Source organism: Siphateles boraxobius, unplaced genomic scaffold, assembly GCF_051911475.1.
Source record: "Siphateles boraxobius isolate OS27281-9 unplaced genomic scaffold, OSU_SipBor_1 8, whole genome shotgun sequence".
NCBI lineage: Eukaryota > Metazoa > Chordata > Actinopteri > Cypriniformes > Leuciscidae > Siphateles > Siphateles boraxobius.
The window spans coordinates 29,577,720-29,705,239 of record NW_027509208.1 but is presented as its reverse complement, the minus strand read 5'-3'; the positions used below and the strand labels follow the sequence as shown (position 1 = coordinate 29,705,239).

At 41.1% G+C, this 127,520-nt stretch overlaps 1 protein-coding gene and 26 non-coding genes across 27 annotated transcripts; 26 read left to right on the top strand and 1 right to left on the bottom strand.

The window, feature by feature from the left end:
* Positions 1 to 1,614: 1,614 nt before the first annotated feature.
* On the top strand, positions 1,615 to 1,822 carry LOC143730040 (small nucleolar RNA U3). The gene has a single exon (XR_013200275.1). It is a non-coding gene; the product is annotated as a small nucleolar RNA U3 (small nucleolar RNA).
* A 10,323-nt stretch (positions 1,823 to 12,145) lies between these two features.
* LOC143729892 (small nucleolar RNA U3) lies at positions 12,146 to 12,359 on the top strand. Its single transcript, XR_013200145.1, has one exon. It is a non-coding gene; the product is annotated as a small nucleolar RNA U3 (small nucleolar RNA).
* A 1,469-nt stretch (positions 12,360 to 13,828) lies between these two features.
* LOC143729891 (small nucleolar RNA U3) lies at positions 13,829 to 14,042 on the top strand. Its single transcript, XR_013200144.1, has one exon. It is a non-coding gene; the product is annotated as a small nucleolar RNA U3 (small nucleolar RNA).
* A 1,470-nt stretch (positions 14,043 to 15,512) lies between these two features.
* On the top strand, positions 15,513 to 15,726 carry LOC143729903 (small nucleolar RNA U3). The gene has a single exon (XR_013200155.1). It is a non-coding gene; the product is annotated as a small nucleolar RNA U3 (small nucleolar RNA).
* A 1,467-nt stretch (positions 15,727 to 17,193) lies between these two features.
* LOC143729889 (small nucleolar RNA U3) lies at positions 17,194 to 17,407 on the top strand. The gene has a single exon (XR_013200143.1). It is a non-coding gene; the product is annotated as a small nucleolar RNA U3 (small nucleolar RNA).
* Positions 17,408 to 18,877: 1,470 nt separating this feature from the next.
* LOC143729880 (small nucleolar RNA U3) lies at positions 18,878 to 19,091 on the top strand. The gene has a single exon (XR_013200134.1). It is a non-coding gene; the product is annotated as a small nucleolar RNA U3 (small nucleolar RNA).
* A 12,553-nt stretch (positions 19,092 to 31,644) lies between these two features.
* Positions 31,645 to 31,858, top strand: LOC143729894 (small nucleolar RNA U3). Its single transcript, XR_013200147.1, has one exon. It is a non-coding gene; the product is annotated as a small nucleolar RNA U3 (small nucleolar RNA).
* A 156-nt stretch (positions 31,859 to 32,014) lies between these two features.
* On the top strand, positions 32,015 to 32,224 carry LOC143730030 (small nucleolar RNA U3). The gene has a single exon (XR_013200268.1). It is a non-coding gene; the product is annotated as a small nucleolar RNA U3 (small nucleolar RNA).
* Positions 32,225 to 35,757: 3,533 nt separating this feature from the next.
* Positions 35,758 to 35,969, top strand: LOC143729921 (small nucleolar RNA U3). The gene has a single exon (XR_013200172.1). It is a non-coding gene; the product is annotated as a small nucleolar RNA U3 (small nucleolar RNA).
* Positions 35,970 to 44,248: 8,279 nt separating this feature from the next.
* LOC143729925 (small nucleolar RNA U3) lies at positions 44,249 to 44,462 on the top strand. The gene has a single exon (XR_013200175.1). It is a non-coding gene; the product is annotated as a small nucleolar RNA U3 (small nucleolar RNA).
* A 1,465-nt stretch (positions 44,463 to 45,927) lies between these two features.
* LOC143730083 (small nucleolar RNA U3) lies at positions 45,928 to 46,141 on the top strand. The gene has a single exon (XR_013200313.1). It is a non-coding gene; the product is annotated as a small nucleolar RNA U3 (small nucleolar RNA).
* A 1,471-nt stretch (positions 46,142 to 47,612) lies between these two features.
* LOC143729900 (small nucleolar RNA U3) lies at positions 47,613 to 47,826 on the top strand. Its single transcript, XR_013200153.1, has one exon. It is a non-coding gene; the product is annotated as a small nucleolar RNA U3 (small nucleolar RNA).
* Positions 47,827 to 49,296: 1,470 nt separating this feature from the next.
* LOC143729876 (small nucleolar RNA U3) lies at positions 49,297 to 49,510 on the top strand. Its single transcript, XR_013200131.1, has one exon. It is a non-coding gene; the product is annotated as a small nucleolar RNA U3 (small nucleolar RNA).
* Positions 49,511 to 50,972: 1,462 nt separating this feature from the next.
* On the top strand, positions 50,973 to 51,186 carry LOC143730071 (small nucleolar RNA U3). The gene has a single exon (XR_013200302.1). It is a non-coding gene; the product is annotated as a small nucleolar RNA U3 (small nucleolar RNA).
* A 1,474-nt stretch (positions 51,187 to 52,660) lies between these two features.
* Positions 52,661 to 52,874, top strand: LOC143729905 (small nucleolar RNA U3). Its single transcript, XR_013200157.1, has one exon. It is a non-coding gene; the product is annotated as a small nucleolar RNA U3 (small nucleolar RNA).
* Positions 52,875 to 60,444: 7,570 nt separating this feature from the next.
* LOC143730216 (small nucleolar RNA U3) lies at positions 60,445 to 60,658 on the top strand. The gene has a single exon (XR_013200434.1). It is a non-coding gene; the product is annotated as a small nucleolar RNA U3 (small nucleolar RNA).
* A 2,868-nt stretch (positions 60,659 to 63,526) lies between these two features.
* On the top strand, positions 63,527 to 63,740 carry LOC143729871 (small nucleolar RNA U3). The gene has a single exon (XR_013200126.1). It is a non-coding gene; the product is annotated as a small nucleolar RNA U3 (small nucleolar RNA).
* A 1,600-nt stretch (positions 63,741 to 65,340) lies between these two features.
* On the bottom strand, positions 65,341 to 68,567 carry LOC143729377 (uncharacterized). Its single transcript, XM_077220608.1, has 6 exons — positions 68,095 to 68,567; positions 67,050 to 67,333; positions 66,609 to 66,943; positions 65,995 to 66,414; positions 65,726 to 65,880; positions 65,341 to 65,602 (listed from the first exon to the last, which is right to left on the bottom strand). The coding sequence occupies exons 1-6, from the start codon at positions 68,553 to 68,555 to the stop codon at positions 65,341 to 65,343; spliced, it is 1,917 nt and encodes a 638-aa protein (XP_077076723.1). The 5' UTR covers positions 68,556 to 68,567.
* A 1,622-nt stretch (positions 68,568 to 70,189) lies between these two features.
* Positions 70,190 to 70,403, top strand: LOC143730350 (small nucleolar RNA U3). The gene has a single exon (XR_013200555.1). It is a non-coding gene; the product is annotated as a small nucleolar RNA U3 (small nucleolar RNA).
* A 978-nt stretch (positions 70,404 to 71,381) lies between these two features.
* Positions 71,382 to 71,595, top strand: LOC143730338 (small nucleolar RNA U3). The gene has a single exon (XR_013200544.1). It is a non-coding gene; the product is annotated as a small nucleolar RNA U3 (small nucleolar RNA).
* A 1,468-nt stretch (positions 71,596 to 73,063) lies between these two features.
* On the top strand, positions 73,064 to 73,277 carry LOC143729952 (small nucleolar RNA U3). Its single transcript, XR_013200199.1, has one exon. It is a non-coding gene; the product is annotated as a small nucleolar RNA U3 (small nucleolar RNA).
* A 978-nt stretch (positions 73,278 to 74,255) lies between these two features.
* LOC143729991 (small nucleolar RNA U3) lies at positions 74,256 to 74,468 on the top strand. Its single transcript, XR_013200234.1, has one exon. It is a non-coding gene; the product is annotated as a small nucleolar RNA U3 (small nucleolar RNA).
* A 23,730-nt stretch (positions 74,469 to 98,198) lies between these two features.
* LOC143730003 (small nucleolar RNA U3) lies at positions 98,199 to 98,409 on the top strand. Its single transcript, XR_013200245.1, has one exon. It is a non-coding gene; the product is annotated as a small nucleolar RNA U3 (small nucleolar RNA).
* A 14,095-nt stretch (positions 98,410 to 112,504) lies between these two features.
* LOC143730204 (small nucleolar RNA U3) lies at positions 112,505 to 112,718 on the top strand. The gene has a single exon (XR_013200423.1). It is a non-coding gene; the product is annotated as a small nucleolar RNA U3 (small nucleolar RNA).
* A 1,465-nt stretch (positions 112,719 to 114,183) lies between these two features.
* On the top strand, positions 114,184 to 114,397 carry LOC143729873 (small nucleolar RNA U3). The gene has a single exon (XR_013200128.1). It is a non-coding gene; the product is annotated as a small nucleolar RNA U3 (small nucleolar RNA).
* A 987-nt stretch (positions 114,398 to 115,384) lies between these two features.
* Positions 115,385 to 115,597, top strand: LOC143729974 (small nucleolar RNA U3). Its single transcript, XR_013200219.1, has one exon. It is a non-coding gene; the product is annotated as a small nucleolar RNA U3 (small nucleolar RNA).
* A 9,484-nt stretch (positions 115,598 to 125,081) lies between these two features.
* LOC143729984 (small nucleolar RNA U3) lies at positions 125,082 to 125,292 on the top strand. Its single transcript, XR_013200228.1, has one exon. It is a non-coding gene; the product is annotated as a small nucleolar RNA U3 (small nucleolar RNA).
* The last annotated feature ends 2,228 nt before the right edge of the window (positions 125,293 to 127,520 follow it).

Sequence of the window (127,520 nt, the reverse complement as noted above, 5' to 3'; positions counted from 1 at the left end):
ATGACGTCACAACTGCGACGAACGCAAAACTCAGATATGTATAGAAAATTAATTATTTTCTTCTCTTACATACATATGAAACAGGAAAATTAGGATTTTGTGTGAATTTAAATTTAAAACACAAGTTATAATTAATACCCGTTACATTTGGTATTTAAGTTTCATTTTGGAATTGTTTTGTTTTTGCATCTGTAGGTCCTATGCAGTAAACTTTGTTGAAATGCGGAACTGTGTGTTGTCTAAGACAGCAGTTGCAAATAGTGGGTTTTAGAGTAAAGAGAGCTTTCGATATGTCCCCAGTTTGAGGTCAGCCATCGCAAGTTTTCTAAGAATGCAATCAACGTCAAGTTTCTGAAATGCCTAAGTTAGCAATTGTTGGTAGGTTTTTGACTTTTTCGTTGGACGACAGCTCTGTGTCGTTGATGAAGTTTCTGTGTTGCTGTTGTCGATGTTGAAGAAAGGGGTATGATCTGAGCGTTGTTTGACATTTGTGCCTTTTGAGAAAGTGGATTGTTTTAGAAGCTTTTCTGGAACGCTTTGTGGCAGTCAAATATTGGAAAGAGGAGCCCAGGACCAATGGAGAAGCTCACGGCTAGGAAAAGACATCAATCATGAACATTTCCACCTACTCACACTCCAAACTTGGAACCACCCACAGCTGTAGGCAATGATGGCCTAATGGAGGTCACCATAAAATTGAGAACTCTGCTACACTCAAGGTTAGATGGTTTGAAGGACAGAATCCTTCAGTATGAGGTGCTGACGCACATGTTGGCCAAGAGAGAAACCAGCTGAAGAGTAAGAAAACAGAGTTAGACTTGCAAAATCTTCTTTAATGATGTTGGCTTGCTTCAGTTCTGTCTTCCCCTTTTAAGGTGGTCTAGCGTTGTAACAGATGTGTGGAAAAAACCCCGGTTTGTTGATACCACAGCCCGGGAGGAACCTAAGTACCAGTTTAAATTCTTAAGTTCTTGGCTAAATAAAAGATAATTTCTGTTAACCCGGCTCCCGTCTCTCTTGTGGTTGTGTTTTGTGGCAGCTTAAACCTCTCCTCGTCTTGGGGCCCGAGTCACAGCATCCTTTGTATAAAGCAAACGTTGTCTCATCCAAGATACAATACCACATCACTGCAAAAATTGAAATGTTTCCAGCGATGTGGTATTGCATCTCGGATAAGACCGCAGATATGAAAATCAGGTGTTATTGAAAAAATGGGCCTGACACGGGTTCATTTCACATTTCGATGTCAGTCATAGCATGTTTTCTAAGTGCTCAAATGACGTCAGGTTTCTGAAATGTCTAGATAAATAATTGTTAATGTGTGTGTGACTTCTATTAAAAGATTTTCTAAATGTAGCTTCAACGAATGAACTACAAAGCATGAAACGGGTAGCTATGCTGCAAAAAAGTATGACATTATGGATTGTTGTTTGTATTCCACATATCTTAACAGTCGGCTTCAAAGAGATTGTTTAAGTCCTTTATGCTTTTGGCTCCGATGTGTGCGCTAAAATGTCACATAAACTTTAGCGCATACAAAATTCAACTATGCAAAACCATTTTAGAGGAGAAACGCAGCAGAATGGAATGCCGATTGAGTTTCTATTAACCGATAAGAATATATTTTCAGGGATCATTTCTATAGTTCTTTGCTTAGAAATGTGTTTCGAAAGTGCTTGTTTCCCAACCCATGATGAAGAGTTATGATGCTCCTTTCTGAGCATGAATTGGGCACAGAGCAGTGAGTGAGACCTGTGTCGTTGATGAGCGTTCTTTATTGCTTTTTGCAATATTGGAGTCAAGTCATCCTCATTTATATAGCGCTTTTAACAATGTAGATTGTTTCAAAGCAGCTTTACAGAGATAAACATATAATTTAACGTAACAGAGATTGGTTTGGTTTTATAGTGGCTCTTGAAAAATGTTTTTTCCAGCTAAAGTTAGTTTTGATTGATTCACTTCCGTCTAAATGATCATTTGTTATTAAATTAGGGGCCGCTAAGACGACACTGTTCTCTCTAAACAGACTTTAAACGTGAACCTGTGATAGACGCTGATGGCATTCACATGCGCATTAAGAATTGATTCTATAGTTATGTGCGTTTGAATATATGTGCGCAGGTTTGTAATTCCTTACAAACCATGCCTAAACAAACTACTTGTCTATAAATTTTGATGCAGAATTTTTATTTTATCTTATCACTTTGGGTAGGTACGCGAACCGAAAAATTCCACAACGCTTTATCTGTAGAGTGGTATAGGGATCCTACATAGGGAGAGGCTAGTTGGCACTTCAGCAATGCATTGTCATCGGGTCCAGGCGAAAGTCCTTTGTCAGATCTGGATACGGCCTGGATCCAGCAGGCTGCGGGAAAACCTCGGGATAAACAAAGACACTAAAATTAGCGTAGATGCCATTCTTCTTATGATGTAACGAGTACATCAGGATATGAGGGAAGTGTTCCCAGTTCCGGCTGACTTAATCTAAGCAGCCTAATATTGAATTATGGAAGGCTATAGAGTGTTATGTGAATGCTAGGTCAAAGAGATGTGTTTTTAGTCTAGCTTTGAACTGACAGACTGTGTCTGCTTCCCGGACAATGTTAGGAAGATTGTTCCAAAGTTTTGGTAATAAATAGGAAAAGGATCTACCACCAGCAGTCGATTTATATATTCTAGGTATTATCAACTGGCCGGAGTTTTGAGATCGCAATAGACGTGAAGGACTATAATGCGTTAAGAGCTCGCTCAAGAACTGGGGAGCTAAACCATTTAGTGCTTTGTAAGTAATCAGCAATATTTTAAAATTTATACGATGTTTAATAGGGAGCCAATTCAGTGTTGACAGAACCGGGCTAATATGGTCGTACTTCCTGGTTCTGGTAAGAAATCTAGCGGCTGCGTTTTGAACTAGCTGTAGTTTGTTTATTAAGCGTGCAGGGCAACCACCCAGTAGAGCATTACAATAATCTAGCCTTGATGTCATGAACGCATGAACTAGTTGTTCCGCATTTGTCAATGAGAGCATATGACGTAATTTAGATATATTTTTAAGATGGAAAAATGCGGTTTTACAGACACTAGACACATGACTTTCAAATGAAAGATTGGTATCAAAGAGCACACCCAGGTTCCTAACTGACGACGAAGACTTAACAGAGCAGCCATCAAGTGTTAGACGGTATTCTAGGTTATTACGTGTGGAAGTTTTTTGTCCAATAATTATAATCTCTGTTTTTTTCAGAATTTAGTAGTAGGAAATTACTAGTCATCCAATTTTTGATATCAACTATGCAGTCCGATAATTTTGTGAATTGGTGAGTTTCGTTAGGTTTGGAAGAAATATAGAGCTGAGTATCATCAGCATAACAGTGAAAGCTAATTCCATGTTTCCTAATGATATCTCCTAAAGGTAGCATGTACAGAGTGAACAGCAGCGGTCCTAGTACTGAGCCTTGTGGTACGCCATACTGAACTTGTGATCGATAAGACATCTCTTCATTTACTGCTACAAACTGATAGCGGTCAGATAAATATGATTTAAACCATGCTAATGCAATTCCACTAAGGACAACATAGTTTTCTAGTCTATTTAAGAGAATGTTGTGGTCAATGGTGTCAAATGCAGCACTAAGATCAAGTAACACTAATAGAGAGATACAACCACGATCGGATGATAAGAGCAAATCATTTGTGACTCTAATGAGAGCTGTCTCAGTTCTATGGTACTGTCTAAATCCGGACTGGAAATCCTCGCAGATACCTTTTCTTTTAAGAAAGGAACACAGTTGTGAGGATACTGCCTTTTCTAGTATCTTTGACAGAAAAGGTAGATTTGAGATCGGCCTGTAATTTACTAATTCTGTAGGATCAAGTTGCGTTTTTTTAACAAGCGGTTTAATCATAGCCAGCTTAAAGGTTTTTGGTACGTATCCTAGAGACAAAGATGAATTAATGATGTTAAGAAGAGGATCTATGACTTCTGGAAGCATCTCTTTCAGTAGTTTAGTCGGTATAGGGTCTAACACATATGTTGTCGATTTAGATGAATTAACGAGTTTGCAAAATTCTTCCTCTCCTATGGCAGAAAATGAATCAAATTTTACCTCGGGGAGACTATAATGCACTCCCTGATGCGATACTGTAGTAGACGGTTGCATAGTTATAATTTTGTCCCTAATATTATCAATCTTATAAGTGAAGAAGTTCATAAAGTCATTACTGCTGTGTTTCTTGGAAACTTCTGGGCTTGAAGCTTTCTTTTACGTAAGTGTAGCCACTTTTTCAAATAAATACCTTGGATTATGTTTATTTTCTTTTAATAGGGTTGAAAAATAAGCAGATCTAGCAGCTTTTAAATCCTCTCTGTAAGCAATCGAGCTCTCCTTCCATGAAATCCGAAATACCTCTAGTTTTGTTTTCTTCCAGTTGCGCTCCATTTTTCTGGCTGCTCTCTTAAGGGCCCGGGTGTGCTCATTGTACCACGGTGTTGGACTATTTTCTTTAATCTTCTTTAAGCGCAACGGAGCAACTGTATCTAAAGTGCTGGAAAGGAGAGAGTTAAAAGTTTCTGTTGCAATATCAAGTTCTTCTAAGCTATCTGGGATGCTGAGACGATGAAACTGATTAGGAAGATTATTGATAAAGCAATCTTTAGTGGCAGAAGTGATAGGTCTATCATACTTGTAACACGGAGTTGGCTTTGCAGCCTTGGCTAAATGTAATTTACATGAGACTAGATAATGATCTGAGATGTCGTCGCTCTGCTGCAGAATTTCAACAGCATCAACATTGATTCCAAGTGATAATATTAGATCTAGAGTATGATTACGACAATGAATAGGTCCTGACACGTGTTGTCTAACTCCAATAGAGTTAAGAATGTCTTTAAAAGCCAATCCCAATCCATCTTTTCCATTATCTACATGTATATTAAAATCACCAATAATTAGGACTTTATCTGCAGGCAATACTAATTCTGATAGAAAGTCAGCAAATTCTTTGATAAAATCTTTATGGTGCCCTGGTGGCCTGTATACAGTTGCCAGCAGAATTCTCAAACTTGATTTATCGTTTACATTATATATTTTTACATTAAGCACCAAAACTTCAAAAGAAATATATTTTAAACTAGATTTTTTAGTGGTTTTGAAAATATTACTATAAATTACAGCAACACCTCCCCCTTTTCCTTTCAGGCGAGGTTCATGTTTATAACAGTAATCATGAGGGGTAAACTCATTTAAAGTAATGTAATTGTCTGGTTTTAGCCAGGTTTCTGTAATACACAGCACATCTAGGTTATAATCTGAAATCATATCATTAACTATGAGCGCTTTTGAAGTAAGGGATCGAATATTCAGCAACCAAAGCTTTATCGTTTGCTCATCTGTATTATATCTATTTTTTATTTGTTGAATATCAATTACATTTTTAACCTTAGATCGGTTTGGACGTTTTTTGGATTTCCAAATTCGGGGAACAGACACAGTCTCTATATGATGATATGAGTGGTGTTTGGTATTTAAGTCTCATTTTGGAATTGTTTTGTTTTTGCATCTGTACGTCCTATGCAGCAAACTTTGTTGAAATGCGGAACTGTGTGTTGTCTATGACAGCAGTTGCAAAAAGTGGGTTTTAGAGTAAAGAATACTTTGGATACGTGCCCAGTTCGAGGTCAGCCATTGCAAGTTTTCTAAAAATGCAATCAACGTCAAGTTTCTGAAATGCCTAATTCAGCAATTGTTGGTAGGTTTTTGACTTTTCCGTTGGACGTCAGCTCTGTGTCGTTGATGAAGTTTCTGTGTTGCTGTTGTTGATGTTGAAGAAAGGGGTATGATCTGAGTGTTGTTTGACATTTGTGCCTTTTGAGAAAGTGGATTGTTTTAGAAGCTTTTCTGGAACGCTTTCTGGCAATCCAATATTGGAAAGAGGAGCCCAGGACCAATGGAGCAGCTCAAGGCTAGGAAAAGACATCAATCGTGAACATTTCCACCTACTCACAGTCCAAACTTGGAACCACCCACAGCTGTAGGCAATGTGGGTGCATATCCATATCCATATCCTTTTGGATATGGATATGTTAAGACAACAGTTGCAAAAAGTGAGTTTTATAGTAAAGAGAGCTTTGGATATGTTTAGGGCTGGGTATTGTTAGGAATTTCACAATTCGATTTGATTTCAATTCTTGAGGCTTCGATTCGATTTCGATTAGATATTGATTTATTAGCTTCGATATCGATTCAATAATCAGTAAATACACAAATAAATTAAGTACCTGAGTAGCCTATATTTTTAAAAAATGTGTGTAGTATTACCAATGTTTAATAACAAATTGACCCCAGCATGTTTCCTGTCGTGGTTTATTTAGCAGAACAAACTGTACAATATAGTACATGTGTTGAATACAAACCACAACTCTAACAAACAGGTGCTTTATTAACACCTCTAAAGTGCATGTAACTGTAATAGAAAGTATATTTCTTTCTTCCTATACATTCAAGTTATAAAAGAAATGTAAACAGAAGCACAAAATGTGCATACTCATAGAAAGAGTGGGGGTTCAATCTTCACCTGGCTGGCAGGAGCCGCCACTGGCATGTCACGTGACCTGTCATTGGCTGGCTGGCAGCTGCCAGTCTGATTCTAGCATGTCACATGACCTGTCAGTGGCTGGCTAGTTGCCTGGCAGTCTGCTGTAGCGACTGACCGAATCCTGTTTTCCTTTCACTACTGAACAAATATGAACACATATATGTTTAATTCACAAAACCTTGAATCATGTGAAATGGTGCCCCAATGTCTGCCAGCAGGTCATTGATTAACTCCATTTATGACGCATTGCGCAATCAAGAAACAGGTCCCCGTTGTTCTCGAAACCCTCACGTGGTGCACACCACGGATGGACAATATGCCCTAAGGATACACACACACACACCACACATACCCGCACACAAACGTCCTTTGTGTGCAACTTAGGATAGGAATGTCCTTAATGTATATAACACAGAATTGTATCTAACCTTCCTGTATGCATGCATATCTAATTAGTTTTGTCTTATTCTATAGATGTAATTGGAGACTGGTCTGTAACTTAAAATCTTAAGTGTATTTCTAAAGAAAGATTACCTAACAGTATCATCTTCTGTAAACTCTCCCTCTTGCTAGGTCATAAAACTTTATGACCCCCAAAAGAAATTCCAAGGGAATCACAGCTCCCACTTGAATTCTGATAAAGAAAGAGGAATAGACTCTGCAATTATATATTTTCTATAAGTATAACCACTTAAGAAATGTATAAACATGAATTTGATCTTTCCTAGGTCATGGTAGCCGGTATTATGGCTTTATAGTCGTGTGAGTGAACATTAAATGTGTGTAATTCTGCATATGAATGTAACTTCATGTTTCTTCTACTCTTTCCGGCCATTCTTGGTACCTGTTTGACCGTCTTGTTTTGACTAAACCAGTCATACATAGGATATTACAGTAAAATGTATTGTTCTGTGTGTACAATCTTTCTGGCTAGAAATGACAAAATTTTATAGCATCATCAATTATCCTGACAAGACAAAGAAGAACTTTTCCCGCTCGAGATGCTCTAAGATGATTGGTTCACATACGCGAAGCAGGCATGAACCCCTCCTCTCTATAAGAAACTGACACAGGAGTTTCTCAAAAAAAAAGGAGAGCACTTTCCCTGTGAGAGGTGTCCGGTCCCATGGCTCCTTAGGGAGCATTACACCGCGTTTCTTTTCCTTTCTTTACTAAGTTTTATTTTCATTCTTCGCCTCTCCCTCCCGAGGGAGATGAACTCTGAACTATTTCCTTGGTAACTTCACGTTTGGTGAACCTTTAAAACTTCCCGCGAGTCTGCTCGCCCCGGAAGACACGAGAGAACAAGCCTATAGCGCCGAAGGACAAACACGCACACGACTCTGCGTTCTTCAGCTCACACAAAGAGAACCATATACGCAAGTATAGGTTATTGATTTGATTTGATTTGATTGATGTGATTTCTTGTTGCCTCTCTAAGGGTTATTGTCTGTGATTTTTGCCATGCTGCGATCACCCCGGTGATCTCTCTCATCCTGACCGTTAGTTTCACTTTCTCATCCTCTATCTCTCTCTCTCTCTCTCTCTCTCTATATATATATATATATATATATATATATATATATTTCACTCTCTCTCTCTCTCAATCAATCTCTCTCTCTCTCACTCCCGTTGTTATTCGTTTGTCTCGTTAGTTTTACTGTTTATTGTACATACATGTATCCCGGGTTTAAATGTAGAATTCTGTATCCGTAGTTTCATTTTATTAAAACCATTATATTCTTGATTGCTAATTGTCTAAAGTTCTCATTTTTACAAAGTCAATGAAGTGTTCGACCCTTTTGCTACAAAGCTTTACAATTTGTTACTATTTCAGTAACCTAAATTTTATAATAACAAGAAGGTGATTTTTCATGGCCAGAAAATAGCTTTTTGGAATTATAAGAAAGAGATAATTTTTGTTGAAAATTGATAAGTTAATCTTACGGCCGTTTGCTGGACAAACAGATTGTTCGATAACTAAATTAATTCCATTTAAGGTTATCTCATATAATCGATCTGTAATAAGACTATAGATATATTAATGACGAACCATAACCCATTATGGTGATCATTCATATATACAATCGATCTATTTTCAGCTTCGATAATTTAACTGTAATATGCAATATATTAATCATTCATGATTAATTATTAAATTCCCTATATATAATTTGAGCTAATTTAATGTGAGACTCATTGTCCCTACACTGCCTTTGCCAAGTTTCAAATCCATTGGTTTTTAGCAGTTTTTGTTTTTTGTGTTCCTCCCTTTCTAGCTTATTTATTATGCAACTGTTAATATGATTATGTTCTTAAGTATGATTTATGTTTTGGGGACTGTTATCCCAATTAAACCAGTCAAATGGCCATGATCAGACTGGCAGCTTACTGACGCTTTGCTCGACGCTCATGAGTCAGTGTGGCTGATCAGCGAGTATAACGCGTTGCCTGACACTCTGGCTGCACGGAAATTAATTGTTTTCTTATTAAGCATATAATGTCATGCATCTATTCTTTAGTATAATTGATGTTTCGGGGACTGTTATCCCTATTAAAGCAGTCAAATGTGCCATGATCAGACTGGCAGCTACTGACGCTTTGCTCGAGTCGCTCGAGGCTCATGAGTCAGCCGCGGCTGATCAGTGAGTGTAACGCGTTGCCTGACACTCTTGCTGCACGGAAATTAATTGTTTTTTTATTAAGCATATAATGTCATGCATCTATTCTTTAGTATAATTGATGTTTTGGGGACTGTTATCCCTATTAAACCAGTCAAATGTGCCATGATCATACTGGCAGCTACTGACGCTTTGCATGAGTCGCTCGAGGCTCATGAGTCAGCCGCGGCTGATCAGCAAGTATAGCGCGTTGCCTGACACTCTCGCTGCACGGAAATTAATAGTTTTCTTATCAAGCATATAATGTCATGCATCTATTCTTTTGTATAATTGATGTTTTGGGGATTGTTATCCCTATTAAACCAGTCAAATGTGCCATGATCAGACTGGCAGCTACTGACGCTTTGCTCGAGTCGCCCGAGGCTCAGGGTACTGATCCGCTTTTGCGACATGACTGAAGCGTGGTGTCGCACGCCTCTCCACATTTGTAAGTTGATGGGCGTTCCTCAAGTTTACCGCTATGGGCGTGGTTTTGACCCAGCGGCCAGTCTAGAACAAAGGCCCCTCGAGAGACTACTTCTATTGGATAGACGCGTCGCGTTTGACGGATTAATTTGCATAATGGTGGGCATCGGCCAGCTTTTTGACGTGCAGCATTTTTCCAAATGAAGCGCCGCCTTCCCGGAATGCTTTGCAGGCGGTTTAAAGTCGTGTGACGTCACCCATAGGAATGACGGTACTGATCCACTTTTGAGACACGACTGAAGCGTGGTGTCGCACGTCTCTCCACATTTGTAAGTTGATGGGCGTTCCTCAAGTTTACCGCCATGGGCGTGGTTTTGACCCAGCGGCCAGTCTAGAACAAAGGCCCCTCGAGAGACTACTTCTATTGGATAGACGCGTCGCGTTTGACGCATTCATTTGCATAAAGATGGGCATCAGCCAGCTTTTTGACGCGCAGCATTTTTCCAAATGAAGCGCCGCCTGCCCGGAATGCTTTGCGGGCGCGTTAGAGTCGCGTGACGTCACCCGTAGGAATAAAGCGGAGTGCGGCGCGACTGAAGTGTCGCACGGACAATTGGATCAGTACCGTAAAGCAGAGTGCGGCACGACTGGAGTGTCGCACGGACAAGTGGATCAGTACCGTCATGGGTCAGCCGCGGCTGACCAGCGAGTATAACGCATTGGCTGACACTCTTGCTGCACGTAAATTAACTGTTTTCTTATTAAGCATATAATGGCATGCATCTATTCTTTAGTATAATTGATGTTTTGGGGACTGTTATCCCTGTTAAATCAGTCAAATGTGCCATGATCAGACTGGCAGCTACTGACGCATTGCTCGAGTGCTCGAGGCTCATGAGTCAGCCGCGGCTGATCAGCGAGTATAATGCGTTGCCTGACACTATCGCTGCACGGAAATTAATTGTTTTCTTATTAAGAATAATCTCATGCATCTATTATTAGAATTTATGTTTTGGGGACTGTTATCCCAATTAAGCTGCGGCTGACTCCATGCGTCCAACAAAGCGTCAGTAAGCTGCCAGTCTGATCATGGCACATTTTACTGGTTTAATAGGGATAACAGTTCCCAAAACACCAATCATACAAAATAATAAATGCTTGAGATTATATTCATAATATGAAAACAAATTATTTCCTTGCAGCAATTGTCAGGCAACGCGTTATACTCGCTGATCAGCCGCGGCTGACTCATGAGCCTCGAGCGACTCGAGCAAAGCGTCAGTAAGCTGCCAGTCTGATCATGGCACATTTTACTGGTTTAATAGGGATAACAGTCCCGAAAACATCAATCATACACAAGAATAAAGGCATGACATTATATTCATAATAAGAAAACAATTTATTTCCTTGTAGCGAGAGTGTCAGGCAACGCGTTATACTCGCAGTATCAGCCGCGGCTGACTGGATGAGCGTCCAGCAAGCTCTGTAAGATTCCAGTCTGATCACGGCCATTTGACTGGTTATATTGGGATAACAACAGTCCCCAAAACATCAATCATACTAAAGAACATAATCATATCAACAGATGCATAATAAATGAGCTAGAAAGGGAGGAACAGAAAACAAAAAAAAACTGTCAAAAATCAATGATTTCTGAAACTTGCCAAAGGCAGACTGCAAGGCAACTAGCCAGCCACTGACGGGTCACGTGACATGCTAGAATCAGACTTGCAGCTGCCAGCCAGCCACTGACAGGTCACGTGACATTCCAGACTCAGAATGGCAGCTGCCAGCCAGCCACTGACAGGTCGTGTGACATGCCAGTGGCGGCTCCTGCCAGCCAGCTGAAGATTGAACCCCTACTGTAAAAAAATGCACTTTGTGAGGCACACGCGCACACATTCGCACACACACGCCCGTGTCACAGCATCCTTTGTATACAGCAAACGTTGTCTCATCCTAGATACCATACCACATCACTGCAAAAACTTGAAATGTTTCCAGCGATGTGGTATTGCATCTCGGATAAGACAGCAGATATGAAAATCAGGTGTTATTGAAAAAACTGGCCTGACACAGGTTCATTTCACATTTCAATGTTAGTCATAGTATGTTTTCTAAGTGCTCAAATGACGTCAGGTTTCTTAAATGTCTACATAAAGAATTGTTAATGTGTGTGTGACTTCTATTAAAAGATTTTATAAATTTAGCTTCAACGAATGAACTACAAAGCATGAAACGGGTAGCTATGCTGCAAAAAAGTATGACATTATGGATTGTTGTTTGTATTCCACATATCTTAACAGTCGGCTTCAAAGAGATTGTGGAAGTCCTTTCTGCTTTTGGCTCCGATGTGTACTAAAATGTCACGTAAAGTTTAGCGCCTACAAAATTCAACTACGCAAAACCATTTTAGAGGAGAAGCGCAGCAGAATGGAATGCCGATTGAGTTTCTATAAACCGATAAGACTATATTTTCAGGAATCATTTCTATAGTTCTTTGCTTGGAAATGTGTTTCGAAAGTGCTTGTCTCCCAACCCATGATGAAGAGTCATGATACTCCTTTCTGAGCATGAATTGGGCACAGAGCAGTGACTTTGGTTGTGAGCTCTGTGTTGTTGATGAGCGTTCTTTATTGCTTTTTGCAATATTGAAGAAAGGAGTATGTTCTGAGTGGTGTTTGGTATTTAAGTCTCATTTTGGAATTGTTTTGTTTTTGCATCTGTAGGTACTATGCAGCAAACTTTGTTGAAATGCAGAACTGTGTGTTGTCTATGACAGCAGTTGCAAAAATTGGGTTTTAGAGTAAAGAGTGCTTTGGATACGTGCCCAGTTTGAGGTCAGCCATTGCAAGTTTTCTAAAAATGAAATCAACGTCAAGTTTCTGAAATGCCTAATTTAGCTATTGTTGGTAGGTTTTTGACTTTTTCGTTAGACGTCAGCTCTGTGTCGTTGATGAAGTTTTCTGTGTTGCTGTTGTCGATGTGGAAGAAAGGGGTATGATCTGAGCGTTGTTTGAAATTTGTGCCTTTTGAGAAAGTGGATTGTTTTAGAAGCTTTTCTGGAACGCTTTGTGGCAGTCCAATATTGGAAAGAGGAGCCCAGGACCAATGGAGAAGCTCACGGCTAGGAAAAGACATCAATCATGAACATTTCCACCTACTCACACTCCAAACTTGGAACCACCCACAGCTGTAGGCAATGATGGCCTAATGGAGGTCACCATAAATTTGAGAACTCTGCTACACTCAAGGTTAGATGGTTTGAAGGACAGTATCCTTCAGTATGAGGTGCTGAAGCAATCGTTGGCCAAGAGAGAAACCAGCTGAAGAGTAAGAAGACAGAGTCACACTTGCAAAATCTTCTTTAATGATGTTGCCTTTCTTCAGTTCTGTCTTCCCCTTTTAAGGTGGCCTAGCGTTGTAACAGATGTGTGGAACAAAGCCCGGTTTGTTGATACCACAGCCCGGAAGGAACCTAAGTGCCAGTTTAAATTCCTAGGTTCTTGGCTAAATAGAAGATCATTTCTGTTAACCCGGCTCGCGTCTCTCTTGTGGTTGTGTTTTGTGGCAGCTTAAACCTCTCCTCCTCTTGGGGCCCGAGTCAAATTATCCTTTGTATAAAGCAAACGTTGTCTCATCCAAGATACCATACCACATCACTGCAAAAACTTGAAATGTTTCCAGCGATGTGGTATTGCATCTCGGATAAGACAGCAGATATGAAAATCAGGTGTTATTGAAAAAACGGGCCTGACACAGGTTCATTTCACATTTCAATGTCAGTCATAGCATGTTTTCTAAGTGCTCAAATGACGTCAGGTTTCTGAATTGTCTACATAAAGAATTGTTAATGTGTGTGTGACTTCTATTAAAAGATTTTATAAATTTAGCTTCAACGAATGAACTACAAAGCATGAAACGGGTAGCTATGCTGCAAAAAAGTATGACATTATGGATTGTTGTTTGTATTCCACATATCTTAACAGTCGGCTTCAAAGAGATTGTGGAAGTCCTTTCTGCTTTTGGCTCCGATGTGTACTAAAATGTCACGTAACGTTTAGCGCCTACAAAATTCAACTACGCAAAACCATTTTAGAGGAGAAGCGCAGCAGAATGGAATGCCGATTGAGTTTCTATAAACCGATAAGACTATATTTTCAGGAATCATTTCTATAGTTCTTTGCTTGGAAATGTGTTTCGAAAGTGCTTGTCTCCCAACCCATGATGAAGAGTCATGATACTCCTTTCTGAGCATGAATTGGGCACAGAGCAGTGACTTTGGTTGTGAGCTCTGTGTTGTTGATGAGCGTTCTTTATTGCTTTTTGCAATATTGAAGAAAGGAGTATGTTCTGAGTGGTGTTTGGTATTTAAGTCTCATTTTGGAATTGTTTTGTTTTTGCATCTGTAGGTACTATGCAGCAAACTTTGTTGAAATGCAGAACTGTGTGTTGTCTATGACAGCAGTTGCAAAAATTGGGTTTTAGAGTAAAGAGTGCTTTGGATACGTGCCCAGTTTGAGGTCAGCCATTGCAAGTTTTCTAAAAATGAAATCAACGTCAAGTTTCTGAAATGCCTAATTTAGCTATTGTTGGTAGGTTTTTGACTTTTTCGTTAGACGTCAGCTCTGTGTCGTTGATGAAGTTTCTGTGTTGCTGTTGTCGATGTGGAAGAAAGGGGTATGATCTGAGCGTTGTTTGACATTTGTGCCTTTTGAGAAAGTGGATTGTTTTAGAAGCTTGTCTGGAACGCTTTGTGGCAGTCCAATATTGGAAAGAGGAGCCCAGGACCAATGGAGAAGCTCACGGCTAGGAAAAGACATCAATCATGAACATTTCCACCTACTCACACTCCAAACTTGGAACCACCCACAGCTGTAGACAATGATGGCCTAATGGAGGTCACCATAAATTTGAGAACTCTGCTACACTCAAGGTTAGATGGTTTGAAGGACAGTATCCTTCAGTATGAGGTGCTGAAGCACACGTTGGCCAAGAGAGAAACCAGCTGAAGAGTAAGAAGACAGAGTCAGACTTGCAAAATCTTCTTTAATGATGTTGCCTTTCTTCAGTTCTGTCTTCCCCTTTTAAGGTGGCCTAGCGTTGTAACAGATGTGTGGAACAAAGCCCGGTTTGTTGATACCACAGCCCGGAAGGAACCTAAGTGCCAGTTTAAATTCCTAGGTTCTTGGCTAAATAGAAGATCATTTCTGTTAACCCGGCTCGCGTCTCTCTTGTGGTTGTGTTTTGTGGCAGCTTAAACCTCTCCTCCTCTTGGGGCCCGAGTCAAATTATCCTTTGTATAAAGCAAACGTTGTCTCATCCAAGATACCATACCACATCACTGCAAAAACTTGAAATGTTTCCAGCGATGTGGTATTGCATCTCGGATAAGACAGCAGATATGAAAATCAGATGTTATTGAAAAAACGGGCCTGACACGGGTTCATTTCACATTTCGATGTCAGTCATAGCATGTTTTCTAAGTGCTCAAATGACGTCAGGTTTCTGAATTGTCTACATAAAGAATTGTTAATGTGTGTGTGACTTCTATTAAAAGATTTTATAAATTTAGCTTCAACGAATGAACTACAAAGCATGAAACGGGTAGCTATGCTGCAAAAAAGTATGACATTATGGATTGTTGTTTGTATTCCACATATCTTAACAGTCGGCTTCAAAGAGATTGTGGAAGTCCTTTCTGCTTTTGGCTCCGATGTGTGCGCTAAAATGTCACGTAAACTTTAGCGCCTACAAAATTCAACTACGCAAAACCATTTTAGAGGAGAAGCGCAGCAGAATGGAATGCCGATTGAGTTTCTATAAACCGATAAGACTATATTTTCAGGAATCATTTCTATAGTGCTTTGCTTGGAAATGTGTTTTGAAATTGCTTGTCTCCCAACCCATGATGAAGAGTCATGATACTCCTTTCTGAGCATGAATTGGGCACAGAGCAGTGACGTTGGTTGTGAGCTCTGTGTTGTTGATGAGTGTTCTTTATTGCTTTTTGCAATACTGAAGAAAGGAGTATGTTCTGAGTGGTGTTTGGTATTTAAGTCTCATTTTGTAATTATTTGTTTTTGCATCTGTAGGTACTATGCAGCAAACTTTGTTGAAATGCGGAACTGTGTGTTGTCTATGACAGCAGTTGCAAAAAGTGGGTTTTAGAGTAAAGAGTGCTTTGGATACGTGCCCAGTTTGAGGTCAGCCATTGCAAGTTTTCTAAAAATGTAATCAACGTCAAGTTTCTGAAATGCCTAATTTAGCTTTTGTTGGTAGGTTTTTGACTTTTTCGTTGGATGTCAGCTCTGTGTCGTTGATGAAGTTTCTGTGTTGCTGTTGTCGATGTGGAAGAAAGGGGTATGATCTGAGCGTTGTTTGACATTTGTGCCTTTTGAGAAAGTGGATTGTTTTAGAAGCTTTTCTGGAACGCTTTGTGGCAGTCCAATATTGGAAAGAGGAGCCCAGGACCAATGGAGAAGCTCACGGCTAGGAAAAGACATCAATCATGAACATTTCCACCTACTCACACTCCAAACTTGGAACCACCCACAGCTGTAGGCAATGATGGCCTAATGGAGGTCACCATAAATTTGAGAACTCTGCTACACTCAAGGTTAGATGGTTTGAAGGACAGTATCCTTCAGTATGAGGTGCTGAAGCAATCGTTGGCCAAGAGAGAAACCAGCTGAAGAGTAAGAAGACAGAGTCACACTTGCAAAATCTTCTTTAATGATGTTGCCTTTCTTCTGTTCTGTCTTCCCCTTTTAAGGTGGCCTAGCGTTGTAACAGATGTGTGGAACAAAGCCCGGTTTGTTGATACCACAGCCCGGAAGGAACCTAAGTGCCAGTTTAAATTCCTAGGTTCTTGGCTAAATAGAAGATCATTTCTGTTAACCCGGCTCGCGTCTCTCTTGTGGTTGTGTTTTGTGGCAGCTTAAACCTCTCCTCCTCTTGGGGCCCGAGTCAAATTATCCTTTGTATAAAGCAAACGTTGTCTCATCCAAGATACCATACCACATCACTGCAAAAACTTGAAATGTTTCCAGCGATGTGGTATTGCATCTCGGATAAGACAGCAGATATGAAAATCAGGTGTTATTGAAAAAACGGGCCTGACACAGGTTCATTTCACATTTCAATGTCAGTCATAGCATGTTTTCTAAGTGCTCAAATGACGTCAGGTTTCTGAATTGTCTACATAAAGAATTGTTAATGTGTGTGTGACTTCTATTAAAAGATTTTATAAATTTAGCTTCAACGAATGAACTACAAAGCATGAAACGGGTAGCTATGCTGCAAAAAAGTATGACATTATGGATTGTTGTTTGTATTCCACATATCTTAACCGGCGGCTTCAAAGAGATTGTGGAAGTCCTTTCTGCTTTTGGCTCCGATGTGTACTAAAATGTCACGTAAAGTTTAGCGCCTACAAAATTCAACTACGCAAAACCATTTTAGAGGAGAAGCGCAGCAGAATGGAATGCCGATTGAGTTTCTATAAACCGATAAGACTATATTTTCAGGAATCATTTCTATAGTTCTTTGCTTGGAAATGTGTTTCGAAAGTGCTTGTCTCCCAACCCATGATGAAGAGTCATGATACTCCTTTCTGAGCATGAATTGGGCACAGAGCAGTGACTTTGGTTGTGAGCTCTGTGTTGTTGATGAGCGTTCTTTATTGCTTTTTGCAATATTGAAGAAAGGAGTATGTTCTGAGTGGTGTTTGGTATTTAAGTCTCATTTTGGAATTGTTTTGTTTTTGCATCTGTAGGTACTATGCAGCAAACTTTGTTGAAATGCAGAACTGTGTGTTGTCTATGACAGCAGTTGCAAAAATTGGGTTTTAGAGTAAAGAGTGCTTTGGATACGTGCCCAGTTTGAGGTCAGCCATTGCAAGTTTTCTAAAAATGAAATCAACGTCAAGTTTCTGAAATGCCTAATTTAGCTATTGTTGGTAGGTTTTTGACTTTTTCGTTAGACGTCAGCTCTGTGTCGTTGATGAAGTTTCTGTGTTGCTGTTGTCGATGTGGAAGAAAGGGGTATGATCTGAGCGTTGTTTGACATTTGTGCCTTTTGAGAAAGTGGATTGTTTTAGAAGCTTGTCTGGAACGCTTTGTGGCAGTCCAATATTGGAAAGAGGAGCCCAGGACCAATGGAGAAGCTCACGGCTAGGAAAAGACATCAATCATGAACATTTCCACCTACTCACACTCCAAACTTGGAACCACCCACAGCTGTAGACAATGATGGCCTAATGGAGGTCACCATAAATTTGAGAACTCTGCTACACTCAAGGTTAGATGGTTTGAAGGACAGTATCCTTCAGTATGAGGTGCTGAAGCACACGTTGGCCAAGAGAGAAACCAGCTGAAGAGTAAGAAGACAGAGTCAGACTTGCAAAATCTTCTTTAATGATGTTGCCTTTCTTCAGTTCTGTCTTCCCCTTTTAAGGTGGCCTAGCGTTGTAACAGATGTGTGGAACAAAGCCCGGTTTGTTGATACCACAGCCCGGAAGGAACCTAAGTGCCAGTTTAAATTCCTAGGTTCTTGGCTAAATAGAAGATCATTTCTGTTAACCCGGCTCGCGTCTCTCTTGTGGTTGTGTTTTGTGGCAGCTTAAACCTCTCCTCCTCTTGGGGCCCGAGTCAAATTATCCTTTGTATAAAGCAAACGTTGTCTCATCCAAGATACCATACCACATCACTGCAAAAACTTGAAATGTTTCCAGCGATGTGGTATTGCATCTCGGATAAGACAGCAGATATGAAAATCAGATGTTATTGAAAAAACGGGCCTGACACGGGTTCATTTCACATTTCGATGTCAGTCATAGCATGTTTTCTAAGTGCTCAAATGACGTCAGGTTTCTGAATTGTCTACATAAAGAATTGTTAATGTGTGTGTGACTTCTATTAAAAGATTTTATAAATTTAGCTTCAACGAATGAACTACAAAGCATGAAACGGGTAGCTATGCTGCAAAAAAGTATGACATTATGGATTGTTGTTTGTATTCCACATATCTTAACAGTCGGCTTCAAAGAGATTGTGGAAGTCCTTTCTGCTTTTGGCTCCGATGTGTGCGCTAAAATGTCACGTAAACTTTAGCGCCTACAAAATTCAACTACGCAAAACCATTTTAGAGGAGAAGCGCAGCAGAATGGAATGCCGATTGAGTTTCTATAAACCGATAAGACTATATTTTCAGGAATCATTTCTATAGTGCTTTGCTTGGAAATGTGTTTTGAAATTGCTTGTCTCCCAACCCATGATGAAGAGTCATGATACTCCTTTCTGAGCATGAATTGGGCACAGAGCAGTGACGTTGGTTGTGAGCTCTCTGTTGTTGATGAGTGTTCTTTATTGCTTTTTGCAATACTGAAGAAAGGAGTATGTTCTGAGTGGTGTTTGGTATTTAAGTCTCATTTTGTAATTATTTGTTTTTGCATCTGTAGGTACTATGCAGCAAACTTTGTTGAAATGCGGAACTGTGTGTTGTCTATGACAGCAGTTGCAAAAAGTGGGTTTTAGAGTAAAGAGTGCTTTGGATACGTGCCCAGTTTGAGGTCAGCCATTGCAAGTTTTCTAAAAATGTAATCAACGTCAAGTTTCTGAAATGCCTAATTTAGCTTTTGTTGGTAGGTTTTTGACTTTTTCGTTGGATGTCAGCTCTGTGTCGTTGATGAAGTTTCTGTGTTGCTGTTGTCGATGTGGAAGAAAGGGGTATGATCTGAGCGTTGTTTGACATTTGTGCCTTTTGAGAAAGTGGATTGTTTTAGAAGCTTTTCTGGAACGCTTTGTGGCAGTCCAATATTGGAAAGAGGAGCCCAGGACCAATGGAGAAGCTCACGGCTAGGAAAAGACATCAATCATGAACATTTCCACCTACTCAAACTCCAAACTTGGAACCACCCACAGCTGTAGGCAATGATGGCCTAATGGAGGTCACCATAAAATTGAGAACTCTGCTACACTCAAGGTTAGATGGTTTGAAGGACAGAATCCTTCAGTATGAGGTGCTGAAGCACACGTTGGCCAAGAGAGAAACCAGCTGAAGAGTAAGAAGACAGAGTTAGACTTGCAAAATCTTCTTTAATGATGTTGCCTTTCTTCAGTTCTGTCTTCCCCTTTTAAGGTGGCCTAGCGTTGTAACAGATGTGTGGAACAAAGCCCGGTTTGTTGATACCACAGCCCGGAAGGAACCTAAGTGCCAGTTTAAATTCCTAGGTTCTTGGCTAAATAGAAGATCATTTCTGTTAACCCGGCTCCCGTCTCTCTTGTGGTTGTGTTTTGTGGCAGCTTAAACCTCTCCTCCTCTTGGGGCCCGAGTCAAATTATCCTTTGTATAAAGCAAACGTTGTCTCATCCAAGATACCATACAATATCACTGCAAAAACTTGAAATGTTTCCAGCGATGTGGTATTGCATCTTGGATAAGACAGCAGATATGAAAATCAGGTGTTATTGAAAAAACGGGCCTGACACGGGTTCATTTCACATTTCGATGTCAGTCACAGCATGTTTTCTAAGTGCTCAAATGACGTCAGGTTTCTGAAATGTCTACATAAATAATTGTTAATGTTTGTGTTACTGAAATGGACTTTTTCTTTTTCTGCGCATGCGCGTGCGGTCTGTGTTTGTGTTTGGAGCTCCGTTGAATTGATTCATTAATCTCTGATTTTCTTCTTTACCACTCATTTATAAACAAGCACTTTCTATTTTTATATCATGTGAACTTATCCTCGACACTATTCCTTATAAAAAACAATCGGATTGCTTTGATATCGCTACTTAGATCCAACTTTCCGAATCTCGGCTACTAGCCTTTAGCCCGCTAGCATTTCACGCGTGGCCTTGCGCCTATCGACCCTCTCATTTTACACCCGTTTCACTGAAAGGATACGGGTTATATCCATCATTTCAGTCCTAAATTAGTAGTGATATTGGTACTATCACTACTAATTTACTGTTCATCTGTTATAATGGCGAACATATCGGATGTGTGTCTAACGTTACCTCTGAGTGCAGGTGAGGACACATTCGAGCTGTTTTCGGTACGATTGGAGCTGGAGCCGGTGGAGAAGCAGATTCGTGTTCTGCTGGTGAAGCAAGCCGAGCTGCGAGATCGGCGATCAGCGCTTGAAACATCACGCGCCGATGCTCACAAGTCAGTGGTTAGTAACTTTTGGACTCCGATTTCGTCTACTCCGTGCGTTTCTCTGCCCAGGAGGACGCGATCATCTCTGCCTTCACTCACTCCGGCACCGAGGCAACACCATGGACCCTGGGTGATCCCACAGCGGAAGACACGAGCCAGGACCAGACCAAGGACCTCCCCGCCCCTCCCGGTCTTCGAGATCTCCACCCGGAACCGCTTCTCCCCTCTTCGCGAGTCGGAACGTGACGCCGCCGTGATCATTGGCACTTCCATGGTCAGTCATGTCCGTGCTACCTCAGGTAAGCGTAAGGTGCGCACTCACTGCTTTCCTGGTGCTCGTGTTCTTGATGTCGCTGCACAGATTCCCGAGATCCTGAACGGTGACGAGCGCGTCGGTGCTGTGGTGCTACACGCGGGAACGAACGACATCAGGCTGCGGCAGACAGGAGGTTCTGAAGAAGGACTACAGAAGCCTGATCGAGACGGTTCGCAGCACATCGCCTGAAGCAACGATCATCGTGTCTGGACCGCTTCCCACGTACCGACTAGGACAAGAAAGGTTCAGTAGATTATTTGCTCTAAATGAATGGTTAATGTCATGGTGTGATGAACAGAAACTGCTCTTTGTAAATAATTGGAATCTTTTCTGGGAGCGACCTAGGCTCTACCGTGCTGATGGCCTGCACCCCAGCAGAATCGGAGCGGCTGTTCTGTCGGACAACATCTCCAAGACGTTACACACCATATGACTAGTAAGTCAAAGTCCAAATCACAGTCTTTGCTGTCCCAACTTAATTGATATAAGTAGTGTTGAACATTATATAGAAACTGTGTCTATTCCTTGCTTAGTGAGGCCAAACAATAAATCTAGTGTAGGATCTAGCAAAAATCTTATTGTAATTAAACCAGAAAATCTAAATATCAGTGAACAAAAACAATTTCTAAAGCTAGGTCTTCTAAACATTAGATCGCTCACACCTAAGGCGGTCATTGTAAATGAAATGGTCACAGATAATAGTTTCGATGTACTTTGCCTTACTGAAACCTGGCTTAAACCAAATGATTATTTCGGTCTAAATGAGTCTCCTCCACCAGGATACTGTTACAAGCATGAGCCCCGTCTGATCGGTCGTGGCGGCGGTGTTGCAACAATCTATAGAGATATTCTTAATCTTACTCAGAAAACAGGTCACAGGTTTAATTCATTTGAAGTACTTGTGCTAAATGTTACGCTCTTAGATGTAAGAAACAAATCCATATTATCTCTAGCCTTGGCTACCCTATATAGACCTCCAGGGCCCTATGCTGACTTCCTAAAAGAGTTTGCATACTTTCTCTCAGATCTATTGGTCAATGTCGATAAAGCAATAATTGTTGGAGACTTTAACATACACGTAGATAATACAAATGATGCGTTAGGGGCTGCGGTTACAGATTTATTAAACTCCTTTGGGGTCACGCAAAACGTCAGTGGTCCCACTCATCGTCTGAATCATACACTAGATTTAATTATATCATATGGAACCAATCCAACTGATATAAATATTATACCGCAAAGTGACGATCTCACTGATCATTACATGGTATCTTGCGTAATACGTACTGCTGAAATTTGTAATGTTGCGCCACGTTATCGACCAGGCAGAACAATCCTTCCAACCACTATAGATAGATTCTCAAATAGCTTACCTGATCTATCTCAGCTGCTCAGTGCACCCAAACAAACAGATGAACTAGAGGAAATGACTAGCAGTTTGAGCACCATGTTCTCTAGTACACTAGATATTGTTGCACCAATTAGATTAAAAAAGGTTAGAGAGAAAACTAAAGCACCATGGTACAACAATGCTACGCATGCAATCAAGAGAGAAACTCGTAACTTAGAGCGTAAATGGAAACAAACTAATTTAGAGGTCTTTAGAATCGCGTGGAAAGACAGTATGTCACGTTATAAAAAGGCTCTAAAAGCAGCCAGGGCTGAGCATCTCCGCAAACTAATAGAAAATAACCAAAATAATCCAAGGTTTTTATTCAACACCGTGGCTAGACTAACAAATAAACAAACATCACCAGAGCAAAATATTCCGTTACAATATAGTAGTAATGATTTTATGAATTACTTCAATGAGAAAATAGAAAGCATCCGAAACACAATTGTAAATATACAATCCTCTATGATGTCTTATGATTCAGCCTCAAATATGGCCCCTCTAGAACAACTACACCGCTTTACAAATATAGGACAGGAAGAGCTTAATAAACTTATCATTGCATCTAAACCAACAACATGTTTATTAGATCCAATACCCACTAAACTACTGAAAGAAGTGTTACCTGTAGTGGAAGAGCCTCTTCTTAATATTATTAACTCATCTTTATTTTTAGGTCATGTTCCAAAAATATTCAAGCTGGCGGTAATAAAACCTCTCATTAAGAAACCGCAATTAGATCCAAATAACTTAGCAAATTACAGACCCATCTCAAATCATCAATTTATGTCTAAAATACTAGAAAAAGTTGTGTCCGCTCAATTGTGTTCTTTCTTGCAAGAAAATGATATCTATGAAAAATTCCAGTCGGGATTCAGACCGCATCATAGCACAGAAACTGCGCTAGTTAAAATTACAAATGATTTACTTTTAGCTTCTGACCAAGGCTGTATCTCAATACTAGTTCTACTCGATCTTAGCGCTGCGTTCGACACTATAGATCATAAAATACTCTTGGGTCGACTACAAAACTACACTGGTGTTCAGGGACAGGCATTAAGCTGGTTTAGATCGTACTTATCAGACCGTTACCATTTTGTCTGTTTAAATGGGGAAAAATCAAAGATAACGTCAGTAGACTATGGAGTGCCGCAAGGATCGGTGTTAGGCCCTCTGCTATTCTCAATATACATGCTGCCACTTGGTAATATTATAAGAAAACATGGAATTAATTTCCGCTGTTATGCTGATGACACTCAATTATATATCTCATCACGACCAGATGAAAACACTAACTTATCTAAATTGACAGAGTGTCTAAATGATATAAAATGCTGGATGACGTGTAATGTCCTGCTATTAAATTCAGATAAAACGGAGGTACTACTTATTGGTCCAAAAAACTACCCACAAAATCCCTTACAATACAACTTTAATTTAGAAGGATGTCCTGTTACTTTATCCACTACAGTAAAAGACCTGGGTGTTATACTAGAGCGGAACTTGACTTTCTAAAATCATATTTCATATATTACAAGAACAGCCTTTGTCCACCTTAGAAACATTGCTAAGCTACGTAACATGCTATCTGTTTCTGATGCAGAAAAGTTAGTTCATGCATTCATGACCTCGAGACTAGATTACTGTAATGCTTTATTAGCTGGTTGTCCTGCATCCTCAATAAACACGCTACAGTTATGCAAAATGCAGCCGCTAGAGTTCTTACTAGATCAAGAAAATATGATCATATAACACCTATTTTATCATCTCTACACTGGTTACCTATTAAGTTACGTATCAATTACAAAGTATTCCTACTGACCCATAAAGCCCTAAATGGTTTAGCTCCTGTGTATTTAACAGACCTTCTATCGCCATACAATCCATCGCGCTCTTTAAGATCACTAAATTCGAGGCTTCTGGTCATTCCTAGGATATCTAAGTCCACTAAAGGAGGGAGGGCGTTCTCACATTTAGCTCCTAAACTCTGGAATAGCCTTCCTGATATTGTTCGAGACTCAGACTCGCTGTCCCAGTTTAAAACTAGATTAAAGACGCATCTCTTTAACCAAGCATTCACTTAATGCTTAACCTTTAATACTACTGCTGAATCAGTTCGAATGCATTAACATTATGAACATCAGCTATGCTAATTATTTCCCATCTGCCTTTCTGCTGTTATCTCGGGACGCTAGTCCCGAGGTAAATAGCGTTCGTCAGCTCCAGTTTGTATCCAGCCTCTCACGGAGACTTCAGATGCCCCAACGCCTGTGAAGAGACGACTCGACGCCTGTGAAGAGACGACTCAAAGCCGGCAATATGTTATGCCATAAATTACTACTTGATTAACTAACTGTATTTTCTATGTACATTTCCGAAATGCACTTTCTGTAAAGCTGCTTTGAGACAATGTGTATTGTGAAAAGCGCTATACAAATAAATTTGAATTGAATTGAATTGAATTGTGTGACTTCTGTAGCGACTGACCAAATCCTGTTTTCCTTTCACTACTGAACAAATATGAACACATATGTGACCTGATCCAGCAAAATGAGTCACAGTGACCAAGAACTCAAAATTGAGATATTGCTATCTTTGGAAAGATGAGAACATAAGCTTTAAAATGATGTATTGGTCAAAGTCCTATCTTAAATGGTTATGAAGTTACATTCATTTGAATTATGGCGTGGCAGCACCTTTTTCCAACTGAAAACCCGAGATAATCGCATTTAAAGTTTTCCGTCCGTTTTTTGATGACCTCTTCAGTAATCCTTGGCATCCAGAGCTGCATCCAGTCTTTTTACAACATGATTTTACTAAAGGCATTTAGATACTTAAAAAAAACTATTAAATCAGACTGAAACATCAATTATTTAAAAATATTTATTACATATTATTCAATATTTATCAAATAATTCAATAATAATTTAAGGCGCTTTTTACAGAGATTCAATTCATTTAAATTCAATACAATTCAATTCAGCTGATTTGACAGACTCATGTCCAAAACCACAAAAGACAGAACAGATATATATATTAAAAAGGACAATAAAAACATAAGCAGATCAAATATCACATACAGACATTTTAGCTACAGTAGTGTAGCTAAAATACACTAAAATACAGTATTCTGGATGTGTAACAGGAACATTGATGAATACCTCCAAAGATTTTACAAACATACAATATTTTCGCTTTCAAGCCTTTGAGACAGTGCCAAAATGTCAGTGTGTGTGTGTGTGTGTGTGTGTGTGTGTGTGTGCGTGTGTGTGTGTGTGTGTGTGTGTGTGTGTGTGTGTGTGTGTGTGTGTGTGTGTGTGTGTGTGAGAGAGAGAGAGAAAGGGAGACTGAGAGAAAGAGTGACTGAGAGAGAGTCCGTACAGACATACTAAATTTTTGCTTTAAAGCCTTTGAGACAGTGGCAAAATGTCAGTGTGTGTGTGTGTGTGTGTGTGTGTGTGTGTGGCAGAGAGACGTTGACTATATATACATGTATCTACATAGAGAGAGAGAGAGAGGGAGACTGAGAGAGAGTCAGTACAGACATACTACATTTTTTCGCTTTAAAGCCTTTGAGAGAGTGGCAAAACGTCAGTGAATGACTGTTCAGTGTGTGTGTGTGTGTGTGTGTGTGTGTGTGTGTGTGTGTGTGTGTGTGTCTGTGTGTGTGTGTGTGGCAGAGAGACATTGACTATATACATGTATCTACATAGAGAGAGAAAGAGAGAGAGAGGGAGACTGAGAGAGAGTCAGTGAGTTAGTGAGAGAGTGTGTGTGGCATAAACACAGAAATCATATTTCTTTCTCAGTGAAACAGCTCACCTCCCGAGCTGGTTTTGGGCATGTAATGTCCTTTGTATTGTCAGTGCAAAACTCACGAATGTGTTGGTAAAGATAGTCCTGACGTTTCAAATCCAAACCAGGAGGCTTGACAGCAGGGGGTCTCTGCATTGGTGGTGCATCCTCTTTGAGCAGACATATTCCACGTTCCTCAGAATTGGCAAATTCCTTGTAGAACACCCAGCCAGGATAGTCTTTGCTCATTCTGAAAATACAGAAGATTGAGAAAAAAAAAAGAGTAAATCCTCCATTCTTACAAACACACACACGCACACACTTTAACAATTACCTACATATATCAGCACGTTATTGATGTAATCTACATACCTGTAATCTGGTGTTTGGTTATACCAGGGAGAGGTCGGAAGAATGGCTTGAGGAATGACTTCCAGTCACGCTGATTCACAACGACTTTCCCATCTTCTCCCCCGGCAAGTTGTGCGATGTTGACTCCAGTCTGTGTGCTACTTCTAACAGCATCTACAATGTCATTCAGACAGGAAACCATCTTCCTGCGATACGTTTGTTTTACCAGCCCGAATGCCCAATCTGGTGCAAACTTTGTATGTCCTGCTATGAGAAAATTTAATGTGATTGTTTCATGCAAACCATGAAGCACTCTCCACAGCAGGTATTGCAGCACAGTGTTGTTCTTGTTTTGTCCTGTACAGTTGTCACAATGCAGCTCCACATCCTTTTCACCCATGCCATAATGCTTGAAAAAGTGGTCAATGAATGACACCACAGCATTCGCTCCTTTTGTGGTGCATACACATTCATCAATAAGGTAATTCACTTGTCTGGGAATGGCCTCACAGTTGATGCCAAACAAGCCACACTTGCGGGGTGTCAAAAAATACATGGGACCAGGCTGAAGAGGGTCAGAGGGATAATGCACCTGCTGTGCATAATCGAAGGAATAATGCATCGTGATGTCTTGGGAGCATGGATCACATGGGCAGAGTTCATGAATGGCATTGTTTTTCACGGTATCCCTAGCTTTCTGGACCATCTCTTGATAGAGTGAACGTTCTAGGGTGACTTTCACAAGGTGATCCTCCTGTTTTCTGCAGCGACTGGATTTCTCTGCCTCAGTCAGGTTAGCGGACTTGTAAATGATGGAGTTGTTCTTTTGGCATTGCCAACACAAGTCAGTCATTGGCTTTGTACGCACAATGTAGGGCACAAGGGTCTTCCACAGGCGTCGAAAGGTCACAAGACTCACCACACGATGTTCTGATGAAACAAAGTAGGGAAAGGCTTGCTTAATTTCTGTATCAATGCACTGTTTTCAACATCTCAGTTTTTTTTAATGCTGTTGTAATCAGGAAAGGTAGATCTACTTATGTTTTTTCAGCAAAGGCTTATTTGCAGTGTAGGCTTATTTACATAATTTCAAATGCAACTATTAACATTGCCAAATCCCACTTGGATCCTGATTTAAGATTGAACCCGCTAAGTCCTGGAAACCATCAGACTATGATTAAGAGTAAGTTTACAAGTATACAGGCCTTACAGGATTAATATCACAGCAATAAGCTTCCATCATCAAACATGTTCTGCATGTCTTTTTAAACATCTGATTCTGCATAGCCTACTACATTTACCCCCCTCTTATTGTACCACTACGACATTGGACAACACCTACCTCTTGCCTTAATTGCGCTTTCATAAGCACGGAAAACTGTCGCCTTGGTGTGATGAGATGGCAGCAACTTCACATCGAAACGTTTATACCCGGGAATGCGACCAGGGAGAACCAATGCGTGAAGCTCTGCGAAGTTCACGATGAACGAAACAACACGGCAGATGTCGTCATGTGTGAGCAGTCTCTGATCTCTTCTCTGGCGACCTCCAGACATTTTAACTCGTGGGCTCAAGCCGTGTTCCTTGTAGTGTTTCAGCAGAGCTGTCAGTTTATTCTGGCTGATGCTGAAATTTAACGGGAACATCACGTAAGCTACTGTCAGTAAAATCAAGAACATACTTCTGGTCAGTCGCATAAGTGTAATGGTTGTAAAGCTAGGCCTACTTACCAATGTAGGAACTTGAATGTTTCACGGCAAATTCTTTTTCCATCCAAGTAATATTCCGACCTTTGATGTTGACGCTCTCGCTGGATTTTCTTCGTCGAACACGTGAATTTATCATTCTGGAAGTGACAGCTGATCTTCCCCAGAAGAATTAGGTCTTTCTCGTTTTCAGAAAGAGACGCCATGGATAATCGAAGGTCGAAAACGAAGTCCTCCTCGAAAGATTTAAAACACTCTTGCCCATTGTTTAGTTTACAACCTTTGCAAGAAAACGCACAAATTTTTGTGATCTCATCTTCTCGGTTTTCATTCACCGTACCCACACACACTGCTTCACAGGTGGACATAGCCCTCTCCACCTCGCCTATGTCAGTGACAGGCTGCTCGCTCGAGAAGTCCTCAATGTTGTCGTCGACGTCGTTGTCATCGCCAGTATGGGTAGCAGGCTCCAAAGTTGGTTGTGAGTCAAAGTCACTGTCTTCACTGTCTTCATCGCTGTCAGTGTCATCAGATGGCACATCACTACATCCAAAGTAGTCATTCACCAGCTTTATCCAGTCTTTCTGGCCAGCAGCAGAGCGCAAATTGGAGGCGTCAACGGAGTTTAATGCTTTAGCTATTTCACTTTCTTTAGACGACATTACCCTAAACATTAAACACACGGTATGGCACACTACACTATAAAAATGACAAGGTTGAATACAAAGTATTAAGTGAAACGCAAACTTTTTAAGGAGATATTTTGGAGAAAATCTGACAGGATGGTAGATGGACCAGTCGCGTTGCACAAGGCTGTAAACAGGGCTTCCTATTGGCAACTGAGGAGACTCTGAACATTTTGATAGGTTAAGGGACTGACGTTTTCACATAATATTTGGATAACTGAGATCATGACGTCTCAGGGAATACCAAAACATAGGAAAATCCTTGTGCGAAATCCTCGGTTGAGCCGGCTGTTAAAACAGCGTTATTCGAGATATTCTTTGTGAGATTAAGAGTTGCAAGTCAACTTAAACAGCCATTTAAGTGCATTTTTGCAATTACTGTGGTGATGAAACTTTGGGAGATTCATTTTGAAGACCTTTTCTTTCATATAAGGTAAAAAAAAAAAAAATCTATATTTTCAATGTTAATAACTGTAAGCGGCCATATCTCAAAATAGAACGTAGCGACTTCCGACTCATTTCGCCAGAGCGGGTCACATATATGTTTAATTCACAAAACCTTGAATCATGTGAAATGGTGCCCCAATGTCTGCCAGCAGGTCATTGATTAACCATTAATGACGCATTGCGCAATCAAGAAACAGGTCCCCGTTGTTCTCGAAACCCTCACGTGGTGCACACCACGGATGGACAGTATACCTAAGGATACACACACACACACACACCACACATACCCGCACACAAACGTCCTTTGTGTGCAACTTAGGATAGGAATGTCCTTAATGTATATAACACAGTATTGTATCTGACCTTCCTGTATGCATGCATATCTAATTAGTTTTGTCTTATTCTATAGATGTAATTGGAGACTGGTCTGTAACTTCAAATCTTAAGTGTATTTCTAAAGAAAGATTACCTAACAGGATCATCTTCTGTAACTCTCCCTCTTGCTAGGTCATAAAACTTTATGACCCCCAAAAGGAATTCCAAGGGAATCACAGCTCCCACTTGAATTCTGATAAAGAAAGAGGAATATACTCTGCAATTATATATTTTCTATAAGTATAACCACTTAAGAAATGTATAAACATGAATTTGATCTTTCCTAGGTCATGGTAGCCGGTATTATGGCTTTATAGTCATGTGAGTGAACATTAAATGTGTGTAATTCTGCATATGAATGTAACTTCATGTTTCTTCTACTCTTTCCGGCCATTCTTGGTACCTGTTTGACCGTCTTGTTTTGACTAAACAAGTCATACATAGGATATTACAGTAAAATGTATTGTTCTGTGTGTACAATCTTTCTGGCTAGAAATGACAAAATGTTATACCATCATAAATTATCCTGACAAGACAAAGAAGAACTTTTCCCGCTCGAGATGCTCTAAGATGATTGGTTCACATACGCGAAGCAGGCGTGAACCCCTCCTCTCAATAAGAGACTGACACAGAAGTTTCTCAGAGAGCACTTTCCCTGTGAGAGGTTTCCGGTCCCATGGCTCCTTAGGGAGCTTTACAACGCGTTTCTTTTCTTTTTCTTTCTTTACTAAGTTTTATTTTCATTTTTCGCCTCTCCCTCCCGAGGGAGATGAACTCTGAACTATTTCCTTGGTAACTTCACGTTCGGTATCTCTCTCTCTCTCTCTCTCGTTTTCTCTCCCTCTCTCATCCTATTGTAAATTCGTGTTTGTAATGTCTTCCGTTCTGTCTGCCCTGGTTGTATATACATATATATTATGTGTGAATTGTAGTTCAATGTATTATTATTCCAATTATTAAAACCATTATATTCTTGATTGCTTTCTGTCTAAAATGCTCATTTTTACAAAGTCAATGAAATGTTCGACCCTTTAGCTACAAAAGCTTTATTATTTACTACGTTGAGTAGGCTAGTTTAATTTTATAAACACAGGAAATTTAATGTTCACGGCCAGAAAATTAATATTTCTTGGAGTTTATAAGAAGTGATAACTTTTATTGGGAAGTTGATGAGTGAATCTTACGGCCGTTTGCTGGACAAACAGATTGTTCGATAACTAAATTAATTCCATTTAAGGTTATCTCATATAATCGATCTGTAATACGACTATTGATATATTAATGACGAACCATAACCCATTATGGTGATCATTCATATATACAATCGATCTATTTTCAGCTTCGATAATTTAACTGTAATGTGCAATATATTAATCATTCATGATTAATTATTAAATTCCCTATATATAATTTGAGCTAATTTAATGTAAGACTCATTGTCGCTACCCTTCTATTAAAAGATTTTCTAAATTTAGCTTCAACGAATGAACTACAAAGCATGAAACGGATAGCTATGCTGCAAAAAAGTATGACATTATGGATTGTTGTTTGTATTCCACATATCTTAACAGTCGGCTTCAAAGAGATTGTGGAAGTCCTTTCTGCTTTTGGCTCCGATGTGTGCGCTAAAATGTCACGTAAACTTTAGCGCCTACAAAATTCAACTACGCAAAACCATTTTAGAGGAGAAGCGCAGCAGAATGGAATGCCGATTGAGTTTCTATAAACCGATAAGACTATATTTTCAGGGATCATTTCTATAGTTCTTTGCTTGGAAATGTGTTTTGAAAGTGCTTGTCTCCCAACCCACGATGAAGAGTCATGATACTCCTTTCTGAGCATGAATTGGGCACAGAGCAGTGACTTTGGTTGTGAGCTCTGTGTCGTTGATGAGCGATTTTTATTGCTTTTTGCAATATTGAAGAAAGGAGTATGTTCTGAGTGGTGTTTGGTATTTAAATCTCATTTTGGAATTGTTTTGTTTTTGCATCTCTATGTCCTATGCAGCAAACTTTGTTTCAACAAAATTCAACTACACAAAACCATTTTAGAGGAGAAGCGCAGCAGAATGGAATGCCAATTGATTTTCTATAAACTGTTAATAGTATATTTTCAGGGATCATTTTTATTGTTCCTTGCTTGGAAATGTGTTCCGAAAGTGCTTGTCTCCCAACCTGTGAAGAAGAGTCATGATGCTCGTTTCTGAGCATGAATTGGGCGCAGAGCAGTGGCTTTGGTTGTGAGCTCTGTCGTTGATGAGTGTTCTGTATTGCTTTCTGCAATATTGAAGAAAGCAGTATGTTCCGAGTGGTGTTTGGTATTTAAGTCTCATTTTGGAATTGTTTTGTTTTTGCATCTGTAGGTCCTACACTCTCAGAAAAAAAGGTACGGAAGCTGTCACTGGGGCTGTACCTTTTCAAAAGGTACATTTTAGTACCTAAAGGGTGCATATTGGTACCTTAATGGTACATATTAGCACCTGAAATCAGAGCTGGGTAATCCCGGGGTCAGAAAGTAAAAGTCCTGCCATATGTTTATTCCACCCATCAGCTGATTTCACTAATTAGTTCCATCTCCTGTATGAATTAGCAAATCCAGGTGATTGGAATAAAATTATAATACTACTTTACTTTCTAAACCTGGACTTTACACCTCTGCATAGCAATGCCACATGTCACCCAAGAGCAAAGAAATAAACCAGAACTGGACCTTATCGTAGCCAAAACATATGTGTATATTAAATATGGAGTAATTTCAGCTACAGCCTCAGATGAAATCAACTGGAAGAGAAAAGAAGACATTAAATCTGTGAAGATCTCAGCAGAGGAGGATTAAACAACTACACAAACAGCATTACCAGCTTCCCTTATTACTAACCAGATTGACTTTATTTCTGTCAGACTTCTACAGAAGTTTTATTGAGAATTAACAGAGGTTTAACTCTGTTTCATTTGAAGTCACCATAACAGTGATTAGTGTTTCCATTAGTTGGGCTCTTAACTCTTATTATATATTTTGTCTTTTTTGGCTGCTGTGATAGTGTGTTTGTTATACACATCTGCAACAGCTAAGGAAGCTAAAGTGAAATAAGATCAGGTGATGATGGTTACCTAGTGATGGTTTAATAATCATCATGAAGTAGACTGATTTACTGAGATTTTTATAATCTATCAATTATCTTGTTCCACTAATATAATCACATCACAAACCCTGTATTACTGCAGCAAGAGGTCCAGCAATGTAACAGTCAGTTTAGACATTTTACCAAAAATGAATTAAAAAAAATTTGGCTTACGCTGACACACACAGATATCAACAACCAGCACATGAATCTCAACAATGGTGACAGTCACAAATATTTAGATAAACAGATTAATTCAGAACATCACTGAAAAGCTACTAATTCACAACAAAAACAACAGAAAAAAATAATAGCAAATATTTAGAATCAAACAAAATTCATGCATTATTCATGTTGCAATGCATGCTGGGAATTTTGTACTATGGTGGTATCCAGCACGCATTGCAGCATAGTACTTTTGATTGTCACCATTGTTGAGATTTATATGCTGATTTTTTATGTCTGTGTGTGTCATTATAAACTGACTTTTTTGTGCTCATGTTCGTTAAGGTCTTCTAACTTATTGTTATATTATTCATTGATCTCATGCTGCAGTAACACAAGGTATGTGATGTGAAAAAACTAATTGTTAGATTAAAATATCTCAGTGAATCAGTCTGTTTCATGAAGATTATAAAACCATCAACAGGTAACCATCATCACCTGATCTCATTTCACTTTTGCTTTCTTTGCTGCTCCAAATGTGTTTGACAAACGCACTGTCACAGCAGCCAAAAAAAAAAAAAATATACAATAAGAATTATGAGGCCAACTAATGGAAACACGAATCACTGTTATGGTGACTTCAAATGAAAAACAGAGTTAAACCTCTGTTAATTCTCAACAAAAAACTTGTGTAGACATCTGACAGAAATAAAGTCAGTCTGGTTAGTAATAAGTGAAGCTGGTAATGCTGTTTGTGGAGTTGTTTATTATTGGCTACGATAAGGTCCAGTTCTGGTTTATTTCTTTGCTCTTGGCTGACATGTGGCATTGCTATGCAGAGGTGTAAAGTCCAGGTTCAGAAAGTAAAAGTCCTCCTTAGTATTTTGTTCCAATCACTTGACCTGGATTTGCTAATTCAGACAGGAGATATAACTAATTAGTGAAATCAGCTGACTGAGTTCATGGGTGGAATAAACTATGGCAGGACTTTTACTTTCTGACCCCTGGATTACCCACCTCTGATTTCAGGTGCTAATATGTACCATTAAGGTACCAATATGCACCCTTTAGGTACTAAAGTGTACCTTTTGAAAAGGTACAGCCCCAGTGACAGCTTTCGTACCTTTTTTTCTGAGAGTGTATGCAGCAAACTTTGTTGAAATGCAGAACTGTGTGTTGTCTAAGACAGCAGTTGCAAAAAGTGGGTTTTAGAGTAAAGAGAGCTTTGGATATGTCCCCAGTTCGAGGTCAGCCATCGCAAGTTTTTTAAGAATAAAATCAACGTCAAGTTTCTGAAATGCCTAAGTTAGAAATTGTTGGTAAGTTTTTGACTTTTTCGTTGGACGTCATCTCTGTGTCGTTGATGAAGTTTCTGTGTTGCTGTTGTCGATGTTGAAGAAAGGGGTATGATCTGAGCGTTGTTTGACATTTGTGCCTTTTGAGAAAGTGGATTGTTTTAGAAGCTTTTCTGGAACGCTTTGTGGCAGTTCAAAATTGGAAAGAGGAGCCCAGGACCAATGGAAAAGTTCACGGCTAGGAAAAGACATCAATCATGAACATTTCCACCTACTCGCACTCCAAACTTGGAACCACCCACAGCTGTAGGCAATGATGGCCTAATGGAGGTCACCATAAAATTGAGAACTCTGCTACACTCAAGGTTAGATGGTTTGAAGGACAGAATCCTTCAGTATGAGGTGCTGAAGAAGCACATGTTGGCCAAGAGAGAAATTGGCTGACGAGTAAGAAGACAGAGTTAGACTTGCAAAATCTTTTTTAATGATGTTGCCTTTCTTCAGTTCTGTCTTCACCTTTTAAGGTGGCCTAGCGTTGTAACAGATATGTGGAACAAAGCACGGTTTGTTGATACCACAGCCCGGGAGGAACCTAAGTACCAGTTTAAATTCCTAAGTTCTTGGCTAAATAAAATATCATTTATGTTAACCCGGCTCCAGTCTCTCTTGTGGTTGTGTTTTGTGGCAGCTTAAACCTCTCCTCGTCTTGGGGCCCGTGTCACAGCGTCCTTTGTATAAAGCAAACGTTGTCTCATCCAAGATACAATACCAGATCACTGCAAAAACTTGAAATGTTTCCAGCGATGTGGTATTGCATCTCGGATAAGACAGCAGATATGAAAATCAGGTGTTATTGAAAAAACGGGCCTGACACGTGTTCATTTCACATTTCGATGTCAGCCATAGCATGTTTTCTAAGTGCTCAAATGATGTCAGGTTTCTGAAATGTCTACATAAAGAATTTTTAATGTGTGTGTGACTTCTATTAAAAGATTTTCTAAATTTGGCTTCAACGAATGAACTACAAAGCATGAAACGGGTAGGTATGCTGCAAAAAAGTAAGACATAATGGATTGTTGTTTGTATTCCACATATCCTAACAGTAGGCTTCAAAGAGATTGTGGAAGTCCTTTCTGCTTTTGGCCTCGATGTGTCCGCTAAAATGTCACGTAAACTTTAGCGCCTACAAAATTCAACTACGCAAAACCATTTTAGAGGAGAAGCACAGCAGAATGGAATGCCGATTGAGTTTCTATAAACTGTTAAGACTATATTTTCAGGGATCATTTCTATAGTTCTTTGCTTGGAAATGTGTTTTGAAAGTGCTTGTCTCCCAAACCACGATGAAGAGTCATGATGCTCCTTTCTGAGCATGAATTGGGCGCAGAGCAGTGGCTTTGGTTGTGAGCTCTGTCGTTGATGAGTGTTCTGTATTGCTTTTTGCAATTTTGAAGAAAGGAGTATGTTCTGAGTGGTGTTTGGTATTTAAGTCTCATTTTGGTATTGTTTTGTTTTTGCATCTGTATGTCCTATGCAGCAAACTTTGTCTAAGACAGCAGTTGCAAAAAGTGGGTTTTAGAGTAAAGAGAGCTTTGGATATGTCCCCAGTTTGAGGTCAGACATTGCAAGTTTTTTAAGAATGCAATCAACGTCAAGTTTCTGAAATGCCTAAGTTAGCAATTGTTGGTAGGTTTTTGACTTTTTTGTTGGACGTCAGCTCTGTGTCGTTGATGAAGTTTCTGTGTTGCTGTTGTCGATGTTGAAGAAAGGGGTATGATCTGAGCGTTGTTTGACATTTGTGCCTTTTGAGAAAGTGGATTGTTTTAGAAGCTTTTCTGGAACGCTTTGTGGCAGTCCAATATTGGAAAGAGGAGCCCAGAAGAATTGTAATACAGAAAGAATTGTTAATGTGTGTGTGACTTATATTAACACTAGAACTACCAAGGCGGTCATTTTGACCGTTTTTGAATTGTACAGTGTAATAACTTTGTTAAAATAAAATACATGTGGCTGTATGACTCTGACTTTTCCTAAATATATGTATATTTTATTCTGACACTGTTATTTTATTAAAATCAGAAAACACAAAACAGTTCTGAGTATTTCTACCTAGAATGGCCATGGCGGTCACTTTGACCGCACGCATTAGATATCATAAAACTTCCGCTACATTTCCCGCCTCTGTAATGAGTGTCCCCGTTGCATAGCAACGATTTGGCTTTTTTTGTTCACGCTATTCCGACGCTAATAAATATTATACAATTGAGCTAACAAAATGTCATCAAAAAGAACAATGACAGCCACAGAGGTTTAAGCCATGCTTAAAATGCTTGACGATGAGGAGTCGGATGGAGGAGCAGATACAGATAGGGACAGCGATGTCTCTTCAACGCATTCTCATCCTTTGGCGGCATATGTGACGCCATATGACAAAACGGCGAAATACTACGCACATGGCACCCTTTATCGTCAATATAACACGCACTGTGATGGGTAGGTTTAGGTGTGGGGTAGGGTCTGCGTCTCATATTCACGCTAAAGGATGCCAGTCAACTTTATGACGCCTTGGGTTCGCGTGTTATATTCACGCTAAAGGGTGCCATGTGCGTAGTATTTCGCCGTTTTGTCATATGGCGTCACATATGCCGCCAAAGGATGAGAACGGGCTCGTCTCTTGGTCCCTGGACAGTTCATCCAGCGCTGAGAGTGATTCAGATAATGAATTCATTCTCCGTCGAAAAAAGAGCCGGCTGGACATCTCTGATCCTGGAACTGACCTTGTTCCATCGGATAATATTCCAGGTATATTTCTCTTCGCTATCTTTTTATACTTTGCGAGGCAGACTAGCTCAATAATCGTTGTAACGTAACTTCAAAGTAAAGTTATCCATCTCTAACTACCTAATGTAGGCTATAGCTTTACCGATCGGATCGGTTATCATATTCATTTTCCCCTCACACACCCACCACTGTTACCAACGCAAACACGAAACTTTCCTGATGACCGATCCAGTCATTCACATTTTTACGTCAGCCACACACCTCCACCAGCACACACACCTTTTCATTATTATTATTCTATTGCTATTATTATTTGTCAAGCTATTAGAAATCATATGGGCTAATTAGTCCTATCAAGATTATGATTTCATGAACTAAAAAATAATTAGTCTGTTCTGTTCTTTTTTTTTTTCTTTATCTTTTTTTTTTTTGGCAATAGTGCAAAATCCTGATCCATCAAATGTGCCTTCTGTGCCAAGACAATGCAGTCCGCCACAAGATGACGAGCCTGGCCCAATAAACCCATTTTCAGCCCAAAGGCATGAAACGGCGAAAGACGGCACAGTGTGGACCTATGTAAAGTTGGGTGAAGACAGAGGAAGGCGACAATGCCAAAATGTAATAACAGAAGCGGCAGGCCCCACAGCGCACGCCAAGCGCAATATTGAAGATGCCCTTACAGCCTTTTTGTGTTTGGTGGATGATGGCATGCTGAAACACATCAGGGACTGCACTGTGGCTGAGGCCCATCGAGTCAAGGAGGACAACCTATGGGACATGACAGTTGAAGAGCTAAAAGCCTTCATTAGTTTAATTTAGTTTTGTGGTGCGCAAGGTGAAAAAGGAATGGATCTGGCGACTTTTTGGTCAGCCGAGTGGGGCTGCGCTTTTTTCAAGGAGACCATGTCCTGAAACAGGTTTCAGGAAATAATGCAAATCCTTCGTTTCGACAGAAGGGAAACCCGACGCACACGCCTGCGAGACAACAAGTTTGCCCTTATGAGTGATGTTTGGGATAAATTTGTCCAAAACGGCATCGCCTGCTACAAGCCTGGTGCCGACATCACTGTGGATGAGCAGCTATTCCCTACAAAATCAAGGTGCAGTTTCATACAGTATATTGCAAACAAACCGGACAAATTCGGAATCAAATTCTGGCTTGCTGCCGATGTCGACACCAAATATATGGTAAACGGTGCGCCTTATCTGGGCAAAGACGAGGAGGCCAGGTCAACGACTTGCAGACAGTGTGGTGCTGAAAATGGTCGAGCCATACCTGGGGAAGGGAAGAAACGTCACCACCGACAATTTTTTACTTCTTTTGAATTGGCAATGGCACTTCAGGCCAAGAAAACCAGCTTGGTTGGCACGGTAAACAAGAGCAGACGAGAGCTCCCCCCGTGCATAAAGGCGCAAATGCCGCTGTTCAGCACAGAGGTGCTGAAAAGTGGCGATGCAACACTAACCGTGTATCAGGGGAAAAAAAAAAGAATGTTTGCATCCTCAGCACTGTCCACACAGCTGTTGGCATCACAAGTGGCCAGAAAAGAAAGCCAGAGACGGTAACATACTACAACAAGACCAAGGTAGGAGTAGACATTGTAGATCAAATGGCTAGAAAATATTCAGTAAAAGCTCCCTCCCGTAGATGACCAGTAGCTGTTTTCTACAACATCCTCGACCTGGCTGCAATCAACGCACACATATTGTTCAAGTAGTGCACAAATGAGCAAGTTTCACGGAGGGACTTCATCATGCGACTGGCGAGCGAACTTCGCTCCGACCACATGGGATCAAAAACCTCACAACTGGTAGTGCGAGAGCCAGGACCCGGGCAGGAGCAGCAGCAGATGGAGAAAAGGCGTCAGTGCCAAGTAAGGAGGTACTGCAAACAAAATAAAACCAAAGAGACATGTGCCAAATGTCGTAAAGTGGTGTGTGGGAGCTGCACACGAAAGGCGGTGTTTACCTGTGTGGACTGTGCATAAGCGTCAGTGAATGATGCGGGGTGTTTGCGCCGTTCAAATGAGCTTTGGGGAAAACTTTTCAACCTGATTTTGTTCGTTAAGTTTTTTTTTTTTTTTTTTTTTACTGAAACTAATAGTTCTAAAGCAGTTTTCTTTTTTAGCTAATGTTCATTTTTTCTTAACCTGTTTTTGTGTACTGTATTGTGCTGCATACTGTCCATGAAAGTTTTTTACAGTGTTTTCAAATGTAGGTAGTGTTTTTGTTATTGTATATATGTTATAAGTTATTGTATCATAAGATTTGTTTTTATTGTACTAAGAAAATAAGAAAATATTTATCAATTAGGCTAGAAATTAAATGTTCACAATCATTTGAATTTAAATGTTGTGTCCTGATCTTTATTATTACCAATCGTAACATTGTAAATCCATTTATTTTTAGATTTATTATTGATTATTGAACTTATTTACAAACAGGGCTGTACTAAACAGCTTTGACGTTTCCTAAATTTTTGCATGTCTACTCATGTGGTAAGTAGGGTGAAAAAAACTTTTTTTGACGCAAAACATTCCTCACATAGAGAGGCAGCACGTGTCGGGACAATCTTTCTTTCGTGTTTGTTTTAAGCGGTTTTAATGGCGATGACGTCATAACATGATGACAGGAATTAAATGTTTCATCGTGTTGCAGAGTGGTGTGGGAGCGGCAGCTCTGTTCTATATGACATTGGGCGTAACAACAATTTATACCCACGCTCAATTCAGTTTATTATTTCCGACTACGCCACTTGGGGAATTTCGCCCCAAGAATTTAATATGACATCTAAGCTAAGGCACGCACGGATCCTAACCACAGTTGGAGTCAGAGACATAGGTGATTGAAAACATATATATTTTATTAATTGTTAAAAGACAGTTCTTTTCCTATAAAAGGCGTTGACCAGCAATCACTCTCTTCAATTCACTAGGTTCTAGAGTGGGCGACAGGGAAACCTGGGCATACCCTAGGGCAGTCTCGAGGTATCACATCTATGAAGAATATTCTATTCAGTGCACACACACCAGCACAGCACACACTCCACGACTCAGGTCAGAAAAGACCACGACACACAGTGAGGACCCTACCACCTAATTGCCCCCTCATCTGCCCCCGGATGCCCATGCCCTGCCAACAAACAACAGAAAAAAAAGGACATTAAAGAGCAGTGTTATACAAAAAAATAACAAAAAATCACATAAATTCAGCAATACAATTCAACCCCAAAAAAATATATAAAAATTCACTGATACAATAATTTTAAAAAATACTCGGTCTCGACTAGTTAAAGAAATAAACCAAAAAAAAGAAACAAACTCAAAACATATCACAAATACAGAGTCATCCCTCGCTGAAAACCGTTCACTTGAAATGGCTCATTGATTGGCTCACTTAGAACGATTCACTTGAAATGGCTCACTTGAATGGCCCGCTTAGGACGGTTCACTTGAAATGGTTCACCTGAATGGTTCACTTGATCGGCCACTCGAGACGACTCACTCGCAACAAAACAACACACACAAAACAGAACCCAAACAGAACAGCAGTTGATGAGGCACAGCGCAAACAAAGTCGTATAGCAAAACACAGGGCAGATAATACTCATTCAGAAGGTAGGTATCGTCTTTGTCGCATGCAACCAAGCACGCTGTCCCAGAATCACCATCCCCAGACTATGCGATAGATGGAGGCGAATGTCTCCGACATGCTCGTTGGCATGAAGCACCGATAAATCGTACACTGTCTCAAATGTCCACATTCAACCCTCCAACCAAGCCCATAGACCCGCCAACAGCACCGCCAGTGGATAAACAGCTTCGGCAAATTTTACGAGCAACACGTTACGCTGAACCCAGCAGAAAGCAGCAGGGCACATAGATGACATCACGACCCCGGATAATGACGCATGCCAAGGAACTGGTAGCTCATGCTCTTATACGCACCGGAACCCTGGCTATTGGTCAAACCTAAAACAAGTGGGAGGGGTGCTAACCCATCCTGCCACAATCTTCCCCTCCCTTTTTGTATCGGCGCCCCGACGATGGACTCAAGCCGGAGCCACCAACATCACTCATGACCAAGGCCTAAACAAGATATCACACAGTGGTTAACTCAGAGCCGACTGCGAACCTACTTCCCATCTCTCCTACAGTCCGGGGAGGATGGTGCACGTTTGGATGCCGACCAGCTCCAACTCGGCCTATTCGCCGAGGGCGACAATCCTACTACCCTGGGAGCTAGAAGGCACCGCAGATTTCCTCGCCACGGGTCCCCTGCCATGACGGCTACACGAGAAACACATGAGAATCTGTTACCAGTCCTCTGCCATGATGGCTATACAAGAAACACACGAGAACCTATTACCAGTCCTCTGCCATAACGGCTATACGAGAAACACACAAGAACCTATTACCAGTCCTCTGCCATGATGGCTATACAAGAAACACACGAGAACCTATTACCAGTCCTCTGCCATGATGGCTATACAAGAAACACACGAGAACCTATTACTAGTCCTCTGCCATAACGGCTACACGAGAAACACATGAGAACCTATTACCAGTCCTCTGCCATAACGGCTGCACGAGAAACACACGAGAACATATTACCAGTCCTCTGCCATAACGGCTACACGAGAAACACGTGAGGACCTATAGCCAGTCCCCTGCCTCAGGACGATATCGAATCTCCTCTCGGGCCTCCCCCTGCAGGTGGTCAAATACAATGAAAGCTTGTTCAGTGATCCCCATATGTCGTGCCTCTTGCAAGCCCGCGTCTCTTCGACCCATACATCGATACTCATACCGGATTTACCGCTAAATTTTGGGCATCGACGCTCTCGAGGCACAAAAACCAATCATTCCGATGCACTAGCACCAGAAGATTGGGGCCCTACAGGTGGAACAGTCGAAGTACCAGCCCCAGGCACCTGTAGCTGCTGCATCCTAACCTTATCAGCCTTTAACTGGGCTACTAACTCCCGCCACTCCTGTAATTCTTCCTCCATTTCGGATGACAATTAAGTAAACTTACCACCCCGGAGAGGCGCCACCTGTTCCTTACACCAAGCTGCTGTTCTGTTTCCAAAAAAATATTAAAAAAAACATAAAGACAATACAAACACAACCAAAACCTATTATCTCTGACCCAATCCGGTGATAATCCTGCCGACTACACGTCAAAATTTGGCAGGGTGGTGCGGGAGCGGCAGCTCTATTCTATACGACATTGGGCGTAACAACAATTTATACCCACGCTCAATTCAGTTTATTATTTCCGACTACGCCACTTGGGGAATTTCGCCCCAAGAATTTAATATGACATCTAAGCTAAGGCACGCACAGATCCTAACCACAGTTGGAGTCAGAGACATAGGTGATTGAAAACATATATATATTTTATTAATTGTTAAAAGACAGTTATTTTTCTATAAAAGGCGTTGACCAGCAATCACTCTCTTCAATTCACTAGGTTCTAGAGTGGGCGCCAGGGAAACCTGGGCATACCCAAGGGCAGTCTCGAGGTATCACATCTATGAAGAATACTCTATTCAGTGCACACACACCAGCACAGCACACACTCCACGACTCAGGTCAGAAAAGACCACGACACACAGTGAGGACCCTACCACCTAATTGCCCCCTCATCTGCCCCCGGATGCCCAGGCCCTTCCAACAAACAACAGAAAAAAAGGACATTAAAGAGCAGTGTTATACAAAAAAATAACAACAAATCACATAAATTCAGCAATACAATTCAACCACAAAAAAAAATATATAAATTCACTAATACAATAATTTTCAAAAATACTCGGTCTCGACTAGTTAAAGAAATAAACAAAAAAAAGAAACAAACTCAAAACATATCACAAATACAGAGTCATCCCTCGCTGAAAACCGTTCACTTGAAATGGCTCATTGATTGGCTCACTTAGAACGATTCACTTGAAATGGCTCACTTGAATGGCCCGCTTAGGACGGTTCACTTGAAATGGTTCACCTGAACGGTTCACTTGAACGGGCACTCGAGACGACTCACTCGCAACAAAACAACACACACAAAACAGAACCCAAACAGAACAGCAGTTGATGAGGCACAGCGCAAACAAAGTCGTATAGCGAAACACAGGGCAGATAATACTCATACAGAAAGTACGTATCATCCTTGTCGCATGCAACCAAGCACGCTGTCCCAAAATCACCATCCCCAGACTATGTGATAGATGGAGGCGAATGTCTCCGACATGCTCGTTGGCATGAAGCACCGATAAATCGTACACTGTCTCAAATGTCCACATTCAACCCTCCAAACAAGCCCATAGACCCGCCAACAGCACCGACAGTGGATAAACAGCTTTGGCAAATTTTACGAGCAGCATGTTACGCTACACCCAGCAGAAAGCAGCAGGGCGCATAGATGATGTCACGACCCCGGATAATGACGCATGCCAAGGAACTAGTAGCTCATGCTCTTATACGCACCGGAACCCTGGCCATTGGTCAAACCTAAAACAAGTGGGAGGGGTGCTAACCCATCCTGCCACAAACGGAAAACTTAAAGAGAAGGTTCAAATGTAGTTGTGGCATGACGAAAATGACGTTTAGTACGGCAATATGAACGTCAAAGTATGAGCGGCCAGAATGACCGCAATGGTCGTTCTAGTAGTTATGGAATTCTGGTAGTTCTAGTGTTAAAAGATTTTCTAAATTTGGCTTCAACGAATGAATTACAAAGCATGAAACGGGTAGCTATGCTGCAAAAAAGTATGACATTATGGATTGTTGTTTGTATTCCACATATCTTAACAATATGGCTTCAAAGAGATTGTGGAAGTCCTTTCTGCTTTTGGCTCCGATGTGTGCGCTAAAATGTCACGTAAACTTTAGCGCCTACAAAATTAAACTACGCAAAACCATTTTAGAGGAGAAGCGCAGCAGAATGGAATGGCGATTGAGTTTCTATAAACCCTTAAGACTATATTTTCAGGGATCATTTCTATAGTTCTTTGCTTGGAAATGTGTTTTGAAAGTGCTTGTATCCCAACCCACGATGAAGAGTCATGATGCTCCTATCTGAGCATGAATTGGGCACAGAGCAGTGACTTTGTTTGTGAGCTCTGTGTCGTTGATGAGCGTTCTGTATTGCTTTTCGCAATATGGAAGAAAGGAGTATGTTCTGAGTGGTGTTTGGTATTTAAGTCTCATTTTGGAATTGTTTTGTTTTTGCATCTGTAGGTCATATGCAGCAAACGTTATTGAAATGTGGAACTGTGTGTTGTCTAAGACAGAGGTTGCAAAAAGTGGATTTTAGAGTAAAGAGTGCTTTGGATATGTGCCCAGTTCGAGGTCAGCCTTTGCAAATTTTCTTTAAATACTATCAATGTCAAGTTTCTGAAATGCCTAAGTTAGCAATTGTTGGTAGGTTTGTGACTTTTTCGTTGGACGTCAGCTCTCTGCAGTTGAAGAAGTTTCTGTGTTGCTGTTGTCGATGTTGAAGAAAGGGGTATGATCTGAGTGTTGTTTGACATTTGTGCCTTTTGAGAAAGTGGATTGTTTTAGAAGCTTTTCTGGAACGCTTTCTGGCAATCCAATATTGGAAAGAGGAGCCCAGACCAATGGAGCAGCTCACGGCTAGGAAAAGACATCAATCATGAAAATTTCCACCTACTCACACTCCAAACATGGAACCACCCACAGCTGTAGGCAATGATGGCCTAATGGAGGTCACCATAAAATTGAGAACTCTGCTACACTCAAGGTTAGATGGTTCGAAGGACAGAATCCTTCAGAGGTGCTGAAGCACACGTTGGACAAGAGAGAAACCAGCTGAAGAGTAAGAAGACAGAGTTAGACTTGCAAAATCTTCTTTAATGATGTTGCCTTTCTTCAGTTCTGTCTTCCCCTTTTAAGGTGGCCTAGCGTTGTAACAGATGTGTGGAACAAAGCCCGGTTTGTTGATACCGCAGCCCGGGATGAACCTAAGTACCAGTTTAAATTCCTAAGTTCTTGGTTAAATAAAAGATCATTTCTGTTAACCCGGCTCCCGTCTCTCTTGTGGTTGTGTTTTGTTGCAGCTTAAACCTCTCCTCGTCTTGGGGCCCGTGTCACAGCATCCTTTGTATAAAGCAAACGTTGTCTCATCCAAGATACAATACAATATCACTGCAAAAACTTGAAATGTTTCCAGCGATGTGGTATTGCATCTCGGATAAGACAGCAGATATGAAAATCAGATGTTATTGAAAAAACGGGCCTGACACGGGTTCATTTCACATTTCGATGTCAGTCATAGCATGTTTTCTAAGTGCTCAAATGACGTCAGGTTTCTGAAATGTCTACATAAAGAATTGTTAATGTGTGTGTGACTTCTATTAAAAGATTTTCTAAATTTAGCTTCAACGAATGAACTACAAAGCATGAAGCGGGTAGCTATGCTGCAAAAAAGTATGACATTATGGATTGTTGTTTGTATTCCACATATCTTAACAGTCGGCTTCAAAGAGATTTCGGAAGTCCTTTCTGCTTTTGGCTCCGATGTGTGTGCTAAAATGTCACATAAACTTTAGCGCCTACAAAATTCAACTACGCAAAACCATTTTAGAGGAGAAGCGCAGCAGAATGGAATGCCAATTGAGTTTCTATAAACCAACAAGACTATATTTTCAGGGATCATTTCTATAGTTCTTTGCTTGGAAATGTGTTTTGAAAGTGCTTGTCTCCCAACCCACGATGAAGAGTCATGATGCTCCTTTCTGAGCATGAATTGGGCACAGAGCAGTGACTTTGGTTGTGAGCTCTGTGTCATTGATGAGCGTTCTTTATTGCTTTTTGCAATATTGAAGAAAGGAGTATGTTCTGAGTGGTGTTTGGTATTTAAGTCTCATTTTGTAATTGTTTTGTTTTTGCATCTGTAGGTCCTATGCAGCAAACTTTGTTGAAATGCGGAACTGTGTGTTGTCTATGACAGCAGTTGCAAAAAGTGGGTTTTAGAGTAAAGAGTGCTTTGGATACGTGCCCAATTCAAGGTCAGCCATTGCAAGTTTTTTAAGAATGCAATCAATGTCAAGTTTCTGAAATGCTTTAAGTTAGCAATTGTTGGTAGGTTTTTGACTTTTTCGTTGGACGTCAGCTCTGTGTCGTTGATGAAGTTTCTGTGTTGCTGTTGTCGAAGTTGAAGAAAGGGGTATGATCTGAGCGTAGTTTGACATTTGTGCCTTTTGAGAAAGTGGATTGTTTTAGAAGCTTTTCTGGAATGCTTTGTGGCAGTCCAATATTGGAAAGAGGAGCCCAGGACCAATGGAGAAGCTCACGGCTAGGAAAAGAAATCAATCATGAACATTTCCACCTACTCACACTCCAAACCTGGAACCACCCACAGCTGTAGGCAATGATGGCCTAATGGAGGTCACCATAAAATTGAGAACTCTGCTACACTCAAGGTTAGATGGTTTGAAGGACAGAATTCTTCAGTATGAGGTGCTGAAGCACACGTTGGCCAAGAGAGAAACCAGCTGAAGAGTAAGAAGACAGAGTTAGACTTGCAAAATCTTCTTTAATGATGTTGCCTTTCTTCAGTTCTGTCTTCCCCTTTTAAAGTGGCCTAGCATTGTAACAGATGTGTGGAACAAAGCCCGGTTTGTTCATACCACAGCCCGGGAGGAACCTAAGTACCAGTTTAAATTCCTAAGTTCTTGGCTAAATAAAAGATCATTTCTGTTAACCCGGCTCCCATCTCTCTTGTGGTTGTGTTTTGCGGCAGTTTAAACCTCTCCTCGTCTTGGGGCCCGAATCACATTATCCTTTGTATAAAGCATACGTTGTCTCATCCAAGATACAATACAATATCACTGCAAAAACTTGAAATGTTTCCAGCGATGTGGTATTGCATCTCGAATAAGACAGCAGATATGAAAATCAGGTGTTATTGAAAAAACGGGCCTGACACGGGTTCATTTCACATTTCGATGTCAGTCATAGCATGTTTTCTAAGTGCTCAAATGACGTCAGGTTTCTGAAATGTCTACATAAAGAATTGTTAATGTGTGTGTGACTTCTATTAAAAGATTTTCTAAATTTAGCTTCAACGAATGAACTACAAAGCATGAAACGGGTAGCTATGCTGCAAAAAAGTATGACATTATGGATTGTTGTTTGTATTCCACATATCTTAACAGTCGGCTTCAAAGAGATTTCGGAAGTCCTTTCTGCTTTTGGCTCCGATGTGTGCGCTAAAATGTCACATAAACTTTAGCGCCTACAAAATTCAACTACGCAAAACCATTTTAGAGGAGAAGCGCAGCAGAATGGAATGCCAATTGAGTTTCTATAAACCAACAAGACTATATTTTCAGGGATCATTTCTATAGTTCTTTGCTTGGAAATGTGTTTCGAAAGTGCTTGTCTCCCAACCCACAATGAAGAGTCATGATGCTCCTTTCTGAGCATGAATTGGGCACAGAGCAGTGACTTTGGTTGTGAGCTCTGTGTCGTTGATGAGCGTTCTTTATTGCTTTTTGCAATATTGAAGAAAGGAGTATGTTCTGAGTGGTGTTTGGTATTTAAGTCTCATTTTGTAATTGTTTTGTTTTTGCATCTGAAGGTCCTATGCAGCAAACTTTGTTGAAATGCGGAACTGTGTGTTGTCTATGACAGCAGTTGCAAAAAGTGGGTTTTAGAGTAAAGAGTGCTTTGGATACGTGCCCAATTCAAGGTCAGCCATTGCAAGTTTTCTAAGAATGCAATCAATGTCAAGTTTCTGAAGTGCATAAGTTAGCAATTGTTGGTAGGTTTTTGACTTTGTCGTTGGACGTCAGCTCTGTGTCGTTGATGAAGTTTCTGTGTTGCTGTTGTCGAAGTTGAAGAAAGGGGTATGATCTGAGCGTTGTTTGACATTTGTGCCTTTTAAGAAAGTGTATTGTTTTAGAAGCTTTTCTGGAATGCTTTGTGGCAGTCCAATATTGGAAAGAGGAGCCCAGGACCAATGGAGAAGCTCACGGCTAGGAAAAGAAATCAATCATGAACATTTCCACCTACTCACACTCCAAACCTGGAACCACCCACAGCTGTAGGCAATGATGGCCTAATGGAGGTCACCATAAAATTGAGAACTCTGCTACACTCAAGGTTAGATGGTTTGAAGGACAGAATTCTTCAGTATGAGGTGCTGAAGCACACGTTGGCCAAGAGAGAAACCAGCTGAAGAGTAAGAAGACAGAGTTAGACTTGCAAAATCTTCTTTAATGATGTTGCCTTTCTTCAGTTCTGTCTTCCCCTTTTAAAGTGGCCTAGCATTGTAACAGATGTGTGGAACAAAGCCCGGTTTGTTCATACCACAGCCCGGGAGGAACCTAAGTACCAGTTTAAATTCCTAAGTTCTTGGCTAAATAAAAGATCATTTCTGTTAACCCGGCTCCCATCTCTCTTGTGGTTGTGTTTTGCGGCAGTTTAAACCTCTCCCCGTCTTGGGGCCCGAATCACATTATCCTTTGTATAAAGCATACGTTGTCTCATCCAAGATACAATACAATATCACTGCAAAAACTTGAAATGTTTCCAGCGATGTGGTATTGCATCTCGAATAAGACAGCAGATATGAAAATCAGGTGTTATTGAAAAAACGGGCCTGACACGGGTTCATTTCACATTTCGATGTCAGTCATAGCATGTTTTCTAAGTGCTCAAATTACGTCAGGTTTCTGAAATGTCTACATAAAGAATTGTTAATGTGTGTGTGACTTCTATTAAAAGATTTTCTAAATTTAGCTTCAACGAATGAACTACAAAGCATGAAACGGGTAGCTATGCTGCAAAAAAGTATGACATTATGGATTGTTGTTTGTATTCCACATATCTTAACAGTCGGCTTCAAAGAGATTGTGGAAGTCCTTTCTACTTTTGGCTCCGATGTGTGCGCTAAAATTTCACGTAAACTTTAGCGCCTACAAAATTAAACTACGCAAAACCATTTTAGAGGAGAAGCGCAGCAGAATGGAATGGCGATTGAGTTTCTATAAACCCTTAAGACTATATTTTCAGGGATCATTTCTATAGTTCTTTGCTTGGAAATGTGTTTTGAAAGTGCTTGTCTCCCAACCCACGATGAAGAGTCATGATGCTCCTTTCTGAGCATGAATTGGATACAGAGCAGTGACTTTGGTTGTGAGCTCTGTGTCGTTGATGAGCGTTCTGTATTGCTTTTCACAATATGGAAGAAAGGAGTATGTTCTGAGTGGTGTTTGGTATTAAAGTCTCATTTTGGAATTGTTTTGTTTTTGTATCTGTAGGTCATATGCAGCAAACGTTATTGAAATGTGGAACTGTGTGTTGTCTAAGACAGAGGTTGCAAAAAGTGGATTTTAGAGTAAAGAGTGCTTTGGATATGTGCCCAGTTCGAGGTCAGCCTTTGCAAATTTTCTTTAAATACTATCAATGTCAAGTTTCTGAAATGCCTAAGTTAGCAATTGTTGGTAGGTTTGTGACTTTTTCGTTGGACGTCAGCTCTCTGCAGTTGAAGTTTCTGTGTTGCTGTTGTCGATGTTGAAGAAAGGGGTATGATCTGAGCGTTGTTTGACATTTGTGCCTTTTGAGAAAGTGGATTGTTTTAGAAGCTTTTCTGGAATGCTTTCTGGCAATCCAATATTGGAAAGAGGAGCCCAGACCAATGGAGCAGCTCACGGCTAGGAAAAGACATCAATCATGAAAATTTCCACCTACTCACACTCCAAACATGGAACCACCCACAGCTGTAGGCAATGATGGCCTAATGGAGGTCACCATAAAATTGAGAACTCTGCTACACTCAAGGTTAGATGGTTCGAAGGACAGAATCCTTCAGAGGTGCTGAAGCACACGTTGGCCAAGAGAGAAACCAGCTGAAGAGTAAGAAGACAGAGTTAGACTTGCAAAATCTTCTTTAATGATGTTGCCTTTCTTCAGTTCTGTCTTCCCCTTTTAAGGTGGCCTGGCGTTGTAACAGATGTGTGGAACAAAGCCCGGTTTGTTGATACCGCAGCCCGTGAGGAACCTAAGTACCAGTTTAAATTCCTAAGTTCTTGGTTAAATAAAAGATCATTTCTGTTAACCCGGCTCCCGTCTCTTTTGTGGTTGTGTTTTGTTGCAGCTTAAACCTCTCCTCGTCTTGGGGCCCGTGTCACAGCATCCTTTGTATAAAGCAAACGTTGTCTCATCCAAGATACAATACAATATCACTGCAAAAACTTGAAATGTTTCCAGCGATGTGGTATTGCATCTCGGATAAGACAGCAGATATGAAAATCAGATGTTATTGAAAAAACGGGCCTGACACGGGTTCATTTCACATTTCGATGTCAGTCATAGCATGTTTTCTAAGTGCTCAAATGACGTCAGGTTTCTGAAATGTCTACATAAAGAATTGTTAATGTGTGTGTGACTTCTATTAAAAGATTTTCTAAATGTAGCTTCAACGAATGAACTACAAAGCATGAAACGGGTAGCTATGCTGCAAAAAAGTATGACATTATGGATTGTTGTTTGTATTCCACATATCTTAACAGTCGGCTTCAAAGAGATTTCGGAAGTCCTTTCTGCTTTTGGCTCCGATGTGTGCGCTAAAATGTCACATAAACTTTAGCGCCTACAAAATTCAACTACGCAAAACCATTTTAGAGGAGAAGCGCAGCAGAATGGAATGCCAATTGAGTTTCTATAAACCAACAAGACTATATTTTCAGGGATCATTTCTATAGTTCTTTGCTTGGAAATGTGTTTTGAAAGTGCTTGTCTCCCAACCCACGATGAAGAGTCATGATGCTCCTTTCTGAGCATGAATTGGGCACAGAGCAGTGACTTTGGTTGTGAGCTCTGTGTCATTGATGAGCGTTCTTTATTGCTTTTTGCAATATTGAAGAAAGGAGTATGTTCTGAGTGGTGTTTGGTATTTAAGTCTCATTTTGTAATTGTTTTGTTTTTGCATCTGTAGGTCCTATGCAGCAAACTTTGTTGAAATGCGGAACTGTGTGTTGTCTATGACAGCAGTTGCAAAAAGTGGGTTTTAGAGTAAAGAGTGCTTTGGATACGTGCCCAATTCAAGGTCAGCCATTGCAAGTTTTTTAAGAATGCAATCAATGTCAAGTTTCTGAAATGCTTTAAGTTAGCAATTGTTGGTAGGTTTTTGACTTTTTCGTTGGACGTCAGCTCTGTGTCGTTGATGATGAAGTTTCTGTGTTGCTGTTGTCGATGTTGAAGAAATGGGTATGATCTGAGCGCTGTTTGACATTTATGCCTTTTGAGAAAGTGGATTGTTTTAGAAGCTTTTCTGGAACGCTTTGTGGCAGTCCAATATTGGAAAGAGGAGGCCAGGACCAATGGAGAAGCTCACGGCTAGGAAAAGACATCAATCATGGACATTTCCACCTACTCACACTCCAAACTTGGAACCACCCACAGCTGTAGGCAATGATGGCCTAATGGAGGTCACCATAAAATTGAGAACTCTGCTACACTCAAGGTTAGATGGTTTGAAGGACAGAATTCTTCAGTATGAGGTGCTGAAGCACACGTTGGCCAAGAGAGAAACCAGCTGAAGAGTAAGAAGACAGAGTTAGACTTGCAAAATCTTCTTTAATGATGTTGCCTTTCTTCAGTTCTGTCTTCCCCTTTTAAAGTGGCCTAGCGTTGTAACAGATGTGTGGAACAAAGCCCGGTTTGTTCATACCACAGCCCGGGAGGAACCTAAGTACCAGTTTAAATTCCTAAGTTCTTGGCTAAATAAAAGATCATTTCTGTTAACCCGGCTCCCATCTCTCTTGTGGTTGTGTTTTGCGGCAGTTTAAACCTCTCCTCGTCTTGGGGCCCGAATCACATTATCCTTTGTATAAAGCATACGTTGTCTCATCCAAGATACAATACAATATCACTGCAAAAACTTGAAATGTTTCCAGCGATGTGGTATTGCATCTCGGATAAGACAGCAGATATGAAAATCAGGTGTTATTGAAAAAACGGGCCTGACACGGGTTCATTTCACATTTCGATGTCAGTCATAGCATGTTTTCTAAGTGCTCAAATGACGTCAGGTTTCTGAAATGTCTACATAAAGAATTGTTAATGTGTGTGTGACTTCTATTAAAAGATTTTCTAAATTTAGCTTCAACGAATGAACTACAAAGCATGAAACGGGTAGCTATGCTGCAAAAAAGTATGACATTATGGATTGTTGTTTGTATTCCACTTATCTTAACAGTCGGCTTCAAAGATATTGTGGAAGTCCTTTCTACTTTTGGCTCCGATGTGTGCGCTAAAATGTCACGTAAACTTTAGCGCCTACAAAATTCAACTACGCAAAACCATTTTAGAGGAGAAGCGCAGCAGAATGGAATACCAATTGAGTTTCTATAAACCGATAAGACTATATTTTCAGGGATCATTTCTATAGTTCTTTGCATGGAAATGTGTTTCGAAAGTGCTTGTCTCCCAACCCACGATGAAGAGTCATGATGCTCCTTTCTGAACATGAATTTGGCGCAGAGCAGTGACTTTGGTTGTGAGCTCTGTGTCGTTGATGAGCGTTCTTTATTGCTTTTTGCAATATTGAAGAAAGGAGTATGTTCTGAGTGGTGTTTGGTATTTAAGTCTCATTTTGTATTTGTTTTGTTTTTGCATCTGTAGGTCCTATGCAGCAAACTTTGTTGAAATGTGGAACTGGGTGTTGTCTATGACAGCAGTTGCAAAAAGTGGGTTTTAGAGTAAAGAGTGCTTTGGATACGTGCCCCATTCAAGGTCAGCCATTGCAAGTTTTCTAAGAATACAATCAATGTCAAGTTTCTGAAGTGCATAAGTTAGCAATTGTTGGTAGGTTTTTGACTTTTTCGTTGGACGTCAGCTCTGTGTCGTTGATGAAGTTTCTGTGTTGCTGTTGTCGATGTTGAAGAAAGGGGTATGATCTGAGCGTTGTTTGACATTTGTGCCTTTTGAGAAAGTGGATTGTTTTAGAAGCTTTTCTGGAACGCTTTGTGGCAGTCCAATATTGGAAAGAGGAGCCCAGAAGAATTGTTATACATAAAGAATTGTTAATGTGTGTGTGACTTATATTAACACTAGAACTACCAAGGCGGTCATTTTGACCGTTTTTGAATTGTACAGTGTAATAACTTTGTTCAAATAAAATACATGTGGCTGTATGACTCTGACTTTTCCTAAATATATGTACATTTTATTCTGACACTGTTATTTTATTAAAATCAGAAAACACAAAACAGTTCTGAGTATTTCTACCTAGAATGGCCATGGCGGTCACTTTGACCGCACGCATTAGATATCATAAAACTTCCGCTACATTTCCCGCCTCTGTAATGAGTGTCCCCGTTGCATAGCAACGATTTGGCTTTTTTTGTTCACGCTATTCCGACGCTAATAAATATTATACAATTGAGCTAACAAAATGTCATCAAAAAGAACAATGACAGCCACAGAGGTTTAAGCCATGCTTAAAATGCTTGACGATGAGGAGTCGGATGGAGGAGCAGATACAGATAGGAACAGCGATGTCTCTTCAACGCATTCTCATCCTTTGGCGGCATATGTGAAGCCATATGACAAAACGGCGAAATACTACGCACATGGCACCCTTTATCGTCAATATAACACGCACTGTGATGGGTAGGTTTAGGTGTGGGGTAGGGTCTGCGTCTCATATTCACGCTAAAGGATGCCAGTCAACTTTATGACGCCTTGGGTTCGCGTGTTATATTCACGCTAAAGGGTGCCATGTGCGTAGTATTTCGCCGTTTTGTCATATGGCGTCACATATGCCGCCAAAGGATGAGAACGGGCTCGTCTCTTGGTCCCTGGACAGTTCATCCAGCGCTGAGAGTGATTCAGATAATGAATTCATTCTCCGTCGAAAAAAGAGCCGGCTGGACATCTCTGATCCTGGAACTGACCTTGTTCCATCGGATAATATTCCAGGTATATTTCTCTTCGCTATCTTTTTATACTTTGCGAGGCAGACTAGCTCAATAATCGTTGTAACGTAACTTCAAAGTAAAGTTATCCATCTCTAACTACCTAATGTAGGCTATAGCTTTACCGATCGGATCGGTTATCATATTCATTTTCCCCTCACACACCCACCACTGTTACCAACGCAAACACGAAACTTTCCTGATGACCGATCCAGTCATTCACATTTTTACGTCAGGCACACACCTCCACCAGCACACACACCTTTTCATTATTATTATTCTATTGCTATTATTATTTGTCAAGCTATTAGAAATCATATGGGCTAATTAGTCCTATCAAGATTATGATTTCATGAACTAAAAAATAATTAGTCTGTTCTGTTCTTTTTTTTTTTCTTTATCTTTTTTTTTTTTGGCAATAGTGCAAAATCCTGATCCATCAAATGTGCCTTCTGTGCCAAGACAATGCAGTCCGCCACAAGATGACGAGCCTGGCCCAATAAACCCATTTTCAGCCCAAAGGCATGAAACGGCGAAAGACGGCACAGTGTGGACCTATGTAAAGTTGGGTGAAGACAGAGGAAGGCGACAATGCCAAAATGTAATAACAGAAGCGGCAGGCCCCACAGCGCACGCCAAGCGCAATATTGAAGATGCCCTTACAGCCTTTTTGTGTTTGGTGGATGATGGCATGCTGAAACACATCAGGGACTGCACTGTGGCTGAGGCCCATCGAGTCAAGGAGGACAACCTATGGGACATGACAGTTGAAGAGCTAAAAGCCTTCATTAGTTTAATTTAGTTTTGTGGTGCGCAAGGTGAAAAAGGAATGGATCTGGCGACTTTTTGGTCAACCGAGTGGGGCTGCGCTTTTTTCAAGGAGACCATGTCCTGAAACAGGTTTCAGGAAATAATGCAAATCCTTCGTTTCGACAGAAGGGAAACCCGACGCACACGCCTGCGAGACAACAAGTTTGCCCTTATGAGTGATGTTTGGGATAAATTTGTCCAAAACGGCATCGCCTGCTACAAGCCTGGTGCCGACATCACTGTGGATGAGCAGCTATTCCCTACAAAATCAAGGTGCAGTTTCATACAGTATATTGCAAACAAACCGGACAAATTCGGAATCAAATTCTGGCTTGCTGCCGATGTCGACACCAAATATATGGTAAACGGTGCGCCTTATCTGGGCAAAGACGAGGAGGCCAGGTCAACGACTTGCAGACAGTGTGGTGCTGAAAATGGTCGAGCCATACCTGGGGAAGGGAAGAAACGTCACCACCGACAATTTTTTACTTCTTTTGAATTGGCAAAGGCACTTCAGGCCAAGAAAACCAGCTTGGTTGGCACGGTAAACAAGAGCAGACGAGAGCTCCCCCCGTGCATAAAGGCGCAAATGCCGCTGTTCAGCACAGAGGTGCTGAAAAGTGGCGATGCAACACTAACCGTGTATCAGGGAAAAAAAAAAAGAATGTTTGCATCCTCAGCACTGTCCACACAGCTGTTGGCATCACAAGTGGCCAGAAAAGAAAGCCAGAGACGGTAACATACTACAACAAGACCAAGGTAGGAGTAGACATTGTAGATCAAATGGCTAGAAAATATTCAGTAAAAGCTCCCTCCCGTAGATGACCAGTAGCTGTTTTCTACAACATCCTCGACCTGGCTGCAATCAACGCACACATATTGTTCAAGTAGTGCACAAATGAGCAAGTTTCACGGAGGGACTTCATCATGCGACTGGCGAGCGAACTTCGCTCCGACCACATGGGATCAAAAACCTCACAACTGGTAGTGCGAGAGCCAGGACCCGGGCAGGAGCAGCAGCAGATGGAGAAAAGGCGTCAGTGCCAAGTAAGGAGGTACTGCAAACAAAATAAAACCAAAGAGACATGTGCCAAATGTCGTAAAGTGGTGTGTGGGAGCTGCACACGAAAGGCGGTGTTTACCTGTGTGGACTGTGCATAAGCGTCAGTGAATGATGCGGGGTGTTTGCGCCGTTCAAATGAGCTTTGGGGAAAACTTTTCAACCTGATTTTGTTCGTTAAGTTTTTTTTTTTTTTTTTTTTTTTACTGAAACTAATAGTTCTAAAGCAGTTTTCTTTTTTAGCTAATGTTCATTTTTTCTTAACCTGTTTTTGTGTACTGTATTGTGCTGCATACTGTCCATGAAAGTTTTTTACAGTGTTTTCAAATGTAGGTAGTGTTTTTGTTATTGTATATATGTTATAAGTTATTGTATCATAAGATTTGTTTTTATTGTACTAAGAAAATAAGAAAATATTTATCAATTAGGCTGGAAATTAAATGTTCACATTCATTTGAATTTAAATGTTGTGTCCTGATCTTTATTATTACCAATCGTAACATTGTAAATCCATTTATTTTTAGATTTATTATTGATTATTGAACTTATTTACAAACAGGGCTGTACTAAACAGCTTTGACGTTTCCTAAATTTTTGCATGTCTACTCATGTGGTAAGTGCGGTGAAAAAAACTTTTTTTGACGCAAAACATTCCTCACATAGAGAGGCAGCACGTGTCGGGACAATCTTTCTTTCGTGTTTGTTTTAAGCGGTTTTAATGGCGATGACGTCATAACATGATGACAGGAATTAAATGTTTCATCGTGTTGCAGAGTGGTGTGGGAGCGGCAGCTCTGTTCTATATGACATTGGGCGTAACAACAATTTATACCCACGCTCAATTCAGTTTATTATTTCCGACTACGCCACTTGGGGAATTTCGCCCCAAGAATTTAATATGACATCTAAGCTAAGGCACGCACGGATCCTAACCACAGTTGGAGTCAGAGACATAGGTGATTGAAAACATATATATTTTATTAATTGTTAAAAGACAGTTCTTTTCCTATAAAAGGCGTTGACCAGCAATCACTCTCTTCAATTCACTAGGTTCTAGAGTGGGCGACAGGGAAACCTGGGCATACCCTAGGGCAGTCTCGAGGTATCACATCTATGAAGAATATTCTATTCAGTGCACACACACCAGCACAGCACACACTCCACGACTCAGGTCAGAAAAGACCACGACACACAGTGAGGACCCTACCACCTAATTGCCCCCTCATCTGCCCCCGGATGCCCATGCCCTGCCAACAAACAACAGAAAAAAAAGGACATTAAAGAGCAGTGTTATACAAAAAAATAACAAAAAATCACATAAATTCAGCAATACAATTCAACCCCAAAAAAATATATAAAAATTCACTGATACAATAATTTTAAAAAATACTCGGTCTCGACTAGTTAAAGAAATAAACCAAAAAAAAGAAACAAACTCAAAACATATCACAAATACAGAGTCATCCCTCGCTGAAAACCGTTCACTTGAAATGGCTCATTGATTGGCTCACTTAGAACGATTCACTTGAAATGGCTCACTTGAATGGCCCGCTTAGGACGGTTCACTTGAAATGGTTCACCTGAATGGTTCACTTGATCGGCCACTCGAGACGACTCACTCGCAACAAAACAACACACACAAAACAGAACCCAAACAGAACAGCAGTTGATGAGGCACAGCGCAAACAAAGTCGTATAGCAAAACACAGGGCAGATAATACTCATTCAGAAGGTAGGTATCGTCTTTGTCGCATGCAACCAAGCACGCTGTCCCAGAATCACCATCCCCAGACTATGCGATAGATGGAGGCGAATGTCTCCGACATGCTCGTTGGCATGAAGCACCGATAAATCGTACACTGTCTCAAATGTCCACATTCAACCCTCCAACCAAGCCCATAGACCCGCCAACAGCACCGCCAGTGGATAAACAGCTTCGGCAAATTTTACGAGCAACACGTTACGCTGAACCCAGCAGAAAGCAGCAGGGCACATAGATGACATCACGACCCCGGATAATGACGCATGCCAAGGAACTGGTAGCTCATGCTCTTATACGCACCGGAACCCTGGCTATTGGTCAAACCTAAAACAAGTGGGAGGGGTGCTGACCCATCCTGCCACAATCTTCCCCTCCCTTTTTGTATCGGCGCCCCGACGATGGACTCAAGCCGGAGCCACCAACATCACTCATGACCAAGGCCTAAACAAGATGTCACACAGTGGTTAACTCAGAGCCGACTGCGAACCTACTTCCCATCTCTCCTACAGTCCGGGGAGGATGGTGCACGTTTGGATGCCGACCAGCTCCAACTCGGCCTATTCGCCGAGGGCGACAATCCTACTACCCTGGGAGCTAGAAGGCACCGCAGATTTCCTCGCCACGGGTCCCCTGCCATGACGGCTACACGAAAAACACATGAGAATCTGTTACCAGTCCTCTGCCATGATGGCTATACAAGAAACACACGAGAACCTATTACCAGTCCTCTGCCATAACGGCTATATGAAAAACACACAAGAACCTATTACCAGTCCTCTGCCATGATGGCTATACAAGAAACACACGAGAACCTATTACCAGTCCTCTGCCATGATGGCTATACAAGAAACACACGAGAACCTATTACTAGTCCTCTGCCATAACGGCTACACGAGAAACACATGAGAACCTATTACCAGTCCTCTGCCATAACGGCTGCACGAGAAACACACGAGAACCTATTACCAGTCCTCTGCCATAACGGCTGCACGAGAAACACACGAGAACCTATTACCAGTCCTCTGCCATAACGGCTACACGAGAAACACGCGAGGACCTATTACCAGTCCTCTGCCATAACGGCTACACGAGAAACACGCGAGGACCTATAACCAGTCCCCTGCCTCAGGACGATATCGAATCTCCTCTCGGGCCTCCCCCTGCAGGTGGTCAAATACAATGAAAGCTTGTTCAGTGATCCCCATATGTCGTGCCTCTTGCAAGCCCGCGTCTCTTCGACCCATACATCGATACTCATACCGGATTTACCGCTAAATTTTGGGCATCGACGCTCTCGAGGCACAAAAACCAATCATTCCGATGCACTAGCACCAGAAGATTGGGGCCCTACAGGTGGAACAGTCGAAGTACCAGCCCCAGGCACCTGTAGCTGCTGCATCCTAACCTTATCAGCCTTTAACTGGGCTACTAACTCCCGCCACTCCTGTAATTCTTCCTCCATTTCGGATGACAATTAAGTAAACTTACCACCCCGGAGAGGCGCCACCTGTTCCTTACACCAAGCTGCTGTTCTGTTTCCAAAAAAATATTTAAAAAAACATAAAGACAATACAAACACAACCAAAACCTATTATCTCTGACCCAATCCGGTGATAATCCTGCCGACTACACGCCAAAATTTGGCAGGGTGGTGCGGGAGCGGCACCTCTATTCTATACGACATTGGGCGTAACAACAATTTATACCCACGCTCAAATCAGTTTATTATTTCCGACTACGCCACTTGGGGAATTTCGCCCCAAGAATTTAATATGACATCTAAGCTAAGGCACGCACAGATCCTAACCACAGTTGGAGTCAGAGACATAGGTGATTGAAAACATATATATTTTATTAATTGTTAAAAGACAGTTATTTTTCTATAAAAGGCGTTGACCAGCAATCACTCTCTTCAATTCACTAGGTTCTAGAGCAAGCCCATAGACCCGCCAACAGCACCGACAGTGGATAAACAGCTTTGGCAAATTTTACGAGCAGCATGTTACGCTGAACCCAGCAGAAAGCAGCAGGGCGCATAGATGATGTCACGACCCCGGATAATGACGCATGCCAAGGAACTAGTAGCTCATGCTCTTATACGCACCGGAACCCTGGCCATTGGTCAAACCTAAAACAAGTGGGAGGGGTGCTAACCCATCCTGCCACAAACGGAAAACTTAAAGAGAAGGTTCAAATGTAGTTGTGGCATGACGAAAATGACGTTTAGTACGGCAATATGAACGTCAAAGTATGAGCGGTCAGAATGACCGCAATGGTCGTTCTAGTAGTTATGGAATTCCGGTAGTTCTAGTGTTAAAAGATTTTCTTAATTTGGCTTCAACGAATGAATTACAAAGCATGAAACGGGTAGCTATGCTGCAAAAAAGTATGACATTATGGATTGTTGTTTGTATTCCACATATCTTAACAATATGGCTTCAAAGAGATTGTGGAAGTCCTTTCTGCTTTTGGCTCCGATGTGTGCGCTAAAATGTCACGTAAACTTTAGCGCCTACAAAATTAAACTACGCAAAACCATTTTAGAGGAGAAGCGCAGCAGAATGGAATGGCGATTGAGTTTCTATAAACCCTTAAGACTATATTTTCAGGGATCATTTCTATAGTTCTTTGCTTGGAAATGTGTTTTGAAAGTGCTTGTCTCCCAACCCACGATGAAGAGTCATGATGCTCCTTTCTGAGCATGAATTGGGCACAGAGCAGTGACTTTGGTTGTGAGCTCTGTGTCGTTGATGAGCGTTCTGTATTGCTTTTCGCAATATGGAAGAAAGGAGTATGTTCTGAGTGGTGTTTGGTATTTAAGTCTCATTTTGGAATTGTTTTGATTTTGCATCTGTAGGTCATATGCAGCAAACGTTATTGAAATGTGGAACTGTGTGTTGTCTAAGACAGAGGTTGCAAAAAGTGGATTTTAGAGTAAAGAGTGCTTTGGATATGTGCCCAGTTCGAGGTCAGCCTTTGCAAATTTTCTTTAAATACTATCAATGTCAAGTTTCTGAAATGCCTAATTTAGCTATTGTTGGTAGGTTTTTGACTTTTTCGTTGGACGTCAGCTCTGTGTCGTTGATGAAGTTTCTGTGTTGCTGTTGTCGATGTTGAAGAAAGGGGTATGATCTGAGCGTTGTTTGACATTTGTGCCTTTTGAGAAAGTGGATTGTTTTAGAAGCTTTTCTGGAACGCTTTCTGGCAATCCAATATTGGAGAGAGGAGCCCAGACCAATGGAGCAGCTCACGGCTAGGAAAAGACATCAATCATGAAAATTTCCACCTACTCACACTCCAAACATGGAACCACCCACAGCTGTAGGCAATGATGGCCTAATGGAGGTCACCATAAAATTGAGAACTCTGCTACACTCAAGGTTAGATGGTTCGAAGGACAGAATCCTTCAGAGGTGCTGAAGCACACGTTGGCCAAGAGAGAAACCAGCTGAAGAGTAAGAAGACAGAGTTAGACTTGCAAAATCTTCTTTAATGATGTTGCCTTTCTTCAGTTCTGTCTTCCCCTTTTAAGGTGGCCTAGCGTTTTAACAGATGTGTGGAACAAAGCCCGGTTTGTTGATACCGCAGCCCGGGAGGAACCTAAGTACCAGTTTAAATTCCTAAGTTCTTGGCTAAATAAAAGATCATTTCTGTTAACCCGGCTCCCGTCTCTCTTGTGGTTGTGTTTTGTTGCAGCTTAAACCTCTCCTCGTCTTGGGGCCCGTGTCACAGCATCCTTTGTATAAAGCAAACGTTGTCTCATCCAAGATACAATACAATATCACTGCAAAGACTTGAAATGTTTCCAGCGATGTGGTATTGCATCTCGGATAAGACAGCAGATATGAAAATCAGATGTTATTGAAAAAACGGGCCTGACACGGGTTCATTTCACATTTCGATGTCAGTCATAGCATGTTTTCTTAGTGCTCAAATGACGTCAGGTTTCTGAAATGTCTACATAAAGAATTGTTAATGTGTGTGTGACTTCTATTAAAAGATTTTCTAAATTTAGCTTCAACGAATGAACTACAAAGCATGAAACGGGTAGCTATGCTGCAAAAAAGTATGACATTATGGATTGTTGTTTGTATTCCACATATCTTAACAGTCGGCTTCAAAGAGATTTCGGAAGTCCTTTCTGCTTTTGGCTCCGATGTGTGCGCTAAAATGTCACATAAACTTTAGCGCCTACAAAATTCAACTACGCAAAACCATTTTAGAGGAGAAGCGCAGCGAAATGGAATGCCAATTGAGTTTCTATAAACTGTTCCACCTGTTCCTTACACCAAGCTGCTGTTCTGTTTCCAAAAAAATATTTAAAAAAACATAAAGACAATACAAACACAACCAAAACCTATTATCTCTGACCCAATCCGGTGATAATCCTGCCGACTACACGCCAAAATTTGGCAGGGTGGTGCGGGAGCGGCACCTCTATTCTATACGACATTGGGCGTAACAACAATTTATACCCACGCTCAAATCAGTTTATTATTTCCGACTACGCCACTTGGGGAATTTCGCCCCAAGAATTTAATATGACATCTAAGCTAAGGCACGCACAGATCCTAACCACAGTTGGAGTCAGAGACATAGGTGATTGAAAACATATATATTTTATTAATTGTTAAAAGACAGTTATTTTTCTATAAAAGGCGTTGACCAGCAATCACTCTCTTCAATTCACTAGGTTCTAGAGCAAGCCCATAGACCCGCCAACAGCACCGACAGTGGATAAACAGCTTTGGCAAATTTTACGAGCAGCATGTTACGCTGAACCCAGCAGAAAGCAGCAGGGCGCATAGATGATGTCACGACCCCGGATAATGACGCATGCCAAGGAACTAGTAGCTCATGCTCTTATACGCACCGGAACCCTGGCCATTGGTCAAACCTAAAACAAGTGGGAGGGGTGCTAACCCATCCTGCCACAAACGGAAAACTTAAAGAGAAGGTTCAAATGTAGTTGTGGCATGACGAAAATGACGTTTAGTACGGCAATATGAACGTCAAAGTATGAGCGGTCAGAATGACCGCAATGGTCGTTCTAGTAGTTATGGAATTCCGGTAGTTCTAGTGTTAAAAGATTTTCTTAATTTGGCTTCAACGAATGAATTACAAAGCATGAAACGGGTAGCTATGCTGCAAAAAAGTATGTCTCATCCAAGATACAATACAATATCACTGCAAAAACTTGAAATGTTTCCAGCGATGTGGTATTGCATCTCGGATAAGACAGCAGATATGAAAATCAGATGTTATTGAAAAAACGGGCCTGACACGGGTTCATTTCACATTTCGATGTCAGTCATAGCATGTTTTCTTAGTGCTCAAATGACGTCAGGTTTCTGAAATGTCTACATAAAGAATTGTTAATGTGTGTGTGACTTCTATTAAAAGATTTTCTAAATTTAGCTTCAACGAATGAACTACAAAGCATGAAACGGGTAGCTATGCTGCAAAAAAGTATGACATTATGGATTGTTGTTTGTATTCCACATATCTTAACAGTCGGCTTCAAAGAGATTTCGGAAGTCCTTTCTGCTTTTGGCTCCGATGTGTGCGCTAAAATGTCACATAAACTTTAGCGCCTACAAAATTCAACTACGCAAAACCATTTTAGAGGAGAAGCGCAGCGAAATGGAATGCCAATTGAGTTTCTATAAACCAACACGACTATATTTTCAGGGATCATTTCTATAGTTCTTTGCTTGGAAATGTGTTTTGAAAGTGCTTGTCTCCCAACCCACGATGAAGAGTCATGATGCTCCTTTCTGAGCATGAATTGGGCACAGAGCAGTGACTTTGGTTGTGAGCTCTGTGTCATTGATGAGCGTTCTTTATTGCTTTTTGCAATATTGAAGAAAGGAGTATGTTCTGAGTGGTGTTTGGTATTTAAGTCTCATTTTGTAATTGTTTTGTTTTTGCATCTGTAGGTCCTATGCAGCAAACTTTGTTGAAATGCGGAACTGTGTGTTGTCTATGACAGCAGTTGCAAAAAGTGGGTTTTAGAGTAAAGAGTGCTTTGGATACGTGCCCAATTCAAGGTCAGCCATTGCAAGTTTTTTAAGAATGCAATCAATGTCAAGTTTCTGAAATGCTTTAAGTTAGCAATTGTTGGTAGGTTTTTGACTTTTTCGTTGGACGTCAGCTCTGTGTCGTTGATGAAGTTTCTGTGTTGCTGTTGTCGATGTTGAAGAAATGGGTATGATCTGAGCGCTGTTTGACATTTGTGACCGATCACGGAAAGTAGGGACACAAGTCGGTTTTGGGGCATTTTGAGTTATTCACAGATTCTGAAAGTGTAGTCTCAAAGCTTTCCAACGATGTTTAACACATGGAAATCTGATAATATTTGGAGATGTTGTGGCCATTTGAAGGTAGGCACACAAAAAAGCTAAAAGGGGAGAAAACAGCCTCAAAAGATTGTGCAGTTCTCACCTCTCTCTGCTGCTGGGAGTGACAATAGGGCTCATTTACATCTCATTTAGATAAGCCATACCCCCTGTAAAGCTCCCCCCTGTAAAGCTGTAAAGCACAGGGGGGAGCAAAAAGGTCAGGAAAATGTGCCATCAAAGAAAAAAAAAAGTTTGCAAACAGGTAATAAATAAATGTCTCTTAGCATCTACCGATAAAACTGTATAGGCAACTCTTATGTACACTGAATAAAAAATAAGATAAACTCTAGAGAATGTTAAAATCAGAAACAGGATGAGCTATGTGATTTTATATATATATATATATATATATATATATATATGCTGGGCAGTAGCTAATATTAAGAAATATGTTGTGCTTTTACTTTTAAAAATGTTGGTAACGTTACAGTTAATGCTTACAAACATTGAAGATTTTGAATACAGAAGTTACATTTGTAATGGTGTATTTTCATTTAGATGTGGTATTATTATTTGTGCAGTAGCTAAGATTAATTACTGCATAAATTAATTAAGATTATTAAGTAATAAATTAATTTTAAGACAGCATGGAATAGATTGTAGAATATGCTGTTAGCTATAATTTGGATGGTATAGTACCATGAGCCACAATTAAAGTCTTGTGACACTCATGGCAGGCGTTATTGTTGTTGTTGTCGAGTTTCTGCGCGCCGATTGCTTTGGGCCGGGCCTAGTCAAAGTCCAGGGCTGTTTTTTAGTCCCCGTCCGTCCCTACATACAGTATAGGAGTATGCATCAGAATAGATTTTATTGCCATTGTCAATGAAAGGTTTTACAGACTAGGAATTTTCTTCGGTGTACTCATGCAACATGAAACACAAACTTTTGCTAATGATAAAAAATAAGCAATAAACTGGTTGATTGATATATTCTTTTTTATTTTCCTAACCCTAAGCAAATCAATCAAACATTGTTTAGAGTGCTTTTCATACAAGAATGTAAAACTAAATTCAGGTGGTTGGTTGATAAAGTGACATTGCAGGTGTTGTAAACAAGAAAAAAGGTCTTTGTGACACAGTCCAAAGAAATTACATTTGCATCCTCTTCTGTGGACTCTTCTGTGTTGTGACCCTTGGCGCGCATGTGATGTCTCTTGCCTCGTCAGCACAGAATGGCCTGATTTTTTCATATAGATAGTTCTGCCTGTCAATTTTCAGTCCAGGTGGGGCCAGGACAGGAAGACCGTCGACAGGGGGCAGATCTGCTCCGTCGCGCAGTAGCTGATATTCGACAGGTTGTGCATCACGGTGACTTTTTGCAAGCACCACACCTGGTCTCTTGGCTTCAAAGCTGTGACAGAAAAAGCACATAAGACATTTTAAACATGGCAAAGTATTTTCTTATAAAAAAACTGTCATGTGTATGTTGTTGCTATGTTATATTGTATGTACACAATGTGAAAGTTTCAATTACCTGAAGTGCTGATAACTCTTGATCTGTGGGAGTCTACGGAAGTGGCGAGTCAGATGCTGCTGCCAGTCGAAGGTCTGGACTAAAACTTTGCCCTCTGCCGTTCCAACAAGCTGTGGGATATTGAGGCGACTCACAGGAGAGCTGTTTTCCACAACCTGATGACAAAAAAGAGAAGAGAGGAAGAAAAAAAAAATCTTCAGTTAAATGTTTCATTGAAGCAGAACAGAAAACAGCACTGAAGTCATTAAAGCAAAGTAAAGTTAAAGTACCTCAGCGATGTCTGCCAAAGTGTTGACTCTTGTCTTCATGTAGGCTTGCTTGATGAGTCCAAAGCCACAGTCAGGGGAAAACTTGGTGTGGCCAGCAATAAGGAAGTGGATTTCAATTTTATCGTGAAGCTTGTGTCCAACCCGCCAGGCAAGGTACCAGAGCATGAAGTTGTTCTTGTTCTGCCCACTGCAGTTGTCACAATGAAGATCCACCTCTGTTTCTCCAACTCCAAAGTTGCAGAAGAAATGATGCATGTAGCTGATGACTTCATTGCTTCCCTTAGTAGATGACATGCCTTCATCAATCAGGTAATTCACCTGTTTCTGCAGCCCTTCACATGAAACACCAAATAGGCCACATTTCCGTGGGGTCAGGAAGTACATTGGTCCTGGCTGGAGAGGGTTTGAGGGAAAGTGTAACTGTAGGAGACAGAGGGAGAGAGGGAACTTGGATTAGATTAAATTAAATTTGCATCTATTCATAATTGTCTAATAAAGATAAACCTTACTATATTGATGCTATTCTGCATTTGCACTATTTATTCTCATGCACCAAATCGCCCTTTAAGGGACATTAATGAAGTAAAGTGAAGTAAATGTGTGTGAAATATTACATGCTGAGCAAAATCAAAACTGTAATGCATCCTAATCTTCTTGCTTGCTGGTAGGGATGGTCCAAAAGACAGGTTAGAGCCAGAGCAAATCTTTCTGCAGGCAGCAGTCATGTCGTTGTACACAGCCCTCTCTTTCTGCACAAGGGAAAGATGATCTTGTTGCTTCTTTACTGCTTCAGACTTTCTATCATCTGGGAGGTTTGCACTTCGTATCAGCTGCTCGTTATTGCTTTGGCACTGCCAGCAGAGATCTGTGCGTGGCCGGCAACTTTTGATGTGTGGGAGAAGTCGGTTCCACAGTGCTTTGAAGCTGGTTTTACAAACTGCACGCTCACCTGAAAAACAGATATTGCTTATGGTTAATTGTATTGTAATTGCTAATAGTGCTCCGCATTATTTCACTTTATAAGCACTCAATTTTAAATCAATGTTTACACATACCAAGCTCCTTAGCAGACTTCACGTAGAGACGCCACACTGAGGCCTTGGACACATGAGTTGGCAGCAACTTCACATGCCAATCCTTATGCCCAGGCTGTCGGCCAGGCAGCATGATGGCATTGTCTTCTGCATAGTTTTTTATGAAGTCCACAACTCTGTTGATATCCTCAGGGCTGATGAACCTGGCTGGTGGACGTGGCAGTGAGTGCTTCTTCCTCAAACGTGGTCTTGCCCCATTCTCCTCATAGTGTTTGACTATATCAGCCAGGGTGTCTCTGCCAATGCTGAAAAAAGGGGGGAAAAAAGAAAAAACGTTTAACATCATGGTCTTGCTAACAGGCATCTTGTCACCTATATCAAAATGTATTGTACAAATTATAGGTACTTTTACTTTACTGAAGTAAATTTTATGATGAATACTTTTTACTTTTACTTACTTTAGAGCTTGTATCTGTACTTCCTGGTTTAGTCTTGTTTTAGTCCTGGTTTAGACCTCACAGTTAGTGGTTAGACCTGGTTCGAGTCAAAGGATTAAAAAAATCCTGTACATTAAACTCTTCATAAATACTTTTACTTTTGACTTATAATGCACATTTTACGGCTACGTATACTTTATACTTTTACTTAAGTAGGAATTTAATCTGATACATTTACGATTACGTTAGTAAATCCTTGGTAAGAATATTAAGTAGTACTTCCTCCACCACTGGCTAAAATTATTAGCATCACAATCAATTCAAGAATGCTAACAGGCAGGTTTACCTGGGATAAGTTAAGTCATTAACACCAGTCAATTCAAGCAATTGAAGCATTATTCAAATTAATAGCAGAAGCTCACATTACCATCTTAAAGCTCATTATAGTAATGGGGGTTTTGGCAAGTGATATGGTGCTAACGATTAGCAGCTAACGTTACAACTAAAACGACAGTCCTGAGCTAGCTAAAAACAATAGGTAGGTATTGGAAGGTCTAAACATGGACTAAACATGAGCTGAACTTAGAATGAACTTAAAACGACAAACTTTGATGTTTATGGAAACTCACCCCATAAGAAACAGAAAAGTATTCTTGCAGATCTCGTTGCCTCCAATGAAATAAGTCGTTCGGGCACACTTTCTCTTTGTCGGGGTCTTCTTTGTGGATGTAACCATCTCCGAAGTTTGCACTGTGCGTCTGTTTGCCTCTAAATGTCCAATAATTCGCATGTCCTGCCACTCTTTTTCCGCAGCTAAAGAATCCAGCCGTATGTTGTACATAATGTCTGGAGAAAGCTTCTGGCTACAAGACTGTCTCCCATGCAGAGAGTTCTCTTTTCTCCTCGTGTAACATTTACAGTCAAAGTTACGGATTTTCCCCATTTCTCTATCTACATCCCCATCAAATGTTACTATCGATATAGCCTCTGATATCTTACGGTCCAACTCGTCTGACGCCAGTCCGATACATTCTTCCTCGTCTTCATCTTCGCTCAGTTGTAGATTAGGGATATTATTCAGTCTTATCATGCCACTTTCATCGTCGCTCAGATCGTCTTCAGAATCAGTGAACGCTTGTTCATAAGCATCCGGCTTGTCGAAGAAGTACTTCAAAACATTTTCATTGTAACGGCCACGGTTCAGCTCGTCTGTGACATTCTTTGCGGCGTCCATCTTCATTGAATTTTGATATCAGATAGAGCCGGCTAGAGCGCTGCATAATTAAGTAGCCACGCTGTTGGGGGGCGGGGGCAAAAGCGCCGGCAGCTATTCAGTATGGAAATACACACAGACAATGACACGCCCCTACTGCATGCTAGAATCTCCGAAAAACAAGCCGATTTCAACCTCAAAATGTACGCTTTTGAATATACCAATACTGTTATCTCAATAAATGGAGAGGCTTCTTCATGATCTCAACTAACAGATTCTGCAAAAAAGCGGAAATCACCAATTTTGGAAAAAAACGCTTGTTTCTCATTTTGCTCGCAAGTTGTGCTGCCGACTTGTGTCACTGCTTTCCGTGACGGGTCACATTTATGCCTTTTGAGAAAGTGGATTGTTTTAGAAGCTTTTCTGGAACGCTTTGTGGCAGTCCAATATTGGAAAGAGGAGGCCAGGACCAATGGAGAAGCTCACGGCTAGGAAAAGACATCAATCATGGACATTTCCACCTACTCACACTCCAAACTTGGAACCACCCACAGCTGTAGGCAATGATGGCCTAATGGAGGTCACCATAAAATTGAGAACTCTGCTACACTCAAGGTTAGATGGTTTGAAGGACAGAATTCTTCAGTATGAGGTGCTGAAGCACACGTTGGCCAAGAGAGAAACCAGCTGAAGAGTAAGAAGACAGAGTTAGATTTGCAAAATCTTCTTTAATGATGTTGCCTTTCTTCAGTTCTGTCTTCCCCTTTTAAAGTGGCCTAGCGTTGTAACAGATGTGTGGAACAAAGCCCGGTTTGTTCATACCACAGCCCGGGAGGAACCTAAGTACCAGTTTAAATTCCTAAGTTCTTGGCTAAATAAAAGATCATTTCTGTTAACCCGGCTCCCATCTCTCTTGTGGTTGTGTTTTGCGGCAGTTTAAACCTCTCCTCGTCTTGGGGCCCGAATCACATTATCCTTTGTATAAAGCATACGTTGTCTCATCCAAGATACAATACAATATCACTGCAAAAACTTGAAATGTTTCCAGCGATGTGGTATTGCATCTCGAATAAGACAGCAGATATGAAAATCAGGTGTTATTGAAAAAACGGGCTTGACACGGGTTCATTTCACATTTCGATGTCAGTCATAGCATGTTTTCTAAGTGCTCAAATGACGTCAGGTTTCTGAAATTTCTACATAAAGAATTGTTAATGTGTGTGTGACTTCTATTAAAAGATTTTCTAAATTTAGCTTCAACGAATGAACTACAAAGCATGAAACGGGTAGCTATGCTGCAAAAAAGTATGACATTATGGATTGTTGTTTGTATTCCACATATCTTAACAGTCGGCTTCAAAGAGATTTCGGAAGTCCTTTCTGCTTTTGGCTCCGATGTGTGCGCTAAAATGTCACATAAACTTTAGCGCCTACAAAATTAAACTACGCAAAACCATTTTAGAGGAGAAGCGCAGCAGAATGGAATGCCAATTGAGTTTCTATAAACCAACAAGACTATATTTTCAGGGATCATTTCTATAGTTCTTTGCTTGGAAATGTGTTTTGAAAGTGCTTGTCTCCCAACCCACGATGAAGAGTCATGATGCTCCTTTCTGAGCATGAATTGGGCACAGAGCAGTGACTTTGGTTGTGAGCTCTGTGTCGTTGATGAGCGTTCTTTATTGCTTTTTGCAATATTGAAGAAAGGAGTATGTTCTGAGTGGTGTTTGGTATTTAAGTCTCATTTTGTAATTGTTTTGTTTTTGCATCTGTAGGTCCTATGCAGCAAACTTTGTTGAAATGTGGAACTGGGTGTTGTCTATGACAGCAGTTGCAAAAAGTGGGTTTTAGAGTAAAGAGTGCTTTGGATACGTGCCCCATTCAAGGTCAGCCATTGCAAGTTTTCTAAGAATACAATCAATGTCAAGTTTCTGAAGTGCATAAGTTAGCAATTGTTGGTAGGTTTTTTACTTTTTCGTTGGACGTCAGCTCTGTGTCGTTGATGAAGTTTCTGTGTTGCTGTTGTCGATGTTGAAGAAAGGGGTATGATCTGAGCGTTGTTTGACATTTGTGCCTTTTGAGAAAGTGGATTGTTTTAGAAGCTTTTCTGGAACGCTTTGTGGCAGTCCAATATTGGAAAGAGGAGCCCAGGACCAATGGAGAAGCTCACGGCTAGGAAAAGAAATCAATCATGAACATTTCCACCTACTCACACTCCAAACCTGGAACCACCCACAGCTGTAGGCAATGATGGCCTAATGGAGGTCACCATAAAATTGAGAACTCTGCTACACTCAAGGTTAGATGGTTTGAAGGACAGAATTCTTCAGTATGAGGTGCTGAAGCATACGTTGGCCAAGAGAGAAACCAGCTGAAGAGTTAAATGTCTACATAAAGAATTGTTAATGTGTGTGTGTGACTTCTATTAAAGGTTTTCTAAATTTGGCTTCAACGAATGAACTACAAAGCATGAAACGGGTAGCTATGCTGCAAAAAAGTAAGACATTATGGATTGTTGTTTGTATTTCACATATCTTAACAGTCGGCTTCAAAGAGATTGTGGAAGTCCTTTCTACTTTTGGCTCCGATGTGTGCGCTAAAATGTCACGTAAACTTTAGCGCCTAAAAAATTCAACTACGCAAAACCATTTTAGAGGAGAAGCGCAGCAGAATGGAATACCAATTGAGTTTCTATAAACCGATAAGACTATATTTTCAGGGATCATTTCTATAGTTCTTTGCTTGGAAATGTGTTTTGAAAGTGCTTGTCTCCCAACCCACGATGAAGAGTCATGATGCTCCTTTCTGAGCATGAATTGGGCACAGAGCAGTGACTTTGGTTGTGAGCTCTGTGTCGTTGATGAGCGTTCTTTATTGCTTTTTGCAATATTGAAGAAAGGAGTATGTTCTGAGTGGTGTTTGGTATTTAAGTCTCATTTTGTAATTGTTTTGTTTTTGCATCTGTAGGTCCTATGCAGCAAACTTTGTTGAAATGCTGAACTGTGTGTTGTCTATTACAGCAGTTGCAAAAAGTGGGTTTTAGAGTAAAGAGTGCTTTGGATACGTGCCCAATTCAGGGTCAACCATTGCAAGTTTTCTAAGAATGCAATCAATGTCAAGTTTCTGAAGTGCATAAGTTAGCAATTGTTGGTAGGTTTTTGACTTTTTCGTTGGACGTCAGCTCTGTGTCGTTGATGAAGTTTCTGTGTTGCTGTTGTCGAAGTTGAAGAAAGGGGTATGATCTGAGCGTTGTTTGACATTTGTGCCTTTTGAGAAAGTGGATTGTTTTAGAAGCTTTTCTGGAATGCTTTGTGGCAGTCCAATATTGGAAAGAGGAGCCCAGGACCAATGGAGAAGCTCACGGCTAGGAAAAGAAATCAATCATGAACATTTCCACCTACTCACACTCCAAACCTGGAACCACCCACAGCTGTAGGCAATGATGGCCTAATGGAGGTCACCATAAAATTGAGAACTCTGCTACACAAGGTTAGATGGTTTGAAGGACAGAATTCTTCAGTATGAGGTGCTGAAGCACACGTTGGCCAAGAGAGAAACCAGCTGAAGAGTAAGAAGACAGAGTTAGACTTGCAAAATCTTCTTTAATGATGTTGCCTTTCTTCAGTTCTGTCTTCCCCTTTTAAAGTGGCCTAGCATTGTAACAGATGTGTGGAACAAAGCCCGGTTTGTTCATACCACAGCCCGGGAGGAACCTAAGTACCAGTTTAAATTCCTAAGTTCTTGGCTAAATAAAAGATCATTTCTGTTAACCCGGCTCCCATCTCTCTTGTGGTTGTGTTTTGCGGCAGTTTAAACCTCTCCTCGTCTTGGGGCCCGAATCACATTATCCTTTGTATAAAGCATACGTTGTCTCATCCAAGATACAATACAATATCACTGCAAAAACTTGAAATGTTTCCAGCGATGTGGTATTGCATCTCGAATAAGACAGCAGATATGAAAATCAGGTGTTATTGAAAAAACGGGCCTGACACGGGTTCATTTCACATTTCGATGTCAGTCATAGCATGTTTTCTAAGTGCTCAAATTACGTCAGGTTTCTGAAATGTCTACATAAAGAATTGTTAATGTGTGTGTGACTTCTATTAAAAGATTTTCTAAATTTAGCTTCAAGGAATGAACTACAAAGCATGAAACGGGTAGCTATGCTGCAAAAAAGTATGACATTATGGATTGTTGTTTGTATTCCACATATCTTAACAGTCGGCTTCAAAGAGATTGTGGAAGTCCTTTCTACTTTTGGCTCCGATGTGTGCGCTAAAATTTCACGTAAACTTTAGCGCCTACAAAATTAAACTACGCAAAACCATTTTAGAGGAGAACCGCAGCAGAATGGAATGCCAATTGAGTTTCTATAAACCGATAAGACTATATTTTCAGGGATCATTTCTATAGTTCTTTGCATGGAAATGTGTTTCGAAAGTGCTTGTCTCCCAACCCACGATGAAGAGTCATGATGCGCCTTTCTGAACATGAATTGGGCGCAGAGCAGTGACTTTGGTTGTGAGCTCTGTGTTGTTGATGAGCGTTCTTTATTGCTTTTTGCAATATTGAAGAAAGGAGTATGTTCTGAGTGGTGTTTGGTATTTAAGTCTCATTTTGTAATTGTTTTGTTTTTGCATCTGTAGGTCCTATGCAGCAAACTTTGTTGAAATGTGGAACTGGGTGTTGTCTATGACAGCAGTTGCAAAAAGTGGGTTTTAGAGTAAAGAGTGCTTTGGATACGTGCCCCATTCAAGGTCAGCCATTGCAAGTTTTCTAAGAATACAATCAATGTCAAGTTTCTGAAGTGCATAAGTTAGCAATTGTTGGTAGGTTTTTTACTTTTTCGTTGGACGTCAGCTCTGTGTCGTTGATGAAGTTTCTGTGTTGCTGTTGTCGATGTTGAAGAAAGGGGTATGATCTGAGCGTTGTTTGACATTTGTGCCTTTTGAGAAAGTGGATTGTTTTAGAAGCTTTTCTGGAACGCTTTGTGGCAGTCCAATATTGGAAAGAGGAGCCCAGGACCAATGGAGAAGCTCACGGCTAGGAAAAGAAATCAATCATGAACATTTCCACCTACTCACACTCCAAACCTGGAACCACCCACAGCTGTAGGCAATGATGGCCTAATGGAGGTCACCATAAAATTGAGAACTCTGCTACACTCAAGGTTAGATGGTTTGAAGGACAGAATTCTTCAGTATGAGGTGCTGAAGCATACGTTGGCCAAGAGAGAAACCAGCTGAAGAGTTAAATGTCTACATAAAGAATTGTTAATGTGTGTGTGTGACTTCTATTAAAGGTTTTCTAAATTTGGCTTCAACGAATGAACTACAAAGCATGAAACGGGTAGCTATGCTGCAAAAAAGTAAGACATTATGGATTGTTGTTTGTATTTCACATATCTTAACAGTCGGCTTCAAAGAGATTGTGGAAGTCCTTTCTGCTTTTGGCCTCGATGTGTCTGCTAAAATGTCATGTAAACTTTAGCGCCTACAAAATTCAACTACGCAAAACAATTTTAGAGGAGAAGCGCAGCAGAATGGAATGCCAATTGAGTTTCTATAAACTGTTAAGAGTATATTTTCAGGGATCATTTCTATAGTTCCTTGTTTGGAAATGTGTTCCGAAATGCTTGTCTCCCAACCTCTGAAGAAGAGTCATGATGCTCGTTTCTTAGCATGAATTGGGCACAAAGCAGTGACTTTGGTTGTGAGCTCTGTGTCGTTGATGAGTGTTCTGTATTGCTTTTTGCAATATTGAAGAAAGGAGTATGTTCTGAGTGGTGTTTGTGTAGCCGGTTCGGGCTTGCGTGTCTCTGCTATTACGACTCGGCTACCCCTCTGCGTTGTGTTGTGTTGTGTGATGAATAAAGACTGAAGTCGAAACGCTGGTTCAGAGGTTCTTTATCTGCATGAATTGAAAAATGCAGTAATTATTTGTTGCATTCAATGTAGTGTGGTTTTAATCAGCCTTCTCCTCGCTCCGCTCAGACCTCCCGCGGACTGAAGCGAGCTCACAATGTACAATCTCATTTACAGTAATAAAAAATATAAAGAAAATAGTAATAATTAATATAACATCAGGTGTATCAACAATATACTATATATATATATATATATATATATATATATATATATATATATATATATTTACATATATATTTATATATATATATATTTCTCTGAATATACATTGACACCTATCAAACTCATAAAATATACATCTTTAAATCACCCACATTCCAGCATTTTATATAACAATACGGTTGAACACAAAGAAATCACAAAAACAATTTATAACCATACCTGCATGAATTGAAAAATGCAGTAATTATTTGTTGCATTCAATGTAGTGTGGTTTTAATCAGCCTTCTCCTCTCAAACATTTGAACATAGAAAAGATATCAACAGACACGCTTCACAGGCCTACTTTCACACTAACATACTAACAACGTGATACTGCATTCACTCGGTTAAACTTTCACTCATTCAGGGAAAACAGCTTCAAAAGGGAAAATCACATACTTGTACATACTCCTTTACATTTTAACAAAATCAAATCACTTAATTAAGGATTATTTTCACTTATAACACTCTTTTGAACAGGAGTGCACACATTACATATTTCGCTCCGCTCAGACATCCCGCGGACTGAAGCGAGAGCGCGCGCAACGCGACAATGACGTCACAACTGCGACGAACGCAAAACTCAGATATATATAGAAAATTAATTATTTTCTTCTCTTACATACATATGTAACAGGACAATTAGGATTTTGTGTGAATTTAAATTTAAAACACAAGTTATAATTAATACCCTGTAAAGACTCTGGGGCGGATCTAATCCGTGGGGAATTTGCATATCATAATTAATAATTGGTAATTAATAATTATTCATAAATTTTTGGATTAGATCAGTCTTACATGTTAATAAAACTCCCGATAAGGGATGATATGTCATTTTACCTGCATGCATGTCTGTGTATCCTTGCACTTAACCACAAGTTGATTGCAATTAACTACACGGACCACGTCTTACAAAACAGGCTAAATTAATTAGCTCAATTGTCAGACTAATATTTGTGAGACTCCACAATATCATCTTACTTTATAGGATTTCAGGAAAAGCAATTCTGTGGCCACAAGAATTGGGTTTCCTGCCCTATAAACACATACTCTTTAAAGTATCTTTAATTTGTAAGCTTGTTGCTATAAGATCTTTTGGCACTTAAGGGACTTGAAAATGAGCAAAAAGGCAGTACATCAATCAGATGAATATAATGAATTTAATAAGGCAGAACTACTTATGTATTTACTACGGTTACATGGGATATATGTATTTACAAACATAATAAACAACAATACACGATGAGGCATCGATGAACGAGAAATGCATAGAGTGTGGACAATGGAAACACGTGTGAGAGGGGAAGAGGAAGAGAGAGAGAGAGAGAGAGAGAGCATTGGCAACATTCCCCCTGACAGTCCCCTGTCTGTAACAACACGAAAACATCATCTTAATGCTTCTTAGAAGCTCTATAAAGAGATATACTTAAGTTTCTGGGTCTCTCTGTGTCGCGGCATTCCTGCGCGTGCGTGAGCGGAGTCCTTTAGGAAGCGTCACTGGGTGCTGAGTTTCCAAGTCTTTGGGGTAAAATTACCAAAGGAAAATAGTTCGGCTAAGTTCGTTTCACTTTGTGGAAGTGAACAGAGTCGACTACGGAAAACAAAACTTTGACTAACAAAGAAAAGAAATAAAGATCTCTACGGGGAAATCACGCTGAGTTAACGTCACATCTTCGCATGGCTGGTGAAGAAGCGTGTGTGCGTCTCTCGCCACGTGGTCACGTGCGCGTGTTTCTCCTTCAAAACGAGCGCGCGCTCGTTTAAAGGTCCCTTGTAGATGGATTTGCTGAAGAGATATGTCACGCGGTGTTCTTTTCACTCGTCGATTGGAATTAAACACGGAGACTTATCTAAGACTGAAAAACACAAACTAAACTAGAAACAAATAAAAGAAAGGCGAAGAGCTCGCCCGGAGGCGAGACCTTACATTATGACACAAAGACAGGCGAAGTAACAGAGCGAGCGGAGGGGGGAAGCGTCATTTATCACCTTGGAGAAATCCGGCCTCTTCCTGTTGACTTGGCCAATTAGAGGGTTGGAATTTCACAGGCGGGACTTTGGTTTTTATTGCTCTTTGTCTAAGAGAGAGACATTTGAAACCGACGAAATTAGGGTGTTTAAGAGCAGAATCTTCACAATTCTTATAATACTAATGTGTCACAAGTTTAGCAAAATGTAATGTCAATTAACAAATGGGGAATGAAGATTGGAGTTTATCGAGACCAAACTTGCCACAAATGGATTTGGTTAAACATTAGTTGGCAAAGTTTAAAACATTATCGCATTAGAGTTGTCGAGAAACATAGACCAAACCACAAAAAGGCAACTCATGAAATAGGGAACTTAGATACATTGTTCATACAATTCTCAAGTGGATATATAATAGCATATATATATATATATATATATGAATACAGGATTCATTTCTCCTCCTTGGTTAGAATTCAGAGAGGGCCACAGTTCTGTGAACATTCCTTTGGGTCGTAAATGCCGTTATCTAAGAACACCAGTGATGTTAGTTTTGGTCTCTTTTCCCTTCAAAGATGGAAAACATAGTAAACTATATTTTACTGGATATTACTGTACGTATTCTGATTGATCACACCGAAAGCATTCTGGAGGTGTCCAGAACTATGTGTACAAGTTATGGGAATAGACAGTTATATTTAAAATGATTAATGAAGGTATTTATAATTCACTTTAAGCTACGATAAAATCATAGTCATTCCAATGTGACATGGGCAAATGGACACACATAAAAACACATTGAATATATCTGGTTAAATGTCTTTTAAAGAAAAGAAGTTTCTTTTCGCTTTGGAATCCACTTCCTTTGGGACATTCCGATCAGTCATAAAATGTCTTGTAATCGGACACCACGCTCTGTCCTGAGTGTGGTCTTCACTGGTGGGGGAATGTGTGTGTGTTTGTGTGTGTGTGTTTGGGTTAATTTACATTCAGAGATTTTTGGTCTTTAGCCGGATGTATTTAGTTATTCAGATTCACCCACTTAACCCAGTCCTTACAGTCCCCCTTTTTGTCTGATGAAGTCCCTGTGTGGACTTAATCGGACAACAATCATCACAATGGACGGATGACAGGTGAATCATGATGATCGGGTAGCAGGTGCTCTCAGGCTGAGGCTGAGGGCTCAGCTTGATCAAGTTCGACGCAGCCTCCAGCGTGGTACCCTCTTCCTGAGGGTCCCGTGGGCTTGGCTGTAGATGTTCGCACCTCGTTGAGCCTCTTGCGCAGGATGACTGTCGAGCGTCTGGGTGTGGTTGATGGAGGTACCCAGCGTAGGGTCGGCCGCAATCCAAGATTGGACAGCAGGTGTGGTGGTTAAGTAGGGCAGTTGAGACAAAGCTTGGAGGGCTGTGTCGATAGGATACATGTCAATTCGCTGACATTGACAATGTTCTTGAGCCGGTAGATTCGGCTTGGCTCTATGATGGGTAAGTTCCGGAGCAAAACCCACTTCTCTCTGCTTGGGGTCGACGCAGAGTGGGCTGGCACTACCCAGCGAGTAGGCAAGGTGTATTTGTAGAGAGACAGCTGGCGTGGTGATGGCGGAAGCCAGCACGGTTTGCACAAGGCTTAAGGGTATCCGGTGCGGTGGAATTCTACCCATGGCTAGGCTGTCAATGGAGGAGTTCACCTCCAGCAGCGTGTCTATTATCAGGGCTGTTACCAGCTGAGTTTGAGCAAAGTCATTCTGGAAGACAGTAAACAGCTGTTTCATGGAGTTCACTCTCTGGGTCAGCAGAACGCTGTGAGTGTTGAAAATGACCACAATCCCCTTTAGTGTCTTGTCGATGGTCTGCAGGGATGCACTCTGTGTTGCGAGTTGCTCTTTTATCTGTGGAATCTCTGTCTGGATTTCGGCTGCATGCCGCCTCACGGTGGCTAGGTTCACTGTATTCACACTGGACATACAAGTGTTAAACAGAGTGGCGGCGGCTCCGGGCAAAGCTCCCCGGAACTGTTTGGAGCGGTGGTTGTGTCCACCTAACTCCGCTTGTGTGATAGTCATTTTCTCAAGTTCGTTGAGCATGTGCTCGACATCGGCCTCAGCGTGAGTGAGGGTGTCTTCTGTCCATCGGCCCCTACCCAGCTGTATTGTGTTCTGTAGGCGTTGCGAGGATCAGGTGGCACATACACTTTCTGAGTGCGGGTCCGGCAGAAAAGGAGTCCTGGTTGTTCCGCTAGGACGATGCCTGATGCCGGACCTGGTGAGATGTCCGATTGCGGCTGCCCTCTGGTTGGCTGGAGGCACAGCAGCATCCTGGTAAAAGTGAAAGGGAGAGAGAAAGAGAGGAAAAATTTCAGCAAGTGTCGTCCTTGCTTGGCTAGGACAGTCTTTCCGCTTTTGAGGACGCCGGTATGCCACTTGGTTCGGTGTCTTGCAAGTGTCTCTGGTGCTGCGGTGTGCAGCACATGGTGCGTCATGGTCATACATTGGCATGACCCCCCTTTTGCACTGTGGCACCACAAGCTGTGGCGCAGAGATGGCATCAGGTGCAGAACGCTGAATGTTGTCTTGTGCACGCAGCATGTGCCGGTTGACGTCGGTTGTCTGGGGCATTGGTTGTCGGTGGGTGCAGACGGCGTTCGTGGGTGGTTGGAGGGGTATGAGAGGTGGTTTCTCATAGTGTCCATTGTTTGTCATAGTCTTTGGTAAGCTGGAACGTTAAGGTCAGGTTAAGCAGAGGCTCTGTGACATTTTGTCGCACTTGTGGTGAGACTAATGCATGACCCTAAAAGTTCAGAACCAAGGTTTAATGGGTTCGCTAGGAATGTAGCATAAAGCTATGCGTTTCACGTGTATCTAGCTAGTGAAGTGTGTCTTGTATCCTTATCTTAGCTGTGGATGTTAGGAGGCTAAGACTTATGTTGGTTCCGATAGTATTTCCTGGAAAGGGCCTATCCGAGATTAAATAAATGACTTAAGATGGTTCTTATGACTAAATTATTTCTCTGGACTTTTGTAGTGGTTCACTACGGCTTGACGAAGTGAATGATAGGGGGAAAAAGGACAGCTTTCCTATTCAAATTATGCTTATTATCAATCCTCAGGACTATAGTTATGCCCTAGTAATCGTTGAAATTACTTGTGTTGCAGGGTCATAAAAATGAGTGCACTTGTTGAAAATAAACAAAATCACAAATAAAGGTGTCTCTGTTTCCTTTCTGGGCCCTATGGGAAATGGAACCACATTCCAACAAGAGAGGAAATGGAATTGGATCATATAGATGACCGAAAAGACAAGGTAATAGCTGACTGCTATTATTATTAAAGTAAAAATAAAAATAAAACGTAGGTGAGTGGTCAAAACAGCGGGAATGATCTGAATGTGAGAATAGTCAGTAGCACTAGTGACTAAACTTTGAATTCGCTTGGACCAACACTCCATGGTGGGTTACAGCGGTTGCATGTTCACGACCACTCTGTGTGTCCCTTCAAAGGTTTAGTCAACATGCTGATGAAAATTCTCATTACTATACAGATTCTTCTTTAGCTACACATTTTACATGTACTTAAGCTTAAGTTTAATTGGCGATTTAGCCTACAGTGCTCAGCAAGGACTATGCCTAAACAAGTGAAGGTGAACTTTAGCTGAGCAGAATTGAAAGTACGGAAAGTGAAGAATTACAAACCCTAACTGGGGTTAAAGAAAGTATTCTAGAATACTTTGGGCTGTATAAACAGCAGCTGTAATTAAGGCTTCAAGTAAATTATGCTAACTGCTAACTGTAGAAGTTATTATTTAGCTTAGCCTAAGCTGGATGGATGTTAGGTTAGGTTAGCCTAGCCTAAGCTAGATGGATCCTAGGTTAGGTTAGCTTAGCCTAAGCTGGATGGATGGATGCTAGGTTAGGTTAGCTTAGCCTAAGCTGGATGGACGCTAGGTTAGGTTAGCTTAGCCACCTAGGCTGGATTGTTTACAAAGTGACATCACGAGTTAGCACTTCCTGTGACAAGTCGTTGTCATGGGAACCAGAGCATGTCAGAACAATTCGACAGTACCTGAAGAATGTCTGCACCTTTTTAATGAGTTATGCATGTTTAAACGGGTTAAAAGGGGGCGCCTATACTTTAAGTCTTTCAAGAACTTGATGTTACATTTAGTAAAATGCAAATGTGTTTTGGCATTTGCTAATTTTACTCATGGAACTCTTCTCTTTACTTTACACAACTTATTCTATTTGTTTACAGAGTAAGGAAATAGATTTGCTGTAAGTCAAAGCTTGTCTAAGCCTATGTAGTTACGTCCCTCATGCATAAACGCTGGCTCTTCAGCGAGTGAACAGTTTTGATCGCTAGGTAGCTCTCTGATTGTAGATGCAGCTAAAATTTTTAGGTGAATTACATCAATCTAACAATAATTTGTAAGGCCTTTACATTGTAGAAAGGGGAGCATCACCCAGGTCTACGTATATATAACACTGTCCTGAGCTTTCTTTGTCAGAAACAGGTTTAGCAATACTGCAATTTGGATTTCTTTAACCAAAGCAGGATAGATATCGGTACAGTTTACAAGCTGCTGAGATGAGAATTTTTTTTTTTGTCAAACAGACTTACGCTTTACTGCTGAACTTACTTATATTAGTTGGAAATCTAAGACTCTTTCACTTACAGTAGAGATGTCAATTCCAGCTATTGTTTTATCTGCATTTAGACAAGCCAGCAACCAGTGATCAAAATGCTTATCGCATGTTGTGTTCCGTTTGGATCGCAATGATCAAATGCACACCTGTAGGTTTACAGTAGTTTAAACTCAGGTGGTTTTCCTACACTATGGCGTCAAGGTGACGTATGCCTTATTTGGAGCTAGTGTTTCCTGTAACCTTTCATTGTCATGGAAATGTTTAGCAGTGCCAATTCAACCAGCATCTAGAAACTGTTTGTTTCAAAAGAGTCGTTCATAGTCTGTTGGCCGTTGAGATTTACACGTCCATTTAAGATTTTTAAATCAGTAAAATTCTAATTTTACGAATGCAGAGTTTTGCAACTCTTTGAGCACACATTTTCATCAACTTTTACAAGTTCTATGTTCTATGCTGATCAGGGACCCTTTTACAGAGTCTTGCATTGTGTTCATTCTGTGTGCCTTCTGGTTTTGCAGTTCGGAATCAATGGGATCTTAGGGACCCTTTCTGAGGAGGCCTTCTGTGTTAGAGGCCTTCTGTATTCAGTTCACGCATCGTTGAGCAGCATTTCTTGGTCTTTGGCGAGCTGGAAGGTGCAGGGTAGCGAACTTGAATCTTGACTTGGTGCTGAGGCTGTGTACCCATGGATGGCTGCTGGAGTTCCTGGGAACTCTGTGACCTTGGAGTCTGGCTGTACGACTGCACGTTCAGCTGTCACGTTTGGGGTATAAGAGTTCGATCTTTGCTCTTAGCTTTAGTGCCGAGTCTTTCAAAGGGCTGAGCTGACATTAAAGTGAGGTCTGAGCCGGTGTCTACCAGGGCTTCCAGGCTCACCTCATTTTCCAAAGTGATGGCTAGGTAGAGTTTCCGGGCCACCCCCCTTTTCGATCAGGTTCCCCAGGAGTCTTAGCGTAGGGGCTGGTGTGGTGATCGATGGGCGGTTAGGGCCGGTCTCATGTGGTTTGCTGCGGAGGCAGGTAGCCAAAACATGGGAACTTGTGCCGTCCTGCTCAGGCTGGGCAGCTGTCAGCTGTGGTGACTGGCTGATGGTGTCATTTTGTGATGTGACAGTTAGCTCTGTGCTCTGAGGCTGACGAGCAGTGTTCTGGTTGCCTGGTTCAGGTCTTACGCTTAGACATAGGATGTCCGTCTCGTCCCTCTTGTCTCCTTTGGAAAGTCTTTTGTGAAGAAGCTCTTTCAGCGACTTCAGGGTCTCAGCTGTCTCAGATGTGGCGGCACTTTTTTTTTTCTGATGTGGGTTCAGACTTGTGCTTACCAGTGGCATGTCAAGAGGGGTTCCGCTCTGGGCTGTCTGGGCTTGATGGTCTGGTCGATGGGGCTCGGCTCTTTCTGGGCCATTGGTCGGTTTCCCATGTGGCTCCACCTTTTGGGTGGTCGGGTGGTTGTTGCAGGTCCCAGAATCTGTCAAAGCCCTCGCTCTGGTGTCTTGGACGAGCACCATCGCAGTAGTGCTGCCCTCTGTTGGCCTGGAACGGTCTTGACTCTCTGTAAACAGGGCTATGGTGTTGTGGGGCACCCTCTAGAGGCAGCTCTGAGTAGGGCTCAGAGACAGAGTAGATTGTGGGGTTTTTCAAAGTCTTTTCGGACACAGTCTTTTGCTTTGTGTAAGCTTCTTTTAACTGTTGAGTAGTCATGCTATGTGGTCAGGCCAGGATGTCTAGATGATGACTCACTGTGGGGTGCAGATTTCGGAGAGACAAAGTTCTGAAGTTGAAATCATCCTCCATGCCAGACTGATTGAGGTCCATGGCTGTGATTAGTCTTTGGTCTGATTCTGGATCAGAGAATTCTTTAGTGAAGGCCTGCCGCAGCGGCTGGTAGTCCGACTTGACTGTCTCTGGTTGACGGTCGAGGAAGCTGCGCGCATCACGACTGGACGTGATTCTGAGCAGGTACAATCTGTCCCACGCGGTGACGTTGGTAACAGTTTGTAAGTGAAAGTCAATGTCCTGCGGGTGCCGTGCACGTTGTTGCCTCCTGCATGGTTCGGAGTGGACATAGGGATGTTTCTGGCCAGCTTGTTAAGTCTTTTGGGAGCCATGCCGTGGTTAGTGGCCGGGGCTCTCCTGGAAATGCTCTTCCCCCCTCGCTGCTGACGGGGGTTCTTGTGGGCTGGCTGGTGATGTTTTGAACAGTGGGCTTTCACCCCCTTGTACAGCTCTGGGTTCTTGGCTGAAAGGTGCGGACTGGCTGGTCAGGGAAACTTTGTGGTGTGCGTTTCCCCATCCCGGTCCTTCTGTAGTCTATAAGAGGGCTTCAACTCTGTGTGAACAGTGTCAAGTTCGTGTTCGAGATCTTGTCTCTGCTGAACGAGCTTGTGGATGGTAGCACGGGCCTCTTGCGAGTTTCTTTCGCAGGCCGTGGCTTTCGAGTCTCTTTAAGTTCAGTCTCTGCTCTTTGCAAGGGGCTTCACTTTTGTCGGAGTTTCTCGTTGAGTTCCTCTCTGGTTCTTTTCTCTGACTGCACTCTTTGGTCTATGTGCAGATGAAGATCAGATAGGGCAGTTTGAAGTCTTTCCACTTCCTTCTGTAGCTCGGGGTCGTTGTCATCCTCGGCTTGCATCCTTAGCGTTGCAACTTCGTGCTCCAGGGCGATGCGGCTCCTTTCGTGGAGACGTGCTTGTGCGATGAGCTGGCAAGTGAGGTTGACGTGTCTGACCGGTCTTTGTTGTGGGAGCTTTGGCTTGGTTTGTGCGCCATCAGCCTGTCCACGTCTGCGATGCTCTTGGCTCGGGGGCTCTGAGTCACTGGCGACCTTGGTCAGGAATGGAGGTGTCATGAATCTCAGCCATGTCTCCAGGTTGTCCCAGCGGGTTGTGGGACTGTAGGACCGGAACATTCTGGCTTCACTGTGGGCGAGAGGAACACAACACACACACAGAGAGACAAATCCCAGTTCGTTCTACGTTTAACAAGCTATAATACGGGCTATGCCGCGTATGAAAATTTGGTTAACTGATGCCGACAGTTAAATCATTTGGTGGGACAATTTGGGTAGGTCAGCATGGGCCTGAATAAAGATTTTTAACGGGGCGGTAACTTAGGGGTCACCTGTTGATGCTAACGGCTTGGTTGTCAAACTATTATTCAGCGTTCCTTGTTGTCTCAGATAGGTTCTGTCTCTAGGTGAACTGAAAGGAACAGAGCACAACAGAAAACAGCAATGGCAAGATAGCAAAGTTTGAAGTAACATGCAACCATCCAAGATGGAAAGGTCTGTAATGAAATGGCGTTAATAGTACACAGGAAGTGTTACAGGGGAAGAGGAGGCCTAAGCCTGCGCTTTGTGGCTCGGAGAGTAGGAGGGAGCCAACACTTCAATGACCGGGGGAATCTCTAGATTCTGTGGCCAATACTAAGTGATGGATTTAATACCTTTTCTAGTTTCCCTGGGGTGAACTGAGGTCATTCGGGTTGGAGTCAGCATTGTGGTTGGTCTTTCTGTCGTCCCCAAACACTTGACAGCAGTGTCCCGGGCCCTTCCGCATATCTGTACTGATGTGTGCCCTCACGCAACCCAACCTTGAACGCAACCGGCAGTGCCAAATTGGTGATGTCGTGTTGCGGGCTGCACCAACGGAGAAATACAGGAAAGTCAGAGACTCGTGCTCAGTCAGCGCTGGTGACGCAGGTCAGACGAACCATCTTGCTGGACCCCAAGCAGAGATGACTGTCAAATCACCACAGCCCGAGAGAAATTTCTACCTACAAACACAAAACAGGATGAAGGACAAGTGAACCTCAACGTGAATTAAAGCTCTCTCTATCTAAATCAAATTGAGTGTCTATTTTTTGTCGAAAAATCAAAGGCAACGGCTTTACTAAAATTATGGTACAAACAAAAAGGGAATTATGACAATGTTAATTATCAGAACAACCTAGCCTCCATTCAGAGAAGAGATTAAGTGCAGCAGGAAGCCACTTCCCCTTAGTGGTCTTGGGCCACTTCCTCTTAGTGGTCAACCTGGCTGACAGAGAACTTGATTTAAATTGCATTCAAACTGGTTTAAATACAATTCAAATCAAGTGTATGCATAGATGTTAAGTAACTTCTAGAATAGTAAGGATACAGTTGTCATAACATATCAAATACAGTACGTAACGTATCAAATCAAAATTATTAAAAATAATTTGAAAAAGGAAATATAGAAATAAAGCCATAAAACCATTCCCAACAGGAAAGGAGACTTAATTCAAATTGATCTTGACATTTGTTTGTTTCAAACCAAATTTGAATAAGTGTAGGAAATTAAAGGTTGGCATTATTTTTGATGATGATCACGACTACAGTGAGGTATCAATGATAATAACCAAAATAAAACCAACTGGGAGAAAGCCACTTCAGAAAAGAATGATGTTAGGAACTAAGTGATGAGCTGACGTAGAGGGGGGAGGCCACAAGGGGCGCATAACTCCTAAGTGGTCATCAGAAACTGCTACTGCTTACTTTTAAATTTTAAATTCAACTGTGGTTTGAACCAAATTCAAAATAAGTGTACACAGTCGGGAGTGAAATCATGTTAGTAAAACTGGAACTTGCACATGCATTGAAAGTTAGAAACACAATTTCAGAAATTCACTGGAAAAATCTGAAATTTCGATGAGAGAGATTGTTTAGGAAAAGACGACCTCGTTACTAGTGTCCACGAGATGGCGCTATTTCGCTCATGGAGGGTAAAGTCAGGGGGCGGTGCGTAATTCGAGAACTGTCAAGCACTTAGGCCTAAGTGCTGCCCTCTAGTGTTTGTCAGCGGAATAACAACCAGCCTGCTTCCATGTGTGATTCAAATTTGAGCGTGCAGACGCTTTGTTTTTTGTAAGATCACACTTATCCAAAATAAAATCTCAGCGGGTTTTTTTTTTTCCGGCTATATTTCACAAAACGGCGTGGCAGGATTTTTTTTCTACACACACACATAGGGAAAACAGGAATTAGGCATCGGTTTTTCGATTCCCACATACAACAATTAGCGCTATGATTCACACGTGTTCGCTTATGAATTTTAAACCTCGGCGGGTTTTTTCTATTCGACACACGTGTGCACGGAAGGATTTCTTCGCGTCCACACACTAATATGGACAACAGGAATTATACGTCTGTCGTTCGGATCCAAATAACATTTATCAAATAGCACTTGTGATTAAAAATGTTTTTAGGTTTTGGATTTTTTTGGTGCTATATTTTAACAAGCACGTCTGTCGGGATTGCTTCGCTGCGTCGTGCAAAATAAAACAGGAAATATTCGTCTGTTTTTTCGACTCCCATGACATATTATCAAATAGCACTTATGATTAAATATGCTTTAGGTTTTTTATAATTGAGTAGCTACGTCAATGTTTAACCAGGAGTTTATCGTTAATCTAACGATTATAATATCAGGCCTTTCTTAAGAATAGTGAAAGAGCATCGTTTCACTAAATCTAGTCTTCACCCTGACAGAAGAATCTCGTTCGGACAGGGGAGTTTAACATTAAAATGTCACAATTCAAAAGAGGTTTCTTCGTCTTTTGTTGGACAAATTTAATACTATGAAACTGTAGTTTTACTTTTAGCTATTAACAATGGCAAAAGGAATGTTAGACATTATTTTGCAGCTGTTAATGTGCTGAAATGGACCTGGCTTTGTGCCTTTAATCAGTCAGCCAGTGAGTTCGCGTTGCGTTCGCTCACTCGAGGCGCGCGTACAATATTAAATCACAATATAGACATCGATTGAAACTGAATTGCTCAAAAACAAGTTTAAAATGTGCCCGCATTATTCTCCACCAATTATGTAAAGACTCTGGGGCGGATCTAATCAGTGGGGAATTTGCATATCATAATTAATAATTGGTAATTAATAATTATTCATACATGTTTGGATTAGATCAGTCTTACATGTTAATAAAACTCCCGATAAGGGATGATATGTCATTTTACCTGCATGCATGTCTGTGTATCCTTGCACTTAACCACAAGTTGATTGCAATTAACTACACGGACCACGTCTTACAAAACAGGCTAAATTAATTAGCTCAATTGTCAGACTAATATTTGTGGGACTCCACAATATCATCTTACTTTATAGGATTTCAGGAAAAGCAATTCTGTGGCCACAAGAATTGGGTTTCCTGCCCTATAAACACATACTCTTTAAAGTATCTTTAATTTGTAAGCTTGTTGCTATAAGATCTTTTGGCACTTAAGGGACTTGAAAATGAGCAAAAAGGCAGTACATCAATCAGATGAATATAATGAATTTAATAAGGCAGAACTACTTATGTATTTACTACGGTTACATGGGATATATGTATTTACAAACATAATAAACAACAATACACGATGAGGCATCGATGAACGAGAAATGCATAGAGTGTGGACAATGGAAACACGTGTGAGAGGGGAAGAGGAAGAGAGAGAGAGAGAGAGAGAGCATTGTCAACATTCCCCCTGACAGTCCCCTGTCTGTAACAACACGAAAACATCATCTTAATGCTTCTTAGAAGCTCTATAAAGAGATATACTTAAGTTTCTGGGTCTCTCTGTGTAGCGGCATTCCTGCGCGTGCGTGAGCGGAGTCCTTTAGGAAGCGTCACTGGGTGCTGCTTGGCGCGCGTGTTGAACGGAGTTTCCGAGTCTTTGGGGTAACATTACCAAAGGAAAATAGTTTGGCTAAGTTCGTTTCACTTTGTGGAAGTGAACAGAGTCGACTACGGAAAACAAAACTTTGACTAACAAAGAAAAGAAATAAAGATCTCTACGGGGAAATCACGCGGAGTTAACGTCACATCTTCGCATGGCTGGTGAAGAAGCGTGTGTGCGTCTCTCGCCACGTGGTCACGTGCGCGTTTCTCCTTCAAAACGAGCACGCGCTCGTTTAAAGGTCCCTTGTAGATGGATTTGCTGAAGAGATATGTCACGCGGTGTTCTTTTCACTCGTCGATTGGAATTAAACACGGAGACTTATCTAAGACTGAAAAATACAAACTAAACTAGAAACAAATAAAAGAAAGGCGAAGAGCTCGCCCGGAGGCGAGACCTTACATTATGACACAAAGACAGGCGAAGTAACAGAGCGAGCGGAGGGGGGAAGCGTCATTTATCACCTTGGAGAAATCCGGCCTCTTCCTGTTGACTTGGCCAATTAGAGGGTTGGAATTTCACAGGCGGGACTTTGGTTTTTATTGCTCTTTGTCTAAGAGAGAGACATTTGAAACCGACGAAATTAGGGTGTTTAAGAGCAGAATCTTCACAATTCTTATAATACTAATGTGTCACAAGTTTAGCAAAATGTAATGTCAATTAACAAATGGGGAATGAAGATTGGAGTTATCGAGACCAAACTTGCCACAAATGGATTTGGTTAAACATTAGTTGGCAAAGTTTAAAACATTATCGCATTAGAGTTGTCGAGAAACATAGACCAAACCACAAAAAGGCAACTCATGAAATAGGGAACTTAGATACATTGTTCATACAATTCTCAAGTGGATATATAATAGCATATATATATATATATATATATATATATATATATATATATATATATATGAATACAGGATTCATTTCTCCTCCTTGGTTAGAATTCAGAGAGGGCCACAGTTCTGTGAACATTCCTTTGGGTCGTAAACGCCGTTATCTAAGAACACCAGTGATGTTAGTTTTGGTCTCTTTTCACTCCAAAGATGGAAAACATAGTAAACTATATTTTACTGGATATTACTGTACGTATTCTGATTGATCACACCGAAAGCATTCTGGAGGTGTCCAGAACTATGTGTACAAGTTATGGGAATAGACAGTTATATTTAAAATGCATAATGAAGGTATTTATAATTCACTTTAAGCTACGATAAAATCATAGTCATTCCAATGTGACATGGGCAAATGGACACACATAAAAACACATTGAATATATCTGGTTAAATGTCTTTTAAAGAAAAGAAGTTTCTTTTCGCTTTGGAATCCACTTCCTTTGGGACATTCCGATCAGTCATAAAATGTCTTGTAATCGGACACCACGCTCTGTCCTGAGTGTGGTCTTCACTGGTGGGGGAATGTGTGTGTGTTTGTGTGTGTTTGGGTTAATTTACATTCAGAGATTTTTGGTCTTTAGCCGGATGTATTTAGTTATTCAGATTCACCCACTTAGCCCAGTCCTTACAACCCATTACATTCTCCCCCTTCTGAATTCACCAAAATCCCAAAGACTCAACCAACTTCACTCATACACTTGACTGGGGTCTCCAAAATGTCTCTACCCATTTCAGCCTGAAAATGCTACCTTCTTAAAAGGTTGAGAGAAATTCAAGGGTGATCAGGCCTTAAAAAACTCCCAGAATAAAATGATGCCTTTTACACCATACCGGGTTTTAACAAACAAATCTTCAAGTCAAATGTATAACATCTATGTTACATCAAATTAATTGCTTTACAGCCACAAGGATAATGCTCAAGTGCATCAGAAAATATGAACTTAGACTATGGAATAACTCTTAAAACAAGGTAAGTAGTGACTGGGATTTTCTACCCAATGTGCTTGTAAGTGATTTAATCTTCAACTGTTTTTGTGCCATAGATTCAATAAGACGATTGACCTTCTTAACCACTCTTCCAGCACGTGTAACTCGTTCTTGAGGATTCTCTACACCCTGACTGTCTCGGTCTCTAGTCTCTGAACTAGGCTGTTCTGTATTGGGCAAGTCCCTTTCCTCCACTATGGGATTGTCCCTTTCCTCCACTATGGGATTGTCTCTTTCCTCCACTATGAGATTGACTCCTTCCTCCACTACGGGATTGACTCTTTCCTCCACTATGGGATTGACTCTTTCACAATCAAGACTAAAACAGTCCGTCTGATCATTAAAAGGCTCTGTAATATGATTGTCCGCATCACAGGACTTCTTAGAACAATCACCATCTTCACTCTGCTGTTCTCCCGCAGCATGGAACTGCACAGATCCAGTTTCGCTTTGTGAGCTTTGACCCAGGGAATGTTCTGTTTCGTCTAACACCCAGAGACTTGTTCGTCTCTCTGAACTTTCACTTTCCAACCAATCTGCAAAATCCTGGGGCTGCTGATGAAAACCTGACCCTCCATCATCACAGTCATCGAGAAATGGATTACTGACTCCTCCAAGTTCTGTCTGAACAGGTAAGAAACTGATGTTCAACAAGAGATTGCGATGTACAACCCTTTTAGATCCTTTTTCATCCTGCACTACATAGGTATGTGTCGGGGGATTCCGATTGATGACAACCTAAACCGTTGACTCCCACTTGTCAGAAAGTTTTCTCTTCCCTCGCTCTCCCTTATTAGCAATCAGCACACGATCTCCAACGCTTAGGTGAGTGCCTTTAACTCTTTTGTTATATCCCCAAGCTTTTTTTTTTCTGTTCTTTGACAGCATGCTGCTGCGCGATAGTTGCTGCTTCATGGAGATGAGAGAGTAGCATCTTGGCGTGACTACCATAATCAACCACCACAGGATCTCGGAGTAACTGTTTGAACATCACGTCTACCTGAAGTCGTGGTACACGGCCGAACATGAGATAAAACGGTGGGAAACCTGTTGTTTCATGCACAGTGGCATTATAAGCAAATGTAAGAGTCTGAATTTGTTGAGGCCACTGATGTTTAGCTTTGAGGGGCAAGGAACGCAACATACCTCCTAAAGTCCTGTTAAATCGTTCAGTTCCTCCATTGCCCATTGGATGATAAGCTGTGGTATGTGACTTAGCAACTCCTGCCAATTTAAGTAGCTCTGCGATTAAACCACTCTCAAAATTAGCGCCCTGATCGGTGTGTATACGCTCAGGAAAGCCATAGACACAGAAAACGTGATCCCACAGCTTTCTGGCCACTTGCTTAGCCGTCTGATTTGCACATGGGAATGCATGAGCTAATTTTGTAAAATGGTCCGTGACCACCAGCACGTCAACAGAGTTCTGCCTAGAGTCTTCTGCACTCCAGAAATCCAAACATACCAATTCCATGGGCGCTGAAGTTCTGATACTCTCCAACGGGGCTCTAGCGGATGGCTCAGGCGTTTTAGCGAGGATGCATCTTTGACAACATTTAACATAAGACTTGATGTCTTGCTCCATCTTAGGCCAGTAAAATCGTTGCCTCGCTAAATGAAGCGTTCTTGCCTGCCCTTGATGTCCAGCAAGGTCATGAATACCACTCAACGATTTGGCTCTAAGACTCTGAGGGAGCACAAATTGATGTCTTCTGTGCTTACTCAACGGGTCTTTGCTCACTCGATAGAGTATGCCATCCAGGAAGGTAAGTCTCTCCCATTGTTTGCTGAGAGAAAGTGCACTTGGGTTGAGGTTTGCTTTCTCACGTCTGGAAGGTCTTCTCCCGCGAGTCACAAAAGGAACAACCACAGATATGTTAGGATCCTGTTCCTGTCTTTGTTGAAGTTCTAGTAGCGAGAGTTCAGGTAATGTGTCCAGACTTGATGGTACAAACTGCTGAACAGACTGGATCAACTGCACTGCCCTAGACTCCACTGCCAGCTCCCAGTTGTCATGAGCTTCACAAATGGCATGAATGTCGCCAACACAGCAAGTACCCGAGCTAGCCACTGGAAAGATCTCTCCTGTGTCAGTCTTCGACCCCTGCTGCTGACATTGAACTTTCAGTCGGAAAGTATCCTGGATCCCTTCCTGACTAAATCCCTCAGCTTCAGACAGCAACCTCTCATACTGTTCATTTAGTAGCCTATGACCGATTGTCTTTGAAAAAGGGTCTCGACTAAGAGCATCAGCCACAATGTTCTTGTTGCCCGCTATGTGACGTATCTCAAAGGTATAAGGGGCTAACTTCGCGACCCAGCGTTGTTCGCAGGCATCAAGCTTCGGTTTAGTCATTATATAGGTTAAAGGATTATTATCCATCCAGACGGAGAATGTGTGTCCTTTAAGCCAATGACTAAACTTCTCGCAGACACTCCACTTTAGGGGACAGGAATTCTAGACGGTGAGCTGGATATCGCCTCTGTGAAGCACTAAGCGTTTTACTCGCAAAAGCGATGGGCCTTGCTTTGTCCTCGCCCAGAGGTATTTGAGACAATACCGCCCCTAAACCATCTAGAGAATCATCTATGGACAGAATCAAGGGTCTTGAAAAATCAGGATGCGCCAGGACTGCGCAGTTCAACAGCTTCTCCTTTAAAGCACTGAAACTTGCATCACACTCCACTGTCCAGTCAGAGGGCTTTAGTTTTCTGAAAGTACCAGCTTTCCTTGTGACATTTCCTCTTCCCTTCCTCTTCTGACCAGCAGTGAGGGCAAACAATGGTCTGGCAATGGCGGAACAACACGATATAAAATTTTGATAATAAAAGACCATCCCCAGAAAAGATTTAACTCTTTTTACTGAAGGAGTTACTCCGTCTTCCTCCATAAGATCATCTTTGGTCATGCGAGAAATCACACCCACCTTTTCTGGGTCTACAGCAACCCCACCCCCTTCGATGATATGGCCCAAAAATCTCACAGAGGTGCGCATAAGGTGACACTTTTTCGGACTCAGCTTCAAATTATGTTGGCGGAGTCTCTGGAATACCACGTCAAGCCTACTCATCGTCATTCGCATAAATGAAGCCGGACTATTGCACAGACCTTGTGGCATAAGATTGTACTAGTGTAATCCAAGTGGGGTGGTGAATGCTGTGTATTTTTTATCCTCCTCATGCATGGGAATGTTATAGAAGCCGGAGGTCAAGTCCATAGTGCTAAAATAGACATTTCCGCCCAGAGCTGCAAGACAATCTGATTGATGCGGGAGTGGGTGTGCGTCTTTTAGAGTCCTGGCATTAAGCAACCTAAAGTCAGTACAAATTCTCAGACTGCCATCCTTTTTCCATACCATGACCAATGGTGATGCAAATTTACTGATGGATTTCCTTATTATGCCTTGATTCTCCATCTCCGTCAAGACCTGCCTCAGGTTTGGTAATGAGCTGGTGGAACTCTCCGGTAAGGAAGGCGGAATGGTCGTTCATCCATCAGACGGATATGATGAGAGAAGCCCTTCGCCTCACCACAATCTAATGCATGTTTTGAAAAAACGTCATTATAGCTAACTAAAAGCTGAACTAACTCTCTTTTGGTAGAATGACTGATTGGGCACGAACTGAGGTCTATATCTTTCAAGCCAACTTCTGCAAGTTGCTTCCCAAAATCTTCACTGTCTGCTTCTAGATAACTGATTACTTGTTCACTAGCCTCAACATGACTGGAGTTCTGGAAAACTCTAAAATCCTCAGCAGCGATACAGGGCGACACATCAGCTAACTTGCAATTCCTCTTCAAAGTCACAGGGCGATCAGAAAGATTCACTATCTTCATGGGGACGTATCTGTCACCCCACATGGGTGTAACCACCCGACCAACCAGAATATTTCGCGGCACGGATCTTGAAGATGTAGGTTCAACAACCACTGTACTTCCGGGGGACATAGGGGTGTTGATCGGCAGTCTGCCCCATACAAGATGTTCATGTCTAGCCAAGAGTGTTACAGCTTGTGTCAACTTCACAGTCCCGATCTTGTTAGGAGTATCGACACCCTGCCATCTTGTCAACCCTGCCATCATATCAAGAAATTGAGAAGCGTCAGGAGACAACGACATATCACAGGCCTGAGTGGTCACCTTCCAATAGTCATCACTGCTCTTCATTTCATGCATGAGATACTTTATGACGTTAGATCCGAGAATGAGGTCATCTTTCTGCCCTGGGACCACAAGAATAGGAACGAAACACTGTACACCGTACACTTCTATCTCCACCTCATACACACATTTAGGGTGAGTCTGATGACCCCCACAGCCAATCAGAATGACTTGCTCCTTTAACTGCTTGCCTGTAGTGATTACATTTTCTTCAATAACCTTAGATACTGTTGCTTCGTTTACTGTACAAGCCATGGAGCCGGAGTCTAACATTCCCTTGACTCTGAATGTCTTATTCACGATTACTGGAGCATAGAATAATTCACTAAATAGTTAAATTCTTTGTGAATTCTGCAGAACTACTTGAATCCCTTCTGATTGAGATGTGTGCTCATACCATTGCTCCCAATCATCATCATATTTTTTGTTGAGGGTTTGATTTTGTTCACCCGCACATTCCCTCTTCCATATGCAGGCTTGTTAGTTTAACGGTGGTTGTTCCTGGCTTGAATGCATACCGGGACCACTGGCTCCAGATCCTGCCTTACGACACTCTCTCTTCCAATGTCCTGCTTTGAAGCAATACAAACACAACCCATCTCGCCTGCAATGCATGGTAGTAGAGTGGTCAGTCGCTTTGCAAACTTTGCATGGCTTTCGAAAGACTGGAATCCGCTTGACATGTATGGTGCCTTAAGTGCTGCTTGATGGTTCTGCTTTAACACACGATCAAGTTGAGCTATGAGACTCTGAATGCTGACATCATCAGACGATATGCCAACATCACTCACAGCGTCCATTTGGCTTTGTGGTCTCATTGAATCTCCCACCAGAGTTGATTCATCAATTGCAGCAGCCTGGACGTTTGCAGAAACATATCTCTCAGCACCTGAACGTTTCGATCTGGCTCGCTGCTGCTGAATCTTCAGTTGTGTCTGGTGATCATCGAGGCGTTCCTGAATTTCACTAGCTTTCCACTTGTCAGCAGTTTTGAACTTGAGCACTGCAGAAAGAGCTGGGTCAGGGCAGTGCTTAACGAACATCATGGTTACCTCTTTACTTGGATCTTCAAGGTTGCGTCCCTGCCTCTTCAAACACTCCTCTGCCACGTCAACAGCTTTATTCAAGCGAATTCAGTAATCCATCGCGTTTTCTCCCACTGTGGGTAGGGTGCTGTAGAAATCAGCGAGTGGCATTGAAGAATACGTCAGTTCACTAAAGTGTTGCTTTAGTATATCAATAATAAATCTTGGGTCTTCACCAGATTTTAATGATGGGTTACTGCGTAATGTGATTTTGATTATGTCTCTCGCTCTCGCTCCAAGTCTTGACATAATCTCCTGAGCCTGTTCTCCTGTCGGCACACCTCTCTTTCTTAAATAGAGGTCAATCTGCTCTTCCCACTCGTGGATAGAAAGTTTATCTGTGCTATCGCCACGAAAGCTTGGTGGCTCTCTCACATCAGATTGCTTCACCAATTTTACACCAGTCATAGTTAGTGAATGAGGATCAGTAGAAAGTGGTTCTAAACCTACATTTTGGCTGCTAGTCATTCTCTCCTCATTCTCACTTCCCTTCTTTAACTGTGCTGAAATGGACTGTCCTATTTCATGTGCTAACTGTGTAATGAGGTTGCTTAAATCAGCGGAAGTTGTTTCTGGCTATGGAGCCTGTCTATCAGTTTGTATGCGTGTGGAGCAAAACACTGGAGAGTCAGCGATACCTGCAGCTCCAGGAGTGTGAGCCATATCCCTAAAGAACTGCCCTCTCCCCCCACCAATGTATACTTCATCTTGCATATCTTCCACAACATAAGTATAAGACATTGTCACAAAAAAAAAAGAATTACAACAATATGACAGAAGTTTTTTTTTTTTTTTTTTTTCGGTGTATTATAATACTCAGTCTTTGTACCTCTCTCTCCAGCAGATTAGACCGGAAAAGAATTCAAACCAGTCCATAGAACAAAGTATGCGGTACTCATAAAACATCCGGCTGTCAATCTGACCTCGATCCTCCTGGATATCCGGGTCACGGCACCAATGTAGCCGGTTCGGGCTCGCGTGTCTCTGCTATTACGACTCGGCTACCCCTATGCGTTGTGTTGTGTTGTGTGATGAATAAAGACTGAAGTCGAATCGCTGGTTCAGAGGTTCTTTATCGGCATGAATTGAAAAATGCAGTAATTATTTGTTGCATTCAATATAGTGTGGTTTTAATCAGCCTTCTCCTCGCTCCGCTCAGACCTCCCGCGGACTGAAGCGAGCTCACAATGTACAATCTCATTTACAGTAATAAAAAATATAAAGAAAATAGTAATAATTAATATATCATCAGGTGTATCAACAATATACAATATATATATATATATATATATATATATATACATATATATATTTATATATATATATATATATATATTTCTCTGAATATACATTGACACTAATCAAACTCATAAAATATACATCTTTAAATCACCCACATTCCAGCATTTTATATAACCAATACGGTTGAACACAAAGAAATCACAAAAACAATTTATAACCATACCTGCATGAATTGAAAAATGCAGTAATTATTTGTTGCATTCAATGTAGTGTGGTTTTAATCAGCCTTCTCCTGTCAAACATTTGAACATAGAAAAGATATCAACAGACACGCTTCACAGGCCTACTTTCACACTAACATACTAACAACGTGATACTGCATTCACTCGGTTAAACTTTCACTTATGCAGGGAAAACAGCTTCAAAAGGGAAAATCACATACTTGTACATACTCCTTTACATTTGAACAAAATCAAATCACTTAATTAGGGATTATTTTCACTTATAACACTCTTTTGAACAGGAGTGCACACATTACATACCTCGCTCCGCTCAGACCTCCCGCGGACTGAAGCGAGAGCGCGCGCAACGCGACAATGACGTCACAACTGCGACGAACGCAAAACTCAGATATATATAGAAAATTAATTATTTTCTTCTCTTACATACATATGAAACAGGAAAATTAGGATTTTGTGTGAATTTAAATTTAAAACACAAGTTATAAATAATACCCGTTACATTTGGTATTTAAGTTTCATTTTGGAATTGTTTTGTTTTTGCATCTGTAGGTCCTATGCAGTAAACTTTGTTGAAATGCGGAACTGTGTGTTGTCTAAGACAGCAGTTGCAAATAGTGGGTTTTAGAGTAAAGAGAGCTTTCGATATGTCCCCAGTTTGAGGTCAGCCATCGCAAGTTTTCTAAGAATGCAATCAACGTCAAGTTTCTGAAATGCCTAAGTTAGCAATTGTTGGTAGGTTTTTGACTTTTTCGTTGGACGACAGCTCTGTGTCGTTGATGAAGTTTCTGTGTTGCTGTTGTCGATGTTGAAGAAAGGGGTATGATCTGAGCGTTGTTTGACATTTGTGCCTTTTGAGAAAGTGGATTGTTTTAGAAGCTTTTCTGGAACGCTTTGTGGCAGTCAAATATTGGAAAGAGGAGCCCAGGACCAATGGAGAAGCTCACGGCTAGGAAAAGACATCAATCATGAACATTTCCACCTACTCACACTCCAAACTTGGAACCACCCACAGCTGTAGGCAATGATGGCCTAATGGAGGTCACCATAAAATTGAGAACTCTGCTACACTCAAGGTTAGATGGTTCAAAGGACAGAATTCTTCAGTATGAGGTGCTGAAGCACACGTTGGCCAAGAGAGTAACCAGCTGAAGAGTAAGAAGAGTTAAATGTCTACATAAAGAATTGTTAATGTGTGTGTGACTTCTATTAAAAGATTTTCTAAATTTAGCTTCAACGAATGAACTACAAAGCATGAAACGGGTAGCTATGCTGCAAAAAAGTATGACATTATGGATTGTTGTTTGTATTTCACATATCTTAATAGTAGGCTTCAAAGAGATTGTGGAAGTCCTTTCTGCTTTTGGCCTCGATGTGTCCGCTAAAATGCCACGTAAACTTTAGCGCCTACAAAATTCAACTACGCAAAACCATTTTAGAGGAGAAGCGCAGCAGAATGGAATGCCAATTGAGTTTCTATAAACTGTTAAGAGTATATTTTCAGGGATCATTTCTATAGTTCCTTGCTTGGAAATGTGTTCCGAATTGCTTGTCTCCCAACCTGTGAAGAAGAGTCATGATGCTCGTTTCTGAGCATGAATTGGGCGCAGAGCAGTGGCTTTGGTTGTGAGCTCTGTCGTTGATGAGTGTTCTATATTGCTTTTTGCAATATTGAATAAAGGAGTATGTTCTGAGTTGTGTTTGGTATTTAACTCTCATATTGGAATTGTTTTGTTTTTGCATCTGTAGGTAGTGATGGGCAGATCGAGGCTTCGTGAAGCAATGAAACAGTTGAACCAAATGGTCCACATTGTTTCGAGGCTTCGAATCAATCTGACACCCGTCTCAACGGTGACACCTAGTGGTCACTTGTAGGTGTTGATCTGAAACAACCTTGACGAGCCATGAAAATGTGTTTTTTTTTTATTATTGTACTTTTCTAATATGTGAATCTTGTAACCTATAGGCTCCTCCCTGTGCATAATGTTATTTTGGTCCTGCAAAATTAATATTAATAAAATAAATCAAGCCACAATGTCTCACTTTTTTACATATTTTTATTCAAAAATATTAAATTTTCTGCTGTGGAAGGACTTCGCCTACTTCTTTTTTTACAGATAATTTCTCCAGCCTTTGAAAAAATCCTCTCACAAGGGACACTTGTTGCTGGCATGCAAAGATATTTTTTAGCTAGGACATACAAATGAGGAAAGATTACTGCTCTCTCTTTCAAGTAAATTAGTGGATCATGAGTTCTGGGCAAATACGCATCGTTGATGTATTTTTTTACTTCCACTTTGGCATCAGCTGTAGCATTGTGCATCATCTGGGTTTGATGGATACGAGTATCAAAAAGTTCCCATAAAATGCCCTGTGTTTCTACTGGTGTTGATGGTGATGGTGATGCTGATGATGTTGATGGTGATGGATACATCTATGCATACCTTGCTTAGATGGCCCAGCAGTGTCAGTAGCAGGCCTAGGTACAGGGGGAATGCCATCCTCTGCACCCTGCAAAATGGCAGGATGAGTGCTGCTCAAATGGCGCATCATGGATGATGTATTGTTGCAGTAGGCGAGCTGCCGATCACAATACACACATCTCACTTTATTTGGGGTTTCTAAATGGAAATGCTCCCACACCACAGATGTACGGCATCTCTTCTGGGGAGCCTCCATTTTATTTATCTATCCAAATCTATCTAGATATGTATCTCTAATCTATCTATGTAATTAGATATATGTATCTACAATCTATCATTTAGATATGTATATATATAATATGTATCTATAATATATGTATTTAGACATGTATCTATAAATGTATCTATAATATATGTATTTATATATGTAGGCTATCTTTAATCTATCTATATATCTATCTATCTATCTATCTATCTATCTATCTATCTATCTATCTATCTATTAATCTAGCTGTCTATATATATTTATATCTATGTATCTATTAATGTGTCACTATATGTATACTCTGTGTCTCTAGCCTATCAGTCAATCTGTTGTGTAAATTTAAATGTAAGCCTAAATATAACTAAACAAATCGCACTATAAATGTCACTATATCACCAAAAATCCACTATCTCAAAATCAAACTCCTCTCACAAAACCCCACGAGGTCAATATGCGTTGATTTCACTTTTATACAGATGTGCGATTGTGTGGTCTGTTTCCGACCGTGTCAATCAAACGCTGATTCGGCGGATCACACCTGATGAAACATTTAGTGAAACACTTCGAGGCTTCGATTGGCCATAGTCACGTGACATGGGTGTTTTGAATCACGCTTCGAATCAGTGTTTCGAAACATCTGCGCTTCGGGATCTCGCAAAGCTTCGGAACGACTGTTTCGCGTCAGCCATCCCTATCTGTAGGTCCTATGCAGCAAACTTTGTTGAAATGCAGAACTGTATGTTGTCTAAGACAGCAGTTGCAAAAAGTGGGTTTTAGAGTGTAGGGTATGGACCAATCAGACACATACTAATTATTCATTATATACAAAGGTTTATGAAACTCCTCACACAGCCCAAATGAACAAACACAAGGGCAGAAACAGTGTCATGTTACAGGGCATGATAAGGAGATTTTACGACCTCCGAGGAATGTGGCCACATACTCAAGAGAGAGACTATGAAACAGAAACCCTCTTTAAAACAGACTTTGCTGCATTAATCATAGACTAACTGATCTATAAATGAACAAGCATAAAACTGTGAAAGAAACAAAGTGTACACAAAGTGTAAATGGTTTACTGTCTCGTGTACTGTTAGGTATATATTATGGTATGTATCCTGGTATACAACCAACTAACGATCAATGTAACCTCACCTGTATCATGCCTCCTACCTAATTAATCCTCATTTAATGACTCACACTTTGATGTACATCACCTTCTTCTAGAATGCAGTGTGGATGCGTTATAGCTATCTGAGCATTAATGAAGGTATAATCATGCTAGGGACAAAGATCCGTAAATCAACTAAGAGCCACTTTCCCTCTCAGACATGTCACCTTTCTGATTGGTCGAGTTCAACCCTTAGGGGAGGATCTTTTCCAGGCCTTATTAGAGACAGTCCACATGTGACCTCTCTCTCTTAGTTCTTTCATCCAGCCGCAACACTGCTCTGATGATCCTGGGGAACCCCCTCCCCCTCCACGGGGGCCCCAGGGCCCGGCAGGCCTCGATCCAACCAGATATGGGCTCAGACAGGAGAGAGAAGACTCTCTCACAAAGAACCAAGGACAATCTCAGGAGTTTTGGAACAAAGACTCCAACCAACAACGACTCCAATCACCCACTCTTCCGACTTCCTCACTTCTCATGGGTGCTCGCCATGGCCTCAACAGGGCCCCAGGCCCTGACCAAACCAGTCGTGCGTTCCTGGAGAAAGAGAACTGCCGGAACCATCAACGACTTAAATTTTCAACAACTTCAAGAATTGTTCCCACTACAAATCTAAGTATTCAATTCAATGAAATGTGAAAATGAAATTCTGATGGTTCTTCTCATAGACCCTCTTCCGGTTTCCAATTTCATCCTATCACTAACCTATTTATGTATTCATGTGTGTATGTTGTTTAGTTTATTTATATTCATATAAATATCTATATTTAGTTAATAAAACTTGTACATAATATGTATTTGGTTCTGTTTTGTTTGCAATACAAGTCACTTTACGATCACGGTTTTTGCTACTGGCTCAAAGTACTGTACAGGCGAAGAAATAATTATTCTTCTGTGTACAGGCGAAGAAATAATTATTCTTCTGTGGCCATGGAAGATACCCTTTTCACTCAAGGTTAGATGGTTTGAAGGACAGAATCCTTCAGTATGAGGTGCTGAAGCACACGTTGGCCAAGAGAGAAACCAGCTGAAGAGTAAGCAGACAAAGTTAGACTTGCAAAATCTTCTTTGATGTTGCCTTTCTTCAGTTCTGTCTTCCCCCTTTAAGGTGGCCTAGCGTTGTAACAGATGTGGTGAACAAAGCCCGGTTTGTTGATACCACAGCCCGGGAGGAACCTAAGTACTAGTTTAAATTCCTAAGTTCTTGGCTAAATAAAAGATCATTTCTGTTAACCCGGCTCCCGTCTCTCTTGTGGTTGTGTTTTGTGGCAGCTTAAACCTCTCCTCGTCTTGGGGCCCGTGTCACAGCGTCCTTTGTATAAAGCAAACGTTGTCTCATCCAAGATACAATACCACATCACTGGTACTTTGAACTTTCAGCATATTTGTTTTACATTGATGTCACCTGAATGTAAAATAAGTTATGGGACCATAAAGACAAATGAAAAAATAAATCGGAAATTGAATCACTCAAATATTTATTGAAATCACACACAAATAAATAAAAGCTAATCAAATTTCCTCTGGAAAACAGTTTGTTCATGTCTTTGGAGTCCTGGAGCACAGGAATAAACATTATAACTTGTACAGAACCAAAACTATTTACATTTTTCCAAAAGAAGTCCAGGCGTTTTGGGCCTCATGAAATTCACTGGTCCCAAGCCTCAAAACAGTTCCTATCAGCAATCACAAAGAGGGCCAGATCACAGGCTTTGCATTTCTATTTTATTTATTATATTCTTTTTATACTTTTATACTACAATTATACTACTATAATACTTTTTTACAGTAAATAAATAAATGGCACTTCAGCTGGGTCTATCCTGGTAATCTAGTTTCTCATCTGTCAAAAAGCTCTGTTCTCCTGAAAATCTATCATCCTGCATGGCATCAAAAAAGGCCAGCGCTCGATTTACATCCATTTCTCTGTGTTTCTCTGTGAAACGCGCGTCTCCGTGCGTCTCTCTCTCTCCACTATATCAGAGCTTGGTTCGTGCGTAATGACGCACACCAATGTTTAAGACGGATCAGCCTGTAATTGGTCAAAAACCATCACGTGTTATCCAAAATGGCAGCTCGCATCGAGTTAGCGGCAAAAATGACGGAATATTTATAAATTATGGACTTCAAGTGTATCAAAGTTGGAAATAAACGTTTGGATTTATTGCTGAAAAACTCCGAAAGGATGCACAAGTTCCAGGCTGGATAGAAAACCTTCTGTAAAGGCTAGAAAGACACCAAAGACAATATCCAAGACGTTATGGCTAGCTCGTTAGCTTTCTGCTGGAAAAAACGGTAAGAAAATTGATAAATCTGTCATCGAATAATATAAATATTTATCGGAGGTGACATGTGGCGTCGTCTACGATGCCGTCGGTCTCTGAGGGTTAAAATAAAATCCATGTGGCTGTATGACTCTGACTTTTCCTAAATATGTGTATATTTTATTCTGACACTGTTATTTTATTAAAATCAGAAAACACAAAACAGTTCTGAGTATTTCTACCTAGAATGGCCATGGCGGTCATTTTGACCGCACGCATTAGATATCATAAAACTTCCGCTACATTTCCCGCCTCTGTAATGAGTGTCCCCGTTGCATAGCAACGATTTGGCTTTTTTTGTTCACGCTATTCCGACGCTAATAAATATTATACATTTGAGCTAACAAAATGTCATCAAAACGAACAATGACAGCCACAGAGGTTTTAGCCATGCTTAGAATGCTTGACGATGAGGAGTCTGATGGAGGAGCAGATACGGATAGGGACAACGATGTCTCTTGGTCCCTGGACAGTTCATCCAGCGCTGAGAGTGATTCAGATAATGAATTCATTCCCTGTCGAAAAAAGAGCCGGCTGGACATCTCCGATCCTGGAACTGACCTTGTTCCATCGGATAATATTCCAGGTATATTTCTCTTCGCTATCTTTTTATACTTTGCGAGGCAGACTAGCTCAATAATCGTTGTAACGTAACTTCAAAGTAAAGTTATCCATCTCTAACTACCTAATGTAGACTATAGCTTTACCGAACGGATCGGTTATCATATTAATTTTCCCCTCACACACCCACCACTGTTACCAACGCAAACACGCAACTTTCCTGATGACCGATCCAGTCATTCACATTTTTACGTCAGGCACACACCTCCACCGGCACACACACCTTTTCATTATTATTATTCTATTGCTATTATTATTTGTCAGGCTATTAGAAATCATATGGGATAATTAGTCCTATCAAGATTATGATTTCATGAACTAAAAAATAATTAGTCTGTTCTGTTCTTTTTATTTTCTATATCTTTTTTTTTGGGCAATAGTGCAAAATCCTGATCCATCAAATGTGCCTTCTGTGCCAAGACAACGCAGTCCGCCACGAGATGACGAGCCTGGCCCAATAAACCCACTTTCAGCCCAAAGGCATGAAACGGCGAGAGACGGCACAGTGTGGACCTATGTAAAGTTGGGTGAAGACAGAGGAAGGCGACAATGCCAAAATGTAATAACAGAAGCGGCAGGCCCCACAGCGCACGCCAAGCGCAATATTGAAGATGCCCTTACAGCTTTTTTGTGTTTGGTGGATGATGGCATGCTGAAACACATCAGGGACTGCACTGTGGCTGAGGCCCATCGAGTCAAGGAGGACAACCTATGGGACATGACAGTTGAAGAGCTAAAAGCCTTCATTAGTTTAATTTACATTCGTGGTGCGCAAGGTGTAAAAGGGATGGATTTGGCGACTTTTTGGTCAGCCGAGTGGGGCTGCGCTTTTTTCAAGGAGACCATGTCCCGAAACAGGTTTCAGGAAATAATGCGATTCCTTCGTTTCGACAGAAGGGAAACCCGACGCACACGCCTGCGAGACAAGTTTGCCCTTATGAGTGATGTTTGGGATAAATTTGTCCAAAACTGCATCGCCTGCTACAAGCCTGGTGCCGACATCACTGTGGATGAGCAGCTATTCCCTACAAAATCAAGGTGCAGTTTCACACAGTATATTGCAAACAAACCGGACAAATTCGGAATCAAATTCTGGCTTGGTGCCGATGTCGACACCAAATATATGGTAAACGGTGCGCCTTATCTGGGCAAAGACGAGACGAGAAGGCCAGGTCAACGACTTGCAGACAGTGTGGTGCTGAAAATGGTCGAGCCATACCTGGGGAAGGGAAGAAACGTCACCACCGACAATTTTTTACTTCTTTTGAATGGGCAAAGGCACTTCAGGCCAAGAAAACCAGCTTGGTTGAAACGGTAAACAAGAGCAGACGAGAGCTCCCCCCGTGCATAAAGGCGCAAATGCCGCTGTTCAGCACAGAGGTGCTGAAATGTGGCGATGCAACACTGTACGTGTATCAGGGCAAAAAAAAAAAGAATGTCTGCATCCTCAGCACTGTCCACACAGCTGTTGGCATCACAAGTGGCCAGAAAAGAAAGCCAGAGACGTTAACATACTACAACAAGACCAAGGTAGGAGTAGACGTTGTAGATCAAATGGCTAGAAAATATTCAGTAAAAGCACCCTCCCGTAGATGGCCAGTAGCTGTTTTCTATAACATCCTCGACCTGGCTGCAATCAACGCACACATATTGTTCAAGAAGTGCACAAATGAGCAAGTTTCACGGAGGGACTTCATCATGCGACTGGCGAGCGAACTTCGCTCCGACCACATGGGATCAAAAACCTCACAGCTGGTAGTGCGAGAGCCAGGACCCGGGCAGGAGCAGCAGCATATGGAGAAAAGGCGGCAGTGCCAAGTAAGGAGGTACTGCAAACAAAATAAAACCAAAGAGACATGTGCCAAATGTCGTAAAGTGATGTGTGGGAGATGCACAAGAAAGGCGGTGTTTACCTGTGTGGACTGTGCATAAACGTCAGTGAATATTGCGGGGTGTTTGCACCGTTCAAATGAGCTTTGGGGAAAACTTTTCAACCTGATTTTGTTCGTTAAGTTTTTTATTTATTTTTTTTGTTTACTGAAACTAATAGTTCTAAAGCAGTTTTCTTTTTTAGCTAATGTTCATTTTTTCTAAACCTGTTTTTGTGTACTGTACACTCTCAGAAAAAAAGGTACGAAAGCTGTCACTGGGGCTGTACCTTTTCAAAAGGTACACTTTAGTACCTAAAGGGTGCATATTGGTACCTTAATGGTACATATTAGCACCTGAAATCAGAGGTGGGTAATCCAGGGGTCAGAAAGTAAAAGTCCTGCCATAGTTTATTCCACCCATGAACTCAGTCAGCTGATTTCACTAATTAGTTATATCTCCCGTCTGAATTAGCAAATCCAGGTCAAGTGATTGGAACAAAATACTAAGGAGGACTTTTACTTTCTGAACCTGGACTTTACACCTCTGCATAGCAATGCCACATGTCAGCCAAGAGCAAAGAAATAAACCAGAACTGGACCTTATCGTAGCCAATAATAAACAACTCCACAAACAGCATTACCAGCTTCACTTATTACTAACCAGACTGACTTTATTTCTGTCAGATGTCTACACAAGTTTTTTGTTGAGAATTAACAGAGGTTTAACTCTGTTTTTCATTTGAAGTCACCATAACAGTGATTCGTGTTTCCATTAGTTGGCCTCATAATTCTTATTGTATGTTTTTTTTTTTTTTTGGCTGCTGTGACAGTGTGTTTGTCAAACACATTTGGAGCAGCAAAGAAAGCAAAAGTGAAATGAGATCAGGTGATGATGGTTACCTGTTGATGGTTTTATAATCTTCATGAAACAGACTGATTCACTGAGATATTTTAATCTAACAATTATTTTTTTCACATCACATACCTTGTGTTACTGCAGCATGAGATCAATGAATAATATAACAATAAGTTAGAAGACCTTAACGAACATGAGCACAAAAAAGTCCGTTTATAATGACACACACAGACATAAACAATCAGCGTATAAATCTCAACAATGGTGACAATCAAAAGTACTATGCTGCAATGCGTGCTGGATACCACCATAGTACAAAACTCCCAGCATGCATTGCAACATGAATAATGCTGAATTGTCCTATAATTTTGTTTGATTCTAAATATTTGCTATTATTTTTTTCTGTTGTTTTTGTTGTGAATTAGTAGCTTTTCAGTGATGTTCTGAATTAATCTGTTTATCTAAATATTTGTGACTGTCACCATTGTTGAGATTCATGTGCTGGTTGTTGATATGTGTGTGTCAGCGTAAGCCAAATTTTTTTTAATTCATTTTTGGTAATATGTCTAAACTGACTGTTACATTGCTGGACCTCTTGCTGCAGTAATACAGGGTTTGTGATGTGATTATATTAGTGGAACAAGATAATTGATAGATTATAAAAATCTCAGTAAATCAGTCTACTTCATGATGATTATTAAACCATCACTAGGTAACCATCATCACCTGATCTTATTTCACTTTAGCTTCCTTAGCTGTTGCAGATGTGTTTAACAAACACACTATCACAGCAGCCAAAAAAGACAAAATATATAATAAGAGTTAAGAGCCCAACTAATGGAAACACTAATCACTGTTATGGTGACTTCAAATGAAACAGAGTTAAACCTCTGTTAATTCTCAATAAAACTTCTGTAGAAGTCTGACAGAAATAAAGTCAATCTGGTTAGTAATAAGGGAAGCTGGTAATGCTGTTTGTGTAGTTGTTTAATCCTCCTCTGCTGAGATCTTCACAGATTTAAAGTCTTCTTTTCTCTTCCAGTTGATTTCATCTGAGGCTGTAGCTGAAATTACTCCATATTTAATATACACATATGTTTTGGCTACGATAAGGTCCAGTTCTGGTTTATTTCTTTGCTCTTGGCTGACATGTGGCATTGCTATGCAGAGGTGTAAAGTCCAGGTTTAGAAAGTAAAGTAGTATTATAATTTTATTCCAATCACCTGGATTTGCTAATTCATACAGGAGATGGAACTAATTAGTGAAATCAGCTGATGGGTGGAATAAACATATGGCAGGACTTTTACTTTCTGACCCCTGGATTACCCACCTCTGATTTCAGGTGCTAATATGTACCATTAAGGTACCAATATGCACCCTTTAGGTACTAAAATGTACCTTTTGAAAAGGTACAGCCCCAGTGACAGCTTCCGTACCTTTTTTTCTGAGAGTGTATTGTGCTGCATACTGTCCATGAAAGTTTTTTACAGTGTTTTCAAATGTAGGTAGTGTTTTTGTTATTGTATATATGTTATAAGTTATTGTATCATAAGATTTGTTTTTATTGTACAAAGAAAATAAGAAAATATTTATCAATTAGGCTGGAAAATAAATGTTCACATTCATTTGAATTTAAATGTTGTGTCCTGATCTTTATTATTACCTATCGTAACATTGTAAATCCATTTAGTTTTAGATTTATTATTGATTATTGAACTTATTTACAAACAGGGCTATACTAAACAGCTTTGACGTTTCCTATCTTTTTGCATGTCTATTCATGTGGTAAGTGCGGTGAAAAAAACATTTTTTGACGCAAAACTTTCCTCACATAGAGAGGCAGCACGTGTCGGGACAATCTTTCTTTCGTGTTTGTTTTAAGCGGTTTTAATGGCGATGACGTCATAACATGACGACAGGAATTAAATGTTTCATCGTGTGGCAGAGTGGTGCGGGAGCGGCAGCTCTATTCTATATGACATTGGGCGTTACAACTATTTATACCCACGCTCAATTCAGTTTATTATTTCCGACTACGCCACTTGGGGAATTTCGCCCCAAGAATTTAATATCACATCTAAGCAAAGGCACACACAGATCCTAACCACAGTTGGAGTGAGAGACATAGGTGATTGAAAACATATATATTTTATTAATTGTTAAAAGACAGTTCTTTTTCTATAAAAGGCGTTGACCAGCAATCACTCTCTTCAATTCACTAGGTTCTAGAGTGGGCGACAGGGAAACCTGGGCATACCCAAGGGCAGTCTCGAGGTATCACATCTATGAAGAATACTCTATTCAGTGCGCACACACACCAGCACAGCACACACTCCACGACTCAGGTCAGAAAAGACCACGACACACAGTTAGGACCCCTACCACCTAATTGCCCCCTCATCTGCCCCCGGATGCCCATGCCCTGCCAACAAACAACAGAAAAAAAAGACATTAAAGAGCAGTGTTATACAAAAAAATAACAACAAATCACATAAATTCAGCAATACAATTCAACCCCAAAAAAATATATAAAAATTCACTGATACAATAATTTTCAAAAATACTCGGTCTCGACTAGTTAAAGAAATAAACCAAAAAAAAGAAACAAACTCAAAACATATCACAAATACAGAGTCATCCCTCGCTGAAAACCGTTCACTTGAAATGGCTCATTGATTGGCTCACTTAGAACGATTCACTTGAAATGGCTCACTTGAATGGCCCGCTTAGGACGGTTCACTTGAAATGGTTCACCTGAATGGTTCACTTGATCGGCCACTTGAGACGACTCACTCGCAACAAAACAACACACACAAAACAGAACCCAAACAGAACAGCAGTTGATGAGGCACAGTGCAAACAAAGTCGTATAGCAAAACACAGGGCAGATAATACTCATTCAGAAGGTAGGTATCGTCTTTGTCGCATGCAACCAAGCACGCTGTCCCAGAATCACCATCCCCAGACTATGCGATAGATGGAGGCGAATGTCTCCGACATGCTGGTTGGCATGAAGCACCGATAAATCGTACACTGTCTCAAATGTCCACATTCAACCCTCCAACCAAGCCCATAGACCCGCCAACAGCACCGCCAGTGGATAAACAGCTTCGGCAAATTTTACGAGCAACACGTTACGCTGAACCCAGCAGAAAGCAGCAGGGCACATAGATGACATCACGACCCCGGATAATGACGCATGCCAAGGAACTGGTAGCTCATGCTCTTATACGGACCGGAACCCTGGCTATTGGTCAAACCTAAAACAAGTGGGAGGGGTGCTAACCCATCCTGCCACAATCTTCCCCTCCCTTTTTGTATCGGCGCCCCGACGATGGACTCAAGCCGGAGCCACCAACATCACTCATGACCAAGGCCTAAACAAGATATCACACAGTGGTTAACTCAGAGCCGACTGCGAACCTACTTCCCATCTCTCCTACAGTCCGGGGAGGATGGTGCACGTTTGGATGCCGACCAGCTCCAACTCGGCCTATTCGCCGAGGGCGACAATCCTACTACCCTGGGAGCTAGAAGGCACCGCAGATTTCCTCGCCACGGGTCCCCTGCCATGACGGCTACACGAGAAACACATGAGAATCTGTTACCAGTCCTCTGCCATGATGGCTATACAAGAAACACACGAGAACCTATTACCAGTCCTCTGCCATAACGGCTATACGAGAAACACACAAGAACCTATTACCAGTCCTCTGCCATGATGGCTATACAAGAAACACACGAGAACCTATTACCAGTCCTCTGCCATGATGGCTATACAAGAAACTCACGAGAACCTATTACTAGTCCTCTGCCATAACGGCTACACGAGAAACACATGAGAACCTATTACCAGTCCTCTGCCATAACGGCTGCACGAGAAACACACGAGAACCTATTACCAGTCCTCTGCCATAACGGCTACACGAGAAACACGCGAGGACCTATAACCAGTCCCCTGCCTCAGGACGATATCGAATCTCCTCTCGGGCCTCCCCCTGCAGGTGGTCAAATACAATGAAAGCTTGTTCAGTGATCCCCATATGTCGTGCCTCTTGCAAGCCCGCGTCTCTTCGACCCATACATCGATACTCATACCGGATTTACCGCTAAATTTTGGGCATCGACGCTCTCGAGGCACAAAAACCAATCATTCCGATGCACTAGCACCAGAAGATTGGGGCCCTACAGGTGGAACAGTCGAAGTACCAGCCCCAGGCACCTGTAGCTGCTGCATCCTAACCTTATCAGCCTTTAACTGGGCTACTAACTCCCGCCACTCCTGTAATTCTTCCTCCATTTCGGATGACAATTAAGTAAACTTACCACCCCGGAGAGGCGCCACCTGTTCCTTACACCAAGCTGCTGTTCTGTTTCCAAAAAAATATTAAAAAAAACATAAAGACAATACAAACACAACAAAAACCTATTATCTCTGACCCAATCCGGTGATAATCCTGCCGACTACACGCCAAAATTTGGCAGGGTGGTGCGGGAGCGGCAGCCCTATTCTATACGACATTGGGCGTAACAACAATTTATACCCACGCTCAATTCAGTTTATCATTTCCGACTACGCCACTTGGGGAATTTCGCCCCAAGAATTTAATATGACATCTAAGCTAAGGCACGCACAGATCCTAACCACAGTTGGAGTCAGAGACATAGGTGATTGAAAACATATATATTTTATTAATTGTTAAAAGACAGTTATTTTTCTATAAAAGGCGTTGACCAGCAATCACTCTCTTCAATTCACTAGGTTCTAGAGTGGGAGACAGGGAAACCTGGGCATACCCAAGGGCAGTCTCGAGGTATCACATCTATGAAGAATACTCTATTCAGTGCACACACACCAGCACAGCACACACTCCACGACTCAGGTCAGAAAAGACCACGACACACAGTGAGGACCCTACCACCTAATTGCCCCCTCATCTGCCCCTGGATGCCCAGGCCCTTCCAACAAACAACAGAAAAAAAGGACATTAAAGAGCAGTGTTATACAAAAAAATAACAACAAATCACATAAATTCAGCAATACAATTCAACCACAAAAAAATATATATAAATTCACTAATACAATAATTTTCAAAAATACTCGGTCTCGACTAGTTAAAGAAATAAACCAAAAAAAAGAAACAAACTCAAAACATATCACAAATACAGAGTCATCCCTCGCTGAAAACCGTTCACTTGAAATGGCTCATTGATTGGCTCACTTAGAACGATTCACTTGAAATGGCTCACTTGAATGGCCCGCTTAGGACGGTTCACTTGAAATGGTTCACCTGAACGGTTCACTTGAACGGGCACTCGAGACGACTCACTCGCAACAAAACAACACACACAAAACAGAACCCAAACAGAACAGCAGTTGATGAGGCACAGCACAAACAAAGTCGTATAGCGAAACACAGGGCAGATAATACTCATACAGAAAGTAGGTATCATCCTTGTCGCATGCAACCAAGCACGCTGTCCCAAAATCACCATCCCCAGACTATGTGATGGATGGAGGCGAATGTCTCCGACATGCTCGTTGGCATGAAGCACCGATAAATCGTACACTGTCTCAAATGTCCACATTCAACCCTCCAACCAAGCCCATAGACCCGCCAACAGCACCGACAGTGGATAAACAGCTTTGGCAAATTTTACGAGCAGCATGTTACGCTGAACCCAGCAGAAAGCAGCAGGGCGCATAGATGATGTCACGACCCCGGATAATGACGCATGCCAAGGAACTAGTAGCTCATGCTCTTATACGCACCGGAACCCTGGCCATTGGTCAAACCTAAAACAAGTGGGAGGGGTGCTAACCCATCCTGCCACAAACGGAAAACTTAAAGAGAAGGTTCAAATGTAGTTGTGGCATGACGAAAATGACGTTTAGTACGGCAATATGAACGTCAAAGTATGAGCGGTCAGAATGACCGCAATGGTCGTTCTAGTAGTTATGGAATTCCGGTAGTTCTAGTGTTAAAAGATTTTCTAAATTTGGCTTCAACGAATGAATTACAAAGCATGAAACGGGTAGCTATGCTGCAAAAAAGTATGACATTATGGATTGTTGTTTGTATTCCACATATCTTAACAATATGGCTTCAAAGAGATTGTGGAAGTCCTTTCTGCTTTTGGCTCCGATGTGTGCGCTAAAATGTCACGTAAACTTTAGCGCCTACAAAATTAAACTACGCAAAACCATTTTAGAGGAGAAGCGCAGCAGAATGGAATGGCGATTGAGTTTCTATAAACCCTTAAGACTATATTTTCAGGGATCATTTCTATAGTTCTTTGCTTGGAAATGTGTTTTGAAAGTGCTTGTCTCCCAACCCACGATGAAGAGTCATGATGCTCCTTTCTGAGCATGAATTGGGCACAGAGCAGTGACTTTGGTTGTGAGCTCTGTGTCGTTGATGAGCGTTCTGTATTGCTTTTCGCAATATGGAAGAAAGGAGTATGTTCTGAGTGGTGTTTGGTATTTAAGTCTCATTTTGGAATTGTTTTGTTTTTGCATCTGTAGGTCATATGCAGCAAACGTTATTGAAATGTGGAACTGTGTGTTGTCTAAGACAGAGGTTGCAAAAAGTGGATTTTAGAGTAAAGAGTGCTTTGGATATGTGCCCAGTTCGAGGTCAGCCTTTGCAAATTTTCTTTAAATACTATCAATGTCAAGTTTCTGAAATGCCTAAGTTAGCAATTGTTGGTAGGTTTGTGACTTTTTCGTTGGACGTCAGCTCTCTGCAGTTGAAGAAGTTTCTGTGTTGCTGTTGTCGATGTTCAAGAAAGGGGTATGATCTGAGCGTTGTTTGACATTTGTGCCTTTTGAGAAAGTGGATTGTTTTAGAAGCTTTTCTGGAACGCTTTCTGGCAATCCAATATTGGAAAGAGGAGCCCAGACCAATGGAGCAGCTCACGGCTAGGAAAAGACATCAATCATGAAAATTTCCACCTACTCACACTCCAAACATGGAACCACCCACAGCTGTAGGCAATGATGGCCTAATGGAGGTCACCATAAAATTGAGAACTCTGCTACACTCAAGGTTAGATGGTTCGAAGGACAGAATCCTTCAGAGGTGCTGAAGCACACGTTGGCCAAGAGAGAAACCAGCTGAAGAGTAAGAAGACAGAGTTAGACTTGCAAAATCTTCTTTAATGATGTTGCCTTTCTTCAGTTCTGTCTTCCCCTTTTAAAGTGGCCTAGCATTGTAACAGATGTGTGGAACAAAGCCCGGTTTGTTGATACCGCAGCCCGGGAGCAACCTAAGTACCAGTTTAAATTCCTAAGTTCTTGGTTAAATAAAAGATCATTTCTGTTAACCCGGCTCCCGTCTCTCTTGTGGTTGTGTTTTGTTGCAGCTTAAACCTCTCCTCGTCTTGGGGCCCGTGTCACAGCATCCTTTGTATAAAGCAAACGTTGTCTCATCCAAGATACAATACAATATCACTGCAAAAACTTGAAATGTTTCCAGCGATGTGGTATTGCATCTCGGATAAGACAGCAGATATGAAAATCAGATGTTATTGAAAAAACCGGCCTGACACGGGTTCATTTCACATTTCGATGTCAGTCATAGCATGTTTTCTAAGTGCTCAAATGACGTCAGGTTTCTGAAATGTCTACATAAAGAATTGTTAATGTGTGTGTGACTTCTATTAAAAGATTTTCTAAATTTAGCTTCAACGAATGAACTACAAAGCATGAAACGGGTAGCTATGCTGCAAAAAAGTATGACATTATGGATTGTTGTTTGTATTCCACATATCTTAACAGTCGTCTTCAAAGAGATTTCGGAAGTCCTTTCTGCTTTTGGCTCCGATGTGTGCGCTAAAATGTCACATAAACTTTAGCGCCTACAAAATTCAACTACGCAAAACCATTTTAGAGGAGAAGCGCAGCAGAATGGAATGCCAATTGAGTTTCTATAAACCAACAAGACTATATTTTCAGGGATCATTTCTATAGTTCTTTGCTTGGAGATGTGTTTTGAAAGTGCTTGTCTCCCAACCCACGATGAAGAGTCATGATGCTCCTTTCTGAGCATGAATTGGGCACAGAGCAGTGACTTTGGTTGTGAGCTCTGTGTCATTAATGAGCGTTCTTTATTGCTTTTTGCAATATTGAAGAAAGGAGTATGTTCTGAGTGGTGTTTGGTATTTAAGTCTCATTTTGTAATTGTTTTGTTTTTGCATCTGTAGGTCCTATGCAGCAAACTTTGTTGAAATGCGGAACTGTGTGTTGTCTAAGACAGCAGTTGCAAAAAGTGGGTTTTAGAGTAAAGAGAGCTTTGGATATGTCCCCAGTTCGAAGTCAGCCATCGCAAGTTTTCTAAGAAAGCAATCAATGTCAAGTTTCTGAAATGCTTAAGTTAGCAATTGTTGGTAGGTTTTTGACTTTTTCGTTGGATGTCAGCTCTGTGTCGTTGATGAAGTTTCTGTTTTGCTGTTGTCGATGTTGAAGAAAGTGGTATGATCTGAGCGTAGTTTGACATTTGTGCCTTTTGAGAAAGTGGATTGTTTTAGAAGTTTTTCTGGAACGCTTTGTGGCAGTCCAATATTGTAAAGAGGAGCCCAGGACCAATGGAGAAGCTCACGGCTAGGAAAAGACATCAATCATGAACATTTCCACCTACTCACACTCCAAACTTGGAACCACCCACAGCTGTAGGCAATGATGGCCTAATGGAGGTCACCATAAAATTGAGAACTCTGCTACACTCAAGGTTAGATGGTTCAAAGGACAGAATTCTTCAGTATGAGGTGCTGAAGCACACGTCGGCCAAGAGAGAAACCAGCTGAAGAGTAAGAAGAGTTAAATGTCTACATAAAGAATTGTTAATGTGTGTGTGTGACTTCTATTAAAGGTTTTCTAAATTTGGCTTCAACGAATGAACTACAAAGCATGAAACGGGTAGCTATTCTGCAAAAAAGTAAGAAATTATGGATTGTTGTTTGTATTTCACATATCTTAACAGTCGGCTTCAAAGAGATTGTGGAAGTCCTTTCTGCTTTTGGCCTCGATGTGTCTGCTAAAATGTCATGTAAACTTTAGCGCCTACAAAATTCAACTACGCAAAACCATTTTAGAGGAGAAGCGCAGCAGATTGGAAAGCCAACTGAGTGTCTATAAACTGTTAAGAGTATATTTTCAGGGATCATTTCTATAGTTCCTTGCTTGGAAATGTGTTCCGAAATGCTTGTCTCCCAACCTCTGAAGAAGAGTCATGATGCTCGTTTCTGAGCATGAATTGGGCACAGAGCAGTGATTTTGGTTGTGAGCTCTGTGTCGTTGGTGAGTGTTCTGTATTGCTTTTTGCAATATTGAAGAAAGGAGTATGTTCTGAGTGGTGTTTGTGTAGCCGGTTCGGGCTTGCGTGTCTCTGCTATTACGACTCGGCTACCCCTCTGCGTTGTGTTGTGTTGTGTGATGAATAAAGACTGAAGTCGAATCGCTGGTTCAGAGGTTCTTTATCTGCATGAATTGAAAAATGCAGTAATTATTTGTTGCATTCAATGTAGTGTGGTTTTAATCAGCCTTCTCCTCGCTCCGCTCAGACCTCCCGCGGACTGAAGCGAGCTCACAATGTACAATCTCATTTACAGTAATAAAAAATATAAAGAAAATAGTAATAATTAATATAACATCAGGTGTATCAACAATATACTATATATATATATATATATATATATATATATATATATATATATATATATATATTTACATATATATATATATATATATATATTTCTCTGAATATACATTGACACCAATCAAACTCATAAAATATACATCTTTAAATCACCCACATTCCAGCATTTTATATAACAATACGGTTGAACACAAAGAAATCACAAACACAATTTATAACCATACCTGCATGAATTGAAAAATGCAGTAATTATTTGTTGCATTCAATGTAGTGTGGTTTTAATCAGCCTTCTCCTCTCAAACATTTGAACATAGAAAAGATATCAACAGACACGCTTCACAGGCCTACTTTCACACTAACATACTAACAACGTGATACTGCATTCACTCGGTTAAACTTTCACTCATGCAGGGAAAACAGCTTCAAAAGGGAAAATCACATACTTGTACATACTCCTTTACATTTTAACAAAATCAAATCACTTAATTAGGGATTATTTTCACTTATAACACTCTTTTGAACAGGAGTGCACACATTACATACCTCGCTCCGCTCAGACATCCCGCGGACTGAAGCGAGAGCGCGCGCAACGCGACAATGACGTCACAACTGCGACGAACGCAAAACTCAGATATATATAGAAAATTAATTATTTTCTTCTCTTACATACATATGTAACAGGACAATTAGGATTTTGTGTGAATTTAAATTTAAAACACAAGTTATAATTAATACCCATTACATTCTCCCCCTTCTGAATTCACCAAAATCCCAAAGACTCAACCAACTTCACTCATACACTTGACTGGGGTCTCAAAAATTTCTCTACCCATTTCAGCCTGAAAATGCTACCTTCTTAAAAGGTTGAGAGAAATTCAAGGGTGATCAGGCCTTAAAAAACTCCCAGAATAAAATGATGCCTTTTACACCATACCGGGTTTTAACCCACAAATCTTCAAGTCAAATGTATAACATCTATGTTACATCAAATTAATTGCTTTACAGCCACAAGGATAATGCTCAAGTGCATCAGAAAATATGAACTTAGACTATGGAATAACTCTTAAAACAAGGTAAGTAGTGACTGGGATTTTCTACCCAATGTGCTTGTAAGTGATTTAATCTTCAACTGTTTTTGTGCCATAGATTCAATAAGACGATTGACCTTCTTAACCACTCTTCCAGCACGTGTAACTCGTTCTTGAGGATTCTCTACACCCTGAGTGTCTCGGTCTCTAGTCTCTGAACTAGGCTGTTCTGTATTGGGCATGTCCCTTTCCTCCACTATGGGATTGTCCCTTTCCTCCACTATGGGATTGTCTCTTTCCTCCACTATGAGATTGACTCCTTCCTCCACTATGGGATTGACTCTTTCCTCCACTATAGTCTTTCACAATCAAGACTAAAACAGTCCGTCTGATCATTAAAAGGCTCTGTAATATGATTGTCCGCATCACAGGACTTCTTAGAACAATCACCATCTTCACTCTGCTGTTCTCCCGCAGCATGGAACTGCACAGATCCAGTTTCGCTTTGTGAGCTTTGACCCAGGGAATGTTCTGTTTCGTCTAACACCCAGAGACTTGTTCGTCTCTCTGAACTTTCACTTTCCAACCAATCTGCAAAATCCTGGGGCTGCTGATGAAAACCTGACCCTCCATCATCACAGTCATCGAGAAATGGATTACTGACTCCTCCAAGTTCTGTCTGAACAGTTAAGAAACTGATGTTCAACAAGAGATTGCGATGTACAACCCTTTTAGATCCTTTTTCATCCTGCACTACATAGGTATGTGTCTGGGGATTCCGATTGATGACAACATAAACCGTTGACTCCCACTTGTCAGAAAGTTTTCTCTTCCCTCGCTCTCCCTTATTAGCAATCAGCACACGATCTCCAACGCTTAGGTGAGTGCCTTTAACTCTTTTGTTATATCCCCAAGCTTGTTTTTTCTGTTCTTTGACAGCATGCTGCTGCGCGATAGTTGCTGCTTCATGGAGATGAGAGAGTAGCATCTTGGCGTGACTACCATAATCAACCACCACTGGATCTCGGAGTACCTGTTTGAACATCACGTCTACTGGAAGTCGTGGTACACGGCCGAACATGAGATAAAACGGTGGGAAACCTGTTGTTTCATGCACAGTGGCATTATAAGCAAATGTAAGAGTCTGAATTTGTTGAGGCCACTTATGTTTAGCTTTGAGGGGCAAGGAACGCAACATACCTCCTAAAGTCCTGTTAAATCGTTCAGTTCCTCCATTGCCCATTGGATGATAAGCTGTGGTATGTGACTTAGCAACTCCTGCCAATTTAAGTAGCTCTGCGATTAAACCACTCTCAAAATTAGCGCCCTGATCGGTGTGTATACGCTCAGGAAAGCCATAGACACAGAAAACATGATCCCACAGCTTTCTGGCCACTTGCTTAGCCGTCTGATTTGCACATGGGAATGCATGAGCTAATTTTGTAAAATGGTCCGTGACCACCAGCACGTCAACAGAGTTCTGCCTAGAGTCTTCTGCACTCCAGAAATCCAAACATACCAATTCCATGGGCGCTGAAGTTCTGATACTCTCCAACGGGGCTCTAGCGGATGGCTCAGGCGTTTTAGCGAGGATGCATCTTTGACAACATTTAACATAAGACTTGATGTCTTGCTCCATCTTAGGCCAGTAAAATCATTGCCTCGCTAAATGAAGCGTTCTTGCCTGCCCTTGATGTCCAGCAAGGTCATGAATACCACTCAACGATTTGGCTCTAAGACTCTGAGGGAGCACAAATTGATGTCTTCTGTGCTTACTCAACGGGTCTTTGCTCACTCGATAGAGTATGCCATCCAGGAAGGTAAGTCTCTCCCATTGTTTGCTGAGAGAAAGTGCACTTGGGTTGAGGTTTGCTTTCTCACGTCTGGAAGGTCTTCTCCCGCGAGTCACAAAAGGAACAACCACAGATATGTTAGGATCCTGTTCCTGTCTTTGTTGAAGTTCTAGTAGCGAGAGTTCAGGTAATGTGTCCAGACTTGATGGTACAAACTGCTGAACAGACTGGATCAACTGCACTGCCCTAGACTCCACTGCCAGCTCCCAGTTGTCATGAGCTTCACAAATGGCATGAATGTCGCCAACACAGCAAGTACCCGAGCTAGCCACTGGAAAGATCTCTCCTGTGTCAGTCTTCGACCCCTGCTGCTGACATTGAACTTTCAGTCGGAAAGTTTCCTGGATCCCTTCCTCACTAAATCCCTCAGCTTCAGACAGCAACCTCTCATACTGTTCATTTAGTAGCCTATGACCGATTGTCTTTGAAAAAGGGTCACGACTAAGAGCATCAGCCACAATGTTCTTGTTGCCCGCTATGTGACGTATCTCAAAGGTATAAGGGGCTAACTTCGCGACCCAGCGTTGTTCGCAGGCATCAAGCTTCGGTTTAGTCATTATATAGGTTAGAGGATTATTATCCATCCAGACGGAGAATGTGTGTCCTTTAAGCCAATGACTAAACGTCTCGCAGACACTCCACTTTAGGGGACAGGAATTCTAGACGGTGAGCTGGATATCGCCTCTGTGAAGCACTAAGCGTTTTACTCGCAAAAGCGATGGGCCTTGCTTTGTCCTCGCCCAGAGGTATTTGAGACAATATCGCCCCTAAACCATCTAGAGAATCATCTATGGACAGAATCAAGGGTCTTGAAAAATCAGGATGCGCCAGGACTGCGCAGTTCAACAGCTTCTCCTTTAAAGCACTGAAACTTGCATCACACTCCACTGTCCAGTCAGAGTGCTTTTAGTTTTCTGAAAGTACCAGCTTTCCTTGTGACATTTCCTCTTCCCTTCCTCTTCTGACCAGCAGTGAGGGCAAACAATGGTCTGGCAATGGTGGAACAACACGATATAAAATGTTGATAATAAAAGACCATCCCCAGAAAAGATTTAACTCTTTTTACTGAAGGAGTACTCCGTCTTCCTCCATAAGATCATCTTTGGTCATGCGAGAAATCACACCCACCTTTTCTGGGTCTACAGCAACCCCACCCCCTTCGATGATATGGCCCAAAAATCTCACAGAGGTGCGCATAAGGTGACACTTTTTCGGACTCAGCTTCAAATTATGTTGGCGGAGTCTCTGGAATACCACGTCAAGCCTACTCATCGTCATTCGCATAAATGAAGCCGGACTATTGCACAGACCTTGTGGCATACGATTGTACTCATGTAATCCAAGTGGGGTGGTGAATGCTGTGTATTTTTTATCCTCCTCATGCATGGGAATGTTATAGAAGCCGGAGGTCAAGTCCATAGTGCTAAAATAGACATTTCCGCCCAGAGCTGCAAGACAATCTGATTGATGCGGGAGTGGGTGTGCGTCTTTTAGAGTCCTGGCATTAAGCAACCTAAAGTCAGTGCAAATTCTCAGACTGCCATCCTTTTTCCATACCATGACCAATGGTGATGCAAATTCACTGATGGATTTCCTTATTATGCCTTGATTCTCCATCTCCGTCAAGACCTGCCTCAGGTTTTGGTAATGAGCTGGTGGAACTCTCCGGTAAGGAAGGCGGAATGGTCGTTCATCCATCAGACGGATATGATGAGAGAAGCCCTTCGCCTCACCACAATCTAATGCATGTTTTGAAAAAACGTCATTATAGCTAACTAAAAGCTGAACTAACTCTCTTTTGGTAGAATGACTGATTGGGCACGAACTGAGGTCTATATCTTTCAAGCCAACTTCTGCAAGTTGCTTCCCAAAATCTTCACTGTCTGCTTCTAGATAACTGATTACTTGTTCACTAGCCTCAACATGACTGGAGTTTTGGAAAACTCTAAAATCCTCAGCAGCGATACAGGGCGACACATCAGCTAACTTGCAATTCCTCTTCAAAGTCACAGGGCGATCAGAAAGATTCACTATCTTCATGGGGACGTATCTGTCACCCCACATGGGTGTAACCACCCGACCAAACAGAATATTTCGCGGCACGGATCTTGAAGATGTAGGTTCAACAACCACTGTACTTCCGGGGGACATAGGGGTGTTGATCGGCAGTCTGCCACATACAAGATGTTCATGTCTAGCCAAGAGTGTTACAGCTTGTGTCAACTTCACAGTCCCGATCTTGTTAGGAGTATCGACACCCTGCCATCTTGTCAACCCTGCCATCATATCAAGAAATTGAGAAGCGTCAGGAGACAACGACATATCACAGGCCTGAGTGGTCACCTTCCAATAGTCGTCACTGCTCTTCATTTCATGCATGAGATACTTTATGATGTTAGATCCGAGAATGAGGTCATCTTTCTGCCCTGGGACCACAAGAATAGGAACGAAACACTGTACACCGTACACTTCTATCTCCACCTCATACACACATTTAGGGTGAGTCTGATGACCCCCACAGCCAATCAGAATGACTTGCTCCTTTAACTGCTTGCCTGTAGTGATTACATTTTCTTCAATAACCCTAGATACTGTTGCTTCATTTACTGTACAAGCCATGGAGCCGGAGTTTAATATTCCCTTGACTCTGAATGTCTTATTCACGATTACTGGAGCATAGAATAATTCACTAAATAGTTAAATTCTTTGTGAATTCTGCAGAACTACTTGAATCCCTTCTGATTGAGATGTGTGCTCATACCATTGCTCCCAATCATCATCATATTTTTTGTTGAGGGTTTGATTTTGTTCACCCGCACATTCCCTCTTCCATATGCAGGCTTGTTAGTTTAACGGTGGTTGTTCCTGGCTTGAATGCATACCGGGACCACTGGTTCCAGATCCTGCCTTACGACACTCTCTCTTCCAATGTCCTGCTTTGAAGCAATACAAACACAACCCATCTCGCCTGCAATGCATGGTAGTAGAGTGGTCAGTCGCTTTGCAAACTTTGCATGGCTTTCGAAAGACTGGAATCCGCTTGACATGTATGGTGCCTTAAGTGCTGCTTGATGGTTCTGCTTTAACACACGATCAAGTTGAGCTATGAGACTCTGAATGCTGACATCATCAGACGATATGCCAACATCACTCACAGCGTCCATTTGGCTTTGTGGTCTCATTGAATCTCCCACCAGAGTTGATTCATCAATTGCAGCAGCCTGGACGTTTGCAGAAACATATCTCTCAGCACCTGAACGTTTCGATCTGGCTCGCTGCTGCTGAATCTTCAGTTGTGTCTGGTGATCATCGAGGCGTTCCTGAATTTCACTAGCTTTCCACTTGTCAGCAGTTTTGAACTTGAGCACTGCAGAAAGAGCTGGGTCAGGGCAGTGCTTAACGAACATCATGGTTACCTCTTTACTTGGATCTTCAAGGTTGCGTCCCTGCCTCTTCAAACACTCCTCTGCCACGTCAACAGCTTTATTCAAGCGAATCCAGTAATCCATCGCGTTTTCTCCCACTGTGGGTAGGGTGCTGTAGAAATCAGCGAGTGGCATTGAAGAATACGTCAGTTCACTAAAGTGTTGCTTTAGTATATCAATAATAACTCTTGGGTCTTCACCAGATTTTAATGATGGGTTACTGCGTAATGTGATTTTGATTATGTCTCTCGCTCTCGCTCCAAGTCTTGACATAATCTCCTGAGCCTGTTCTCCTGTCGGCACACCTCTCTTTCTTAAATAGAGGTCAATCTGCTCTTCCCACTCGTGGATAGAAAGTTTATCTGTGCTATCGCCACGAAAGCTTGGTGGCTCTCTCACATCAGGTTGCTTCACCAATTTTACACCAGTCATAGTTAGTGAATGAGGATCAGTAGAAAGTGGTTCTAAACCTACATTTTGGCTGCTAGTCATTCTCTCCTCATTCTCACTTCCCATCTTTAACTGTGCTGAAATGGACTGTCCTATTTCATGTGCTAACTGTGTAATGAGGTTGCATAAATCAGCGGAAGTTGTTTCTGGCTATGGAGCCTGTCTATCAGTTTGTATGCGTGTGGAGCAAAACACTGGAGAGTCAGCGATACCTGCAGCTCCAGGAGTGTGAGCCATATCCCCAAAGAACTGCCCTCTCGCCCTCTTTTTTTCTTTTTTTTTTTTTTTTTCTCGGTGTATTATAATACTCAGTCTTTGTACCTCTCTCTCCAGCAGATTAGACCGGAAAAGAATTCAAACCAGTCCATAGAACAAAGTATGCGGTACTCATAAAACATCCGGCGGTCAATCTGACCTCGATTCTCCTGGATATCCGGGTCACGGCACCAATGTAGCCGGTTCGGGCTCGCGTGTCTCTGCTATTACGACTCGGCTACCCCTCTGCGTTGTGTTGTGTTGTGTGATGAATAAAGACTGAAGTCGAATCGCTGGTTCAGAGGTTCTTTATCGGCATGAATTGAAAAATGCAGTAATTATTTGTTGCATTCAATATAGTGTGGTTTTAATCAGCCTTCTCCTCGCTCCGCTCAGACCTCCGGCGGACTGAAGCGAGCTCACAATGTACAATCTCATTTACAGTAATAAAAAATACAAAGAAAATAGTAATAATTAATATAACATCAGGTGTATCAACAATATACAATATATATATATATATATATATATATATATATTTCTCTGAATATACATTGACACTAATGAAACTCATAAAATATACATCTTTAAATCACCCACATTCCAGCATTTTATATAACCAATACGGTTGAACACAAAGAAATCACAAAAACAATTTATAACCATACCTGCATGAATTGAAAAATGCAGTAATTATTTGTTGCATTCAATGTAGTGTGGTTTTAATCAGCCTTCTCCTGTCAAACATTTGAACATAGAAAAGATATCAACAGACACGCTTCACAGGCCTACTTTCACACTAACATACTAACAACGTGATACTGCATTCACTCGGTTAAACTTTCACTTATGCAGGGAAAACAGCTTCAAAAGGGAAAATCACATACTTGTACATACTCCTTTACATTTTAACAAAATCAAATCACTTAATTAGGGATTATTTTCACTTATAACACTCTTTTGAACAGGAGTGCACACATTACATACCTCGCTCCGCTCAGACCTCCCGCGGACTGAAGCGAGAGTGCGCGCAACGCGACAATGACGTAACAACTGCGACGAACGCAAAACTCAGATATATATAGAAAATTAATTATTTTCTTCTCTTACATACATATGTAACAGGAAAATTAGGATTTTGTGTGAATTTAAATTTAAAACACAAGTTATAATTAATACCCGTTACATTTGGTATTTAAGTTTCATTTTGGAATTGTTTTGTTTTTGCATCTGTAGGTCCTATGCAGTAAACTTTGTTGAAATGCGGAACTGTGTGTTGTCTAAGACAGCAGTTGCAAATAGTGGGTTTTAGAGTAAAGAGAGCTTTGGATATGTCCCCAGTTTGAGGTCAGCCATCGCAAGTTTTCTAAGAATGCAATCAACGTCAAGTTTCTGAAATGCCTAAGTTAGCAATTGTTGGTAGGTTTTTTACTTTTTCGTTGGACGACAGCTTTGTGTCGTTGATGAAGTTTCTGTGTTGCTGTTGTCGATGTTGAAGAAAGGGGTATGATCTGAGCGTTGTTTGACATTTGTGCCTTTTGAGAAAGTGGATTGTTTTAGAAGCTTTTCTGGAACGCTTTGTGGCAGTCAAATATTGGAAAGAGGAGCCCAGGACCAATGGAGAAGCTCACAGCTAGGAAAAGACATCAATCATGAACATTTCCACCTACTCACACTCGAAACTTGGAACCACCCACAGCTGTAGGCAATGATGGCCTAATGGAGGTCACCATAAAATTGAGAACTCTGCTACACTCAAGGTTAGATGGTTCGAAGGACAGAATTCTTCAGTATGAGGTGCTGAAGCACACGTTGGCCAAGAGAGAAACCAGCTGAAGAGTAAGAAGAGTTAAATGTCTACATAAAGAATTGTTAATGTGTGTGTGACTTCTATTAAAAGATTTTCTAAATATGGCTTCAACGAATGAACTACAAAGCATGAAACGGGTAGCTATGCTGCAAAAAAGTATGACATTATGGATTGTTGTTTGTATTTCACATATCTTAATAGCAGGCTTCAAAGAGATTGTGGAAGTCCTTTCTGCTTTTGGCCTCGATGTGTCCGCTAAAATGCCACGTAAACCTTAGGCCCTACAAAATTCAACTACGCAAAACTGTTTTAGAGGAGAAGCGCAGCAGAATGGAATGCCAATTGAGTTTCTATAAACTGTTAAGAGTATATTTTCAGGGATCATTTCTATAGTTCCTTGCTTGGAAATGTGTTCCGAATTGCTTGTCTCCCAACCTGTGAAGAAGAGTCATGATGCTCGTTTCTGAGCATGAATTGGGCGCAGAGCAGTGGCTTTGGTTGTGAGCTCTGTCGTTGATGAGTGTTCTATATTGCTTTTTGCAATATTGAAGAAAGGAGTATGTTCTGAGTTGTGTTTGGTATTTAACTCTCATATTGGAATTGTTTTGTTTTTGCATCTGTAGGTAGTGATGGGCAGATCGAGGCTTCGTGAAGCAATGAAACAGTTGAACCAAATGGTCCACATTGTTTCGAGGCTTCGAATCAATCTGACACCCGTCTCAACGGTGACACCTAGTGGTCACTTGCAGGTGTTGATCTGAAACAACCTTGACGAGCCATGAAAATGTGTTGTTTTTTTATTATTGTACTTTTCTAATATGTGAATCTTGTAACCTATAGGCTCCTCCCTGTGCATAATGTTATTTTGGTCCTGCAAAATGAATATTAATAAAATAAATCAAGCCACAATGTCTCACTTTTTTACATATTTTTATTCAAAAATATTAAATTTTCTGCTGTGGAAGGACTTCGCCTACTTCTTTTTTTACAGATAATTTCTCCAGCCTTTGAAAAAATCCTCTCACAAGGGACACTTGTTGCTGGCATGCAAAGATATTTTTTAGCTAGGACATACAAATGAGGAAAGATTACTGCTCTCTCTTTCAAGTAAATTAGTGGATCATGAGTTCTGGGCAAATACGCATCGTTGATGTATTTTTTTACTTCCACTGTGGCATCAGCTGTAGCATTGTGCATCATCTGGGTTTGATGGATACGAGTATCAAAAAGTTCCCATAAAATGCCCTGTGTTTCTACTGGTGTTGATGGTGATGGTGATGGTGATGGTGATGATGTTGATGGTGATGGATACATCTATGCATACCTTGCTTAGATGGCCCAGCAGTGTCAGTAGCAGGCCTAGGTACAGGGGGAATGCCATCCTCTGCACCCTGCAAAATGGCAGGATGAGTGCTCCTCAAATGGCGCATCATGGATGATGTATTGTTGCAGTAGGTGAGCTGCCGATCACAATACACACATCTCACTTTATTTGGGGTTTCTAAATGGAAATGCTCCCACACCACAGATGTACGGCATCTCTTCTGGGGAGCCTCCATTTTATTTATCTATCCAAATCTATCTAGATATGTATCTCTAATCTATCTATGTAATTAGATATATGTATCTACAATCTATCATTTAGATATGTATATATATAATATGTATCTATAATATATGTATTTAGACATGTATCTATAAATGTATCTATAATATATGTATTTATATATGTAGGCTATCTTTAATCAATCTATCTATCTATCTATCTATCTATCTATCTATCTATCTATCTATCTATCTATTAATCTAGCTGTCTATATATATTTATATCTATGTATCTATTAATGTGTCACTATATGTATACTGTGTCTCTAGCCTATCAGTCAATGTGTTGTGTAAATTTAAATGTAAGCCTAAATATAACTAAACAAATTGCACTATAAATGTCACTATATCACCAAAAATCCACTATCTCAAAATCAAACTCCTCTCACAAAACCCCACGAGGTCAATATGCGTTGATTTCACTTTTATACAGATGTGCGATTGTGTGGTCTGTTTCCGACCATGTCAATCAAACGCTGATTCGGCGGATCACACCTGATGAAACATTTAGTGAAACACTTCGAGGCTTCGATTGGCCATAGTCACGTGACATGGGTGTTTTGAATCACGCTTCGAATCAGTATTTCGAAACATCTGCGCTTCGGGATCTCGCAAAGCTTCGGAACGACTGTTTCGGGTCAGCCATCCCTATCTGTAGGTCCTATGCAGCAAACTTTGTTGAAATGCAGAACTGTATGTTGTGTAAGACAGCAGTTGCAAAAAGTGGGTTTTAGAGTGTAGGGTATGGACCAATCAGACACATACTAAGTATTCATTATATACAAAGGTTTATGAAACTCCTCACACAGCCCAAATGAACAAACACAAGGGCAGAAACAGTGTCATGTTACAGGGCATGATAAGGAGATTTTACGACCTCCGAGGAATGTGGCCACATACTCAAGAGAGAGACTATGAAACAGAAACCCTCTTTAAAACAGACTTTGCTGCATTAATCATAGACTAACTGATCTATAAATGAACATGCATAAAACTGTGAAAGAAACAAAGTGTACACAAAGTGTAAATGGTTTACTGTCTCGTGTACTGTTAGGTATATATTATGGTATGTATCCTGGTATACAACCAACTAACGATCAATGTAACCTCACCTGTATCATGCCTCCTACCTAATTAATCCTCATTTAATGACTCACACTTTGATGTACATCACCTTCTTCTAGAATGCAGTGTGG

Excerpts from the sequence above, each read along its gene's own strand:
- LOC143729377 (XM_077220608.1), bottom strand. The coding sequence starts at position 68,555 with ATGATAAGACTGAATAATATCCCTAATCTACAACTGAGCGAAGATGAA. Across the intron at positions 66,944-67,049 it reads GAAGTCTGCTAAGGAGCTTG|GTGAGCGTGCAGTTTGTAAA; the intron begins GTATGTGTAAAC and ends TCTGTTTTTCAG. Across the intron at positions 66,415-66,608 it reads GTTTTGATTTTGCTCAGCAT|TTACACTTTCCCTCAAACCC; the intron begins GTAATATTTCAC and ends TGTCTCCTACAG.